Source organism: Callionymus lyra, chromosome 5 (assembly GCF_982586985.1).
Source record: "Callionymus lyra chromosome 5, fCalLyr1.hap1.1, whole genome shotgun sequence".
Lineage (NCBI taxonomy): Eukaryota > Metazoa > Chordata > Actinopteri > Syngnathiformes > Callionymidae > Callionymus > Callionymus lyra.
The window spans coordinates 7,988,083-8,100,582 of NC_141822.1; the positions used below are offsets into that span (position 1 = coordinate 7,988,083).

Sequence of the window (112,500 nt, forward strand, 5' to 3'; positions counted from 1 at the left end):
AAGAATATCAATTAAAAAAATTATAATTTTGAATATTTATATATATGTATATATAGTTTCTTCGGGCGTGAGGCAGGGGACACCCTGGAAAGGATGCCATCAGGACACACAAAGACAAACAACCATTCACACACACACTCATACTTACAGATAATTTCCCAGAGTTCTCAATCAACCTCTGCATGTTTTCAGACTGTGGGAGGAAACCGGAGTGCCCGGAGTAAACCCAGGCAACACGGGGAGAAACATACTAACTCCCTCCCGACCTGGAAGTGAACCGACAACCTTCTCACTGTGAGGCGACCTGCTAACCACCGTGCATCCCTTCAATTTAACTTCAATTATTTAGTAAGAACAGAATAAACTTCTGAAATATAGAATTAATTAAATTGAATTGTCAGTTAAAATGAAAGAAAAGTGAACTAAAAACTTGAATTAAGAAAATTCAAAAGTCAAAAATATTATTTTTAAATAAATAACCTTTAAATTGAGTATGAAAGAGTGGTCGGTGTAACAGAGCCACAGTGATTGGCTGAAAAATTGAATATTTAATATTGAATTCAAACGACTATGAATTAAAAAATATTGAATTTAGACATTTTATTTTTAAATGATTGGTATTAGAACAGCAAACTATATGTGTAAAAAAAATATTTTGAAAAAAAACAACACAATTTAATTCAATTAAAAAAAAAGAAAAGAATTCACACATAATGGAATATAATTGTTCAATATATAATGTTTTTGAACGTTGAATTATATCATAACTATATATAATTATATTATAATGGCAGTGATAAACTTACATAGTCTCTCCTGATACTTACTTTATTATTTTAACTTGCATTTTTATTTGTCCATGTGGAAGAAAAGTCATCATCGTAAACATCTCAGTCAAAAACTCTTTCCTAAAACTCTTCTCTACTGTAGTGTCCGAAGTGTGTCTACACACAGACGCACACTGGCGACACAGACGCACACTGGCGACACAAACGCACACTGGCGACTCACACTCGTGTCTTTGTGTTGAATATTCAGAAGGTGGTGAAGCGTCGCACACTTGTGTCGCCACCAAATAATGTCACTATTGTGTTGCTCCGGCGACGACGATCCTGCGGCTCCTGAGTCTCCAGAGGAACATTGAGATGAAAGATGGCCTCGTCCTCGTGTTTGAAGATCAGATTCAAACGTCTTGTTACGAGTCTGAAGACGAGCCTGAAGAGTCGCTTCTGGACGGAAACGTTTGGAACTAAAGGGTGTAAACAGTCCTGTATCATTAAGAGAAAATTAAAAGTTTAATTTTCATTTAAAATGACATTATATGAGTAACAATAGTCATTTTATGGTTAGAACATAAAGTTTAATCTAAATTTAACATGAAAATATTTACGTCAAGTTAACGTTTGTTTTAAATGATTCGGCCTCTAGATGGCAGCACTCCCTCCGCTGTTAAGGAACGTGGAAATATGAAATCCCAGCCATGACTCAGGACGAGAGGATACAGTCGACTGCTTCATCAGATAAACAAATATACTTTTACAACTTCAACTTCACTTCTATCTCTACTCAGATCCTCCTCGCAAAACTACACGTTCATCCATTTTGTTTTGTGATGTTTATACATATTTATACCAACAAAGTTTATTTTTCATTTGTTTAAACTCACAATTTGTATTGAATAAAGTGTATTTTGAACTTGCAAACTCAACATTGGATATAAAGTATCATCTCAATAACAGTCGCCTACACAGCTCCCATGATGCTTTGCCGCCCAGCCAACCAATCACCTTTGACATAGATGTAGAATTTAAATCAAGAATTGTCGCAGTTTGACTGACAGTCTAAAACCCACAAAACACAAAGTCGTGTCAAATAACTACACAAAAAAAGATTTCAAATGTTGTTTAAGTAACAAAAATAGAGGTTCGATTTACAGTCAATTTTATTGAGAAAACTGGATTAACCTTCAAATTGGTTGAAAAAATTAAATCTCATGAAAACATCTACAGAGGTTTGATTTTCTAACTGCAATCATTAAAAAACACTTAATTCAAAATTCGATATTTTTTGATTTGTTGACTTTTAAATTCAATGTAAAAATGTTGCTCAGGAATCAAGATAATTATGAAGATGAAGATGATGAAGATGAAGATGATGAAGATGATGATGAAGATGAAGATGAAGATGATGATGAAGATGAAGATGAAGATGATGAAGATGATGAAGATGAAGATGATGATGAAGATGATGATGATGATGATGAAGATGATGATTATGATGAAGATGATGAAGATGAGATGAAGATGATGAAGATGATGAAGATGATGATGAAGATGTTGATGAAGATGATGATGATGAAGATGAAGATGATGATGAAGATGATGAAGATGAGATGAAGATGATGAAGATGAAGGTGAAGATGAAGATGTTGATGAACATGATGATGATGATGAAGATGATGATGAAGATGATGAATATGATGATGAAGATGATGAAGATGATGAAGATGATGATGATGATGAAGATGATGAAGATGATGATGATGATTTCTACGTCGTTGTCATGTGATCTGCACATCAAAACATTCTATCAAGCTCTCTCTCTATATTGTGACACTTTTATAGCAATGTTTGTTTACATTGAATTAAAAGGCTGTGGATTCAAAAGTATTCGATTTATCATTTTTATTTAATAATTATTAGGATAAGAAAATCAAACTCTGTATAAAAACATCAGTTTTTTTTCTAATGATCTTGTTTTCATCAGAAACACAAAGGTTTGCACTTGAGTGTGTTTTTATTTGTCAAGTCGGCGCTTCAGTCGTGCAGCGGCTTCGTGTTGTTTTGTGTCGACTCGTCACGAACGCCACGAGAACGACTCGCACTCGTTCGCACGCCGCATGACCAACAACATGACCTTTGACCCCCCGCTGACTTCACTCCTCGAGGTGTGTCTGAATCAGAGCAGCCGCCGCGACCCTGAGAGGGAGTGACAGGTGAGCTCCGGGACCTCCAGCCGTCACATTTACAAACTCAGAGATCAGAGAGTTTATTAAGGTTCTGTTAGTTCCTGTCTTTCTTTGAGGAGGTCAGGATTTGTTTAAAAGTTTGTAAATGTGTTTGTTTTTTAGTTTGTACATTTATTTAAAGAGTTTTTTAATTTGTTTAAGAGTTTGTACATTTGTTTCGTTTGTTTGTGAATTAGTTTTGTCAGTTGATAAATGTGTTTCGTTAATGTGTTTGGTAAATGTGTTTCGATAATGTGTTTCGTAAATGTGTTTGGTAAATGTGTTTGGTAAATGTGTTTATTAAATGTGTTTTGTAAATGTGTTTAGTAAATGTGTTTCGTTAATGTGTTTCGTTAATGTATTTCGTAAATGTGTTTCGATAATGTGTTTCGTAAATGTGTTTGGTAAATGTGTTTGGTAAATGTGTTTATTAAATGTGTTTTGTAAATGTGTTTAGTAAATGTGTTTCGTTAATGTGTTTCGTTAATGTATTTCGTAAATGTGTTTCGATAATGTGTTTCGTAAATGTGTTTGGTAAATGTGTTTGGTAAATGTGTTTATTAAATGTGTTTTGTAAATGTGTTTAGTAAATGTGTTTCGTTAATGTGTTTCGTTAATGTGTTTCGTAAATGTGTTTCGTAAATGTGTTTCGTAAATGTGTTTCGTAAATGTGTTTCGTAAATGTGTTTAGTAAATGTGTTTTGTAAATGTGTTTCGTTAATGTGTTTAGTAAATGTGTTTCATAAATGTGAATCGTAAATGTGAATCGTAAATGTGTTTAGTAAATGTGTTTCGTAAATGTGTTTAGTAAATGTGTTTTGTAAATGTGTTTTGTAAATGTGTTTTGTAAATGTGTTTAGTAAATGTGAATCGTAAATGTGTTTAGTAAATGTGTTTAGTAAATGTGTTTAGTAAATGTGTTTTGTAAATGTGTTTTGTAAATGTGTTTAGTAAATGTGTTTCGTTAATGTGTTTAGTAAATGTGTTTTGTAAATGTGTTTGGTAAATGTGTTTTGTAAATGTGTTTAGTAAATGTGTTTAGTAAATGTGTTTTGTAAATGTGTTTAGTAAATGTGTTTGTAAATGTGTTTAGTAAATGTGTTTTGTAAATGTGTTTCGTAAATGTGAATCGTAAATGTGTTTTGTAAATGTGTTTAGTAAATGTGTTTAGTAAATGTGTTTCGTGAATGTGTTTGGTAAATGTGTTTGGTAAATGTGTTTGGTAAATGTGTTTGGTAAATGTGTTTGGTAAATGTGTTTGGTAAATGTGTTTTGTAAATGTGTTTTGTAAATGTGTTTAGTAAATGTGTTTCGTAAATGTGTTTGATAAATGTGTTTCGTAAATGTGAATCGTAAATGTGTTTGGTAAATGTTTTTTAAATGTGTTTAGTAAATGTGTTTCGTAAATGTGTTTCGTAAATGTGTTATGTAAATGTGTTTTGTAAATGTGTTTAGTAAATGTGTTTCGTAAATGTGTTTAGTAAATGTGTTTAGTAAATGTGTTTAGTAAATGTGTTTCGTAAATGTGTTTCGTAAATGTGTTTATTAAATGTGTTTTGTAAATGTGTTTAGTAAATGTGTTTCGTTAATGTGTTTCGTAAATGTGTTTCGTAAATGTGTTTCGTAAATGTGTTTGGTAAATGTGTTTGGTAAATGTGTTTGGTAAATGTGTTTATTAAATGTGTTTTGTAAATGTGTTTAGTAAATGTGTTTCGTTAATGTGTTTCGTAAATGTAAATCGTAAATGTGAATCGTAAATGTGTTTAGTAAATGTGTTTCGTAAATGTGTTTCGTAAATGTGTTTATTAAATGTGTTTTGTAAATGTGTTTAGTAAATGTGTTTCGTTAATGTGTTTCGTAAATGTGTTTCGTAAATGTGTTTCGTAAATGTGTTTAGTAAATGTGTTTAGTAAATGTGTTTAGTAAATGTGTTTAGTAAATGTGTTTAGTAAATGTGTTTTGTAAATGTGTTTCGTAAATGTGTTTCGTAAATGTGTTTAGTAAATGTGTTTAGTAAATGTGTTTCGTTAATGTGTTTCGTAAATGTGTTTCGTAAATGTGTTTCGTAAATGTGTTTAGTAAATGTGTTTGGTAAATGTGTTTGGTAAATGTGTTTTGTAAATGTGTTTAGTAAATGTGTTTTGTAAATGTGTTTAGTAAATGTGTTTCGTTAATGTGTTTCGTAAATGTGTTTCGTAAATGTGTTTAGTAAATGTGTTTAGTAAATGTGTTTTGTAAATGTGTTTAGTAAATGTGTTTAGTAAATGTGTTTAGTAAATGTGTTTAGTAAATATGTTTTGTAAATGTGTTTTGTAAATGTGTTTAGTAAATGTGTTTAGTTAATGTGTTTAGTAAATGTGTTTAGTAAATGTGTTTAGTAAATGTGTTAAGTAAATGTGTTTAGTAAATGTGTTTAGTAAATGTGTTTAGTAAATGTGTTTTGTAAATGTGTTTTGTAAATGTGTTTAGTAAATGTGTTTAGTAAATGTGTTTGTAAATGTGTTTTGTAAATGTGTTTCGTAAATGTGAATCGTAAATGTGTTTTGTAAATGTGTTTAGTAAATGTGTTTAGTAAATGTGTTTAGTAAATGTGTTTAGTAAATGTGTTTCGCAAATGTGTTTCGTAAATGTGTTTCGTAAATTTGTTTGGTAAATGTGTTTGGTAAATGTGTTTCGTAAATGTGTTTTGTAAATGTGTTTAGTAAATGTGTTTCGTAAATGTGTTTCGTAAATGTGTTTCGTAAATGTGTTTCGTAAATGTGTTTCGTAGATGTGAATCGTAGATGTGTTTTGTAAATGTGTTTAGTAAATGTGTTTCGTAAATGTGTTTCGTAAATGTGAATCGTAAATGTGTTTTGTAAATGTGTTTAGTAAATGTGTTTAGTAAATGTGTTTCGTAAATGTGAATCGTAGATGTGTTTTGTAAATGTGTTTAGTAAATGTGTTTCGTAAATGTGAATCGTTAATGTGTTTTGTAAATGTGTTTAGTAAATGTGTTTCGTAAATGTGAATCGTAGATGTGTTTTGTAAATGTGTTTAGTAAATGTGTTTTGTAAATGTGTTTCGTAAATGTGAATCGTTAATGTGTTTCGTAAATGTGTTTTTTAAATGTGTTTAGTAAATATGTTTTGTAAATGTGTTTAGTAAATGTGTTCCATACGTTCATACATGCTTCGGTCGACGTGAGTTTTTACATCTTCTTGCGTCGATCTTCACTTTAGAGAGAAGATTTTGAGTAAAATGACGACACAAGTGGAGTCACAGGTAGGATCGTCTTCACAGAAGTGAGTCTGTAGAAAACTTGGCTCTAAACTCGTTTCCTCTCACAAACCAAGACTCACTCTGACGACTCTCTGACTTCTGGTTCTGGTTCCGTTGGTTCCGTCCACTCTAGCTGGTCGCAGAAGTTAAGGTTGCCTAGCAACAGGGTTGTGCTTACCTCAGCAGGTTGTCAGGTTGACCGTCACTACAGGCGGGCGCTCGGCAACAGAGACATCAGGTGTCGCTTCCCGCCGAGCGTCTGCAAACACCTCCACGGCCCCGCGCTGTGTGTGTGTGTGTGTGTGTGTGTGTGTGTGTGTGTCTGTGCATGTGTGTGTGTGTGTGTGTGTGTGTTTGCTGAGCTGAACGTGCTTCTTTAATTATAGCAGCGCGGGTTTGTTTCTGCTTCACTGCTCGGTCAGCGAGTGCAGCCGTCGCTTTGCTCAAAGGCACTTCTGGCTGATCTGGTCAAGAAGTATCGTCGGAATATTGTACGTTTGATTTAACAGTTTTTAATATACGTGTAAATTATGTTGAAAAATGTGTTTAAAAATGGTTTATAGGTAACAAGGATGAATTAGTTTTCTTTAAATAGATGATTTTTTTTAATTGTATATCACCAAGTTGTTGTTTTTTTAATTTAATTATATAATAAGAGTTTGTGAACATCAATTAAATTAAAATTCAAACAACAAAAACAATATGAATAAATCAATGACGTCGATTTTTTCTAGAAAATTCTAATAAAACACGTGTATTTTCTCATTTTTTAAACATTTACATATATTTTATTATTTACAGCTCAGTACTAACAAAAAGAAAAGGTTTTGGTTTGTGTTAAAAAAACACCTAAAAAGCTTCTTACGAAGTTTTTTCTGCAAATTAAATTACACTTGAATCTTTACCAATAACAAATTAAATAAATGACATGTGATTTATTCTAGTAAATGTTATTTAAAGACATGAATGTTTTCATTTTAATCTTATTTTAAACTCTTTTTTTTATTAATTCAATTCAAAACTGTTGTTTTAAAAGTTTTTTTTTATATATTTTACATATTGCTCCGGATTTGTTTACGATTAAAGTCACTAAAACAAAAGTAGAAAGAAGCGAGTTTTTGTTTATAAAATATTAGGTTTTTATATTAAAATTACATCATTCAAAACAATGTAATAGCAAGATTATGTGAACTTTTCATTTTATTATTATTTTTAAACATTTGTTTTCATATATGATTATATAATAAATTAATAAAAAACATTATATTTAAATGTTAAATTTGTGTTTTGTTTTGTTTTATCAATCGAAAAATATTAATATGAGTTTTTGAACTTATTTACATCAGTATGTTCATCAGTTTTACAAAAAAAAATCAAAATTCCAATAATTTAAATCTACATTTTCTGAATTCAATATTTTTCAATTTGTTGCTTTTTAAATACGACATCAAAGGTCTATTTATTATATATTATATTATATAAAAGTACCATCAACATCTATATGTAAAAAATTGCTATTAATTTTGGAAATATTCAATGTTTTAAATGAAATTATTAAAAACAAATGTAACCTTTAAACATTAAAATGATTTAAAAGTGATTCAAATAACATTTCTTTAAGGATGTAAAGTATAAAAACCGTCCATGAGGACGAGACGCGTCTGCAGTTTTGACTCTGAAGCGACGGAGTTTGTCTTCATGTTTTTCTTCTCCTCGTGTGAACATCCATCTGTTGACTTTGGCACATGTTGTGTTGCCGTTGGCAGCAACAAAGTGAAGAGAAAAGGCGACCGCAGCACGACAAGGACACACACACACACACACACACACACACACACACACACACACACACACACACACACACACACACACACACACACACACACACACACACACACACACACACACACACACACACACACACACACACACACACACACACACACACACACACACACACGCCGGTGAATACAAAGATGTCGCACACCTGACAAACAATCTTCTTCTTATATTTCTTTAATAATGCAGCCTCCCAGCATGCATTGTGTCTCTAAAAATAGATGTGTGACTCTAGTGTATCATCAGTGTGTGTTTGTACAAAACTCTCTTTTCATTGAAATATATATATTTATATATATATTAGAAAATGATCTTAAGCTCCGCCCATTGAAAACACTTTCTGGAGATGAAATCTTGTTGACCATAACCACACCCACGCTGCTGTGATTGGTCAGGCATGGAGGTTTGTCATCGCGTGTCATCAATGCTTGGAAGTCTCCACCTCCAAGGGACTCGTTGTATAAACAAAGCAGGGCGTGATTACAGCTGGTTGGAGGAGGAGTGAAGCCGTTATTATACGTCATAATGGACTCTCGTAACCTCTCGTTCGCCCAGATTTCAGAGCAACTTTATAGAGTAATAAGTTGAAAACATGGTCATGAAGAGGAACTTACTGCGTCTTGAAGAGAAAGAACATTTACTACATGTCAGGAGTTGCAACATGTTTGTGTATTTTTGCTTCTATGTATGTTTGATTGTATGCTGACGATAGTGTTGTGTACGTGTGAGTCGCTTGTAGAGACTTTGTGCCGATGTGTGAGTTTGTGTTTAAACATTATTTATATGGAATAAAGGAACATGTTTGACTCATTTGTACTAGTCGAGAGTCACATGATCATATTTCTCCACATGAAACAACTTTTGCACAGAAATAATAAATAGAACATCATCTGGTTTTCTCTCTCTGCCCTGTTACTACTAAATAAAAGAAAAAAATTGCTTCATTTTTTAAAATAGTTTTTTCACACTGACATTTTTATAGGGTACGAAACTGTAATATTTATATATATATACACAAATATATATATATATATATATACTGTATATATATATGTTTATATATATATATATTTGTGTATATATATATATATAAATATATATATATATTTACAAAAAAAATAAATATATATATATATATATATATACACAAATATATATATATATATACATATATATATATATACAGTATATATATACATTATATATACATTTTATATACTCTTTGTGGACAAATAAGACCAAAAAAGGAAAAATCGTCTCAGTCCAGACACGGATCAGTTCATGGGGGTCATTTTGACCCGAAAAGAAAAATGCCTTTTTCTAGAACCAAACCCTGGCTCGTGGTCCGATCGTGGTTGATTTAGTGACTCTGCAGACGCTCGAACACTTCATTCAGGAAGTCAACGGGTCATGATATCATTTCCTCGCTGCTGGTCCAGGAAGCAGGAATTTGGCTTTTTTTTACTTTTCCGCTCGAAGTTACTTTCACCAGAAACACGTTCAATTGTTCGGCTTTAAATGTTTTCTTTTTTAAAGGCTGAAGAAACATGGAGTCTTTTTACGAAAATAAAGACAAAAGATCAAAAGTAAAAGTGTCTCATGTTTCTTTAATGTTTTTAACGTTTGTGTTTATATTCAAGTTCTTTTTTAAAGATTAAAGTCAGTGAAACAAAAGAACAAAGAATTAAAATGTAAAAAAAAAAAATCTGTGTTTTTATGTATAAAATATCAAGTTAAAATATAAATAAGGTTGAAAAAAGTTACATTTAAAAAAATAAAAATGTTAATTATATAATAATTATTTAAAAAATATATCTATTTAAAAGTTGAGTTTGCTTATTTTTTAAATTATTGAATAATTCTAATTTTAATTCTAAATTAGTTTAGAGTTTAAATACAATAAAAAAGGGAATATTTTTACATATATTAGATATATTTTTTACACAAAGGATAATTTTCTGAAATTATTTTTGTCAGTTTGTTAATGTATTGAAAGGTTTTTTCATTATTTTTAATTAATTTAAAAATTAATTAATTAATTATTTTTTAAATCGAATATTTTTAAACTGAATCCTTTTTTTTCAGAGTTTAATTTTCTAAATTCTACTAATTTCAAGATTATTACTTTTAACAGAACGAACCACTAACTAAAGAACAACCACGACTTTTTTAACTTTTTTCCCGAAATTCTGCAGTACCTTAGTTCGCCACCAGGCACACTATTATAAAGTTTTTGAAAAAAACAGATCATTTGGGTTTCCGCGCTCGAGGATTTCGTAAAGAATTCATTTAAATTCTAAAATGTAATTTATCTTTATATAACCATTAGCCTAAAACTTAGGCTAATGGTTAGCTTAGCTTTAACTGTTAGCATAGCTTAGCTTGAAGAAACCTTAGTTTGGACTTGTTTCCTCCAGGTACTCTGGTTTCCTCCGTCCGTCCAACATGAATACAAGTAGACCGACTGTCCAGGGTGTCCCCCGGCTCTGCCCCCGGACAGCTGGGACAAACAGAACTAACGAGCGTCTAAAAGCCGAACACGAGGATTAAATATTTATTTTTAACTGTTTGTTCTTCGAGAAAAACTGAGGGAATAAAATGGATGCGAACACGAGCAGAAACAAGATCATCAATAAAAGATCCATCTTTCTGTCGATCAAATGTTTGGAACGAGGCTCCAGCGGCAGAGACGAGGTCAAAGGTCGAGCCGAAGCTACTTGTGTTGTTATCGATTCTTCAGGCAGAAGATCCGCAGCTTCTGGAGAAGATTCTCAGAAGATTCTCTAAAGATTCTCTGAAGATTCTCTGAAGATTCTCTAAAGATTCTCTAAGCTTGGAAGAGATTTCATGAGGATCGTAGGTTAGTTATGGAGGTTAATCAGTGACAACATGACTAACTTACTGACTAACTTACTGACTCACACCAGTAACTACGTCGAAACACTGAATTATATTTATTGTTTTTTTTTTAAATAATTGAAGTCTTGTGTGTTTGTGTGGTGTGTGTTATCTTGTGTGTTGTCTTGTGTGTAATTGTGTGTGTTGTCTTGTGTGTAATTGTGTGTGTTGTCTTGTGTGTTGTCTTGTGTGTTGTCTTGTGTGTCGTCTTGTGTGTCGTCTTGTGTGTCGTCTTGTGTGTCGTCTTGTGTGTCGTCTTGTGTGTCGTCTTGTGTGCCGTCTTGTGTGCCGTCTTGTGTGTAATTGTGTGTGTTGTCTTGTGTGTCGTCTTGTGTGTCGTCTTGTGTGTTATCTTGTGTGTTGTCTTGTGTGTAATTGTGTGTGTTGTCTTGTGTGTTGTCTTGTGTGTCGTCTTGTGTGTCGTCTTGTGTGTCGTCTTGTGTGTCGTCTTGTGTGTCGTCTTGTGTGCCGTCTTGTGTGTAATTGTGTGTGTTGTCTTGTGTGTCGTCTTGTGTGTTGTCTTGTGTGTCGTCTTGTGTGTCGTCTTGTGTGTTGTCTTGTGTGTCGTCTTGTGTGTCGTCTTGTGTGTTGTCTTGTGTGTAATTGTGTGTGTTGTCTTGTGTGTCGTCTTGTGTGCCGTCTTGTGTGTTGTCTTGTGTGTTGTCTTGTGTGTTATCTTGTGTGTTGTCTTGTGTGTAATTTTGTGTGTTGTCTTGTGTGTTGTCTTGTGTGTCGTCTTGTGTGCCGTCTTGTGTGCCGTCTTGTGTGTTGTCTTGTGTGTCGTCTTGTGTGTTGTCTTGTGTGTTATCTTGTGTGTTCTCTTGTGTGTAATTTTGTGTGTTGTCTTGTGTGTTGTCTTGTGTGTAGTCTTGTGTGTCGTCTTGTGTGTCGTCTTGTGTGTTGTCTTGTGCATTGGGGTGGTGTGGGTTATCATGTGTGTTGTCTTGTGCGTGTTATCTTGTGAGTTGTCTTGTGTGTGTTATCTTGTGTGTTGTCTTGTGTGTAATTTTGTGTGTTGTCTTGTGTGTTGTCTTGTGTGTCGTCTTGTGTGCCGTCTTGTGTGTTGTCTTGTGTGTCGTCTTGTGTGTTATCTTGTGTGTTGTCTTGTGTGTTATCATGTGTGTTGTCTTGTGTGTGTTATCTTGTGAGTTGTCTTGTGTGTTATCTTGTGTGTCGTCTTGTGTGTAATTTTGTGTGTTGTATTGTGTTTTGTCTTGTGTGTCGTCTTGTGTGTTGTCTTGTGTGTCGTCTTGTGTGTTATCTTGTGTGTTGTCTTGTGTGCCGTCTTGTGTGCCGTCTTGTGTGTTATCTTGTGTGTTGTCTTGTGTGTTATCTTGTGTGTTGTCTTGTGTGTTGTATTGTGCATTGGGGTGGTGTGGGTTATCATGTGTGTTGTCTTGTGTGTGTTATCTTGTGAGTTGTCTTGTGTGTGTTATCTTGTGTGTTGTCTTGTGTGTGTTATCTTGTGTGTTGTCTTGTGCGTTGGTTTGGTGTGTGTTATCTTGTGTGTGTGGCATTGTGTGAGGGTGTGTTGTGTTGAGTGTTGAACTCTAACTTGTCAGCTTCTCTAACATTTCTCCATCGATACACAACTTGTTTTTTTTAAATTCCAGATATAAATGTTGGTATAATTGTGTTACTTCAATCGAACACAAGTCTCCATCATGTGTGTTCACGCTGCAGACGCACAACTGTGTTGTGTTGAAATGTCAGAAGCAGTTAACGAGACTTTGTTCAGTCGATGAATTAACGCTGATGCTAATTGTCAGAGGAGTCGACCATGTTGTCCTACTATAGGAGCCTATATACACTATAGTGTGTGTGTGTGTGTGTGTGCATGAGTGTGTGAACACATGCGAGGATTATGTCATCGCTCATGTTTACAGAGTCCTTACTCGACAACGTTGTGCGTTACAAAGTGTGTCTTGAACGTGTCGACAAGTTGTTGCTGATGTTCAGACGTAAGAAAGTGTAACGTCTCTTCCAGAGACACACGGGTCTGACCCGGGCCTCCTCCCACCACCATTTTAGCTTTAAAGACGAGGTTTAATTGTTGCTCATTGTTGGTGTGTTTTGTGTCTTTCTATGAGGGGTTGTGTGTTTCTGTGTAGGTGAGAAGTGTGTGTTTCTGTGATGTGTGTCATAAATGCCAGTTGTTGCAGTGATGAGTATGTGTTTGTTTCTGTCGGGGTGGAGTTCGTGTTTGTGTTGTTGTGTTGTGTTGAGGTAGTGTTTATGATTGTGTGTTGAGGTAGTGTGTGCATGTTATTTTGTGTTGGGGTAGTGTGTGTGTTGGGGTGGTGTGTTGAGGTAGTGTGTGCATGTTCTTGTGTGTTGGGGTAGTGTGTGTGTTGGGGTGGTGTGTGTATTTGTGTAGGGGTAGTGTGTGTGTCTGTGCTTGTGTGTTAAGGTAGTGAGTGTGTGTTGGGGTAGTGTGTGTGTGTGCTTGTGTGTTGGGGTGTGTGTGTGCTTGTGGGGTGTGTGTTGTCTTGTGTGTTGGAGTGGTGTGTGTTGTCTTGTATGTTGTGTGATGTGTGTTGTGTGTTCAGATGGTGTGTGTTGGTGTAGTGTGTGTTGTCTTGTACGTTGGTGTGATGTGTGTTGGTGTGATGTGCGTTGTCTTGTGTGTTGTCTTTTGTGTTGGGCTGGTGTGTGTTGTTTTGTATCACGGTGTGATGTGTGTTGTCTTGTGTAATGTGTGTTGTTTTGTATGTCGGTTTGGTGTGTGTTGTCTTGTGTGTTGGGGTGGTGTGTGTTGTTTTGTATGTCGGTTTGGTGTGTGTTGTCTTGTGTGTTGGGCTGGTTTGTGTTGTTTTGTATGTTGGTATGGTGTGTGTTGTCTTGTGTGTTGAGGTTGTGTGTGTGCGTGTGTGGTCTGTGTTGCCTTGTGTGTTGGTGTGTGTTGAACTCTAATAAGTCGTCAGCTTCTCTAACATTTCTCTGTCAATACACAACTAGTTCACAAAAAGAATAACACAACATCTCCATAAGAGACTCAGGAGTCAAAAGTGTGGAGCAGACGTTCTGCTGACGTGCTCATGAGCAGAACCTTCACCAGCAGGAATCGAACCCTTCATTGTGTCGACGCACAACTGCCTCGTTTATGTCCCGACACGATGGATTAACAGGTTCTCGGCGGCGTCTGGTTCCCGTGGAGACGCCTCGGTCGGGGGGAAGCCTCGGGCGCGTGCGAGGGACACCATTGTCAGACACTGTTGTTATTAAGATTCACAAGTGTGTCGCGTTTGTTGTGCGACGATGTCAAGACTCGCATGGAAATGAGCAACGCAGCGTGTCGGAAATCTGACCGACAACCGAGGAGACGCGATCCGTTCCGGTTTGTCTTTGTGTTCGACACACGACCACAAACTAGACAAGTTGTGTTGATTCGTATTAATGACACAACGTTCACAGTATTTTGTGTTGTTGTACTTTAGTCAATATGTGTATTTGATTTCTTTAAATGCATTTTTGTGCGTCCGTTTCTTTGGACTTCTCAAACGTAGACGTACTCGAGGTTCCGCTCGAACACTCACTGGACCACCACACAGATTTCCATTAATGGGTTGGAGACGGTGTTTGTGTTCATTTCCGTAACGTTTCCATGACGATAAGGCAGGAAACTGATCCGACAAGAGACAAAATAATTGCGATCTTTTGTGCTGGATGTTCCTTCTGATTCGCGTCATTTACACAGTTCTGACAATAGGGGGCGCCAGAAACAAGAAGCAGTAGAAGGGAGATCGAAGAACGGTCGGTACGTTTTCATTTTCGTGTAGTGACCAGAAAAAGAAAGTTGAAATCAAGTCTCCAAGAGTTGCTTTGATAAGATGATGAGTTTGGTAACAGTTGGGAATTGAACCAACAACATTCAGTTCAGATGATCCATCGAACATCTCGACGAGAGAAAAGTCTCATGAAACATTTGAACCATTTTTAGTGAAATGTTTTGTTTTTTAAGCATATAATTATTTTTTTTATATTGAATTCAATGTTTTCTATATTCAAAAATTTTCATATTTAAATTAATGGAATATTTGTAAAAATAATGCGTTTTTAACACATATAGTTTGATATTATAATTTCATTAATTAAAAAATAAATGATCTAAATTCAATATTTTTGAATTCGTAGCCTTTTAAATTCAATACAAATGTTGCTATAAAAGTGTTGAATTTAAAAGCCTTGGAAATAAATAAATATTTAATTTAAAACATTTTTTTTTAATTATTATTGGAAGTAGAATTTATTATTAGAATATAAAATGTGTAAAATAAAAATGGAACAATTTGAAATTAATTACATTTTTAAAATTGAAACTAATCATGTTTGATGAAGTAATAATTGAATTAAATTAATGAAATAATGTTTATATAAAATTCAACATTTGTAAAAATCATTTCAAGCCTTAAAAGTCTGGACCTCTTGACTTCAGCTGCTGCCGCCTCGACCCGACGTTAAATATTCACCATCTTTCAACTCACTCTGAAAACACAAGTAGATCATAAAAGTAAAAAAACAAATAAAGACAAAACACAAACATCTTCTTTTCTTCTTTACATCTTCTTCCTGTTTTTTATTTATTTATTATTTATTTTTCAGTTTAAAAAAAAAACAAGCTCACGAGTCGCTCGCTGCTGCCCCCTACTGTCAATATTCATTAGCAGATGCAAATGCGGCTGTGTGGACGTCACGCGCCCCCGAGAAGAGAGGTCAGAGGTCACCCACTCCAAAACAGGGGGAGGTCCGACGCCTCAGACATGGGAGGAGGCGGGGGGCGAGGAGGGGGGTCATCGTCTCCCAAGATCGGAACGTTATAAATAAAATCTTCCATAATATCCCCCCCCTCCTCTCCCCGAAGACCCCCCGTCCCCCTTAAAAAAAAGGTAATTGTCAAGGCCACTAAGTCCGTGAAAAGATCCTAAAACTCCACAAGCGTGAACTCAACGATGGCTTCGCTAAAACGCCGCGAACATGTGCAAGAGAAGCTACGTGACGACGAGACAAACAGACGTTCCTGCGACCAAAACAAAAGAATTAGTCTAGTTTTTTTATCCCCCCTTGACTCCCCCCTGACTCCCCCCTATAATAACCGCTGCACGACCCCCCCCACCTCACCGCCGGCGCCGCCATCAACCCCGACGCCGGGTGCCGCAGGGGTGAGTCGTCTCAGACTGGGGGGGGGCTCAGGCGGCGGCCATCTGCCACCCCGATACAGCCGGTCTGATCCCGGACCCCGCCGCGCCCCCCTGTCTCGCCCCCCACAAAAAAAAAGGCTGCGATAGAGGGGGAGACAACAGTGAGGGGTGGTGGGGGAGAGGGGGGTATTTGACCTGGTCTCTGGCCCCGGTGAGGCAGACGGTCCCAGACAGACATCACCGTGTCTGCGCCCCCCCACCCCGGACCCCAGGGGGGTTGGTCGAGGGAGACGGGGGGTAAATGAACACAATGAAGGGACTGACACGGACGCCCCTCTCCCCCCCGACCATTCATCTTTGGGGTCTCTCTATTCCCAACGGACAGTTGCTCCTCCGTGACCCCCTCATCTCTTATATGCACCCCCCCAACCCCAACCCACCCCAACGGAATCACTAGCGCCCCCTAGTCCAATGTGCTTGAGTGCTGCGTCAGCTGGAGTCTCCCGGAGCGCCCCCCGGAGGCGGCCTCAGGCGGTGAGCCTCTGGATGGTGCGGTCGTAGTATTGCGTGGTGAGGGCCTCCAGGGGCCCCCAGCGGTGGGCGTGCAGCTCGATGACCTCCATGAGCAGCGAGCGCGTGAGCCGCGACTCGGCCGGACTCAGCATCTTGTCGCGGACCGAGGCCAGCAGCTCCGTCATCATCGCCGGCAGCTGCTCCTCCAGGAGGCGCCCCGTGCTCTGCAGCTGGAGGTCAGAGGTCAGAGGTCAGCGGGAGAGTCTTCGGGAGACGGACGTGTTTCTATATTATCAGCGTCGAAACTCAAACATGTTTATTTAAGGGTCGCGCAAAGTTTGGCCCCGAGAAAATGGAATTATTACTTATTTATGTATTCTTTGTACATATTTTTATGTTTTTACACCTAGATTTAGATTTTCTAATTTAAAAAATACGAAAAATATTATAATGTTAAAAGTTTTTTAAATTCAATGTAAAATTTTCATATAATTCAACCTCAAAAATATACAAATTATTGAATTAATCCATTAAATAAATAAAAAATTCAACATTTTAATGTAGACGCGATAGAATCAATTAGTAGAAAAAATTAATTAATTAAATTTTAAATTAATTATTCAAAAAATGTAGTCATTAAAAAATTATAATAAATAATTTTATTAAAATAAAATGTTATAGAATATTTCTTGTCATTTGAAATAAATTAATCATAATTAAAAACAATAATATTGTAATAATTAAACAATAAATGAATGTAATTAATTAACAAAAGTGATGACGTCGTATAAAACTTTATTTTGAGCTTTTTCTTATTAATCACTAGTTATTTAAATAGAAATACTTTTTATTCATTGTTTTTTTAATATATAAGTAATAAGTTTAATATTTATTGTCTTTACAAATACATTGAAAGAAAACAAAAACAAAACTTCATAGTTTTAATGATTTAATGATTTATATTAAATAAATAAATCCACTTTTAAAGTTTTAGTAAAGTGTGGCCCGGGGGCCATATTTGGCCCTGTGACTGTAATAATGCGGTACAGAGTAATACTGTAAAGATAATAGTGGAAAACTTTATTTTGTTTAACTTTTTTAAACTCTACATTTTAATATACACTTTTTATTTTTCATTTAAATATATCTTTATATTTGTCTATTGGAATACATGGAAAGAAAATGAAAGAGTAGTTATGATAAACAACAATAAACAATTATAGTTATTTCAAAGTATTATTTAAAACTATACAATTTGTCCATCAGGATATATATATATATATAATATGATTTATTCTACTTCATCCATCCATCCTAAGTAACCATCAGTCCTCCCTTCATCCCTCCATCCATCCTAGTATCCATCCATCATCCAACCATCCATCCATCGTGAATATCATGTACTTTGAAGGTGTCGAGTGTGTAGTTGTGTGTACTAGTCGTTACCTCCATCGAGCAGCAGAGAACAGCGTCTTCCTTCACGTCCGTAGAGTCCAGAAGCTGAAACACACACAGTGTCAACAGACGCACAACCACGTGTTCAAGTGACGCACAACTTAAATGAGTTAAAAGAACTTTACTTTTATACATGTAGTGTATTTTATACACGAATGCTTTACATATATTTTAGAAAGAAATATGATTAACTTTGTAAATATTAATATTTTATTTATCAGAATGATTCACAAAAAACATTATCTTTTAAAACATGATTTAATTTTGATTATAGAAAAGTACCTCATTTCCCAGCATGCTTTGCTCCATCCAAGTATTCAAAAACAGCGGTTATGTCAATAAAGTAATACTACATAGCCTCACAGAGTTATACTCCCAAGCCTTGCGGAGTAATACTATGTAGTCTTGCGGAATAATACTACAAACCTCGCAGAGTAAAACTACATAGTCTTGCAAAGTAATACTACGTAGCCTTGCGGAGTAATACTATGTAGTCTAATGGAGCAATACTACGTAGTCTAATGGAGCAATACTACGTAGTCTAATGGAGTAATACTATGTAGTCTCACATAGTAATACTACGTAGTCTACCGAGGAAATACTACGTAGTCTCACAGAGAAATACTACGTAGTCTCACAGAGTAATACTACGTAGTCTAATGGAGCAATACTACGTAGTCTCATGGAGTAATACTATGTAGTCTCACAGAGTAATACTACGTAGTCGAACGGAGAAATACTACGTAGTCTCACAGAGAAATACTACGTAGTCCCGTTGAGTAATACTACATAGTTTCACAGAGCAATACTACGTAGCCACGCAGAGTAATACTACGGAGTCTGACAGAGTAATACTACGTGGGTTCGCTGAATAATACTACGGACCTCATGGAGAAATACTGCTTTAATTATTTCAGACAAATATTCATGTAGATATTGTTATTTTAAATACAATAATGAACAGAAAGTTCATGATCTATTAAAACAGATTTAAATGTATATATTTTAACCTTTAAATGTTGGAAAGTAGTTGAAAAGTATTTCATTTCCCAACACGCTTCACTCCAGCAGATAAAGTTTTAGGAAGACAATAAGGTTAAAGTTGATTTAAACATAAACCCGTCTCAGCCCAGCAGGTCAGAACCTTGTTTGTTGGCCACGATCTGGACGATCATGTTGACGCAGGAGGAGACGATGGACGAAGAAAAGACTAAATCTGAAGGTAAATATTCCGTCTCTCACTCGCCGAGACAACAGCCTGGACTTTTATCCCAGCATGCTCAGCAACTAATCCCAGAACCAACAGAGGAGATGGTAAACAAGCGAGTGGGATTAAGGCGTCGGTTATGAACAGATGGAATCTTAACGCTGCTGCTGCTGCGCTTCAACTTTCAACGCTTCCAGAAAATACACAAGAAAACATCATATGGAGCCTCAAGGACAGAAACTACAGTCTCGAGGAGTAATACTACTGAACCTCCATCAGTAATACTATGAGGTTCAAGAAGTAATACTATTGAGCCTTGATCAGTAATACTACTGAACCTCCATCAGTAATACTATGAGGTTCAAGAAGTAATACTATTGAGCCTTGATCAGTAATACTACTGAACCTCCATCAGTAATACTATGAGGTTCAAGAAGTAATACTATTGAGCCTTGATCAGTAATACTACTGAACCTCCATCAGTAATACTATGAGGTTCAAGAAGTAATACTACTGAACCTCCATCAGTAATACTATTGAACCTCCATCAGTAATACTAATGAACCTCCATCAGTAATACTACTGAACCTCCATCAGTAATACTACTGAACCTTGATCGGTAATACTATGAGGTTCGAAGAGTAATACTACTGAACATCCATCAGTAATACTATGAGGTTCGAGGAGTAATACTACTGAACATCCATCAGTAATACTATGAGGTTTGAGGAGTAATACTATGAGGTTCGAGGAAAAATACTATGAGAATCAAGGATTAATACTACTGAGCCTTGATCAGTAATACTATGAGGTTCGAGGAGTAATACTACTGAGCCTTGATTAGTAATACTATGAGGAGCTTCATGCTCCTGCGAGGAGCTTCATGCTCCTGCGAGGAGCTTCATGCTCATGAGAGGAGCTTCATGCTCATGAGAGGAGCTTCATGCTCATGAGAGGAGCTTCATGCTCATGAGAGGAGCTTCATGCTCATGAGAGGAGCTTCATGCTCCTGCGAGGAGCTTCATGCTCCTGTGAGGAGCTTCATGCTCATGAGAGGAGCTTCATGCTCCTGCGAGGAGCTTCATGCTCATGAGAGGAGCTTCATGCTCCTGCGAGGATCTTCATGCTCCTGCGAGGAGCTTCATGCTCCTGCGAGAAGCTTCATGCTCATGAGAGGAGCTTCATGCTCATGAGAGGAGCTTCATGCTCATGAGAGGAGCTTCATGCTCATGAGAGGACCTTCATGCTCCTGTGAGAAGCTTCATGCTCATGAGAGGAGCTTCATGCTCATGAGAGGAGCTTCATGCTCATGAGAGGAGCTTCATGCTCATGAGAGGAGCTTCATGCTCATGAGAGGAGCTTCATGCTCATGAGAGGAGCTTCATGCTCATGAGAGGACCTTCATGCTCCTGTGAGAAGCTTCATGCTCATGAGAGGAGCTTCATGCTCATGAGAGGAGCTTCATGCTCATGAGAGGAGCTTCATGCTCATGAGAGGACCTTCATGCTCCTGCGAGGAGCTTCATGCTCCTGAGAGGAGCTTCATGCTCATGAGAGGACCTTCATGCTCCTGTGAGGAGCTTCATGCTCCTGTGAGGAGCTTCATGCTAATGCAAGGAGCTTCACCTCCTCCAGCGCAGAGCCGGTGACAGTGTTTGATACGAGAGCTCCAGCCTCGTCACTCGCAGCTTCAAGACGAGCTGGATTAGCTGGTAATGAGTTCTCTGGGGAGCCAGCGCTGCAGTTCGTCTCCATACGTTTAAAAAGATCTGGTCTTGAGGTCGTCTTCACCACTTCTGCTCGACATCACTGGTTCCTCTTCTCCTCCCAGAGAAACAACTGCTCTCACGTGGAGGTTTTGTTTTCACCAATCATTCCAGTAATCGTTCACGTCATCAGGTAGTAAAACATTTTGTTAAGTCGACATATTTAACGACGAAGAACCACAGAAAATACAACCAAGTTTATACAAATTATACACGTGTCGTCATAATATTGAACAGCTGAATATAACGTTTAACATTTTTTACTTGAACTTTTCTAAATCATTTTTTTATTGAAATGTTGTTTTTATAACAAATTAACTATTACATGTTTTAATTAAACATTTTTTTTATTGAAAGTTGTTCTAATTATTCGAACATGCATTTGCTAAATATCGATTTACTGTATATTTTCCCCCCAAAAAAATTTGATATATATTTCTCCCGAAAAAAACGATGTATATTAAAAAAAAAATAATAACAAAAATCGATATATACTTGGAAAAAAATAAAATCGATGTTTTCTAAAAAAGAAAAAAAAAATTATATACATTTTCATTTTCTATATATATATATATATTTTTTAAAGAAAATCGATATATTAAAAATAATTTTAAAAAATCGATATATATATAAAAAAATTAAAAAAAATCGATAGGTATATCTTGTTACTTCTATAACAATATTTTGATATTGAATTTAAAATAATTAAAAATAATGATTTATTATTGGAATTATAATTTCAAACTGTGTGTCAAAAGGTAGATTTTTTTTTTAAAGATTCAAATATTTAAAAAATCAACCTTTCAATATAGAAATGATGAACTAAATGATTAAGACGTTTCTATTTGTTCAGGCTTTTCCTTGATTTTCTGGAACTCCTGTTGTGTTCTCAGTATTATCTTGACCTTTAAAGTATATACTTTATTGAATATTGTTTTGATTGTTTAAGCGCTTTGTGACCCTGGTCTGGAAAAGCGCTATATAAATAAAAATTACTTACTTACTTACTTACTATTTACTAAAATCTAATCCAACAAATCGAAATAGGAATTATTGAATTAAAATATTCATATATTTCTTTAGAAAACAAACACATTCCAATCAAAGTTTCAACAATTTCTAAAGTCAAATCCAACCGCGATCAAAACAAAACACTTTACGAACACGGACGACTCTTCAATTACACTTGAAGCTCTTTCTTTTTTTTTTACAGAGGGAAAAACTGCGGAGGATTGATCACCGGAGACGAGAGCGTGTTCTATCGTGTACAACATGTGGGGGGGGCACTCAAAGTTAGAATCAGGATCTACTTCAAGTTCCATTTGCTTTCCAACGGTTGCATAGCAACAGCATTTCTGGGGTCAACACTTCGCTGAGCTTCATTAAACATGATTCTCTCTCCATCACATTAGCGCCGGAGTGAAGGCGTGGAGCCGCGAACAAGTCGCTTTCTCTTAGACGGAATGTAGCGATACATGATCAATGAACGAGAAAGGAGGGATGAAAAGATGGACGGAATGTAGCGATACATGATCAATGAACGAGAAAGGAGGGATGAAAAGATGGACGGAATGTAGCGATACATGATCAATGAACGAGAAAGGAGGGATGAAAAGATGGACGGAATGTAGCGATACATGATCAATGAACGAGAAAGGAGGGATGAAAAGATGGACGGAATGTAGCGATACATGATCAATGAACGAGAAAGGAGGGATGAATAAATGGACGGAATGTAGCGATACATGATCAATGAACGAGAAAGGAGGGATGAAAAGATGGACGGAATGTAGCGATACATGATCAATGAACGAGAAAGGAGGGATGAAAAGATGGACGGAATGTAGCGATACATGATCAATGAACGAGAAAGGAGGGATGAATAAATGGACGGAATGTAGCGATACATGATCAATGAACGAGAAAGGAGGGATGAAAAGATGGACGGAATGTAGCGATACATGATCAATGAACGAGAAAGGAGGGATGAAAAGATGGACGGAATGTAGCGATACATGATCAATGAACGAGAAAGGAGGGATGAATAAATGGACGGAATGTAGCGATACATGATCAATGAACGAGAAAGGAGGGATGAAAAAATGGACGGAATGTAGCGATACATGATCAATGAACGAGAAAGGAGTGATGAAAAAATAGACGGAATGTAGCGATACATGATCAATGAACGAGAAAGGAGTGATGAAAAAATGGATGGAATGTAGCGATACATGATCAATGAACGAGAAAGGAGGGATGAAAAGATGGACGGAATGTAGCGATTCATGATCAATGAACGAGAAAGGAGGGATGAAAAGATGGAAGGAATGTAGCGATACATGATCAATGAACGAGAAAGGAGGGATGAAAAGATGGACGGAATGTAGCGATACATGATCAATGAACGAGAAAGGAGGGATGAAAAGATGGACGGAATGTAGCGATACATAATCAATGAACGAGAAAGGAGGGATGAAAAGATGGACGGAATGTAGCGATACATGATCAATGAACGAGAAAGGAGGGATGAAAAGATGGACGGGAGGAGGATAAAGACGAGAGACAGGTGTTTAAAATGGAAAGAATGAAGAAAAAGATGAAGGGAAGAAACTTGGGATGGATTTAAAGGAGTGATTATTAGACGAAGGTACGAAAAGATGAGTAAATATGGATGAAAATAAGAATTAGGAGGATAGAAAAGTGGAACAAAGTTTGAAACAAAGACATTTAAAAAAAAGATGAATGACGCAGGGAAGAAATGAATGGAAAGAGAAAAAGGGTGAAGAATTGTGGGAATGCGAGGAAATAGAAAAGGAAGAAAAAAGAAAAGCAGAAACGAAACAAATGAAGGGAGAATTAAAAAAAAAGTCAAACAAAATGAAAAGATGTCAAAATGAGAGAGTGAAGGGAGGAAGTGTGAAACGAAAGGGAGGAGACGGACTCGGCGGGAGAAAAACAGATCGTAAAGGAGAAAGCAATTAAGTAGCGAATGAAAAGAAAGACTGGATGAAGAAAGCGTGACGAGATTGATGAAGAAGAGATGAAAGAAAGCTGAACAGCGTCGACGGAAGAAAGGATGAGTCAAAGAAAGGCTGAAAGGACTGAAGGACGTCGAAGATATTAGGGGACAATGAAAGGAGTCGTCGAGAAAAGAAAGTGAACGAAACAAATTAAAGAAGAAAAATTTAAAGCAAGAGTGCGAATGAAGTGAAGGAAGGGAGAGAATGTGGAAGGTAGGAGTGAAACAGTCGCTCACGGAAGAATATAAGAGTCAATTTGGGATTAAAGTTCATTTTAAAAACTTATTTGTTTCTCGCAGGTGTGAGGAGGAGGAGGAGGAGGAGGAGGAGGAGGAGGACGAGGAGGAAGAAGAAGAGGAGGAAGAGGAGGAAGAGGAGGAAGAGAAACCTGACGACTCGTGTCAAATCGTGTCATAACTGCAGAACTCGCCGAAGCACCTCCAGACGCCGACTGTCAAAAACATGTCAAGAGAAGAAGAAGCAGCTGATTGTAATGGAAGTGCTGTCAATCAAACGGATAATGAGGTGACCCTTGACCTCCGCGGGCTCCTGCTCCGTATAAACAACATCACTTCCTCGGTTATTAGTCGTGTCTCGTCGACGGGAATCTGTCAGAAATTTGGTTGTTGCAATATTTTCTGCAGCTTCTAATTTAGTTTCTTCTTTCTTTTTTTAAAAAAAAACCACGGTAACCACGGCAACATGTCAGGAGCAGGCAAACAAAAAGTGCTGCTTCTTAAAATCCAAACAGATGAAAGTCCAGCCTGGAAAATATCAAACATTTCATTTGTTCCCAAAACAGACGCGTATCTTCGGATGTGACAAAAGTGTCGACACAACATTAACACAATCACATAGGATTGAAAAACCCTGTAATTTCAGCCAAAATTTAAACTTTTAAACACTTTAAATATATACATTTTCAAAAAAAATGTCATTTTTTTTGTTGTGTTGACAAATGAAAAGTGTGTTAATAATACGTTAAGTTAGTTGATTGAATATTTTGTATATTTAATATATGTATATTTAATATTTAATATTTTATATTTAATTTCTGTTTTTTGGATAATCTAATTTTAAACATGAAATATTTTCAAAATAAAACACAATTTCTAAACATAATACTTTTGTCTTAAAGTCATAGTGTTTCAAGTTCAATATAAAATGTTATAACAGTGTCAACAGACATGACTAATAGAGTCTCGAGCTGATGGATCGAACCTTTCAGCCGACCAACATTTTAATACTGAATTTAAAAGGCCATCAATTAAATAAATATTGAATTTATAACATTTACTCTTGAATATTTGCAATTACAATATTAAACTATGTGTAAAAACTATATTATAATCAAATGAATAAAAATATAAAAAGACATTCAACCTTTTAATATAAATATGATTGAATTCGATTTTTTTTAAATGATTAAATGCTTTAAAAAACAACAATTTTATAAAATAATTCTCAACAAGTTTCAAAATTTGAAATATTCAACATCATGATGACAGTTGATAAACCGTCCGTCGTCGTCACGCGTCAACGAGCGTCGGAGGAAGTCCACGCCTGGGCGTTACCGAGGCGGGCGGGTGCCACGGGCGAGCGCGCTCAGACGGGGCGTGGGAGAATCGTTTGTGCTAATCGTTTGTCAGCAGCACCTGAGTCAGGCCCAAAGGTGCTAAAAAAAAAACACCTGGCATGACTGAACACTTTCGTTCCGCGCCGCTGAACATCATTTCTGTTGTGGTTCCTCGCCTTCGTCGTGCGAGAAGTGAACTTCCTGTGCAGTAACTGTCGATCTCGCCACAGTCTCCACCACTTCCCCCCCCCCTTCGCGCGCTTCACCGTATTGGTTGACTACAAGGGACCCTACCTCCGTCGCCATGGAGACGGTACGAGCGCTGGTGATAAGAACTACGTCCGGGTCGTTTCCAGGAACTGAGCGTTCTCGCCGCAGACCGTCGCGGCTTCGGCGTCTAGACGATATGGAGGTAAATACAGGAACCTTCGGTTTGGTGCGAGACGGCGGCGATGGAATCGCTGACGCTGACGGTTTATTGTGTCAAAGCGATGCTTTCAGGGAAATATTGAACTAATTCAGCTAAACATGACGAACCAGGATCCTGCTCCGAGTCACGGATCGATTCGAAAGAAATGGAAACAGTGCTCGTGTCACAGTGGACTGTTGGCGCAAGAAAACATTTTGTTCCGTTAACTCGACCGCTGATCCAAACAATACTTATGAATGCTTCTGATGATTGTTGCTCTGCTCTCTGTGAGCGGCTGCTTCGGTCTGCGTCATGTATTGATCGGATTGACCTTCTTAGTCGAGTTAATAATCAAAAACAAAAATCATAAGTTTGGTAACACATTCTGAAGCCAGATTATTTTCCAGATTATTTGGAAAAGTTCCATTAGAATGTTGGTCTTGAAGGTCAACGACTTTAGTGTATATTTACTGAGGTGTTAGTTTTGGGCTTTTGTCACAGTGAATTGATGGAGTTTTTAGTCTTTGTGACATTACTGTGAATTATTATTCAGTGTGTAAACCGCGCAACAACTCTCAAAATGATAAGTTATGATGTTACTCTGCAAGGCTCTGTAGTATCACTGTGCGAGGCTGCTTATTAGTAATCGGCGAAGCTACGGAGTTTAACTTCACAGGCTCCTTACTATTACTTCACAAAGGTCCTTAGTAATACTTTGTGAAGCCCCTTAGTATTATTCTGCACAGCTCCTCAGTATTACTTCGAGAAGCTCCTTAGTAATACTTTGCAAAGCCCCCCAAGTATTATTCCACGAAGCTCCTTAGTATTACTTCACGAAGCTCCTTAGTATTACTCCGCAAAGCTCCTTGATATTACTTCACGAAGCTCCTTAGTATTACTCCGCAAAGCTCCTTGATATTACTTCACGAAGCTCCTTAGTATTACTCCGCAAAGCTCCTTAGTATTAATTCACGAAGCTTCTAAGTATTATTACACAAAGCTCCTTAGTATTACTTTGCGAAGCTCCTTAGTATTACTCCGCAAGGCTCGTTAATATTACTTTGCGAAGCTCCTTAGTATTACTCCGCGAAGCTCCTTAGTATTACTCCGCGAAGCTCCTTAGTATTACTCCGCGAAGCTCCTTAGTATTACTCCGCGAAGCTCCTTAGTATTACTCCGCGAAGCTCCTTAGTATTACTCCACAAAGCTTCTTAGTATTACTCCACGAAGCTCCCTAGTATTAATCCGCAAAGCTCCTTAGTATTACTTCACGAATTTTCTTAGTATTACTCCATGAAGCTCCTTGGTATTACTCCACAAAGCTTCTTAGTATTAGTCCGTGAAGCTCCTTAGTATTACTCCGCGAAGCTCCTTAGTATTACTCCACAAAGCTTCTTAGTATTACTCCACGAAGCTCCCTAGTATTAATCCGCGAAGCTCCTTAGTATTACTTCACGAATTTCCTTAGTATTAATCCGCGAAGCTCCTTAGTATTACTTCACGAAGACGACTCAGTGTAGACTGATGTCAAGAACACCAACACTCGCTCACTGACCTCTCGTAGGCAGGTGTAGATGGGACACACCAGGACTCGGTAGGGCTGCCCGGAGCTGCTCCTCATGGTCCCGAACACTTCGCACAGGAAGGTGATGAAACCGAGCCACTTCTCCACGTTGGTCCTCTGGAGCTCGTCTCTGTTGGAGAAGTCGTTCTGCACAGAGAGAGTTTGACAAACGTTCACAACATCTCTTATGAAGGGCCTTCAGTGTCACGCAGATTAAACTCTGAGCAGTTTAACACATTTGACTGGTTTCACAGTCTCTCGGCATCAGCCATAAGAGGCTGAAATGCTAATGTAGTGTTTAAACGAGAGGCAGCGGACCAGGCGCGAGTGTCGCCGCTAATACGGCTTAATGCTTAATGTGCACTTATGTGGATGTTTCGCCCGCAGGTTAAATCAAAAACTTGATTAACAGGCTTTGATTCCGTTTTTTTTTTTCGCGGCTCGTTCTCGGGACTGAAAGTTTTCCGGAGACTCGAGTGGCTCCAACGTCAGCGCACTCGGGGCCACCAACGACTCCAACGACCGATGCAACCCATGAAGGATCGCGGGGACAACAGTTAATTATTATTAAGTCTGTTCACGGTGCTCAAACTTCTCTCAAAATGTAAAAGTACTACTTTTATAAGTTATGATGCTCTGTCACTCTGCAAGGCTCTGTAGTATCACTGCACGAGGCTCCTTAGTATTAATCGGCGAGGCTACGGAGTATTACTTCACAAAGCTCCTTAGTGTTACTTCGCAAAGCCCCTTAGTATTATTCCGCGATGCTCCTTAGTATTACTTAACGAAGCATAATAGTATTACTCCGGTTAGCACCTTAGTATTACTCCGGTTAGCTCCTTAGTATTACTCCGCGAAGCTCCTTAGTATTACTCCGCGAAGCTCCTTAGTATTACTTCACGAAGCTCCATAGTATTACTCCGCAAAGCTACTTAGTATTACTCCGCGAAGCTCCTTAGTATTACTGCACGAAGCTCCTTAGTATTACTCCGGTTAGCTCCTTAGTATTACTCCACGAAGCTCCTTAGTATTACTCCACGAAGCTCCCAAGTATTACTCCGCGAAGCTCCTTAGTATTACTCAGCAAAGCTCCTTAGTATTACTCCGCAAAGCTCCTTACTATTACTCCGCGAAGCTCCTTAGTGATACTCCACGAAGCTCCTCAGTAATACTCCACGAAGCTCCCTAGTATTACTCCGCGAAGCTCCTTAGTGATACTCCACGAAGCTCCTCAGTATTACTCCACGAAGCTCCCTAGTAATACTCCGCGAAGCTCCTTAGTGATACTCCACGAAGCTCCTCAGTATTACTCCACGAAGCTCCCTAGTAATACGCCGCAAAGCTCCTTAGTATTACTTCACGAAGCTCCCTAGTATTACTCAGCGAAGCTCCTTAGTATTACCCCAAGAAGCTCCTTAGTATTACTCCACGAAGCTCCTTAGTATTGCTCCACGAAGCTCCCTAGTATTACTCCGCGAAGCTCCTTAGTATTACTCCATGAATGTCCTAAGTATTACTCCACAAAGCTCCTTAGTATTACTCCACGAAGCTCCTTAGTATTACTCCACGAAGCTCCCAAGTATTACTCCGCGAAGCTTCTTAGTATTACTCAGCGAAGCTTCTTAGTATTACTCAGCGAAGCTCCTTAGTATTACTCAGCGAAGCTCCTTAGTATTACTCCGCAAAGCTCCTTAGTAATACTCCGCAAAGCTCCTTAGTATTACTCCACGTAGCTCCTTAGTATTAATCCACGAAGCTCCTTAGTATTACTCCGCGAAGCTCCTTAGTATTACTTCGAGAAGCTCCATAGTATTACTCCGCGAAGCTCCTTAGTATTACTTCACGAAGCTCCTTAGTATTACTTCACGAAGCTCCTTAGTATTACTTCACGAAGCTCCTTATTATTACTTCACGAAGCTCCTTAGTATTAATCCGCGAAGCTCCTTAGTATTACTTCACAAAGCTCCTTAGTATTACTTCACAAAGCTCCCTAGTATTACTCAGCGAAGCTCCTTAGTATTACCCCAAGAAGCTCCTTAGTATTACTCCACGAAGCTCCCTAGTATTACTCCGCGAAGCTCCTTAGTATTACTCCATGAATGTCCTAAGTATTACTCCACGAAGCTCCTTAGTATTACTCCACGAAGCCCCTTAGTATTACTCCACGAAGCTCCCAAGTAGTACTCCGCGAAGCTTCTTAGTATTACTCAGCGAAGCTTCTTAGTATTACTCCGCGAAGCTCCTTAGTATTACTCAGCGAAGCTCCTTAGTATTACTCCACGAAGCTCCCTAGTAATACTCCGCAAAGCTCCTTAGTATTACTCCACGTAGCTCCTTAGTATTAATCCACGAAGCTCCTTAGTATAACTCCGCGAAGCTCCTTAGTATTACTTCACGAAGCTCCTTAGTATTACTTCACAAAGCTCCTTAGTATTACTTCACGAAGCTCCTTAGTATTACTTCACGAAGCTCCTTAGTATTACTTCACAAAGCTCCTTAGTATTACTTCACGAAGCTCCCTAGTATTACTCAGCGAAGCTCCTTAGTATTACCCCAAGAAGCTCCTTAGTATTACTCCACGAAGCTCCTTAGTATTACTCCACGAAGCTCCCTAGTATTACTCCGCGAAGCTCCTTAGTATTACTCCATGAATGTCCTAAGTATTACTCCACGAAGCTCCTTAGTATTACTCCACGAAGCTCCTTAGTATTACTCCACGAAGCTCCTTAGTATTACTCCACGAAGCTCCTTAGTGATACTCCACGAAGCTCCTCAGTATTACTCCACGAAGCTCCCTAGTATTACTCCGCGAAGCTCCTTAGTGATACTCCACGAAGCTCCTCAGTATTACTCCACGAAGCTCCCTAGTATTACTCCGCGAAGCTCCTTAGTGATACTCCACGAAGCTCCTCAGTATTACTCCACGAAGCTCCCTAGTATTACTCCGCAAAGCTCCTTAGTATTACTCCACGTAGCTCCTTAGTATTACTCCACGAAGCTCCTTAGTATTACTCCACGAAGCTCCTTAGTATTACCCTGCGAAGCTCCCTAGTATTACTCCGCAAAGCTCCTTAGTATTACTCCGCAAAGCTCCTTAGTATTACTCCACGAAGCTCCTTAGTATTACTCCGCAAAGCTCCTTAGTATTACTCCACGAAGCTCCTTAGTATTACTCCGCAAAGCTCCTTAGTATTACTCCACGAAGCTCCTTAGTATTACTCCACGAAGCTCCTTAGTATTACTCCGCAAAGCTCCTTAGTATTACTCCGCAAAGCTCCTTAGTATTACTCCACGAAGCTCCTTAGTATTACTCCACGAAGCTCCTTAGTATTACTCCGCAAAGCTCCTTAGTATTACTCCGCAAAGCTCCTTAGTATTACTCCACGAAGCTCCTTAGTATTACTCCGCAAAGCTCCTTAGTATTACTCCACGAAGCTCCTTAGTATTACTCCACGAAGCTCCTTAGTATTACTCCGCGAAGCTCCTTAGTATTACTCCGCAAAGCTCCTTAGTATTACTCCACGAAGCTCCTTAGTATTACTCCGCGAAGCGCAGGGACAACACCGACTGAGATCTCCCGAACTTCTGAAGAGTCGAGGAGAAGAAGAGAAAAAAACAACTGACGAGTGTTTACAACATCACTGAGGAGAGAACGAAGCCACAAGGTCTTCGGAGACGCTCTGGATAAACAACATTCTTCCTGTTGTTAAAAAAGCCGGCGCTGCCAAATCAAAGCGGCAACAAACTGATGACTCTTTTAATGGCCAGGACTCGCGCCGGATAATTGTCTCCACATTGAGATCCAGGGGTTTCCGGACACAAAACGCGGAGCGTCGTTAAAAAAAACGCGGCTATGACATTTAGAAAGAGTCAAAATGTCAAAAACAAGTGGGGCGTTCTTAAATGTGGGAGCGCCGGCGAGGAGACGACGCAGATGTGAAAATCGAGGGAGAAATTTAAAACCAGTAGAGAAGAAGAAAAAAAAGGAAGGATTAGAGGGGGATTTGCCACCGCGGCGTCTGGGATCAACATCTTAACATCTGAGGAGACGAGTTCCCGGGGAAAAAAAAAAAAGACAAAAAGCAGAAGTAGTGAAACATAAAGGCTGGTGTAGGAGTGTCGCCTGAAGGGGAAACAAACTGTCTCGCTCTTCAAGTATTAAAGCACATGAGTGCAGACGAGAAGTCTTTCTTTTCAACCGGTCCTCTTCAATTACGGGGGCCTGGAGAGACCACTCGCTTTTACGACTTCCTGGTAGCGTTGGAAAGAGCGTGCGGCGTAAAACAATCCGTCTGGGTCGGTGTCGGTGATCTGTGTGGGAGCACGAGGACACCTGGAGACACGGTTCATGACTCACGACTGAATCATTTTCATCCACAGATAGATGTGTCTCCGAACACTTTACCAGTCACAGCCATGACCTTGTTGCATGGAAAATCTACTACACATTTATTTTTTACGCTGAAAAAAAAACAGCCCAGAATGAAAACAATATAAATATGAAGTTCAAATGATACTCTTGTGTCTGTGTGTTCCAGAAGGATGTTCAGACTCTGGGCTGGTAAACCCTCTACGACCATTTCCTGTTGTTTGTGAGGCAAACGGATGAAAAATAAACAACACTATCAATCATTTAGGACTCGAGCATTTAAACAGCAACAGCCAAGGGTCTGGTCAAGTTCTATTTCTTGTTGACTATATTTTTTGTGGCCCTCATGAGGTCAAAGATCATGTAAAAAACAAATCATTTTTATTGTATAATTCATTACTATCGTGAGTATTTATTGCCCAACAAAAAGTTTGATTTTATATTAGATTTTTTCCTAATTAGATTATATTGAATTTATTGAATATTATTGAATTATAATTTGAGCAGATTTAGTATGAAGTAATACTAAGGAGCTACGCAGAGTAATACTAAGGAGCTTTGTGGAGTAATAATAATGAGCTTTGCGCAGTAATACTTAGGAGATCTGCGGAGTAATAGTAAGGAGTTTTTGGAGTAATACTAAGGAGCTTTGTGAAGTAATATTAAGTAGTTTCGCAAAGCAATACTAACAAGCTTTGTGTAGTAATAATAAGGAGCTTCGTGGAATAATACTAAGGGGCTCCGCGAAGTATTACGAAAGATTTTTATTCAAATTTACCTCAATATTTAGGAACCTTTATTTTTGCATGTAGGTTCCCCAAAACTTATATACTACTACTTATATCCAATGTATATAATGTGGCCCCCGAGGAAATATAATTTCCCACAACTGATGTAAACTGACCAGCTGACCAACTAGAAAGATACTTTTCCAGACTTAAGAGGTGGTGTGTCATGAACCAAAAATATATGTATATTTTTCATTTAATTTCAAATTTAACATTCTTTTTTTTTCTGCTTTAAGGAACAGACATGCTGTTAAGTGCAGCGTAAAAATGTATTAAACGTACCTCATTTCTATTTTTGACTTGAAAATCTGTGATAAAACAATTTCATTTTCCTTGGGGGCCACATTATATACTGTGGCTGTGACGCGGGGCCACAAAAGAATGAATGGACAAATTAATTATTGAAAAAGATGGACAGTAAAATTAACTTCAGGCTTAATTTGATTGAATATTATTTCAGTTTTAAAACGTATTTTATTTTAATATTCTAAAAAGAAAAATACCTGTAACATTTAATATATATTGTGAATTAAAATACAATACATCAAATGCCAAAAAAAGTGCAATTATGTCTTAAAATAAATAATAAATAATGAATTCATTAATATTTCATTTTTAAAAAAGGGAATAAAAGCATTAAGACCAATTCCTATGAAAGTGAAAAAAAAGGGCTTCAAACAAAGATCTGTAACAAGTTATAAATAGAGCCGAACAAAATCATATAAAGTAGAATTTCACTTTGACCACATATTCCCTGAGAGCCTGAACTTTAATATGAAAAATAAAGATCAAAACGTTCAACGTTTTCAACTCAAACAAGATTCATCAATTAAGAAACACTTGTACGAAATTAATTTTCAGATTTTTGTGTTACTTTTCTTCATCTTAGCAGATGTTCAATGTGATCGAAAACTTAAATAACCACGAAAATAGTAAAATACAATAAAATAAATCCAGTTAAGACGTTTTCATATCATCTGCTGACTTATAAATCTCTTAAAATGTCAATATATTAACTTGTGTTTAGACTGGAGGTCAGTGGGGGAGTGCTGCCAGAGAGGGGTGACGGGGCAGGACAGGTAGTGGCCCCTGGTGTTCCGGGTGAGGACGCCTCACGAGGGGGTGAGGACGCCCCACGAGGGGGTGAGGACGCCCCACGAGGGGGTGAGGACGCCCCACGAGGGGGTGAGACTCGCTTCAGTGAAGGGAGGCGACGAGAGCGTCTGTCACTCTCTGCGACCCCCGAGAGGTTTAATGATCGACGCTGACATTTACGTCTCACGCTCTGGAAAAGTGGAAGAAAAAATTGCTGAAAAAGACTTTATGAACGTCTGATGGAGCGGATCGTTTAGAAAAAAAAGGTTTGTAGAGAGAAGTGATGCATTTATTCCTTTGAAATGTCAACGACGATAACAAATAAATACTTGAAGAAACATCCTCAGAGATCGTTGGTCGACCGTTGAGAGTAGATACAGTAGAATCTGAAGGAAACCTTCAGTAGATTTAAATGTGACAATAATGTATTCACTACTTAAATAAAATAATAAATCACCTTATTGTGTAAAGACAGAAGTGGTTGAGAGAGAAAAGGGTAAATAATGATCAAAACGTAAACAAGAAACATGACGACAATATAAAGAAAAGCACTTAGAAAGTGCATACCTGCGCCAAGGAGACATTTTAGACATTAAAAACACAATCACACAAATAAATGATCTTCTAAGATACAAGAAGTGAGTTAGCTGACGGATAATAAATAAAATATGGTTCTGCATGGATTCGAACCCCAATAGATTTCTTTAAGGCGCTGGGTAATAACTACAGAAGGTCAACCACAATGTTGATTTTTAAATGACCAAATATGGTAGATTTTATCACCATAGTTGCTTCATTATTTTCTTCATATATTGTTGATATATAAACTGAGATAAATAATTCTAGTTGCAACCAAAACTGAACACAGTTAATCACCTTTTTTTTTGGTATATTGTTTGAAAATTCACACACAAGTAAAGAAAGAGTAAATCTAAATCTAAATATACAAGGATGATAAATAATAGTTATTCTTTCTTCTTTAAGACGTAGATTTTCAACCCAGATTTGTAAACACATACTTCTCTAGTTCTGATGAACCAGCTTCATTTACAGTCCCTCAGTTCGGGTTTTAAACAAGAAAAAAAGTGCTTCTCACTCGCTCTGGTGTGAGCTAAGAGATCAGGGGCCTCAGGGTCACAAAGGGTTGTACGCACAAAAAATGTGCGTACATACTTTTCCACGTAAAAGTTCATATGTATCAATTAAGAAATGAAAAGTTCGGACTTCCTGACACATTAGTAGGTGGTGTACGTCCTTATTTCCTGCTCAGATATACGTCAGCCTCACTAGTCATGTTGATATGTTCACATGAAAGTTACATTAACCATCAATATTGATACAAAACTAACGCACACAAGTGTTTGTAGTTACACAAGTGGATATTAAATTATTCACAAGCGTATAAATATGTTCTCACCACCAAACTGATGATGAGAAAGCATTAAAGTTTTGTATGGAAGTATACAAGTATCATTAAAACAATGAACGGTTGAATTAAACATTTAAAATATTTAAACTTTTATTTATATATTTTTTTAATTGAAATATTGGGTTTTTTAAGTATCAAATGGTTTTACTATTGAATAATCAATTTTATATTGTATATATTGTATTGAATATTGAAAGGTTGAATTAGATCTTTTTTTTAAAACAACATACTTAAAAGATTCAAATATATTTTTAAGACACACAGTTTGGTATAATAGTGTCACCAGACATTACATTTGTTTTTAGAATTTATAAAATGAATTATTGGAATTAGAATATCAAACTGTGTAAAAAAAAACATTAATTTCGAAAATATTTATAAACCAAACAAACATAAATTCAACCTTTTAATATATACATTTTCGCTTAAAAAAAACAATAACATTTCAATAATAACTTCAAAGTTTCAACATTCGAAAAGTTAAATCATTCTAAAGTCACTGATATTCTTCCATATTTCTGGAGGAAACTTCAAAGGTGAAGCTTGAATGTATGTAAGGATTTGTTGGTCAGTATTCAGAGTGTGTTCCTTCAAAGTACTCCTTGAGAGCTGGATTAATGTAAACAGTGCAGATGCCAAACGTGTGGTTGATGCGGTGAAAGACTGTCGGTGGTTTCGTTCCCTGAAGCTTCTCGCGGCTCATTATCGCGGCGCTTGAGTCGATCAATATTCATCTGCAACAATGAGCCGTTTAGTCGAGACCAGCGATAATACAATATCTGGACGGATACACGGCAGATATCCACAATCGATGCAGTATCGGCTCGTGGAAAAACATTAGCCGGGAATTGATGACGGGGGGTGACAGCTTGTCAGATCCTTATCAAGCGTCCTCACCTGCAGCATGTTGAGGAGCAGCGAGCGGAACTTGGTTCCCTCCACCATGAAGAGCGCCATCTTGTCGCAGAGTTTGGCCGCCGTGGCGGCGAAGCTGCGGTCCGTCACGGCCTTGAGGTAGATGGTGCTGACCACCTGGGCCAGGGCCTCCTCGGACCGGGCCGAGTTCTGGGCCTCCTGCATGAAGGAGGCCAGCTGCTGCTCCACGCCGCTGCTGTTGCTCCTCATGCTGTTGAGCAGGTCCACCAGCCGGTCCATGTTCCACGAGCCCGAGCCCGGCGACTCCTCGGGCCCCGAGTCCTGATGGGGGAACACAACAAATCTTTATGGACCCAAAAACTGCCAAAAAACATTTAGAATTATTAATGAAAGTAAACATTTCTTTCACAATTTGAGACAAATTTACATTTTTCACTGTACAGTCCAAAAGTACATAAAGACTAAAAACGGCCAAATATCAAACTTTTTGTTCGATAAGTTTTACTAATATTTCGGACAGCCATACTTATACGTTCATAGGTCAAGTGTACACATTGATTCACGCCATCATTGATGTGTTGTTGCAATTAAACTTCTGGCCTCTAGATGGCAGCAGTCATTACCGCATCATTACTTCCGCAGGTAAAGGAACAATGAAATCCTGGCGATGACTGAGGACGAGAGGATACATTGGAATGTTTGGAGATATTTTGGTTTGAAAACGAAAAAAAAAAATCAGTTACGACTTTGTCGAGAGTCATGTGGTCTGTAAATTCTGCAACACCAGAGTCAAGTACTCGACAATACTACACATATATACTTGTTACTACACTATCAAAATGTATCGTATCGTTGACTCTGTATCCTGATGCATATCGTATCAACAGATTTTTGCTATTACGCCCTTTGAATCTCAAGGGACAATGAAATTCTGCGCGATCCTGGCGATGACTGAGGACGAGAGGATACAGTGACTCCAGCAGCTTTTAAAGATGATGTTTGGACATATTTTGGTTTGAAAACAAATGAAAGCAGTTACGACTTCGTCAAGAGTCATGTGGTCTGTAAATACTACAACACCAGAGTCAAGTACTGGACAATACTACACATATATCCTTGTTACTACTGTATCACAATACATCGTAATTCTCCCCCTATAAGTAAGTAAGTAAGTAAGTAACATTTGTAGAGCGCTTTTCCAGACCAGGGTCACAAAGCACTTAGACAATGTGTTCTTTATCTTGAAAGAAACTGGCAGCCAGTGAAGAGTTTTAAGGATCGGAGAAATGTGAGTTCTTCTACTAGAGCGGCTCAGAATTCTCACCGCAGAGTTTTGTATGAACTGCAGGCATCGTGATACGTATCGTATGATCAGATTCTTGACGATATAAACTCCTAGTTGTCAGTCTTCGTGTGTCGAGACAAGGTGTTGCCAAATTTCCGGGAGACAGAAGCTCAGTTACGTCAGAATAAATTCACTTTTCTTTCTTTAGTAAAGTGAGTGTGTGTGTGTGTGCGTGTGCGTGTGCGTGTGCGTGTGCGTGTGTGTGTGTGTGTGTGTGTGCGTACGGTGAGAGTCGTCAGTGTTGGACATAAGTCTGAGTGACAGGCCGTAAGCAGCTTTGGTTACCTTGTCCTTTAGCCTCTTCCTCAGCCTCTCCTTGGACGACTGCAAGAGGCTGATCTTGGGCTCCCTGCTCGGACCCTCGTCCGCCTGAGGACTCCCTGCCGGTCTGGGAGGTTCTCTCCGAGCCGACGGACGAGGGAAGGTGTTCTCGTGGGGCGTCGACGACTCGGACGCGGGTGATTCGGCGGCTCTTCTGAACTGTTCGTCGCCGGCGTTTACATTCTCCGTGTCTTTGGTTGTTTTGGGGGGAGACCCCTTCTCCCCCGGCTGTCCTTTGAGGTGCCAGCGCCGGTTCTGGCCGTACCCCTGCTGGGGGGCTCCTCGCTGCTGGTACTGCCGCGGCGGTCGTCCGGCGCTAAAGTTTCTGTTGTCCGCCGGTTCCGAAAGGTTCTGCTGTTGTTGGGTCGGATCCTTCTGGCGCTGCGGCGACTGCTGGTGCTGGTTCTTCCCCCCGCCGCCGCCGCCGCCACCACCGCCGCCTCCGCCTCCCCCCTGAGGCCGCTGTTGTCTCCTGGAACATGAACAGGTGCCGGTTAGAACGTTACCCTCCATAACACTGATGCGTATCGCCATGACAACCCCTCCTCGGTCTTCTTCACAGCCACTCTTACCCGGATCTGACAGAACGATCGCGGCCCTCCATCACAGAGGAACCATATTTGCCTACATGTGCGCCTCGGCTATCTTTCTGCTCCCGCATCAGGCGTTCTCAGCAGAGCGTGTTCGCGACATATGGTGCAGGAGATTAACCACCTGGGCAGGTGAGGAGGCGACTAATGATCATCTGAAGACTACATTAGTAAAAGAAAAACATGAGAAGTAAATTGTATTTCTTTAAGATAAGAGTAAAACTTTTTTTATACATTATTTACATTTTATTTTTGGCTAGAAAACGGTTATCGATGCACATTTTAAACTATTTGCCTAGAGGTCAAATTCGGCGTGTCCATTACGGACGAAATAAAATCTATAAAAAAAAAATTAAATCACTTAATAATGTGTATAATGTATAGATGTTAACTTGTTTTATTTTCATAAACTAATTGAAAAAGAGTGAAATATTTTCAAAATGATAGTATTTGATATTGTAATAATAAAAAATAAAAAACTTTTTTCACGTGACATTGCAATGGCTGGTACTCCTCTGTTACTGTATTGTCACACTACTATACCAAAATTGTTATATTGAATTTAGAAAATGTATATTTGAAATATTGGAATTAGAATTTTAAACTCTATGTAAAATAAAATAAAATTAATATTTTTGTCTTCTTTATTAAAAAAACAATTTAAACTTTCAATGTAGAAATTATTACATTTAACTATTCAATAAAAAATAAATGTAACCTTTTATTATAGAAAATATTTAATTATTTATTCCAAATATAATTAAACAAAGAAAAATATCAACAATTCAATATCCTGATGGAATTTCCTATGACTCTCTGTTTTACCAAATCGATCTACATTCTGGGGTCTTTGACAATATTTAGTTAAACACTAGAGTCACCATTTATTCATTTCATATAAGACGACCTGTCATTTCCTGGAGTCGGCTGATATATGTATCGTATACGATATTGAACTGTCAGTCAAGTGGAAGTGGGCGTCGCCGCGGACGAGTGCTCGCCGTCGCCGCCTCACAACAATAAATCCCGGCGTCCATTTCTACATCTTTAAATGGCTTCCTTCGGTTTAGTCATAAACATAATGCGAGTGAGTGTGCGGTCACTGGCGACACAAGTCCATAAAAAAACGTGCGCGTTCATGACAAGGTAATGAATGTGCGACCGCTCAACGGTTGTACGATCGCGGTCCAGAGAACTTAGTCGAAAGGATTCAAGCGTATTCTCCGGCGAGGAAATGGAAGTTGTGTTCTCAGGTCATTAATAAGAGTGGATGTCACCAGGTAACAAACACGACGCCCACACACGAGTACAACAAACCACAACAGACCCACTGGATACTCTGCTTCTCAAAGGGCAAGAGTGTAAATATGTGTTGAAATTGTCGCCCACCAGGGGGTTCTTGGCAGCCAGAGATCTGAATTACACTTTCTACTGCGACTGGAAGAGGACATCAAGCTAAAGAAAGAAGGTTGTAACACAAGAGAGCTTTAAATAAGAAAAAAAAGACATTATAAAACAAGTTTATGACGTTCATATTTTCAAATCTTCTTTTAATGTTATTTAAAGATCCTTTAAAACAAACAATACATTTTAAAATGATTTGTAACAACAGCATAAATAAGTGAAATGTCATGAAACTTTTTAATGCTGTGCAATATTTCCTTTTATAAACATTTTTACTTAGAATTATGATACTTTAATTTCAAAGACAATGACCCAAAAACCGACAATAAAAGACACAAATATATTAAGAGTTACATTTTAAAATTGTAAGCCTTCAGAAAATGTATAAATCGATCCCAAAAATCCTCAAAAATGCAGTCACGGCTGCATTTTTTTCTAGTTTTTGTCTTTATGTACTTTTGGACTATACAGTGAAAAGCAATTGGGACTCAAAATGAATAGTTGAGCGTGAGCATAAAACTTTGGATGTTAGTAATTATCGATATGGTGATATATCTTCCATTTGTGACTATAGTTCTTTAATATTTATAGTTCAGTAAAATGTGTATTTGATAAAGTAGTAGTTCTATTTTCTTAAATGAACAATTAACATATTCACGGCTTGTTCTTTTTTGTGTCCCAAATAAACTTCTGTCTGCTAGATGGCAGCAGTCATTAGGTCGTCAGCAGCCATGTTAAAAACGTTAAAATCCCAGCGATGACTGGGGACGAGAGGATACAGTGAGTCCAGCAGCTTTTAAAGCTGAAGTTTGGACATATTAGGCATAGGTTTGAAAACAAATGAAAGCAGTTACGACTTCGTCAAGAGTCATGTGGTCTGTAAATACTTCAACACCAGAGTCAAGTACTCGACATTACTACAAATATACTACAGTATTGTTGCCCCTGTATCGTAATACGTATCGTATCGCCAGATTCTTGACAATACACCCCCAAACATGGAACTGTTGTATCTATTCAACAGGAGGGTATTATTGTGGATTTATTATAATATATATATATATATATATATATATATATATATATAAAACTGTAGTTTTATGCTCACAATAGTATTATTATTAATGAACTATACTACAGCTTTTTATGTTACAAGTGTTTTTCTAGTGATAAAAAAAAAGGAAAGTGACTCATAGATCAGTAAGTTTGTTGAGTCCAATCAAACATCTTTCTCATAAAACATCTGAAACAAACTTGGATGCCAATAAAAACAAACTTATCGGATCAGTGAACCTTTAACAAGACTTTAGCAGCAATTACCACTTGAACTCGGAAATAAAACTTGGGCTCATCAAGGCTACGTTTGACGATCTGATTCTTCGGGCGGGAAGAGTCATGAGAAGATTTTTTTTTCTTTCCCCTCATTTGATTAAAAAGTTAATCACTGCCGAGACAACCGGTTTCCAAGTAACAAGATTTAGCGAGATGAAATTTCATCAGCGGCTCCATCACTTATCCTTAATGCAAACATGGGCCTGGCACTAATGTGACTGATGGATGGTCAATCCCAGTAACACCCGGACCGCCGCAGAGCTCACAGTCATTAAATATGATTAACATTTTATTACTGTCTCACTTTCACCTCCTCGCCGCGTCGGCCCGGAGGTTTATTAGAGCCGAGCCTCCGCTAACAGCTGCCGAGGAGATTCTATTCATCATCTTTTTTTAAAAGGTGAGAGATACCGTCTCTCCGCCGTGACACTTCCCTGACATCGCATCCTTTTCTTTACGCCCTGAAGGAAAAAACAGCTGCCGAGCCCGTTATGGATAAAAAACAAGACCATCAATGTCTCTTTTTTTCTTCAAAAGATGTCCACATCTTTTCTTTTTCTTTTTTTTTAGTTGATAGGAAAGCCGTGATTTCCCCGAGAGATGCAAAAAGAAAAACAAGCGTGTGATGAGCCCGTGAACATGTGAGGAAGGCGAGGGATTTGCATATCGTCTGAGTTTGGCTGTCGGGTAAATTAGAGGATGATCCGTCTTGCAGCCTCCCCGAGAGAGTGCAGCCGCCCGGCCAGACAAGACAGAAACCAAATCATCGCAGGGAGAAAAAAAAAAAAAAAAAGGCTATAAATACATTTTCCCACGTTCACTCTTTGGTGCGTCTGCCACGGAGCGCACGTACATGAAGCCGAAACAACATCGTGTCTGTGAGAAGGGAAACAGAACTTTTTGTAATTCCAAAAATATGTTTTGTTTCTATGGCGACTATTATCCGACGAAGGGTCTACAGCAGGTCTTCTGAACAAACTGCAGCGTTTACAGGAATTCATGTTATGTTCATGTTGTTTTTTTTTGGAAGTGGAAACACAAGTATTTCATAATGGACTTGTTATGTTCGTGCCTGTCGTGGGCTGGAACACATTCTGGAGTGTTCTGTCAGTCGAGGTTCCCCGAAGGACTTTGACTGTCAATCGGAAAAACTACGCATGTCGGATCGAATATGAGTGCGTCGATTCTGTGCGTTCGACGCAGCGAGGCGCAGAGAAAATACTGCCAATTATATGAGTCGCGGCTTCAAAGTTTGCTACATAAAGCATAGAAACGTACATCGCTTCATTTACATGACTGGAACATACACATATAAGATTGTGATCACAAGTCTTTACATCTGGAATAGGAAGATGGCAGTGTTTTTAGTAAATTAAATGATGAATCTAGGATGAGATGCAACAGAATTGCTAAAAAATAAATAGATAATGCAACACAAAATGTGGTTTTACAAAAGAAAACTGAGGAAGAGAGTTTTTATTCACGTTACTGAGTATTTGTTGGTACTTTTGGCGTATCTTTTTGTGGCAGCAAAAAAAGGAAACTTCTTATTATGAAGATCAACCAGTGTCCGAAACATACAAACTTTCCTGCACTGTGTTACCTCACCTGTTAATGTGGTGCATTCAATACTGTAGGAAAAAACGAATTTCACAGAAAAAGGTTGATGAAATTAAATTAAAATCAAAACAACTAAGAATAAAAAGACAATCTTACGAATGGCTTTTGGCCCCTTGTGTGGTTGGATTGGATTCCCTCGTCATCGGTGATGATACTGAGGTAAGTAAAGACTTTAACGTTACTTTTCAGAGTAATTTCCAAAAGATTATAATTACTCAGGAGGTTGTGGTGAATGTGTCGAGTGTGGGATTGACTTCTAGAGTAATACAAAGCCAAAAAGACACTTTAAAACATCCAAATACTTCCATTCTGCTCGCCTGTATCGCCTTGTTTTAAAGCTCTGTCTAGAGAAATGTTTACTTTTAAAAGTCCATAGCTAAAGCTTGTTGGTAGCAGAAGCTAAAAGGTAAACATGCTACACACCGTCTACATTGGGAGGCTGTGTGTAGCATGTTAGCATCTTAGCTTCTGCTACAATCAAGCTTAAAAAGAAAGACTTAACCATTCTTATGCCACAACTTCAATCCAAGATGGACGACGAGCAGTATGGAGGTATTTGGATGTTTTTAAGTGTCTTTTTTTGGACGAAGATGATGAAGAAAAGTGGGCGCCGTTCATGACCTTCACATGGACGAAATCTATGTCTATAACTATCACTTTAAGGCCCATTCACCCGTAAATAATAACGTCTCTGAGCGACGTAAAGTTGTCACAGAAGCTAAAGATTTAACAACAAATGGACAGAAAAAATATCTAAACAAAGCATTACTCAAGCCATGTTTTTAAATCAAAATGTGTGAACGTGAGAACCCTGAGCTGTTGCTAACTGATCATTTTGTATTGTTTAAAATCTGTTTACATTAGCATTTAACAGGAAATAGTAGTCGAGTGTCGACGAGCCAACGGGCTGGACATCCTTTCGAAAATGTGTCCCTCGGGAATATTGTTGGACATCATATCTATGATGAAGAAAACATGAGACGCAACAGCTAAAAATAAATATATATAATGCAATATTGCTGTTGAAACAAGAGAAGACAATATTCAAACATTCACTCATTATTAAGATCTACCAACGCATGAAAGAAAAAAACTTTCCCCTCACTGTATTACTACATTTGTGAGTGTGGTGCATTCAATACTGTAGGAAAAATGGAATTCACAGAAAAGGTTTACTAAATCAAACTACAAGTATTTAACAACAGACAACATTGGCGACATAAAGAGAAATCCCATGAGCTAAAATAAGGAAATTATTATACAGAGACATTCAATTGAAATTAAAAATAATAAAGTAAAAAGATAATTTTGGGGGGAATTTTTAAACGGTTAGACTAAAATGTGTGTTCGAAACATGAACTGGCAAAATATTATCATTAAAAAATAAAGCCAAAAAGAAATCAGATTTTTTTGGACTATAATAAGAGTTGCTAAAAGATAACAAAATAATTACAAAAGTACAAAACTCTGCAGCGAGAATTCTGACATGCTCTAGTAGAAGAACTCACATTTCCCCGATTCATAAAACTCTGCATTGGCTGCCAGTTTCTTCAGGATCAACTTTAAAATTCAGACCTTCCATCAGTAATCTGATCCAGACTTACACCCCAGCTCGGGCTCTGAGGTCTGTGGATCAGAATCTACTGATGGTTCCTGTAATGTTTTTTGAATGTTTAAGCATTTTGTGACCCTAGTCTGAGAATAATCTTCACAAATAATGACCTTCTAATTACTTACTTAATTGAATATGACAGACAGATCGATGTAAAAATGACTCCTAAAAACTACTAGTTATAGTAAAATTCCAAACACTTAATGAGTAGTTAAATAACCGTCTAATGTATGGATTTATTTAATTTCAGTGTTTTATGAATCGTATACCGATTAGACTTTCTTTTATTGTCATTGCACAGAAAACACAGCAGTGAAACTTTCGTTGCTTGGCAACCGTTAAAAAACACATCAGAGAGACATAAATATTAATAAGTTAAAAATAGTGCAATATAGTATAAACAGAATAAATAAATAAAATTATAAATATTGCATATAATAATTAATTTATATAAAGTATAAATAAGTTAACAATAGTGCTAATATGTTATAAATAGAATAAATACATATTATTTTATATTATATCTATATTATATATATTGATGCTGGTGATCTCAACTTTGGGGAAAATCCACTTAAACTGTCTGTAAACCTGAAGTAGAAACATCGTGGCCCACAAACGTCCACTCAGGCACTTCATTCTGACTCAGAGTCCCGAGAGAATCAAAGACGTAGTTTCACGTCATCACTAACCGGGCCTGGGACTCGTCGTCGCCCCCTCAAGGGCAAGTGAAGTACGGTTAACTGGTCTCGGCGGAACCGATCGAGCCGGAGGGTGAAAAGTTTATGATTGCAGGAGAGAGAGAGAGAGAAAGAAAGAGAGAAAGAAAGAAAGAAAGAGAGAGAGAGAGAGAGAGAGAGAGAGAGAAAGAGAAAGAGAGAGAGAGAGAGAGAGGAACACAAAACGGTGTCAATCACTCATGCGTGGAGAGAAGAGCGAAGGCTCGTGGGAACCAAAACAGAACCAAAACAGAACCAAAACAGAACCAAAACAGAACCAAAACCGAACCAAAACAGAACCAAAACAGAACTGGAACAGAACTGGAACAGAACTGGAACAGAACTTGGAACAGGGGAAGATGAAGGTCTGGACGAGCTCCAGGGAACAGGTAGAACGATGAGGATCAATCACCAGAGAGTGTGTGCGTGAAGAACCCATGGATCATTGGTTGACCCAGACGAACAAATCGATCGGCCCGGAGGGGCGGGGGGGCATGATGGGGGGCTGTCGGTCAATAACGTGGTCTGAGCTCCACACTGACCACAACACACGGCTTTAATGGACTGTGGGGAGACTTTTCGCTGCCTGACTGAACGTTTGCATTCTGGCTCGACTCGACTCATACTTCAGCAAATATCGATAGTTTTCTTCTTCTAAGAAGTGGATCCCTCAGAAGCGCTGCTGCCTTGAGCTTGTTTATCCTGTTTATTCATGGTTTTCTAACGCACCTGAAGAAGTACCTTCCTTACGTGAACACGTCCCGATGAAGCACATTCGCTAAGAGGGCTTCAGTGAATGAAGGACTAAATTAAATTGATCGTGACTTCGACTTCAGAGACGCATTCACTTCAAGAACCTTTTGTGAGCTTGTATTTAAAAGTCAGAAACCAATTTGAAACCTTTTATAACATCTGAGTCATACACGTATATATATATATATATATATATATATATATATATAAACACACTTAAAATCTGTCTTGTTAAGATTTACTCTTCCTTAATGACTCACCGAAGGTAAATGATTCACCATGAATAAGAATTTGTAGTTTTTAGGATCGTCTCTGATAAGAGACACACTTTACTTTGTGCTTTTTTTAGTGACACAATTTACATTTTACCCAACGATGAGGGTGTTTTTACCTCTTATTGACCGTCCTGAATGAATCCATAAATCACGAGCACACCTGGATGTCTCCATAATTCATGTGCAGGCGTCAGAAAATGAGTGACTATTTAAATAGTTGAGTTTAAAATGTTAAAACTTTGAGCGTTGACATTTTTTACAATTAAATGTAATACTTTCTATATTAAAAGTTTAAAACTGTTTTTATTGAATGATTGAAATCAATTTATATATATATATATATATATATATATAGTTTGAATTAAATAGTTTAATTAAAAAAATATATGCATTCGTTTTTTTGGGGGGTTTTTTTACACAGATTTTGACATTCTTATTCAAAAAATCAAAATATACATTTCCTTAATGGATTTTTTTTTTAAATTGAAGCTTTTCAAATACAATATGAAAGAGGTTGGTATAATACTGTACTGAGCTACTTGATCAAACTTTCATCATGGTGTCACTATTATACCAACATTTTAATATTATATATATTTATGTATATATAAGAACAGAGGGATTTTTATAAGATAAAAAAAAATTGCAAAAAAAAAAACATTTTAAATGAAAGATTCAAAGGCCATGTAATTTAGTTTTAAATATGGTATCATCCCTTTAACATGCTTGCTTGGACTTAAAAGGGCACCAGCGTCATTTTTCAATGATCGCATTCGGGTTCGCAAAATGAGGGTGAGCTAAAAGGACAGAAACTTTGGAGGACGTTTGACCTTTTAAGAGTAACTTGCTTTAAATTGGAGCCACAGATCACTAATTTAGTTTAAAACCTTGAGACCAAAAAAACAGGGTCGATTCATAATAATAATACGGGGTTACTTTTCAGGCGAACAAGTAAAAATCAATTATGAAATTTATTAAAGTTAAAACAGTAATTCAAAGTAAAAAAAATCAACCATTCAATATTCTATCCACTCGTGGCAACATTCAAGTTTGTCAATAAACCGATTCACTAAAACCAAATGCATTTCGGACACGTTTCCATTTTTCTGCCAGTATTATTTTAGGGCTCAGTCGTGCCTGCTGGAGACAGCATGCATGGGTAGGTTTGCCAAGAAAGTGGGGGTGAATCAGTCGGACCAGACATCAACATTGATTCTGATATGAGTAAACGTCCAGTGTCTAGACACGGATAAAAAAACTTGTGTAACGTTTCATTCCTGTGGACGTCAGTTCCATCTCTAGCTGTAAACCCATGCAGTGGGAGGAGCCAGGAAGCAGGCATTAGCATCTTTAGACTATTAGCATCTTTATACTTTGCTGTTCGCAGCAGCACATTCCAGTAAATCACAACTAATTTCAGCTCGGCTTGACGTGCCGACTAAAGTAGAAACACATGCACTGCCTTCCTTCGCTTCCTGCCACAGCTTCAGCCTACACTTCCTTCTTCTTCTGGTCAGGATGGAGCCCTCAGGTTGTGCTATGGATCCTGTAGCTTCATTATCCAGATGATGAGCTGAGACACATCTATACGTGTCTCTCTTCACCTCCATAATGAATATTTATGGCCTTCAGCTTCGTTCCTGCCGCTGTTCACTTGTTTGGAAACATGTTTGTTGATGAGCTTCATAAGTGGAAATGTGAAGTAATTGAAGAGACGGAGAAGATATGTTTTCTCTTTACTGGTCGTCTCTTACTCGGGTTGAATAAGTATTTTACCGAGCAGTACAAAAAAAGAGAAAAATCAGACAGTCGTAGGACTAGATGTGTGAAGTTGAAACTTCAACTCGACTATTAGTGATGTGTTGATGAAGCTTCATGAAACAGTGTCATTATCTTCAGAGTCCACTAGATGGCGTCTCTGCACTATTTCCTTTGTTTTGAACAACTGTTCTAATGAAACATCACATCATTTTTAAACTGGTGGCGCAACCTACTGACCTCTAGACAACATGACACTGTTTCATGAAGCAGTGTCATTATCTTCAGAGTCCACTAGATGGTAGTGATGTGTTGATGAAGTTTCATGAAGCAGTGTCATTATCTTCAGAGTGCACTAGATGGTAGTGATGTGTTGATGAAGCTTCATGAAGCAGTGTCGTTATCTTCAGAGTCCACTAGATGGTAGTAATGTGTTGATTAAGCTTCATGAAACAGTGTCATTATCGTCAGAGACCACTAGATGGCGTCTCTGTACTATTTCATTTGTTTTGAACAACTGTTCTAATGAAACATAACATAATTTTTAAACTGATGGTGCCACCTACTGACCTCTAGACAACATGACACTGTTTCATGAAGCTTCATCAGATCATCACTACCGACTATAACCAACTAGTTCAGACATCTTTCTGAGTCACGTGACATCACATCCTGAATATTTTGTTTTCTATTTTTCTTATTCATTCAAGTTTCTGAGATCTTTTTTGGAAACTGAACTGAACTAAATAAAAATGTAATATTTCTTTTAATTTATTCATCTTTTAGACAAATTATTTAAAATATTATGAACATATTTCAAGTGAATATCGATTTTGGCATGAAAATTACCATCTGGATACATTAAGATTTTGTTAGCTTTAAGATTAAATGTTTATTAAAACTACATTATTTTATATATATATATATATATATATATATATATATATATATATATATATACACATACACACACGTGCACACACACACACACACATAAATATATGATGTTGATGTTATTGAAAACTACACCAAAGGGGTAAAAAAAGCTCCAGTAAACATCTGCAGGTCGTATTAAAAGCCCCGGAAAATAAGGATGAATAAAACTAATTTGAACTCAGATTGAATCTGCTCCACATGTTGCAGTATTTTCAGCAAAATTCCTACACGTTTATTTTTTAATCCGGGAGACCAGAAGACACACATTCGCCTCTGAACAACAATCGCATCTCGCATTTGTGATTTCAAACGCTCGGTCAGTTCGGACAGCTGTGAACATCTGTGTTCCATCAGTTGTCGCACTTTAATCCGTCTCACGGCTCTGTCTTCGCTCAGACGCCGTCCTCGCCTCCGAGGCTCAACACTCTGGCGAGCGAGCAAAAGTTCACTCGGTTTCAAGTCGCACAATTTGCGATGAAAACGCTTCAAAGAAAAACCTCATCTCTGCCGGTGTTTTCAAACTAAGAAACACAGTTTGTCTCGAGCGTTGTTGTTGTTTTTCTCTTTCAGATCCTGATGAAAGTATTTGATTCGTCATAATTATTATGATTTAGTTTCTTTTCTCTCTGAGCGCTCAGTCGTTTTTTTATATTTAATATTGAATTAAATTAGCCTTTATTTGAATCAATGGGAACTTTTCTTATTAAACTACTTGTAAAACATTGTTTAAAAAACAATAATATTCAACTACTTAACAAGTCCTTAACTTTTTTCTATAAATCTGATGCAAAACTTTCACATTTATACATCATTGTCATCATGAAACGTCTTCAGTTTCAGCATTTCATTGTCTAAAAGCAAATGTTTAACTTCTGAAATGTCTTCTTCCCATTGTTCTGTTCGTTTAAAAAACAATAATATTCAACTACTTAACAAGTCCTTAACGTTTTTCTATAAATCTGACGCAAAACTTACACATTTATACATAATTTTCATCACAAACCGTCTTCAGTTTCAGCATTTCATCGTCTAAAAGCAAATGTTTAACTTCTGAAATGTCTTCTTCCCATTGTTCTGTTCGTTTAAAAAAAGAAAAGAAAAAAAAAAGTCTAAATGGGTTTGGCTGGCGTGACTTTGGGAGATAAAATCATGCGAGACAGTTTTCTTTGGAACTCAAATTAGCTCGGTATGCTTTGATGCAAACCACAGAGTGATTCATCTGTGGAGTCAGAAAGCAGTGGATCCAGCACAAATCATGGATCCTGACGTAAGTCCTCATGACTCCTCACTGTTGCTCAACATCAACCTTTTACACTGGAAACATGAGACTCGAAAATATCTGAATAAATGCCCGTCGACGCTGATCCTGTGTAGCATTCCTGCAGTACTGATGGAAGAGCTCCAGAGTACGTCTCGGGTGAAAGTATCTTGCTGGAGTATTGCTCACGTATACAAAGTGAGTACAAAGTATTTGGACTGTGACCGTTTTTTAATGTTTTTCTAGGGTAAAAAACCTGCTTCGATGGAAACAAGTGGAATATAAAAATGTTTTACTTAAGCCAGGTGATTAAAAATTGACTGAACAAGAGAAGTAGAAATAAAGTTTGTATATATATATATATTTAGATATATTATTTAAACACTACTTGCCGTTAAATAAAATAAATTATTATATTAGATTAGATTAGATGTACTTTAATAATACTTCTATAGATCTATTTCAGGAAATTTGGTTTCCAGCTCACAGCAGACGATAGTTTCATAAAAACAGGAACAAAGCGCAAATAAAAGAACAAAGTGCAAGGGATGAGTGCAAATATAAAGAACAGATCAAAGGAAACAAGGCAAAGAAAAGGATACAAAGATATTATATATTAGAGACGATCAGCTCATGAGTTGTGTTTAACAAAATTATAACAAAACACATAAAAGTTTTGGATTCTGATGATACCTTAATAATGCTAATAATGCTAATTAATGTCAAAATGCAACATCGTGCTGCTTTATTTTCTCGTCTTCCCTTCTTTACTTTCTTTTATGATCGTTTCCTCTCAACTGTTATGACTTAAGCGACCAAAAAAAAGTTTTGTTTCCTAAAAAAAATGAGTCATTGGTGCAGTGTTTCTTCCAGTCTCACATGAATATATGTTGATTTATTTCAGAGGGAAAATATAAAAGGGTTATTTTAACATCATTTAACGGATTAATTGGACTCACAAAGATGAGTTCATGTTTAATGGTTTAGTCATAGTAGTAATATAAACTAATTTATGCAGATTTGTGTGGAAAATTAAAACTTGAAATTCCATAAAAAACCTTTTTTTTTTCCTTCATTGAGAATCTGTTTATTATTTGTGAAAGTGGAGGATGTCAATTATTTCACTAAGAAGGCTGTTCAGAGTGGGTCACGCATCCTTCTTTCACGGCCATTTTCGGAGTGCTCCTGAGAAGATCGTACCACTTAAGAGCCTCTTAAACAATCAGGGAATAACATCACGGTGGCAGCGACGTTTAGTAAACTGACGTCGAGTTGAAGTAAAAGTGAGTCAAAATGGTTTGTATAAAATGCACTTCAGTATGTTAAGAATATATTTCCACTTTGTTCCACCACAACATTCTAGCGACTGTGAAAAGCAGACACGAAGCTTAAATGCAAGTGACGTGTGAATGAAAACATGTAAAAAGTGCTTCGATCCGAGCACAGAAACAAAGAGACTCTGCTGTGGCGCTCGCTCGCCGATCATTAACACAACAGCTCCGGACGGAGCCAATTATTCCCTGCACTTAAAAACAAGGATGAAAGTGCTTTTTGTCCATTTGGTTTAGCTAAAAATTTCCTCTTCTTAACCACAAACACAACCCAAATATTTTCTCCGTGCCTCGTCTCTTAGCAACCGAAGAACACTTTCCAGTGACATCAGGGCGAGTGAACCGGAGAGTTTCTCTTCTCCAGGATGAAGTCGAGGTGAATGTGCCGCGAGTTAAACGTGCCAGAGGTCAGGGGTCAAGACGGTTCCTTAAATGTACGAAGAATCTGTGGGATCGAGCCGACATTCCTTTTCTGCCGCAGGATGTTGAGGCTAAAGCGTCGACAGGGACTGTCGTAATAATAGCATAATAACAAGTGTCATTACCGTCCGTTCCTCCTCCGTCTGAAGAGCTTTTTGGTGTGTGCGATCTCAGCCTCGTTCTGCGGCGGCGGGAAAACCTGAGGAGGGAAAACAAAAAAAGCACTTCAGTCACAATGTCGTTCGTGGATTACATCCCAGAACGTTCGACTCTAATGAAACACTTGAGCAAAAAAAACAAGGACAAACAACGACCTGACGACGCACAACAATGGGCTCAGAATCAGCTCTGATGCACAGGGAAAATGTTATGTTTAATTTCATTTACGATGGTAGGTTTTTTCAGATAATTGTATAAGTTCAATTTAGTGTTAAATTAAATTACATTTTTATTTGTACATTTAACTAACCACAGTTCTTTGCAAAAAAAACATGCCGTAATACATTCAATGAAATCCAACTTTTTATTTTTTTATTCTTGCTTTTGTATCATCGACGGCCAGTTGTTCCAAGGTTATCCGATTAAAACTGGCTGTTCAAAAAAGAAAAAAAAGGATTGAATCATGTAATCCGATCGTTGTTTTTTTTATCCTGATAAAACCTTTAGTTTGGCAAAAGAAGGACCGCCATGAAAATTCAAACGTTTTAAATTTCAATAAAATCTAAGGCACTTATGTAACATACAACGTAAGAATGATTTATAGAATTAATTTTTCTTTATTGTATCTTCCCTCCTGAAAAATAGAGTATCTGATCCAAAAATTGGCAAATTGAGTTGAATTGCAGAAGGAAATCTTTAAAATTGGCCAAAAAATTCAAGTTGTACATTTCCTTCTATATTCTGTTATTTGTACTAGATAAAGTAGACAAATGGTACCAATGAAGTATTTCAGTATAAAAGTAAAAAAGAAAATAAAAATGATCTTGAAATAAACTCCCCAGAATTGAGAAAAAATTATACATTGTATTATATAGTTCTGTTCGTCATCATTGTATACTAATGAAAAAATTATAAGAGAAAATCATCAGAGATAAACCTGTAAATATACTTTATCTCCTACTTGAATGAAGAACCCCCTTTTTCGTAAGACCTTTTCAACAATATGTGTATGTGTTTTTATGTTTATATATATGTTTGTTAAAGCTAAATTTGTGGTGATGAAAGAAATGATAAATACAAGTGGATGCTTTGATATTTTGTGTTTTAAAAAGAAACATTTTGAAAGAAAACCCACTGCCTGTCGTTTCAGTTAGAGAACTGGTAATCCAGATCAGGTTATACCAAAAAAAAAAAGTATTTCTGTATCAGGTTGAATCAAATCCAATGTAGCAAAAAAATGTGATTTCCAAATCCAAATTGATCCAGATTACATTTTTCATACATCTGCACCCAAGAGTCCACAGTGATGGTTAAAGTGGATCAGATTCTTAATTCTCACGCTGATCTACGGATCCTCAGATCAAGCTTGTCAATCACAGGATCATCTGTGGGGAACGCCAGTGAGACACGTGCGAACCGAGTCAAGGAGAGTCGATGCAACCCTTGCGTCACTTGAAAGCCCTTCTTGTTGAAGACCCTAAAGTACGCCTAAGAGCGATGGGATTGGACCCCCACGGGTTCTTCCTCAAGGTAGATGGTGCAACCGTTCTTTCAACCGTGAACATTACGCACAAATTAAATCGAGTTAATCAATCATAGGCTTTGATTCATCACCAGTAAAATATTAAGCTTGTAAAAATAATGCATAAAGCAAAATGCCCTGTTTTAGAAAGAAGGACTATTTTATTAAACATTATCGACAGGTTTGTAGCTTTATTGTCGACCGGATGTCAAAGTGATCAGCATTTTAAAATGCTCTTTAACTTCTGACATAAAATCAATCAAATGTTTGATTGGGGTTCTGATAGTCTGCACTGAAAGAAGCTGTCCAGGTTTATTGTCTATTTTATTCTTTAACTGGCATTTATGTTCTCATGTAGCTTGTTTGGTTTATAAAGTGTAATAATGTACGTCATGTTTTAAAGTGCTTGAAGGTACTTCCGTTGATAACAAATATTCCAAACATATTAATTTAAGTAACTGCTTACTCTCTACGGTCCAACTTGGATAAATACTTAACCAATAGCGTTAAAGTCGACAGCTCTTGTACAGTTTATAAACCTATTTTCTGTTATTTTTCTCATGGGTTGCAACAGTAGTTCATCCTCCTACCACTGAACCAACCTTGAATATTCTTCACACTCATCTATATTATGACCACATTCATGAACCTGAAAGGTCGTCTTCCTCTTCACCCGTGTCTTCTTCTCCCTTTCCATCCATTTCCAACATTCTTAATCCAACATGTCCACTGCTTCTCCTCCTCCTCAGTCCAAACTATCTCTTCTACGATGTCTTCAAACCTCTCAACTTTCTGCAACAAGGTGTTCAGCGAGTGTTTTTGCTTTATTCACTATAGTCTAATTCAATTTTAACTATTGTGAAAAACTTCCTCTCCAAGATGCAGTAAGTCCCTCATCATGACCATGTTTTCAACTTACTTACTAAATTACTTTAGAAAGTGGCTCTGAAATCTGGGCGAACGAGAGGTTACGAGAGTCCATTATGACGTAATAATGGCTTCGCTCCTCCTCCAGCCAGCTGTGATCACTCCCCCGCTTTGTTTATACAATGAGTCCCTTGGAGGTGGAGACTTCCGGGATTAATGACGAGCGATGACAAACCTCCAATTTGACCAATCACAGCAGAGTGGGTGTGGTCATAGTAAACAAGATTTAATCTCCAGAACAACAAAGTGTTTTGTACAAACACACACTGCTGATACAATGGAGTCACACATCTATTTAAGACACACTTAAATCAACACATTAGTTGAACTTTAACCATGTCTTCAGACTTCTCTACTTTCTAGTCAAAACCTCAGTTTCTAACAACCGACTAGTGAACTTGTTGACAAGAAAATCACGATGAGGAAAGTTTTTCTCATTTCAGTTTCAGTGGATCTATTTCTTCTTTAGACTTTTTAAGCTTCTTTTTTTTTCTAAACAAAGCCACAAATCGTTCTGTTCTGAGGGATCATGAGTCACACGGGGCGGACACGGCGTACTTGAAAAATATTCGGGTGATTAAGGGAGTAAATCGGCCGCGTCTTAAAGGAATAACACCGTTAATCTCAGAGAAGTTCTGTCGACCGCGTCCCGTGGGTTCACCGGGCCAGAACCACGAGACGAGCAGATGCTTGGAAACATCCGAGCCCCGACCCGGCTCTGACGGGTCTGATTTGAAAGCCCGGGTTTTGTTCGGGTCCTTGAGGTGTCAGCGAAATCTCCTTCTCCCTGTGATTCAATGCATTCTTGGCATAACACACTCGGCACAGGCCTGTTTAGATAACGTTGCCAAGCAACGAGGATTCGGAGGTACTGAAGAAATATTTCAAGATATTAAAAAAAACTGAAATCATTGTTACGCAACAGAAAGAAAGTCCTCGGAGGGTCGGAGTCACGACGCATCGCGAGCGCATTCTATCAATTACCATGTTTTTTTTCCCGACAAAACTTAGTCTCCCGTCCGTTAAACATCAGCGCCGTCAATCAAACTGCCCGCTCGCACATCTGCCGTGTTGTTGCCATGGCGACGGGTGGTCTAACAGTGGAGTTTTACCAGAGCGGCGTGCGATGATGTGGGGGGTTGTGGGAAAACAAATATGGAAGCATCAAAGCATGAAGGGGTTTGAAGAACAAGCAGCGAGATATGAATATATTCATTCATATCTCAGACACCTTCCAGGTTTCCACGGGTCACTGTTGCGCGACGGCTTTTCCATCTTTCCGTCCCGGAGCCACTTCACATCCGAGGGGTTCCGAGAAGTTCTCCAGGCAGAGTGGAGTCTGAAAGCCTCCTTCATAAAGCCTCCATGTCATTTATCTCCTACTTGAATGAAGAACTCAACCTTTTTAATAAAATTGAGATTTTATAACCGAAATATTTCGGGTAAATTCGACAAAAACTTACAATAGGATTGAAACTTCTGGCAATTTACTGAGAGTTTAGAAGAACGAGATGAAATTTGGGTGGTATTCTTGTGTCAATATAGACATACATATACACATATATACACACATATATATATATATATATATACACATATATATATATATATATATATATATATGTAGACACTTTAATGATACCAAAGACACTCTCAAAAGAAAAGCAGCCTTTTATTAAACGTGAGCAGTAGTTTTGCATTCGTGTTATTCTTCTTTTCAGTAACAATATGTAACATTTTGATCGTTATTTCTACAAGGATCGTTTTGAACAGTCAAGACTGTGAAGTAGAACGTTCTAGCCGTTATTAACTATGAGTTTTATGTTCGTGTCCATGGTAACAGCGGTTCTGAGAGGACACGAGATTGTAGTAACACTGTTACAACACAAGAGGGAGCCGCAAACAATTGTTTCAATCTTAAGTTTTGGTGCTTTAAATTGACTATAAAGATGATACATTTAATTTAACAACTATGTTACATTTCATCGACCTTTTAATTTTGTGTGATTTTAAATTGATGTACAGTGAAACTTTATACCATTCCTGGGAAAATGTGGCCCTTTTTGGACATTTCCCAAGGTATCAATAAAGTTCTATATCTCGATCTACTGGTAAAACTATAAAACTGATATTTGTAGGCAGTCAAACAAATGTTTTATTCCATTTTTCACTAATATTTATCATTATTTAATTTATATCGATTTCATTTGTATGTCAGAATAAATCAAATACATTATTTATTATCAATACAATTCCTTCAGGTTAGATAATAATATCAGGTTATATTGATCGTTATTGAATAGATATACATATACATTCAAATCATATACAATAGAATCACAACTTTAGCCTTGTATCATCCTTTGTATGATAACGTGGTCCCTTGTTTCAATTAAAGTTTATTTGAACTTGCAAACTCATGAGTTTCCATCCCTCTTAACAACCCTCTCGGTAACTAGGATCTGAAAAGGGATGAGTATCAACTGGTAATCTACGATACTGATACTGATACCGGTACCTGCACTTCGATATCTGTTCCGAAAAGACATTTGTTTATACCAATCAAAACCAAAATGACATAAAAATTGGTACAAATCTTGAGTTATTTCTTTCAGCTTTGGTGAATTTCCAGCCCAAGCTGATTTCTTGTTGAACAAAATAACAAATCATTTGCAGTGCAAAAGGAAAAAACCTGCTTAAAAGTAACTAATGCATCTGATGTTCACTGCCTTTGTCAGTTTTCTTCTCAGAATAAGTTCAAACATTATCAAGTTCTTATCACGTGCAGGTAGGAAAACTTGGCACCAGAAGACAAAGCACGTTTCGATACCCAGCCATAGACCTAAAGAGCTCCCATAATGCTTTGCCGCCCAGCCAACTAATCACACTTGCTTTTGATCCATTTTGACATGGCAACATAGAATCCAAATACAACATTGTAGCAACCAATCAGCCACCACTTGATAGAGCAGTGTGTAGAAAGGCATCATGGGAGTCGACTGTTTTGTTGGCACTATAAGTAAGTTCTTACTAGGGCTGAAGAAAAAATATTGATATTGTGATATTGGCACGTGCGATATGCATATCGTAAACATGTGCGATAATTTATCATTTTTTATTGTATAAATCAAGCATTTCTTAAATACGCACTTTGACTAATCAGTGTCACGTTCTGTAAAATTGATTTGGTGCTATCGCGAAGCGCCGGCAGCTCCTATCTGAATTCGCTCAGTTTTGTAGGAAACCGATGCAAGTCCCGCGAAATTGAGCGTTAAGTGATATTTTTCCGAAGCGCAGAAAGAAATGTTTCCTTTGTTTTCCTTATTTAAACCCATGGACCTCCCATACAGTACAAGAGGCTACATTTTTAGGTGAAAGAAAAATGAATCGCAATTCAAGACGACGATATCGAATATCGCACTTTTTTCCAATATCGTGCAGCCCTAGTTCTGAGGTTGCGTTGTTTAGCTGCTGTTCAAAAAATGAACCCATTTGTCAAAGAGAGAATAAATACAAGAACGTTAAAATTTGAGATATGCAGTATTGTGATACTGACGAACACCGGTGTGTTGAGGGACCACTGCGTTTATTTCTGAAAGTTTAATCATCACATTAGACTTCTCTTATATAACGTGGCCACTTATGAAAGTTAATGCACACCTCTGCTATACGCTATAAATACCCGATCCACACTCACGGCTAATATAGATCGGGTTTAGAAACACAAAGACTGTCAGGTGGTGCGGCGGCGAAGGAAGCCTCGTCGACTCTGTAATCATCAGGCAGGAACGGCGAGGGCCGCGAGGTCGTCTCGGAATATGCCTGCGATCTGTAGGTAGCGGCGAGTGGCGGGCGGATCAAAGCCACTGTCCTGGCTCCCCTGCCAGACGACCTCTCACCTCTGGGTAGAAGTCAAGGACCTGTGGACGTGACGGGGATAGGGATGTGGGGGGGGGGGGGTGTCATGGTGTAGGTGGGAGACTAAAGATCCGCGCCGTGTAACACGAGCCGACATCAGAACCAGGAAAAAGAATAAAAAGGCAGAGTCCCAGAAAGAACCGCAAGTATGTCAGCATCCGACACCGGGTGAGACTTTTCGGAATTCACAATTGTCAGACGGGGAGTTGTTGCGGGCGGGAACGCTAACGCACACATGTTGTCGCGGCGTCTGCCAACACAAACAGCCTGCAGCTCATCCAGCGACACACACACAAAAAAAAATGGTCAAACTGTCAAGTTTGCATTTGGCTGCGCCGGTGGAGGTGTGTGTGTGCGGTGTGAAGTGTGTGTGTGTGCGTTGTGTGTGTGCGACTCCACACTCAGACAGGAAGTGTTCGTTACCGCAGGCGTTGCAGGGAAATCACAGGTTTGTGAGTGGAAGGACGACAGCGATGACAACACGGGTTAACAGAGGAAACGCTTCGTCTTGAACTCCTCACCTTATGAAGAACTGCTTTGTTTCGATTTGCTAACTTTTTTTTGTTAAAGCAAAATATTTCAGATCTTTATTTCAATTATTCTAGACTTACTTCTCCACATTTATGTGGCCGTGACAAGGTCTTAGTAGAACAATAAAACTAGGAAGTTTTTTTCCCTGATTTAACAGAAAGCTATTTTGCAATTGTGGATGTTGTGATATCTACAGCAGATGGCAAAAGTTGAAATACGCTTTTTACTTTTTTTTTTGCATAAAAAAGTGCTATAAAATATGTTATATATTCCACTGGTGAAGCCAGTTTTATTTAGATCATATTTAAGTTTTTTATTCAAATACTCTTCTGCATGAATTGATCGTCTTATGGTTGTTCCATCAAATGTTGGTCGTATTATATTATAAATGGTTTGTTAAATAAAAATTTAAAACATTAATTACATTTATTTTCCCTAAATCCTAATGTAAAAATGTTTAAAAGAGCAAAAAATATGTTATATACTTATTTTCATTTAGACTATTGTAACTATTGTTTATTTACAGGTCTAAACAAGAAGGAGCTGTCTCGCCTGCAGTTCATACAAAACTCAAAACGTGCTGCTCTAGTAGAAGAACTCACATTTCCCCGATCATTTAAACTCTTCACTGGCTGCCAGTTTCTTTCAGGATCATTTTAAAATTCTGGTTCTTACTTTCAGATCTATTCATGGTCAGACCTTCCATCAGTGATCTGATCCAGACTTTCACCCCAGCTCGGGCTCTGAGGTCTGTGGATCAGAATCTACTGATGGTTCCTGAACACGGTTCTGGACCAGAGGAGAGAAATCCTTCCAGACTGTTGCTCCTAAGCTTTGGAACCATCTCTGTGTTTGATGATCTACTGACTCCTTCAAGAAACATCTGTGTTTGATGATCTACTGACTCCTTCAAGAAACATCTGTGTTTGATGATCTACTGACTCCTTCAAGAAACATCTGTGTTTGATGATCTACTGACTCCTTCAAGAAACATCTGTGTTTGATGATCTACTGACTCCTTCAAGAAACATCTGTGTTTGATGATCTACTGACTCCTTCAAGAAACATCTTAAGACACTTTTATTTGTGCTTTTCCCTGATTTCCTCGAACTCCTGTGTTTGTCTTGACCTTTCCGAGTTTATAAATTTGTATGTATTTTAAACTGTGTATTGCTTTTAATTAAGTGCTTTGTGACCCAGGTGTAGATAGGATGTAAAAAATAATGTAGATGGTGTAGATAGAATATACAAATAATTATTTCTTAGTAACTTACTTACTAACGAACACTTTCCTTTTGTGCTTTTTAATTTAATAGTTGTATTATTAAGAATAGAACAAGTAAAGAATATTAAATATTTGGAGTTATCTTTTTTAGGTTGTGTTGAAATTATATTATTTTGTGTTGTCTCTCAAAATAAAAGAATGTAATCATATTATTTAGTAATACTTTTTAGTTTCATATATTCATGTTTTTAGATCAAATGTAAATACAATGAAATAATACCAACAGTTTGAACAAACACAACTAAACGTGCAGAAGAGTAAAGACTGGATATAAAAATGTGTTTGTTTGCCAGTTTTGTCCATGTATTTTCTGCCCACTCTCAACACTGGATGTCAATCCTCGACACACCGCTTCCATAAATCCACTCCTGCAGTTCCACGGTTCTGACTCGGGGGTCACAGGGGTCTCGGGCTTCGCTCGCATTGTTGATTCATTCAGCTTCTGAACATGGATGCCGAGCCACGTAATGAGGAAGGAAAAAGCGAGGAAGTGATGAAGTGAAAAGGGAATGGAAAAAAAAAAAAAGAAACGAGAAGGACCATTACAGAACTTTCTCCGGCGGAGCACAGAAAGTGAAGTGCTCGCCTTCCTGTCCCTTGTGGTGCACAACAATCCTGGTATGATGCACATTCAAGCCCGTCCATTGTTTCTCGCTGCTTATTTATGTTGCCGGGGCACACGGCCAACAGCAATAAATCTCAAACTGCCCCGGGGGTGGCATAATAGGACAGGTCGTAGAGCGAGGGAGAGAGAGAGGGAGAGAGGGATGAGACTGTAAATCCAACACTGCGCCACTGACGAAAAGAGAGAGAGAGAGAGAGACGCATGTATGGACTGAAATCATTTCCACTTCCTGGCGGAGACGAATGAAGCTTCTATGCTTTTCAAATGGAAATGTGGCGACACACGAGTAACAAGCGCGACGCATGAATTACATTTAAATAATTTCCTGAAACAGACGCTTTGTTGTTTACTCTCCTCCACGCGTTCATTCGTCTTCTCTGGGATTATTTCTGTTTTTTTCTGTTAATAATTCAGTGACTTTGACTGAGAATGTTTGAGTCGGATCTAATGCACCGGAATGTAAACGGACCGGAACCTTTTCCACAGAAGAAGAATGAATGTGTGACTCTATTGTATGATCAGTGTGTGTTTGTACAAAACTTTATTTTCATTGTAATATTGACATTAGAAAATGATCTTAAGCTCCACCCACTGAAAACACTTTCTGGATATTAAATCTTGTTGACCATAACCACACCCATTCTGCTGTGATTGGTCAAACATAGAGGTATGTCACCACGCGTCATCAATCCCGGAAGTCTCCACCTCCAAGGGTCTGGGGAGTGAAGCCGTTATTACGTCATAATGGACTCTCGTAACCTCTCGTTCGCCCAGATTTCAGAGCAACTTCATAAAGTAATGAGTTGAAAACATGGTCGTGACGAGGAACTTTGGAATTTTGAGAACCTTTTCATGAACATATCGGTTCATTTTGATTACTGTTGAATTTACATTCAGCTGCTTTTTAAGCAAAATTATAAAACAAATGTTGATATTTTATGGTATCTTGTTAGTTTTTTTAATGTTTGCATCAAGTTACTAGAGTTGTAAGATAATGTTGACGCAATAAAACATGTTTATTGTTAGTTATTTAATGCTTTATATTTCAATAAAGTGTGAAATATTATTAAATAATAAAGATTATCTATCCATCCACCTATATTTACGCATGTTTCTCTCAAAATTCAACTTCCGGCCACTAGATGTCAGCAGTCATTACGTCCTCCACAGCCAAATGAAGAATGAAATACCATGAGATCCCAGCGATGACTGAGGACGAGAGGATACAATAAACTCCAGCAGCTTTTAAAGCTGATGTTTGGACATATTTTAGTTTTAAAAACAAATGAAATCAGTTACGACTTCGTCATGTGGTCTGTAAATTCTGCAACACCAGAGTCAAGTACTCGACAAGTATATCGCAAAATATATCGTATCGTGGTCAATGTATCGTGATACGCATCGTATCCCAAGATACCTGACAATACGCACACACTTACAAGTTACCCATTCTTTCTATCCATCTATCTATCATTTCCAATGATTTAGAGAAGTGAAAATATAAGTAGTAGATAAGTACCAGGGTTCCGATTTTAGCTTGAGGCTTTGGAACCTTGATCTTTACTATGTGGAGTTTGTGTTAGAAGAACAAATAAATCCAAACTTTTGAGTGTGAATCACTTAAATGTGAGGAGTGGAACCAAGCACCTTGTTCAAGGACACCTTGACAAATCTTCCAATCCATCCACTCAACATCTGAGCTGAACTGATCAAAATAAAACAACTGTCCATTATTAACCTTTTTATATTTACCCTCTAAAAAGTGTAAGTCAGTTAAGAGCCGGGAGCAAATCTAGCCCACTATGTTATTTTACGTTTCCCAAGAGAGCCTTGAAAGTTTACGGCTGGTTGTTTTCTATCAAGAGTTGATTTGTGTCGTGTGAATTTATGTGTACATTTGTGGCTCAAGAAGTTTCCCATGTGAGGCTACGATGTATCAGGAACCACAACCACCACAAAGAGAGACAGTGTAGTTTCAGATTCTCTTTCGTTACAGTGACATATTGTTCAATTTGAATATATTCAGTTTTTTTTTATTGAAACCAACAATTATCCTCGAATATTCAAAGCTTTTTCATTTTTGTGCTGCGATAAATCTTTTAGCCGATAGATGGCAGCAGTCATCACATCCTCCGCAGTTGAAAGATTAATGAAATCCTGGCGATGGCTGAGGACGAGAGGATACAATAAACTCCGGCAGCTTTTAAAGCTGATGTTTGGACATATTTTGATTTAAAAAAAAATGAAAGCAGTTACGACTTCATCAAGAGTCATGTGGTCTGTAAATTCTACAACACCCGAGTAAAGTACTCAACAATACTATACATATATCCTTACTACAGTAGCACAGTATAGGGTATCGTTACCCCTGTAGTCTCAACCTGAAGCTTTACTATTTTTAATTATCATCACACTTGATCTCAGCAATATATAAATATATATATATATACAATGTTAAAGATTCATATATTCTTTATAGATTAAATTTACTCTCTAAAGACTGAAACACATATTTGCAAAAAGGTATGGAATAATCACCTGAACACAACTGCGTTACAAAGGTTTGTTTCCACGCATGAGCCTACAGACTGCTGCCGTCTCCGAATATGTCGAGTCGCTCTCGCTCACGTCAGGTATCAAGTTTAACACCCGGGACTTCTTAAATTGTTTTCCTGTAAAATCCCTCTAGTATTGGATTTCCCCTCCTGTGTTCTGTGATCCCTATTTTAGTTTTTTTTTTTTTTGATGTAACGCTCTCTCTACAAGCAAAGGCTGCCAGAGAGAGAAGGAGATTCGGAGGCGCCACAGTCAGGTACGGCAGCCGATCGGTGATAAGAGGCGAAGATGTGAAGCTCTGACATCCGTGTCTCATTTAATAAGTGATGCGAGGGCCACGGCGGATCGACGGCGACATCAAAGAACCCGGGGATCTGACTACAGGGGAGATGGAGCCATTGTGGGATCAAAGTGTCACGAAGAGAGACTGCAGGTGGGGCGGGGGGGTGGTAGGACCCTATAGAATGAGTACATGCGACATCCAGCAGCAGAGGTAGACCTGGTGTGTATTTGTGTGTGTGTGCGGCTGATGAAAGTACAGTATATGTTGCACGGTGTACCGACTATCAGACGGTGTGTTGCCTGTGAGGTCCACGCTGCTGTGAACTGACCAATTATCTCAGTGCGTTAGCGGCTTGAACGAGACGATCCAAGTTGAGACTAGGGGTGTGAATACAGGGGTAACGATACCTTATACTGTGCTACTGTAGTATCAAGGATATATGTGTAGTATTGTCGAGTACTTGACTCTGGTGTTGCACCACATGACTCGTAACTGCTATCATTTGTTTTCAAACCAAAATATGTACATACATCAGCTTTAAAAGCTTCTGTAGTCCACTGTATCCTCTCGTCCTCAGTCATCGCCGGGATCTCATTGTTTATGTAGCTGCTGAGGACATAATGACTGCTGCCATCTATCGGCTGAAATATTTATTGCAGCACAAAAATGAAAGAGCTCTGTGAATATTCGAGGATAATTGTTGGTTTCAATAAACAAACTAGACAACTCTAGAAACCTGCTTTCATCGCACAATGAAAACTTATATCAACAAAAAGAAATGTACATTTACCACTTTATCCAAGTGATCCAGTAACCCGTTCAACACTAGTTACACACTGATGGCAGTAGGCTGAAAAAAATGAACTCAGGGAGAAGATGGACGTGTTTCTAACGTGTATGTATATTGAATAAGATAATGTGTAGATTCAAGTGATGTGTGACTCTGTTGAATCATCAGTGTGTGTTTGTACAAAACTTTATTTTCATTGAAATATTGACATTAGAAAATTATCTTAAGCTCCGCCCACTGAAAACACTTATATTTGTCTAGAGATTAAATCGTGTTGACCGTAACCACGCCCACTCTGCTGTGATTGGTCAAACATGGAGGTTTGTCACCTTGCGTCATCAGTACCAGGAGTCTCCAACTCCAAGGGTCTCGTTGTATAAATAAAGCGGGGCATGATTACAGGTGGCTGGAGGAGGAGTGAAGCTGTTATTACGTCATAATGGACTCTCGTAACCTCTCGTTCGCCCAGATTTCAGAGAAACTTTATAAAGTAATAAGTTGAAAACATGGTCGTGATAAGGAGAAGAAGACGTTTGAAACATACGAGTTGGGATTTCAAAAAACTGTAGCCCTTTAATGAATTGTCTAGAATAGAAAACAAAAAATCACCTTGTCAACATCTATATTTAAAAAAAAAGAACATAATTTAACAGAAAAGACTCTGATCCTCCAAAAATAAAACAAAAAAAAGATCCTACGAGCCGACGGGATGAACTCGACGTCACGATTCTATTTCAAAGCGCCGATGGATTTATGAATAGACGGGAACATCCTCACACCTACAAGTGTGGGCAGCGACATCACGAGTGCTACTATTCATAAACCTTGAAGTGATCCGCTGTAGATGCGTTCCTCGGATCCGACTCGCGGGTCAGAACATGACAAATATCGGCGTCGGCATTTTCCCGTGGAGTCACAGATGAATCCTGCCAACCTCTCCCGTCACACCACCACAGCGAGTGTGTGTGTGTGTGTGTGAGATGATTAATCCCGTTTTTGTGCTGTAAATATGGAGTGAATCAAGCAGCAGTGGGAGACAATGGGAGGAAGAGGGAGATGGGGGTGTGTGTGTGGGGGGGTGGGTGGGTTGCCAGTCTCCATGACCTCTCTCTGGATATTACTCCGATGATGCCCACCGACGTTTGAGGGATGCTGGACCAAAGTGACGGACAGCGGGAGGAGGAGGTTTCAGCTCCAGGGCTCAAGGCTGGACGAAGCCCTGCTCAAGAGCACGTACATGTCTGTAACATCTCCAGACTTCTCCTTTGTTCTGGAGCTTTGTTCGCCGACCGCCGACCGGATTTCTCCTCGGAAAGACCGACCTCTCCTCTTCCCTGCCTCTCGCTCTCTCACGGATGACTCCGGGTGTTTGTCGAACCCCCCGGAAATCAATCCGCGATTAATTACAGTTTTTTTTCTGAGAGCGGCCCAGTATCGAGCGAGAACACTAAAACAGGCAACCACGACACAGAAATGTGATCCAAGTGGGCAACAGTACACCCACTGAAAGTTTTTTGTTTTTTTTGTTCCGACAGACGCAGACTGATCTCTGTGTGAAGAGAGAGGATTTGGAGACGGAAAAATGAAACAAAAGGCTGAAGACAAACACTTTACAAAACCCGTAGCCAAGGACTTAAAACGCAACAAAACATATTTCTGTATCTGTGAAGGAGTTTTTATTGCTTATTTTAAAACAAAGTACAACATTTTTTCACCCATTTCTCTGTGTAGAAGAAAGAAACAGGGTTCTAATCTAGCTTCCAGTTTCTGTTCATGTGGGCTTTGTGTTAATGAATCATATCATGTCGTTGCCTGCTTAAGACCTTGGCTCTGGCAAGTGTGATCTGCTATCTGTGATGCCTCCGCAGCTACAGGACCAATGAAATCCCGCAAGATCCCGGCGATGACTGAGGACAAGAGGATACACTGGTCTCCAGCAGCTTTTAAAGCTGATGTTTGGACATATTTTAGTTTGAAAACAAATGAAAGCAGTTACGACTTCGTCAAGAGTCATGTGGTCTGTAAATACTACAACACCAGAGTCAAGTACTCGGCAATACTACACATATATCCTACAGTTCCACAATATCCTGCCATCCTAGAGAATGTTATACAGCCCCTGATGGGAAAATATCTTTTCTTTTTAGGTTTCAGGTTTGCATTATCGGTTATTATCAGAGTCAAGTACTCGACAATACTACACATATATCCTCGTTACTACAGTAGCACAGTATAAGGTAACGTTGACCCTGTATTCACACCCGTAGTCTCAACCTGAAGCTTTACTATTTTTAATTATTGAGCCAAGGACTTAAAACGCAACAAAACATATTTCTGTATCCGTGAAGGTGTTTTTATTGCTTATTTTAAAACAAAGTACAAATCTTTTTCACCCATTTCTCTGTGTAGAAGAAAAAAACAGGGTTCTAATCTAGCTTCCAGTTTCTGTTCATGTGGGCTTTGTGTTAATGAATCATATCATGTCGTTGCCTGCTTAAGACCTTGGCTCTGGCAAGTGTTTGTGATCTGCTATCTGTGATGCCTGTCTTTACGTCCTCCGCAGCTACAGGAACAATGAAATCCCGCGAGATCCTGGCGATGACTGAGGACAAGAGGATACAGTGACTCCAGCAGCTTTTAAAGCTGATGTTTGGACATATTTTGGTTTGAAAACAAATGAAAGCAGTTACGACTTTGTCAAGAGTCATGTGGTCTGTAAATACTACAACAGCAGAGTCAAGTACTCGGCAATACTACACATATATCCTCGTTACTACAGTAGCACAGTATAAGGTACCGTTGACCCTGTATTCACACCCCTAGTCTCAACCTGAAGCTTTACTATATTTAATTATCGAAAAATGAAACAAAAGGCTGAAGACAAACACTTTACAAAACCCGGAGCCAAGGACTTAAAACGCAAACAAAACATATTTCTGTATCTGTGAAGGTGTTTTTATTGCTAATTTTAAAACAAAGTACAAATGTTCTTCACCCATTTCTCTGTGTAGAAGAAAGAAACAGGGTTCTAATCTAGCTTCCAGTTTCTGTTCATGTGGGCTTTGTGTTAATGAATCATATCATGTCGTTGCCTGCTTATGACCTTGGCTCCGGCAAGTGTTTGTGATCTGCTATCTGTGATGCCTGTCTTTACGTCCTCCGCAGCTACAGGAACAATGAAATCCCGCGAGATCCCGGCGATGACTGAGGACAAGAAGATACAGTGACTCCAGCAGCTTTTAAAGCTGATGTTTGGACATATTTTGGTTTGAAAACAAATGAAAGCAGTTACGACTTTGTCAAGAGTCATGTGGTCTGTAAATACTACAACACCAGAGTCAAGTACTCAACAATACTACACATATATCCTACAGTTCCACAATATCCTGCCATCCTAGAGAATGTTATACAGCCCCTGATGGGAAAATATATTTTCTTTTTGGGTTTCAGGTTTGCATTATCGGTTATTATCAGAGTCAAGTACTCGACAATACTACACATATATCCTTGTTACTACAGTAGCAGAGTATAAGGTAACGTTGACCCTGTATTCACACCAAGCTTTACTATTTTTAATTATTGAGCCAAGGACTTAAAACGCAACAAAACATATTTCTGTATCTGTGAAGGTGTTTTTATTGCTTATTTTAAAACAAAGTACAAATGTTTTTCACCCATTTCTCTGTGTAGAAGAAAAAAACAGGGTTCTAATCTAGCTTCCAGTTTCTGTTCATGTGGGGTTTGTGTTAATGAATGATATCATGTCGTTGCCTGCTTAAGACCTTGGCTCTGGCAAGTGTGATCTGCTATCTGTGATGCCTGTCTTTACGTCCTCCGCAGCTACAGGAACAATGAAATCCCGCGAGATCCCGGCGATGACTGAGGACGAGAGGATACAGTGGTCTCCAGCAGCTTTTAAAGCTGATGTTTGGACATATTTTGGTTTGAAAACAAATGAAAGCAGTTACGACTTCGTCAAGAGTCATGTGGTCTGTAAATACTGCAACACCAGAGTCAAGTACTCGACAATACTACACATATATCCTTGTTACTACAGTAGCACAGTATAAAGTACTGTTGACCCTGTATTCACACCCGTAGTCTCAACCTGAAGCTTTACTATTTTTAATTATCGAAAAATGAAACAAAAGGCTGAAGACAAACACTTTACAAAACCCGGAGCCAAGGACTTAAAACGCAAACAAAACATATTTCTGTATCTGTGAAGGTGTTTTTATTGCTTATTTTAAAACAAAGTACAAATGTTCTTCACCCATTTCTCTGTGTAGAAGAAAGAAACAGGGTTCTAATCTAGCTTCCAGTTTCTGTTCATGTGGGCTTTGTGTTAATGCATCATATCATGCCGTTGCCTGCTTAAGACCTTGGCTCCGGCAAGTGTGATCTGCTATCTGTGATGCCTGTCTTTACGTCCTCCGCAACTACAGGAACAATGAAATCCTGCGAGATCCCGGCGATGACTGAGGACAAGAGGATACAGTGACTCCAGCAGCTTTTAAAGCTGATGTTTGGACATATTTTGGTTTGAAAACAATTGAAAGCAGTTACGACTTCGTCAAGAGTCATGTGGTCTGTAAATACTACAACACCAGAGTCAAGTACTCGACGATACTACACAAGTCTAGAAAGGCGCTATATAAATAGAGATTATTATTATTATTATTATATATCCTCGTTACTACAGTAGCACAGTATAAGGTACCGTTGACCCTGTATTCACACCTGTAGTCTCAACCTGAAGCTTTACTATTTTTAATTATCGAAAAATGAAACAAAAGGCTGAAGACAAACACTTTACAAAACCCGGAGCCAAGGACTTAAAACGCAACAAAACATATTTCTGTATCTGTGAAGGTGTTTTTATTGCTTATTTTAAAACAAAGTACAACATTCTTTCACCCATTTCTTGGTGTAGAAAAAAAAAACAGGGTTCTAATCTAGCTTCCAGTTTCTGTTCATGTGAGGTTTTTGTTAATGAATCCATCGTATCATGTCGTTGCCTGCTTAAGACCTTGGCTCCGGCAAGTGTTTGTGATCCGCTATACGTGATGCCACTTATTTGTTTTCATTTGTTCAGGCTTTTCCTTGATTTTCTGGAACTTCTGTTGTGTTATCAGTTTTATCTTGACCTTTAAAGTATATACTTTATTGAATATTGTTTTGATTGTTTAAGCGCTTTGTGGCCCTGGTCTAGAAAAGCGCTATACAAATAAAAATTACTTACTTACTTACTAAAGAAACAGTGTCTTTATAATGGCCAGAACAAGCAAGTGTTACAGGGGTATTTTAAAAGAACTGCATGATAATATATTTATTTATTTAATTAATACTAGGTCTGTGTATTGGCAATAATCTGACGATACGATACGTATCAATTCAATCCAATTTGATTTAAAGTGTCTAATCATAACAAAGTTATCTCAAGGTACTTTACAGTTGAAGAAAGACTATCATCTGTGACGATACGATTTTTACGATGTTGTAGGAACAAGGATTTATCGTTTCTTTTAACACTTTTTCTGGCTTTTTACAGCAAAGAAATGAGCAAATACTTCTCAATATGTCACCTTGACAGCCAGATTTAACTCACGTTGCTTTCCTAAACAAATTGTACAAAAACCAGATGAGATTTCAGAATCAAACCCAATTAACCTCGCGCTACAAAACACGTAGCTTCAGCTCTTCCGACACAAACCCCACGAGGAGAAAAAGTTTGTGTCGCTTTCAGAACAATCGAACAAAAGCGTCGACGACATCCCACGCACACCGAAGCGTCGGCTGTCACAACACTGACGTCCGGACGAGACGATGAAGGCGACGGACGAGCCCGTCACGCCGCGAGGGAGACGGACGTCTGAAGCGTCGCCTCATTATGCGCTCGCCGAGAAATTACAGTCGCGAGCTAAAGAGTCGAGACGAGGATTCATCGGCGAGAGCGTCGTCATGACATTTACGCGTCGGACGATAATTGCGTGAACACACTTCAGACGGAGATGATTAGTTATAGTCTGGAGAACAAATGCTCGGACATTTGCAGAGGAAGAAAATCTATATTTTGAACAGATATTAGCCATTTTATTCACACAGATTTCACTTTTTCAGTGGTTGACTGTTGAGTATAGACAGTTCCTCCACTTTTTTTTAATATCTTTATTGAGATTTAAGAGATAAACATTTCAAAGAAGCAACATTTTTTAATGATTCCAACAAATTATGCTATATATATTTCCAGGCTTTTGCTCCTAAGCTTTGGAACCATCTCTGTGTTTGATGATCTACTGACTCCTTCAAGAAACATCTGTGTTTGATGATCTACTGACTCCTTCAAGAAACATCTGTGTTTGATGATCTACTGACTCCTTCAAGAAACATCTGTGTTTGATGATCTACTGACTCCTTCAAGAAACATCTCTGTGTTTGATGATCTACTGACTCCTTCAAGAAACATCTCTGTTTGATGATCTACTGACTCCTTCAAGAAACATCTGTGTTTGATGATCTACTGACTCCTTCAAGAAACATCTGTGTTTGATGATCTACTGACTCCTTCAAGAAACATCTGTGTTTGATGATCTACTGACTCCTTCAAGAAACATCTTAAGACAGTTTTATTTGTGATTTTCCTTGATTTTCTGGAACTCCTGTGTTGTTCTCGGTGCTATCTTGACCTTTAAGTATATATTTTATTAAATATTGTTTTGATTGTTTAAGCGCTTTGTAAGTAAGTAAGTAATATTTATTTATATAGCGCTTTTCTAGACCAGGGTCACAAAGCGCTTTAACAATCAAAACAATACTCAAAAAAGTACATACTTTAAAGATCAAGATAATACTGAGAACAACACAGGAGTTCCAGAAAATCAAGGAAAAGCCTGAACAAATAGAAACGTCTTAAGATGTTTCTTAAAGGAGTCAGTAGACTCCATCAAACGCAAAGATTGTGACCCTGGTCTGGAAAAGCGCTATATAAATATAAATTACCTACTTGCTTAATTACTTCATGAAGCTTCATCAAACAGTGTCATGTTGTTCAGAGGTCAGTAGGTGGCGCCATCAGTTTAAAAATGATGTTTTATTAGAACATTATAGCTTATTATAGCTTCATAATTTTTTTTTTCTCTTCAACCTTGTTTTTTTTTTTTTTAAATAATGCATTTTATTGAAATATTCAGTTTATCTTTCAACTGCAGCTCCGAGTGAGTCTTAAGTTCGCCATCTTCAATGTCTCTTCGCACAATAGAGATTGCCGACCCTTGACCTTGACCCCGTAAGAAAGGGCACGAAGGTTCAAGAGCGACCGAGGGGGCGACGGACAGGAAGTCCTCCTCGCTCTTCCGTCCTCCTCGCTCTCGCACAGAGATGTTTTCCACATCACGCATACTTGGAGCTCTGGCTCCTGAAGAGGGGAAGTGAACGTTGGCAGGAAGTGCTCGACGTGGGCCGGGACTTCGGATGATGTGGTTTTTCCGTACAGTGCACCGCGGCCCGGGGAGGACTCGAGTCGGGGTGAGGAAGTTTATTAGGTGGAAAACGTTTGCGTGAATTACGGTTAACGAGGAGTTGAATGGATGCTTGAATAAATAGATACGGTTTGACAAGAAGGAGTGAAAGGAGGTATTTTGACGACAGCATATGTGGACGTAGAAGATCCGGTAATCCATCCAATAATTATTCCAGCAGGGATGGATGGTGGGAAGTAGGGATGTCAACGTTTACAATTCTTTATACACATGCGATCGAAGCTTCGAAACTATTGTGTAATCGGTGATTCATGTTCTTTCTACTTTCAATTTTAATAGATAACCATCAGATGGTTCTGTCTCCATTCAAACCCCTCCTTATCCTATTAAAGAGAATTGTCACTTTGACTGTATCGACGTGGCCCTGAAATACTAAATATTGTATTTTGTATTTCTAGCTAGTATTTAGTACTGGTCTCTAAATATAACTATAGGGTTTTTTGTTTTTGTCCTTTTTTTTTGCATGTATCATGACGATTTATTACCCTTCAAAAATGAATATAAAAAGAATATTTGACAAAAAGTACATTTGTGTGAGATTTAAAATGAAAAGTAAAAAAGTTATGTAAAATACAATATAATAATACTTTAGTATATTTAGCTCCACTTTATTACTTAATGTTTATTCCTTTTTCTCAAAGTGGCCACTGAGGAAATGTAATTGCTTTACAGCAAAGCCCTTCCAGTAGTTATCAGACAAACCCTATTCTTGTAGACTCACTCAAATATATATTTGTATTATTTTCGGTTGTACTTACACACACCCATTTAATGTGACGCACAGTGCTCAAAAATCTGTCAAAGATGTTGGTAAAAAGCCACACAGCCTCACCACAAGGCATTTGTACTAATTGTAGTAGAGCCTTGCGGTGAAATATTACAAAGCCGCAATATTTACAAGTATAGTAGTAAGAAATTACGGCTGTACTCTATCGTATCTTTTAACGATTGTTCGTAAAAGCTTGAGTTGTCGCTGTCACAGACTCGTAACTTTATTGGCAACTCTCTCTCAGCTGCCACGTCACATGACCAAAACACACACACGTCATTGGCTGACAGCAGCTTGGCTTCGCTCTGCGAGGAGGTTCAGAAGTATGAAGGGAAAAAAAGACGTGTAAACGGTTATTGATTTTTCTCAACGGTTATGATTTATTATTCGTGTCACCGTTGACACGTGTAAACGCCGACACACCGGTTTCAAACATGACGAAGAATGAAGGGAATATAGTGAAGTGAGACTTGATGTTTTAATTCTTTACCCACTGTTGTTGCATTTCAATTACTCTAACAATTGCATTTGTATATTTTAAAGCGAAACAAGATCAAAAATAAACATTGGCGTAATTAGATCAAGCTGACAGCAGATGGCAGCAAAAGCACTAATACATCTATAAAGCTGCAGTTCCATTTTTCTAATACCCAGAAAAACTGCTAAACACAAGATCACCTCTGTGGCTTTTTCATCTTACATTATAATTAGAAGGATTTCGGGATATTGTATTGTAATGGTTGAATAATAGATGTTGTTGCCTATAAACATATAAACACAAACACCATCACTAACACGTCACTATCAACTATTTGTTATTAATAAATCTTACTATTAAAACAATATAATCTACTTACATTTTTACTAAGAGAATTTCGTTTGTTTGCTGCTATGAATCTATTCTTTTTATTTGTATTTAATCTTATAAAAAAACGTATTATCCGTTTTTTTCATGGCAGTGCGTATAGATGCAGTGGTTGAAGGCATTTTATGTTTTAGGTTTAAACTTTATGCTTTTCCTCTTTTTGCTTTTAAAAATATATTTATAATACAGGAGTTTCGTACTCGTGTATAACGACTATTTTTTAACAGTTCAGTAATTTATCGTTGCTGTAGTTTTCAGTTTTGGCCACATGGCGTCGCCAGAATCGCTAGAAATCTACTGACAGTTGTGAAAAATGAGGCATAATCGATCATAATAAGCTCATAAAACAACAACTGTGGGACGTGTTGTAACAAAAGTGCTGCTCTGTGAGAGTCGTGTTGCTTAAACTGACTCAACCCTACATGGTCACATGGCTCTTAGGTCTGTTTGTTTGACAGACAAGCTCTGCATGTATTTTCTTAAATTTGAGGAAATGTTACTTCTACTTTATATATTTCAATGGAAGGATGGCAGTACCGCGTCTCATATCAAGGAATATCTGGGTTTTTGTGGGTCGATTTGAGGCAAAAGCTTGCTTGACGGAGCCAACAAGGACTCCTGCTTAAGGGCACTTCATCACAAACACTAGGAAAGCTGCCAACATTAGTGATAAGTAGATAACCTGCTCTACTTTCTCCTGCTCAGAGACACTTCCTCTCATAAAGCTCGGACAGACAATCGACGGAGTAGAATTTTACACGAGTAAAACTAAATTCTGTCCTGTGTCAGTGCTTCTGAAGACCTCAGAAGGTTCTGCAGTTTAATTAAACATAGAGAATTTAAGTTGTTACAGGTGCAGCGGGTGAAATGAATATATTTCTCTGCTACATTCAAAGTCATCAAGACATTCCCCAGGATTCCGGACAAACTAGTTTGACCCCAATTTGAGTTTCTAACCGTCACTGAATGAGCGGAAATGGTCATCTCTGCTGGTCGACTACACAATGGCCGCCGCTGGTGTGAACCGGACGGTCTTGCAGGGCAGCTTGAAAACCCAGAGAAGGGAAGGAAGGAGGAAGAGAAGGATGGAAGACACTTTGGCTTCTGACACGAGGAGGAGGAGGAGGAGAGGAAAAGGTGGCTGACACCGGAGAAATGAACTCGTACTCATTGAATCACAAATGAGGAGAAGCTGAAACTCAATAACCCGTGTGGCACAAACACAGCTGCTAATCCAATTCCCTGACATCCGGTCGTGCAAATTTATTTATATTAACAGGGTTCATAGTTTATCAAAGACACAGGATATGACTTGCACTTTCATAAAATAATTATTATATCAAGACAAACAAAAAAGTGTCTTACAACAAAGATGACAAACTCTACTGATTATCTTATGAACAGACAAAAATAATTCAACATTTTGTAACTATAAAAAATTTAGATCGGTTTTTGTTTTCCTAAATAACTGAAGCTTCAATGTTCGTGGAGTAAAGCTTTTTTTGCAGACAGCAGTTGACCAGCCAAACCACCAGAGGGCGGTAGATACCTTAGTTTGCGACGGATATTTCACTTTCGCTTCTGACCTGCAGGTGTCAGTAATTTGCACTTGTTTAACAGAGTCATCAACTCTTTCTCTAATGAACAAGATCTTACTTTTAATGCAGTTTAAATGAACAATAAAATGATCAAAAGCCCTTAGAGCATCATAAGAAGAAATCGGAAAGAACACTTTATTTGATTCGATAAAATCTTAAAAACTATGGTAGTTTAAATCTCTAAATAAATGAGTTTGTGGCAATTAAATATTACTAATTTAATAAAGAGTGGGCGACATGACGATATACATATGGTAGAGACGATAGAAAAATATTAAATCCGCCTTTTTTCTTCTATTGATTTAATTTACTGGACAACTGTTTTGTTTATATTAGTTGTGGGTTTGGCTAACATACATTTATTTAAAAGACATCACCATTCTTGTTGAAAATAAAATGATAGATTATAGGTTTTGTACTTAGTAGAGGGTACTTTTGAATCAGGTTTTTTTAAGCTATTACATTTTTTTTAAAAGTACTTATCGTATCGACAACTGAATTTTTGGTATCATTACAACATACAGGTAGTTCCTAATAAAGAGAAAGATAAAGTAAGCAGTTTTAGTTTTATTTTGGATAGTACGTTTTCAAGTTATTCTATCAAGAAATACAATAAAGTGTATCCATCCATCCATCCATCCATCTGTATGGTGATATAACATGATCCATATTGTGATAGAGGACAAGCAAACAAAACACTAAAACCATAGCCTAGAGTAGAACCGCTTGGTTTTATTTCTTTAGACATTTTCTCAGTTCATATGCTATGATTGTTCACTCAAATATGAAATCCCCACTAGATGGCGGTCTTTCTCAATAACGCTCTCTTGCTTGAACAAAAAACATATTTTCATTAAAAAACACAAGTGTAGGATAATAAAAAAGACTTACAGAGCAGAGGTGAGGTAGAAACCTCTCTATGTCGTTCATGTCGATGCCGACGTCCTCCTCAAACTTATTTCTGTTCATCCTGAAACAGAGTAAACGCAGACGGATGAGCGAGTGAGAAGGAAAAAGACTTGAAAATGGTAAGAACTCTCACCCCTCTCTGTCGATGTGCGGCAGGTGCTTTGGCGTTCCTCTTAAGTGTTTCCTGTGGAAGTGGCTGAAGTCCAACTTCTCCGGCTGCACGTCCCAACCAGCACCTCTGGAACCAGGACGGTGGTTAGTTTGGACCCTCTGGTCGACGCAGATGTCAATATGACAACATGTTCGGAGAGTGAAGTGGCTGAAGTCATTACCATGGTAACTCTGATGCCTGTTCTAGTAAGTTTTTTTCTTGCATGGTTCTAGAGCTGCGATCGTTGGACATCACTTAGTCGTGATAGATATTACTTTAATTAAAGAACTTGTGAAAAAAAAACACCAGAAGATTCATTTCTAGAGGTTTCTATTGACAAGAATCTGATCATATGATCCGATATATCGCAATACTGTTGGAACAACGATATACGTGTACTATTCTTAAACTTAATCATACAAGGGGCCAAAATATTTTAGTGATGGAGGCCCTGAAAATGTATATTTAAATATAAGGAAGTAGCAATTTGATTTTAAATATTGCTACATTTTGTCTTAATCACTCTGTATTTAATTTCCTTCACAAAACAACGTAAGTTTAACTAGAACAAGAAATAAGAATCAGGCAATACGATATGTCTGATGATAGAGGGGAAATGATACGATATGGTGATACTAAAGTAACAAGTATATATGTGTAGTATTGTCGAGTACTTGACTCTGGTGTTGTAGAATTCACAGACCACATGACTCTTGACGAAGTCGTAACTGATTTCATTTGTTTTCTAACCAAAATATGTCCAAATATCAGCTTTAAAAGCTGCTGGACTCACTGTATCCTCTCGTCCTTAGTCATCACAGGATGTAATTGTTTATCTACCTGGGAAGGACGTAATGACTGCCGGTATTTAAATAGCAATGAAAAAAAAAAGCACTAGCGTGAATATTTCCATTTTAATTTTAAATCAAAAAATGGAAAAAAAATATTAAAGCCTTTTTCATTATAACCAAGTTGAAATTATTTTTTTTAAAAAGCGCAATAGTTTAACCCCTATTGTTTTCTGCTTATGTTCAAATAAATTCAAAATGTCTGAGACTGTGAGAGGAAACCAACGTAAACATCTATGGTTTCCTAAGCTGGGAAACAAACATGTGAAGTCACTGTGATTATATAAAGATTTACAGTGACATACCCGAGCGAGTCCATGGTGTTGGCGGCCCATATGTCTGTTCCTAAAATGTCAAAGGCGACGTCTCTGTTCCCGTTCTGGAATAGAACAGCAGGAAGGTAAGAAACATTTTTTTAAATCATATTTTAAAAAGCTTTTATTCCCCATTTGGTCCATTATTAACCCCGACAATAACTTCAAACACAATATTAACTTTCTAAGAACAGTAAATGAATGAAAAAAATGTAATAAAAATATTAAGATCCAGTGAGATAGAGATATATGTAAAAAAAAGTTTAACCAAACTAACCAAACGGTAAAAGTGTGTAACAATATTAATGATCTTTGATATCATTCATCAGAAACCATCGATAATCTCAAACACAAACGTGTGTTTTCACCTTTGCTGGACCTTTAAAGTGGTTGTTTCGGCCTCGGCTGCCAGAGCGAGAGCCAGAACCGGGTCTGGATCCTGAACTTGGCCTAGAACCTGTGCTCCCATTGCTGCTGTGTTCCCATTCGTCCTGCAGGGGGAGACAAAATTCTCTTAATCTTTTTTCTAAAAGACCTTAGTGGATTTACATTTGAAGGTCTACTGGTTCAGCTGTTTTCCCAGAGCACAGAAGTACATTTTAATAAATGTACAAATGAATGAACATATGAGGGGATGAATGATTGTGATGTTCGATTGTTTCATGTTTCACAGGCAATAAATCCCGTAAATAAACTTCACTACTTTATAGATCAAACCAAACTTAAACCTGTGAGTACAGTCCAAACAATATATACATGTACTGATGAGTTTTTTTTTAAAGGGTACAATTCTATGATTATAGGATGATAATATTTGACAGTATTTATGAATCATTATAATCAATTATCTCTCACAGTTAATATGATAATAAAGAGGAGTTTTAGTTGTAATTTCTTTAAAAGATGAATAAATAAAATAAAAGCACAAGGATGAAGAATGAAGACTCTTTTCTCATCTTCAAGTCTTGGATTTTCAATGTATTCTTGAAAGGTATAAATTATAATGAACTACATACTTCCTTAATTCCCATAAACCAGCCTCGTTTACAGTACTTCCGTTCAGGGATTTTAACAGGAGAAATTCTGCTTTTAATTTATTCTGTTGTTAGCTAATAGCAAATGGACTGAACAGATTAAATTCAAGAGAAGAGTCAAATGTCAGCAGATGAAGATGAAAAGGATTTCTAGCTTCAATTGTGGTAATGAATCTGGTTATATGGAGGTTAAAACTGAACAAGTTCGGCTACATTTTGTGTTTGTTAAGTACATTTGTACGTTTGTGTTTTGTAAAGCAATGCACTGCATTTAAAAACATTATTTATTTGTTGTATTTATATATATATATATATATATATATATATATATATACACCGTAAATTCCGGACTACAGAGCGCACCCGATTAAAAGCCGCATGCTCAAATTTTAGAAAGAAAATCAATTTTGTAATTATACAAGCCGCACCGGATTTTAAGCCGCAGGTTTAAACATCCAAAAAAATGAACTACCGGTAATTCACGTCCATTTCTTACACTTAAATAAATAAAGCACAGTGTTATTCTTCTTAAGCATTGTTCAGATATTTACAGTCCGAGGAACCAGCGACAAATGCACGAGGCAGGTGGACAAACTGTCCGTGTCCTTCAACCGGGGAATTATTTCTTCATCACGCCGGCAACACGGATGAGTAGTTTGCTTTTTTCCACCTGATCGTAACGCAGTGATTGCGCGGATAAACGCGAATTCACGGCGGGCCGTCCTGCGTCTCTGCGCCTCACCTAGGATTCACTTAACGCAGCCTTTTTTCTGGACAATAATGGACTCGAACATTGGACACTGATCGCGGGGATTTGACTGTGGGGTGTCGTGGCTGTTCGTTGTTTTGTTCATGTTTGATTGATCCTCCTTTAAGGAGGGCTTTTTGTTAAATGTTATCAAGTAAATATATTTTGATTAACTTCTATAACGGCTTCATGTGTGGTCAGTGTTGTTAGAATTAATGCTGTCACTCTGGAGGGTCACCAAGTCCGCACCAGAGCTCCACCCCATGAAGAATGTGTGTGTGACGATCTCTCGAGGAGTTATGTGAGAAGGTCCGTTACAAAACGTCAGAGGTACTTCATCCATATTTATGATTTCATCTGGCCCGATGGAATTCTCCGCTATCTTTGTTTGAGTGAATGTGCGGAATGAAGTAAGTTTCTCCTCGTAGTCGGGAGGGAGCTGCTGCCACAAAGTTACTCATTCATTCTATTGGTCTACTGTTGCTGAGCAAAATGGTTTTCCCGCCACGAAAAAAAAATGAATAAGCCGCACCGTAGTATAAACCGCAGTGTTTAAAGTGTAGGAAAAAAGTAGTAGCTTGTAGTCCGGAATTTACGGTATATATATATATATATATATATATACACACATGTTTTACTTATATCTATAATTTTTTATTCATTCACTATATGCAATATTAAAAACATTTATTTATTATGTTTATATTATATTGCACTATTTACAACTTATTAATATTTATATTTATACAATCACCAAATGCTGTGTTTTAAGCGGTTGCCAAGCAACGACATTTCGTTGCCAGTTTTTCACTGCTGTGTTCTTCTGTGCAATGACAATAAAGAAAGTCTAAAGTTATTAGCTCACGCTGGTTCGCTGCACCTGTGCTGTGTCTCAAATCACTTACTTCTCTTAGTATACTAGAAGTAAGTTTGCATCAGGATAGTGTACGTACTAACTAGTAACTAATTCTCCACAGATAGTATGTCTCGAATCAAACTCTGCTGCTTCGCACTAACAGGAAATGACGCAACAGTTTCTTCTTCTACGACTATTTAACACTGATTTCAACTAGCTGTTGGAACACTATCGCCACCTGCTGGCAGCACGTTTGGTAAGTTTGGAAGAAGAAATAAAGAAAAAATATGAGAATCGAAATATTCGGGAGATATTTACGCCTGTATCAGCACCGAAGACGTGTCATCCTCCTACTGCTGCTGAAAATACACCTGTATGTATATACATATGTATATATATTTGACGTAACTTCCGTTTACAACGTCACTAAGATGGAGCCGTTTAGGGTAGATAGTGTCCATCGATCCATACTCAGTTTTGTGGGCGTTTTAGTGACAATGTAGTGTGCAGGGCGCACTAAATTTCGCATACTAAGACTTGAGACGCACTAACACACTAAAAATACTAACTTTGAGTACGCAAGTATGTGATTTGAGACACAGCTCTGGACTTTATTTTCCCTTAATAACATATTTTCTAGATTCAGAGCAAAGATCTTTAGGTCCATTAAAAAACGTCAACTCTCCGGGCTCACATGTAATAAATGTTGAATTAATTTCCAAGATACAGTAAGTCTCTCATCACGACCATCTTTTGAACTTATTACTTTAAGAAGTTGCTCTGAAATCTGGGCGAACGACAGGTTACGAGAGTCCATTAACATTAATGTAATAATGGCAAGTCCCTTGGAGGTTGAGACTTCCGGGATTGATGACGCGCGGTGACAAACCTCCACGCTTGACCAATCACAGTAGAGTGGGTGTGGTTACGGTAAACACGATTTAATCTCCAGAAAGTGTTTTCAGTGGGCGGGGCTTTCAGATAATTTTCTAATGTCAACAATTCAACGAAAAGAGAGTTTTGAACAAAAACAGACTGAGTCACACACTTCTAGACACACTTAAATCAACACTTTAGCTGACATTTCATCAAAGTTATCAGAGCAGGTAATGGTAGTTGTAAACCAGCGCTAGCTAGAATAAGCTAATTAAAAAAAGAACATAAAGCTAGCTTACCATGTGGATTCGTTGGTCAGCAATAAGGGTTTAGACTCAACTAATAAAACCTTCAAATTGTACAACTGCAAACTCATCAGTCGTGAACTCACTGGTTTGGATGAACCTCGTCCCCAACTGCCCTCTTTCTTGTCGCTGTAGTCGTCCGTCCACTGGAGGAAAGTAGCAAAGAGGAATGTTAGGAAGTAGATCAGGATCACAAACAAGCATCAGAAACCATTTCTAAATCCTGTTGTTTAAAAAAAGATCCATTTAAACGTGGATCTACCCCGCATGTTGTTGCAGCTTCCCTCCCGCCTGCAGTGTCAACAACACCATCTCTCGCTCGTCTCAAACCCACCTCTGACATCTTGTGGCTGTTGTCCAAGTTCAGCTCCAGGTCTCCGTCCGGCTTGTCTCCCAGAATGCCTTGCACCTGGTACTCCAGCACATAGCTGTCGATGAAGCGCTCCAGCTCCTCGATCTCCTGGGAGCGAGTGCTGCCAGCCTCCGAGGATGCAGATGCCACCGAAGAGTTCTCCATGACAACCAGCGCTGCGGTGGCTGGAGGGGGAGGCGGGGGGGAGGAGGGGGAGGCAAAGTGACCTACGCAAGGGAGGAGGAGAGACCGGAAGAGGGGTGAGCGGAGATCTGGAGGCGAAAACTACATTTTTCCCCACGTCTTAAATCATTTCCAGAGATCGGTGCCGCAGTCGACGCGACGCCTCGTCTAAAAATACACTCGCGGTTATTAAACGTTTCTGCCGTCACGCTGCTCTCCGGTTTAAAGGTGAGTCATCTTCGTCGTACCTCCGTTACGAAACCCGACGCCGCATCGCCACGGCGTACAAAAGTCACGGCGTGGAAGAGTCGAGGAAAACCAGAAGATTGAGTTACTCTGCATCGCACCAGAGAAGACGTGTGGAATTTAAGCGGTTTTTAATTAAATAAAAACTATCAAGAGGTTGAAATAAACGTTGAAATAGAATTTTGAAAAGGGACCAAAGAATATTGAACGGTTCATATTTAAACATTCTTTTAAATAATTTGGGTTTTTTTTTGGAATAATCATTAAATAATTTCTATATTGAATAGTTAAGTATTTTAAATTATTGAATTCGAAAGTGAATATTTTCAAAAATTGTATTTAATTTACACATAAAATATTATAAGTTAATAAATACATATTTCAAATTCAATATTTTTTCTTTTATATCCTTTGACATTAAACACAAAAAGGATTGTTGGTATAATGGTGCCACAGTCCCAACATTTTTTAATACTGAATTTTAAAAGGCTACAGTTAAAAAGAATGTTGAATTTAGAAAATGTATTTAAAATAATAGATTTTTTTAAATTAAGATATTAAGATTAAATATACCTTCAATTTAGGAATTATTTAATTTAATTATTCAATAAAATAAAATAAAAATACATTTAAAAAAAAGCAACAACAATTAAATTAAATAATTCAAAGTTTCACATTTTTAAATACAACCGATATATATTTAAGTAATTCCATGAATCCTAGATAACAACTCCATCAACTTTAAAAATGTTTCAAGTACACTTCTTCTGAACAAACAAAATCCTTGTGGCCGCAGGGAACGAGAACAACAGTTCACACTGTTGCAATAACATTGTTCTAACAGTGGGTGGAGCCAGAAACAAATAAGTTCAATCTTGTGCTAAATATCTCAAAGAGTCATCAACACATTATTACTCAATAAACTGAAGATTTTTCCACGGACGATCGCTTATTTCATTTGAAATAGTTTAATAAATGACAAGACTAAGGATTACTATGAAGGATGATGAATGACTTATGTAAACTAAATACATTACACACTGGACTGTGATCTTATCATAAATGATTAGCAATAGCATGGACACGGTCCATCTTCCCAGGATTAACAAAATTTAGCCGTGAAGATAAGAGCGAAGAACGTGTGATGCTCTCAAGGCAGCGGTAGTTGATCCAAGTCTGTAACCAATCACTGCCTTGGACTGATGTTCGACCCGCCCACTTCATTTGCATAAGGACAACGAAAAAGTCAAAATGACAAAATGTTTAAATAAATGTCAAAATGTATAAATAACAAAATGTGTATTTATACGTAAAATATCTCCCTTCGACAAAAAATAATACATTTACATTTAATACATTATACATTTTGACATTTATTTATACACAAGTCATTTATCGTCCTTCATAGAGTACTAGTGTCACAAGCCACAACCAAATTCTGACCCATCTTCTGCTCTCACTCCCGAGCGATCACATGACCCCTGACCAGCTGGGATCGGCTTCCTGCCTGCTCGTCTACCTCCGTTAAGCTTCTTTACATCACGGCTTGATCAGCCGCCATGCAAAGAGGATTTATGTCCAGGAGCACCAAGAATTCTACCAGCTGAGCTCTGGGGACACACCGGGGGAGCCGGACCATCTCCGGGCCCTCGTCTGCACTGGTCGGGGCCCACGCTGTGGACTCATGTGACCTGGTGTCATATCACAATCCTGTCATGTCAATCCACTCAATCCACCGTGTGAATGTAAGAAGTGGGATCAGAGTCCAGGAACAAACAAACATGTCCCCTTAAGGTATGCGAGGAAATGTATAATAAAGTTCATGAAGGATTATGTTACAAAGACCTGTGTTTTCAATATTTTTACAGCAATTATGTTGTTTTTTTAAACATCCAGATGGTTTTTAGGAGCTCAGCAGGCAATGACATCGGACAATAGGGTTTTTAATTGTTTTTTGGGGGGGAAAGACCCCAAAAAAACACATTTAAACTAAAAAAAAAAGAGATAAATTCCTCAACATAGACTTTAGCGAGTTGTATTTGAAGTTGAAGTAGTCATGAGTAATAAGTTGTTGAGAAGATTTCCAAAACACTTCAATACAATTCCATGTTTTCCAATATTTTTACTTTGACCCGAGATCTGCACTCGTGGATGAATCAACAAACTTATTTACAACATATAGTTTAGTCATAACAAGTGATTCTAACTCATTGACATGTTAAATATTTGAAATTGCAATGTTTTTTGGAAGAGAAAAGAAAAAGTGAAAATGTGCGTACTCAGGGAAATGACGAAATAAATAAAATTAGAAAAGTAGAAAAGATGACAGTACTTACACATTAGTTAATCATATTGGTAACATCCATCATCTTTGTCTCTTATCTTAACTTAAACTCTTTGAAAATTGAGATACAAACATTAATAGGAGATTAATATGTGAACCAAGGACTTCAACATGCAATAAGAAAATCTATCTTTTATCATAGATTCTTTAGAAAATATCAACAATTTTGACTCAGATAAGGATTTAAATTAGGAAGGCATTAAAGAGTTTCAAGAACTTATTCTACCTGCTGTTTGTCTGGATCATGAATAGTATTAAATGTCCTTTATTTTATTTAATTTTTGTTACGTAATGTTTGTTTTTTCTTTATTTTATTCATTATACATTTTAATAATCTAAATTAATCTCATTTATATTTATGTCATCCTCAAACTTAATTATGGTCTGTAATAAATCTTCATATTTCTTACAAAAACACAATCAAATATCTCAATGCTAGTCTAACAAGTCTTAGAAATACTGCACTAGTACATTCTTCAGAATAAACTTTCTATCAAGAATATAAATCATGTGTACATAAGTAATTCTTTAAAATAACATCTCTTATAATGGCTAATCAAAAAAATATATATAAAAAATGCCTCAACGTTGAATAAAAAGAAAGAAAGCGCAAGTCTACAACTGCAGCCGCAACACAATACTATTCCTAAACGTAAGAAAATTTCAAAGTCAAGTCAGGGTCCTTGTGCGCTAGCATTTGAGCTACCAGGGCTAGCGACGCATTGGAAGTAAATCATAAGATACTAAAAAATGTAATTAATTTGTGGCAACAAACGTATACAATACATATGTTTAATATTAAATATAACGTTTTTCAGTCCACAGGACTTTTGGGTTCTTCACCTCAATGGGTCCGTTTCACAGATACGGTATCATATGTTTGCGACTGTTGTGTCCTTGACATCATATACAATTACACACTGCTCTGGGAGGAACTACAGCCGATACTTATTGATCTTCCCTCAGGGCAGCGTCTGATTCTATTTGTCTTCTCTGACCATCAGTCGGACGCTCGGACACCAAGGGATTCAGCTTCACAGAGAGATGTGTCAGCACAAAAACAGCCCATTATCATTCATTCATTTACTCATTATTATATGCGTTAAATATAAAGTTATATACTTAAAACAAGATGAATGATGATGATGAAATCTACGCCTGTGAGTTAAATATTATAGGGAAGGATATTTTGAGGTGAAATAATACCATTATGTAATAAAAACAAGTTTAAATGAAACAATCTAAAATTATTTTATACATTTAATGTCAATATAAATCACAAAATAACTAAAGACAAATATGTAGAGAATATAGAAACGTTATTTGATCTAGTTTGACTATTTTATTCCCAGCCTTTTAAAAAATAAGTACAATAGTGCAAAAACCATTTTGATTTATTTATATATTTAACATGTTAAATCAGCTTTGATTTGAACAAAACATTGAATTTAGAAAGTGTATTTTATAATTATTGAAATAGGAATATCAAACGCAGTGTAAAAAGATATATTAATTTTGAAAAAATGTTCAATATACAACCGTTCAGTATACGAAATATTGATTTATTCTTTTTTAAATCCCTTTCAATATAAAAACAATATTAGAATTTTATAAATAATAATTCAATTTGATAAAAAAAATAATAATAATTGAAATGTAATATTCTGATGGCACAGATATACACGGATATACTTTATAAAAAAACTTTTGGCGGATTTCGAGACATGAAGGAATAAAATAATAATAATAATAATATAATATCAACGGTCCAATACACAGTTTACTATTAATTAATTTGATTATTACTTTCTAGTTCAACACTGACCATCACTGAAAACTGACCAGAAACTGTTTCAACTGAGAAAAATCTCTAAACTTAGGAAAATGTTGTCACAACACGATCTGGAGATTATAATGCAGAAGTTTGTGTTTTCTCGTCTGGACTATTGTATTTTCATGTCTAAACAAGAAGGATCTGTCTCGCCTGCAGTTCATGCAAAACTATGCGGCAAGAATTCTGAGCTCTAGTAGAAGAACTTACATTTGCCTGATCCTTAAAACTCTTCACTGGCTGCCAGTTTCTTTCAGAATAATTTTTAAATTCTTACTTTCAGATCTATTCATGGTCAGACCTTCCATCAGTGATCTGATCCAGACTTACACCCAGACGTATGACCCTGAACTACACACGATGAATCCATACTGATATCAATGATGACCTCACACCCAAACCTAACGTCCTGAGATCAAAATAAACCACAGGAGTCGAACAAATGGACTCAACACTGTTTGAGTTGCAGGTAAATCTCCCCAACAACACCGAAGGCTGGTCTTCAGATCTGGTTACACAACAACACGCCGTGATCCTCACAACACAAACAAGAGTCCGACCTCAGACGGCGTCTCCTCGGTGGGATTCCCAGTCTTTTCCCACCACCTACGGCGAGCGCCGCTAATACACAGTAATCCTGTGGACGATTGACTGCAGACTTTAGAGCCTCACGGTGAGTTCGGATCAGGTGATTAAGTCGAGGGACTCAAGAGGGAAAATACAACTCTTATCAAAACACACACTGAAATTCATACCTTATAGTTGGAATAATGTTGAGGCCCTTTAACTGCATTTATCAGGCCCTCGTGAGGTCAGAGTGTCACACTTTGAAACTGTTTTTTGTTGCAGTAATTTTTTATTTTTTGTTTTTTTAATTGTGATTTTAAACTTTATATATATATATATATATATATAAACACATACTTCAAATCCTCCTGTATAGGGCTACTTGGTGAACTAAATAATTTCATATTAATTTACATGTTTTAATTTAACTATTCTGTATGTATGCACAAATATAAACTTGTTATACATTTTTGACAGTGAATAAAGTCTCTCACAATAATTATTTTTTTCACATGGAAAGGTGTGTTTAAATATATTATATAAAACTGCGGTCATTACAAAGAACTCCCATGATGCATTTCTACACACTGCTCAGTTTAGTGACAGCTGATTGGTCGCCACCATACAGTAGTTCAATTCCACGTCCATTTTGCTGAAAGTGATCGACAGCTGTGATTGGTTGGCTGGGCGGCAAAGCATTCTGGATAGATTTTCAGGTCAGCTTTACTGAGAGAGTTGTTGAAGGAAAGTGACACCTCATATGCAACGTTGTATTATTTCACTCATCAAGATATATATATATATTTTTTATTACCTCTTTTATTTATGTGTCCTTTGGGGGGGGGGGGGTATTAAGTGTTTCATATTTATACTTATTTCGTATTGATTAATTTAGCATAGAATATTTCTAAATAAATGTATTTAGAAATATACATATTTTACAATCGAATCACTTAAGCTTCATTTAAATATGATATCATGGCATAACTGCACATATTTTGCATTCTTTGTTTTTGTAGCAAAATATATAAATTGTAAGAAGTTGTTCAAAAGGATCTTTTAATGAAAATAGATGAAAGATTCCAGTCATTTTAAAGCTTATTTCATTATTTTTCTTCTTTCTTTTGGACTTAAGGGCCCCTTTCAAGAGTCACAGTTCATCCCGTGGCCCTTGAGGAGATTCAATCGTCCACTCCTGTGATGTCCTAACGTCCATCTTGTTAAATGGTTTACGTTCAGAAATAAAAAAAAAAGGTCAAACACTCGGACGCTGATCCTCATGTCCAGGCCGTGAATGTGTGTCAATCAAACAATAGCACTATTGTCCTCCGCTGAACGCCACTTGTGAACTGAGCATGTGCAGAGCCGTCGAACAATTTCCAGACAATTGTAGAAAACCCTTTTTTTTTTTTTGTTCAATCCTGACGCTCACATGCGTTTGTTCACAAGAGCTTTTAAACAACGCAGCAGGTAGAGCTTGTAAAGGTCTCAATAGAAGCACTGAATGGTTTGTTAACAAAGACTCTAGCCGGCTTCTATTGGTCAGCGCCGGTCACGTGACCCGGAGGCAGAACCTCGTAAACTCATGGCTTCGGTCGACAACGCTCGACTGCAGTCTGGATTGTGTTCCTGAAACGAGACACAAATGTCATCACGACTGTGTCTTTATATCCAGGACCTGGTCATGTGATCAGTCGCTCTGCCAACTCACTTAAGCGTGCACGAGAACACGTGCACCAGCACTGAGACTCCAGATGTCTCACTTCTACACAACACTACGACAAACACCACACACTTCTACTACACATTGATAACATTCGTCTCAAGGTTTGTGTTCACTTGACCCTCTTATGTTTTTACCATTTCATGTCCGTGTACTTTGCCCTCAAGTACTACGCTTACCTTTGTGTTCACTACTGCACATTAACCCTGATAATATATTATTGGACTCTAAGGTGCAATATCAATGAATGAGTCTATATTCATACATAAGATGTACTTTACTTTATCAAGAGCCTCGTGGACTGATACTACAGAGCCTCGCACAATAATACTATGTAGCCTCACATTAATACTACAGAGCCTCGCAGAATAATACTATGTAGCCTCCCATTAATACTACAGAGCCTTGCAGAATAATACTATGTAGCCTCACATCAACACTACAGAGCGTCGCACAATAATACTATGTAGCCTCACATCAACACTACAGAGCGTCGCACAATAATACTATGTAGCCTCACATTAATACTACAGAGCCTTGCAGAATAATACTATGTAGCCTCACATTAATGCTACAGAGCTGCGCAGAATAATACTATGTAGCCTCACATCAACACTACAGAGCGTCGCACAATAATACTATGTAGCCTCACATTAACACTACAGAGCCTCGCACAATAATACTATGTAGCCTCACATTAATACTACAGAGCCTCGCAGAATAATACTATGTAGCCTCCCATTAATACTACAGAGCCTTGCAGAATAATACTATGTAGCCTCACATCAACACTACAGAGCGTCGCACAATAATACTATGTAGCCTCACATCAACACTACAGAGCGTCGCACAATAATACTATGTAGCCTCACATTAATACTACAGAGCCTTGCAGAATAATACTATGTAGCCTCACATTAATGCTACAGAGCTGCGCAGAATAATACCATGTAGCCTCACATTAATACTACAGAGCCTTGCAGAATAATACTATGTAGCCTCACATTAATGCTACAGAGCTGCGCAGAATAATACTATGTAGCCTCACATTAATACTACAGAGCCTCGCAGAAAAATACTATGTAGCCTCACATTATCACTACAGAGCGTCGCACAATAATACTATGTAGCCTCACATTAATACTACAGAGCCTCGCACAATAATACTATGTAGCCTCACATTATTACTACAGAGCCTCGCAGCATATTACCATGTAGCCTCACATTAATACTACAGAGCCTCGCAGAATAATACTATGTAGCCTCACATTAACACTACAGAGCGTCGCACAATAGTACTATGTAGCCTCACGTTAATATTACAGAGCCTCGCAGAATAATACTATGTAGCCTCACATTAATACTACAGAGCCTTGCAGAATAATACAATGTAGCCTCACATTAATACTACAGAGCCTCGCAGAATAATACTATGTAGCCTCACATTAATGCTGCAGAGCGTCGCATAATAATACTATGTAGCCTCACATTAATACTACAGAGCCTCGCAGAATAATACTATGTAGCCTCACATTAATACTACAGAGCCTCGCAGCATATTACCATGTATCCTCACATTAATAATACAGAGCCTCGCAGAATAATACTATGTAGCCTCACATTAACACTACAGAGCGTCGCATAATAGTACTATGTAGCCTCACATTAATACTACAGACCCTCACACAATAATACTATGTAGCCTCACATTAATACTACAGAGCCTCCCAGAATAATACTATGTAGCCTCACATTAACACTACAGAGCGTCGCACAATAGTACTATGTAGCCTCACATTAATACTACAGACCCTCGCACAATAATACTATGTAGCCTCACATTAATATTACAGAGCCTCGCAGAATAATACTATGTAGCCTCACATTAATACTACAGAGCCTCGCAGAATAATACTATGTAGCCTCACATTATCACTACAGAGCGTCGCACAATAATACAATGTAGCCTCACATTAATACTACAGAGCCTCGCACAATAATACTATGTAGCCTCACATTAATACTACAGAGCGTCACACAATAATACTATGTAGCCTCACATTAATACTACAGAGCCTCCCAGAATAATACTATGTAGCCTCACATTTACACTACAGAGCGTCGCACAATAGTACTATGTAGCCTCACATTAATACTACAGACCCTCGCACAATAATACTATGTAGCCTCACGTTAATATTACAGAGCCTCGCAGAATAATACTATGTAGCCTCACATTAATACTACAGAGCCTCGCAGAATAATACTATGTAGCCTCACATTATCACTACAGAGCGTCGCACAATAATACTATGTAGCCTCACATTAATACTACAGAGCCTTGCACAATAATACTATGTAGCCTCACATTAATACTACAGAGCCTCGCAGCATATTACCATGTAGCCTCACATTAATACTACAGAGCTTCGCAGAATAATACTATGTAGCCTCACATTAACACTACAGAGCGTCGCACAATAATACTATGTAGCCTCACATTAATACTACAGAGCCTCCCAGAATAATACTATGTAGCCTCACATTAATACTACAGAGCCTTGCAAAGTTATACTACAGAGCCTCACAGAGTAATACGATGGGATGATCGCACATGAAAATACATCAGACCCTCAATGAGTGATACTACAGAGCCTTATGGAGGAATACTACAGAGCCTAGCAGAGTAATACTACAAAGCCTCCCAGAGTAATAATACAGAGCCTTGCGGAGTGATACTACAGAGCCTTGGAGAGTAATACTACAAAGCCTCCCAGAGTAATAATACAGAGCCTGGCGGAGTAATACCACAAAGCCTCGCGTAGTAATATTCAAGAGCCTTGCAAAGTGATACTACAGAGCCTCACAGAGTGTTAATACGAATACAAGAACAAACGGAATATGATATAATACATATGCGTATACTAATGAAAAACAACAAATAAAGGATTAAAGTTCGCCCTATATCCCAAACATATATTTTAATCTTGTACTTTGCAGTTACTATCTATGAAAACCTGAGCATTTTAAACTCTTCTAACACTGTTTCATGTCTTTGTGTATCTCCTACAGTACGACAGCTCTCAGTAAAGTGCAATAAAGCTTTCCTTTGACTATTGTTGCCACTGTTGCTGCCACTGTTGCCACTGCTGCCTCCCTCCTCGCCAACACTCATCTGTTTTCACTCCAGACTGAGAGAAATTCTGGAGACGACACTAGTATTTTCCACAACCATGCTCACCCATTCAACAACGCAGCTGCTAAGATGCTCATGCAAGAATACGTCGTAAGTTTGTAAATGAGTGAAAGGTCAGTTTTCAAAAAAAATATATTGTTTTTGTGATTTAGAGTTAAATGTGTAGCCAAGAGCTCTCATTAAAAACAGTGTATTTCACCACAGTGTTGCTTTAAATGTGTCTCATCCATCATCTTTTAAGATAAAGTCTGAAGTTTGCACTACTTTATTCACTTCTCTTCAGCGCCTTCACGACCGAACCTGTCGTAAACATGTCATGTGTGTATATATATCCATGAATACTGTGGGAACTCCTGAACTGTTCCATTAACCATTGTGTGACACGTTAGCATCTCTGCTGTGTGGTTCGCTTCGGTACGCAAACATTCCTGTGGCTCAATAAAGTGTTTCAATCAGACTCCAGAGGAATGTGAGAAATGTTAAACTAGCTAACAGATAAAAATAAACAAACAGCTGCTGCAGTCCAACAACAAAAATAACATAATAGTTTTAGAGTCAAAACATAAACATGAGTTAGAGCCACGAGCGTCTGTCTCTCGTGGTTAATGGACAGAAATACTAACTCATTAGACAGGTGGTCACACACCACACACATCTGGTCTCAATTGTTTACATCCGTTGCGGTGAATGGACAAAAATGTGACAATAAGAAGACTTAACTAAAAAGTTATCTGTATCATTTAACATTTATAACATTTAATATGTTATAAGTATCATTTATCAGTGTGTGACAAAGATAAATATCTATTTTACTCATATTTATATATTGTACTCCACATTTTATCCATTTTGACATAATGACTGAAAACTCAATAATTGTTACAGTTATTATTATGTCACCAAAAGAACATCTGAAGATAAATCAAAAGTAGAGCACATTTTACAAACATAATAAGCTCATATTAAATCCTAACAACTTGCAAATACTGTAGAGCAAGTAGAAAGTCTCTTTGCTTCAAAAAACACTAAAACCCCCATTACAAGCATGAGAAAAAACATTTTAGACAACTAATTTTATTACTACTAAGTACTTTAATCAGTTTTTGAAATATCCGTCGATTTTCAAGATGGCAGGAGTTAAATTAAATAACTAGGAATTGTGCTTAATAAAAAAAAATAAGGCTCGAGATTCAATGGGCCACTAGTTCTAGTTATTTAATTGTATATGTATGATTGTATACATTTTTTTTTCTTTTTGTTCAAGCTGTTCCATGAAAATACATGTTTTGTTTCTTTAAGGATAAGGTTTTTATTGTGGTAATACCTTTATTATTACGTTGGAATAAAGAGTTGCAGTAAGGTTATGGGTTAAAATGTTATATACGATGTAAATGTAAACATAATTAGGTTGAAAAGGTTGTACTAGGGAGGCTTGTGTAGTTGCAGAAAGAACTTACAGGAGTATATAGGAATACATAAAACTTGGTCATGGCATAAGTTTGAAATAATAAATAAACTGTAATAGTTACAGCAAGCGAGGCAACTTGTGATGTGACACATCATGAATAGAACAAGAGGCAAACATTTTAAAACAAACGTCAAGGCCTCTTAAAACAAACACTGAATCAGAGTGAGTACTACCTGTATACCTGCAGGAGTACAAAGGTCAGTGTGTTCTTGAAAGTAAAAGTAAAAGCTTATCTTTCAGTCATATTTGTAAATGTATCGAGATCCGTTGTAAATGTGTCAGTCGCTTGAATATGAATCAACACATGTCGAGTCTGAGCTCATGTAAACAAGGATAATAGTCAAGAATATCTGAACCTGATCAAATACTGACCAACATATATTTGTACTCATAACAACTGCTCAACCCTTTAACCTGAATTCCCTAGAAAGTGGATCTTTAACTGAAACTCTACGAAGATTTAAACATCGAATTCTTTGCACATGCCAGCACTGAGAAACAACAACTAAAACACTGAATAAACATGGTGTTTTCTATCAATAATGTACTTTAGTACTTAATAATAGTGGTCTATCGATATGCAACAGGACTGGAACAACATTTAAACAGAATTTTTTGGGGCTTTCAAATTCATATTAAAATGTTTATAGTTTGTATTTCAGTTGTTTGTATGTTTTAAAACAGTTCAATAAATGTTTGTGAATAATCACAGTGTTTATATTTGTGTTCCAATTAAACTTTCAGCCAGATGGCAGCATCATTCGTCTTCAAGGATCATGCAAAATCCTGCATAATCCCTGTGAAGACTGAGGACGAGATGATACAATCGATATCATCATATCATGAAGCTGATATTTGACTAATATTTTGGCTTAAAAACAAACAGGAATATTGACTTCATCAAGCTGTCTGGGAATTCTTTTACACAGTAGCTACTGCTTATAACGTATCGTAATATATCGTATCGTTGCTCTGTGTTACTACTGTACTATTGAATATTTTGTTTTAAAGTTAAACTTTGATTCAAGAAGTAGAGCTCAAAAAGCATTGATTGATAAAAGCACAAACTATAACGGTAAATAATTAACATTGGTGTTGGAAGTTTTCAGAAACATCAGTTTTACTTTACTTTACTTTGCTCAGGTCTGCTCTTAAGTCTTAACCATAGAAACGAGTGTCGACACTTTTTTTGGAAACTTTTCTCTGCCCTGATTTTATTGTACTGAATAGAGACACCGGTCATGTGCCCTGGAATCAAACCACTGCATCACAATATGCTGTAGACTGGAGGGAAAACTTGTGAGGTGTTTATAGTCGACACAAAAGCAGTGTTGTGTGTCCGCACAAAATAACAACGTTAGCTTTTGCTAATCACTCTTGAAAAGATGATAAAATGGCAGCTTGTCTTATGAATAATTTAATTTACATGGAAGTAATTTACTTCCCACACATACACAACGACTGAAGGATCTTCTACTCCTTTTCAAACAGCAGCTAAAGGTACAATGAAATCCTATGGGATCAATGGAGGTGAACTGAGGATGAGAGGATACACTTGACTCCAGCAGCTTTTAAAGCTGATGTTTGGATATATTTTGGTTTGAAAACAAATGAAATCAGTTACAACTTCAACAAGAGTCAAGTGGTCTGTACATTCTGCAACACCAGAGTCAAATCTCGACAATACTACACATATATCCTTGTTACTACACTATCACAACATGTAACCCTGTATCATGATAAATAACTAAATGCCAGTTTCTAGCCAATGCACATGTATATATATATGTCCATTCTTATATTTATGCAGCCACATATTTCTGTTTATTTTTGTTATTTATGTTTCCTATATGTCTCGACAAACTGTCTTTTTTCAGTTTTGTGTTGCAATAAAACTTCTGGCCAAATGGCAGAAGTTATTACGTCCTTGGGAGCTAAAGGAAAAATGAAATACTCCAAGATTCCTGCGATGACTGAGGACGAGAGGATACAATAGACTCCAGCAGCTTTAAAAGATTAGTTTTAGACATATTTTAGTTTTAAAGCAGTTTGTCGAGAGTCATGTGGTCTGTAAATTTTGCAACAGCAGAGTCAAGTACTTGACAATACTTCAACGTGTATATATGTAAATATTTATATAGCCATATATTTATGTTTCTTTTTGTTTATAATGCAACTAATGTGTGGATTTCAGTGTGTCTTAAATAGATGTTGGACTCTATTGTATCATCAGTGAGTCTGTTTGTACAAAACTCTCTTTTCATTTAAATATTGACATTAGAAAATGATCATAAGCCCCGCCCACTGAAAACACCCACTCTGCTGTGATTGGTCAAACCTCGAGGTTTGTCACTGTGCGTCATCAACCACGGAAGCCTCCACCTCCAAGGGACTCGTTGTATAAACAAAGCGGGGCGTGATCACAGTTGGCTGGAGGAGGCGTGAAGCCATTATTACATCATAATGGACTCTCGTAACCTCTTGTTCGCCCAGATTTCAGAGCAACTTTATAAAGAAATAAGTCATGATGAGGGACTTACTGCATCTTCATTATTTATAACATGAGAGTCAGTAGAGTTGTGTTTTACTCGCCTTTTAAACACAATATGTGTCTCTTTTGTTAGTCTTTACTTTAGTAAATTCCGTCTCTACTTTGTTCATTTAGCTAATAAAAACATGTTTAAGTACTAAAATAAAAAAGGCAGCTTTGATCTAAAGAAGAGGCTGATAAGATCAGTGGGTCAGAACAGGTTCTGGTGATACCATCCCTGCAGGAGAACCATCAGCTGAGCTGACTCTGCTACAAACCACGCCCATGCTGCCGCCTGGAGTAACTAAGTTGCTGGTTCCGTTAGCCGCAGTGCTGCCGGGGGTTCTGGCGGGTTCCGTGGCGGGCCCACCAGAACCACCAGCACCACCCCACGAAAAACACGTGTACACATCCGGCAGACCCACCTCGACCCGGTTCTGCCGGGCCACCGCTGCTCAGCACCATGATGACGCAAGCTTCCGCGGCTAACATGCTAATGCTAACAAAGTAGAGTCAACAACAGTGACAAACATTTGGATTTAAACACATTATTGTCAGCATTGACGCACAAAAACCTGCTGCTCGAGGCTCGTCGTGTCATGAACTCGTCATTAATGGATGAATAATGACAGCGTTTGTCTCAAACGTTGACGCTCGCTAATGTTTCACCGGCTTACGAGGTAAATCCTCACCCGACAGAGAGGTTCTGCTCCGGGGCTTCAGATCCGGTCTGACATCGGCGTGAGTCCCAGAGAGACGCGGAGACGAGGAGGTGTTGTGACTCCTCTGCTCCAGACGGAGGAACAAGGGAATGTTGCAGGAATGTGACGTTCAGTCCGCTTCCCTGGCGGAGCTGACACGTGCGCGCACTCCCGGGGCATCATGGGAAACTGAGTTCCACATCACACGGTATTATTCCCTTAATTACGCGGATATTATTGTAATTGTGTTATAGTAATAGATAATGATCAGGAAAGGGATCATTAAAATACTTAATTTAATGTTTACTTCATTTGTTTTCGTTTTTAATTTCTGTATATGTATTGTGTATATGTTGTATTGTGTTCGTTTTTATTATTTACATTTTATTATTATTGATATTATTATTGTATTTATTTCAATAGCGTTTTCATGAGATCTCTTTCTCTCCCCCTCTCTCTCTCTCTCTCTCCCCCTCTCTCTCTCTCTCTCTCCATCTATCTATCAATCTCCCGCTCTCAATCTATCTATCTATCTATCTATCTTTCTATCTATCTATCTATCTATCTATCTATCTATCTATCTATCTATCTATCTATCTATCTATCTATCTATCTATCTATCTATCTATCTATCTATCTATCTATCTCTTTCTCTCCCTCCCTCTCTCTCTCTACTCTATCCATCTATCTATCCATCTCTCTCTTTCTCTCGCTCTACTCTATCCATCCATCTATCCATCTCTCTCTTTCTATCCCTCTCTCTCTCTCCATCTATCTATCTATCTATCTATCTATCTATCTATCTATCTATCTATCTATCTATCTATCTATCTATCTATCTATCTATCTATCTATCTATCTATCTATCTATCTATCTATCTATCTATCTATCTATCTATCTATCAATCAATCTCCCTCTCTATCCATCCATCCATCCATCCATCTATCTATCTAACCATCCACCTCTCTCCATCTCTCTCTCTCTCTCTCTCTACTCTGTCCATCCATCCATCTATCCATCGCTCTTCTCTCCCTCTCTCTCTCCATCTATCTATCAATCTCCCTCTCCCTCTCTCAATCTATCTATCTATCTATCTATCTATCTATCTATCTATCTATCTATCTATCTATCTATCTATCTATCTATCTATCTATCTATCTATCTATCTATCTATCTATCTATCTATCTATCTATCTATCTACCAATCAATCAATCTCCCTCTCTCCCTCTCTATCCATCCATCCATCCATCCATCCATCCATCCATCCATCTATCTATCTAACCATCCATCTAGCTATCTAACTATCCATCTCTCTCCGTCTCTCTCCATCTCTCTCCCTCTCTCTCCGTCTCTCTCCATCTCTCTCCCTCTCGCGCTCTCTCTTTTGTTTGGATTCAGGAAATAAACTTTGAAAAAAATGATTTTAATTAAAAGTAAACAATTCAAATACATTTGAAGATGATACCAGGACATGGTAATGTCATTTAATTCAAAAATAAGAATAAGTAAAAAAAAAAATGAAAACCTTTTTTTTTAAAAAAGTAAAGAAGATACTTAAATATTCAGTTCTTTAAAACTGTTTAAAGCGTTCTGAATAATATAAATAAATAAGAGATTAAAAGTGACTGTTCAACCAGAAGTTGCAACGAGAAAAAAAACCTTTATAATGTTATAGCGGCCTCTCGTGGATAACAAGGGAAATGCTGACATATTTTTTTTTATTTTTGCTCTTGTCGTTATCAAGTATATTAAAAAGGCAAATGTAGTTTAAGCTATCCAATAATTTAAGGGTCATTTGATTGTATTATTTGTATACATGTATTATAAATGAAGTTACTGTATAAGTAAAAGTTGAAAGATGGCAGCAGAATAAGATTTGTTTGTATCTCCATGTTTTCTTCTCGCTTCTTTTTCTAACTAAATCATGTCTGAAAACATCAGTTCAATCTTTTCTGAATCATAACCTGGAGCTGGTTCTTATTGAGAGTCAAAGGTAAGAAGTACCTCACACGTCTTTAAGCAGTTGCTAAGGTAACCAGGTTCAACTGCAGTGTTGCTAAACAACTGGATTCTTTTTAGTTTTGTTTTTAAGAACTTTTGAGTTTATTTTCTGCAGTGGTTTAATTCAAGGCAAATGGGAATCACTGAAGTGAACAAATTCTCTGACTGTGTGAGGAAGCCTTTCCAGGGTGTCCCCAATATTGTCAATTATTAACATTAGTATCGTTACTACTAATAACTTTCACTGTTGCAATGAATAAGTGAGACATGCAGAGCAAAGAAAAAAAATGTCGTCATCATCGTCATCGTCATCATTTTCATCATCATCGTCGTCGTCGCCGTCGTAGTATATTATTACTCCGCAACATATCACTCAGCGTGTCAACATGGTATCAATCCGTGAGTCATCATATTATTACTTCGCAAGTCAATGTATTATTACTCCACTGTTACTGTAATATTATCATGCAACTCAACTTCGTGTCACTCCCTGAGTCAACGTCGTATTACTCTGTGAGTCACCGTAGTATTACTCCACGAATCAACGTTATATTACTCCAAAAGTCAACGTAGTATTACTCCACAAGTTACCCATAGTATTACTCCACGACTCACCCAAAGTATTACTCCACGACTTACCCATATTATTACTCCACCGGTTACCAAAGTATCATACCACTTGTCACCATAGTATTACTCAACTAGTCACCCATAGTATTACTCCACTAGTCACCCATAGTATTACTCCGCTAGTCACCATAGTATTACTCCACTAGTCACCCATAGTATTGCTCCACTAGTCACCATAGTATTACTCCACTAGTCACCCATAGTATTACTCCACTAGTCACCCATAGTATTACTCCACTAGTCTCCATAGTATTACTCCACTAGTCACCCGTAGTATTACGCCACTAGTCACCATAGTATTACTCCACTATTCTCCCATAGTATTACTCCACTAGTCACCATAGTATTACTCCACTAGTCACCCATAGTATTACTCCACTAGTCTCCGTAGTATTACTACACTAGTCACCCATAGTATTACTCCGCTATTCACCATAGTATTACTCCACTAGTCACCATAGTATTACTCCACTAGTCCCCAAAGTATTACTCCACTAGTCACCATAGTATTACTCAACTAGTCACCCATAGTATTACTCCACTAGTCCCCAAAGTATTACTCCACTAGTCACCATAGTATTACTCAACTAGTCACCCATAGTAATACTCCACTTGTCCCCATAGTATTACTCCACTAGTCACCATAGTATTACTCAACTAGTCACCCGTAGTATTACTCAACTAGTCACCCATAGTATTACTCCACTAGTCCCCAAAGTATTACTACACTAGTCACCATAGTATTATTCCACTAGTCACCATAGTATTACTCAACTAGTCACCCATAGTATTACTCCACTAGTCACCATAGTATTACTCAACTAGTCACCCATAGTATTACTCCACTAGTCACCCATAGTATTACTCCACTAGTCACCATAGTATTACTCAACTAGTCACCCATAGTATTACTCCACTTTTCCCCATAGTATTACTCCACTAGTCACCATAGTATTACTCAACTAGTCACCCATAGTATTACTCCACTAGTCACCATAGTATTACTCAACTAGTCACCCATAGTATTACTCCACTAGTCACCCATAGTATTACTCCACTATTCACCCATAGTATTACTCCACTAGTCACCATAATATTACTCCACTAGTCACCATAGTATTACTCCACTAGTCACCCATAGTATTACTCCACTAGTCTCCATAGTATTACTCCACTAGTCACCCATAGTATTACTCCACTAGTCACCCATAGTATTACTCCACTAGTCACCATAGTATTACTCCACTAGTCCCCAAGGTATTACTCTGTACTATAGTGCTTCGCAGTACTGCGCCTCTCGGAGGCGCATTTTACTAATTTTGTAATTTACGAACATATAAAACTCTGCGCAAGTTCAATAAACAAGTACAATGTCGTTGAACTTGTCGTTTCCTTTCACGATTGTTTCTCAGACGTCTCTGTCAAAGTGTAAAAACTTTATTGACACCAGTGCTGTGTCTCAAATCACATACTTCTCTTAGTGCACTGGAGTGTGTCTCAAATCAAACTCTGCTGCTACACACTAACAGGAAATGACGCGACAGCTTATTCTTCTGCTACTATTTAACAATGATTTCAACCAGCTGGAGGAACACTAGCGACACCTGCTGGCAGCACTTTTGGCAAGTTTGGAAGAAGAAATAAAGAAAAAATATGAGAAACAAAATATTCGCGAGATATTTACGCCGGTATCAGTACCGAAGACGTGTCATCCTTCTACTGCTGATGAAAATGTATCCGTAAGTATATGAATATATATATATATATATATATATATATATGACGTAACTTCAGTTTACAACGTCAACAAGATGGAGCAGTTTAGTGTAGAAAGTGTCCATCGATCCATACTCAGTTTTGTGGGCGTTTTAGTGACAATTTAGTGTGTATGGAGCACTACATTTCGCATACTAAGAATTGAGACACACTTATACACTAAAAATACTAACTTTGATTACGCAAGTATATGATTTGAGATACAGCTCTAGTCTGAGATCTCTCATCACATGACCGAAACACAGACGCCTCATTGGTCAACACTCCTCTTTCGCGTTATACCGGCATTTATATATGGGATTAAAAAGTTTATGATTTCTGTGTAACCACTTACACGTGTAGATGTTGACACCCGTAGTAAACATACTTCCTGTAATTACAGTGACTTCAAGAATACACTTCATATTAACACCAACAGAAATAGAGTCTCGGGCCGGCGCTCACGGGTCGACTCCAGGGTGGCAACGAAGGCTGTGCGGCGCGAGAGAACGCGGAGGCAGGAACTGGCGTCGCTCCTCAGGTCGCCCGGCACAAAAGCCGACTCCTCAGCAGAGGGCTTTGAGCAAGGCACCAATTAGCAGTGGAGAGGGCGCATGATGATATTTCCGTGTGCTTGTGGCCCTGGTTATAAAAGGACAGACCATAAACATGGAATTAGACAGTGCAGGCCGCTCTTAAGGTCACAGACTCTCGCCGGGTTTTTTTTTTTCAAACGCCAGCAAATGGCTCTGAGTTTTGTGCGTCCGACGATGATTAAGCGCCGGAGCGCGTGGGAAGTCGGTCCAGGGGGGGGGGGGGGGGGGCGCTGACCCAGAAGGCTCGGCTTCGGCCCTTTCATGGGGAGGTGGAGCGAGAGTGATAAGGTGTGGGAGAGAGAGTTCAGTGGGAACCGGATCCGGTGGAACCAGGTGGGCGGAGGTGACTGAACATTCTCTTAATGTCCGCAGAAGTAAAAAAAAGGCGCCGACGCAGGTTCCAATTTACGGAGTCGCTCACACGAGAACCCGGGATGACTTTGGAGTCAGCAGGTGCAGACGGATCACAGGAGCGCCACCGTCGGGAAGAATCAAAACAACACAAATCAATGAATATAAACATGTTTTTTAGATTTCATTAGTAAACTCCGGGCAGCAAACTGTGAGGGAAACACCAAAGAAGATGTGAGATGTTTCTCATGTCTGTGTGCACTCGCTTCATCATCTATTAGAAAACTTTTTTCACTGATATTTCATATATAACTTATTCTGTCTGGTCCGTCTTTGTGAGGTTCATTCATTTGTTCTCGGTGTTCCTTTATTTCAGAGTTTTTACCTCAAAATAAACGGAAGGAAACAGAAGTATTTCAACAAAATATTGTGTAAAATGAAATAATAATAGTAGTTACACTTAATCATTTTGTATTTTTAATTTATTGTCTAAATGTTTGACACTAATGGTATCTTTGAGAAGTTTTCTTATCATATAAAGGCTATTTTCTGTGGAATTATATCAGTGACATAAGATTAGTGACATTTTAAATGTTGCAACTATGATGTTTTTTTTATGTTGTCGTTTTTTTGCATTGAATTTAATTGTTTGAATAGTTGAATTAAATAATTTATATATTATATTATAAGGTTTATTTTATTTGTGTTTTCATTTAATCAAAATATAAATATTTACATTAAAACTTGTTTTTTATTATTTTGATATTCTAATGTCAATGCTTCAAAAATATATTTAACTAAATTCAATATTTTTCATATTGTTTGATAGTGTCTCTAGGATTCCAAGTAAATTCCAAATACAAGTTTGATCAAGTAACTCGTACTCGTTTGGTCTCGTCTGGTCACTTGTCAATTTAAAAGGCTAAACATATAAATAATAACTTAAAAAAGTTAAATTTCTGTATTTTTGAATTAGAATATCAAAACTCTTCTTTTTTTTTATTATTAAAAATAAAACAACTTTTCAATATATAACACCAAATAATAATAATTAAACCCATGTATTTACATTTTAAATGATCAATGGCTCTGATTTACATCCGAATGTTCCATCTTTTGAAACTTAAACAAGAAAAAAATTAAAATAAAATAAATGGGAGGCAATTGTTGGTTGGATGTCCTTTTTCTACTGTCATAAATTATTTATTTTAATTATGATTGACTGGCAAATCTATTTATTTTTGATTTAAAAACTTTATTTACGTCATCAACTGTCAAACTCTACCTCGAGGGTTGAGCGACAGAGACGCCCCCTGCTGTTCAGCTGCGGGAGCATCCACCGTTGACAGCTCAGTGTGTGTGCGCGTGTGTGTGTGTGTGAGTGTGTGTGTGTGTGTGTGCCTGCATGTATGCTGAGCACCCGTTGAGTAGGTGGTCTGAGGGCCGGGAGTGGGAGACGTGGCAAAGGGGCAGATGGAACACAGAGGGAAGTTCAACACGTACAGTCAGAAGAGTCTCAGGTAGAAAACGACGGGAGTGAAACTCCGCAGGATTTTTAATCAAACTTTATTGACTTTGTCAATGTTTGTTAATCCAAACCAGCACGAAAAACACTTTGTTTAGCAGCTTCACTTTTTGTGTATTTGTGATGACAATAATGTAACACTTAACGCCATCCTTGAATAGTGTATTTTATTTAAATTATTTCATCATATTATCATATTATTATTGTGCTTTTACCTTTTTTTTACCCTGTATGTTTAATCAAAATTGTATTTATGTTCAATTCTTTTTTATTTTTGTTTCTACTGTGAACTGCTGTGACGACAAACGAAGGAAAATAAAGGAAAAATCTTGTCTTGTTCAGGTTTATTAGGTTATTTATTAACCCTTGTTTTATCTCAGGGTCAAGGTGACCCGGAGGCCCCGAAAACCAAATGTGTTTGAGGTATCCCTTGTGTTGTCTTCGGGTCACCTTGACCCTGAGACAACACAAGGGTTGAATGTCTTTGCAAGAGGATTATTAAAAAAAATAAAGTTTTTTGTCATCTTGTTTAATGTATTTAAGATAAGAACTTGTCTTATTCAATTTTTTTATTCCTCAAAATCAAAGACAACACAGAGTTGCTTCAACATCAAGTTAAAAAAAATGTAGTTGAGGTGTTATTACACAACAAACTAAAAAGGCGTCAAGTGTGCGCAGACCTCCACCAAGCAGCTTAAAGTAACTTCTAAAATATATTTTTTTAATAAGTAAGTTTGTGGAATCAACCGTCATTTATCAACCATAAAACAGTGTTGATGATAATCCGTCATTACAGTCCTAAGAGGGTATTTATAAAAACACTGCAGCGGTGAGAAGCCATACAAGTCAAGGACACGTAATCCCTCTCAAACTCATATCAAAGATTTTTATAAAGATCTATTCACAACTTTTGGATTCAGCTGTTTACAAACTGACTAGCATAACATCCTTGGCAGAGGTATGATTTGATTCGCATCCAAAAGGTCTGAGGTTCAAATCTGGCTCTACGTTAAATTGGCTCTTTTGCCTGGTTTGCCACAAAACATAGAAAAATACCTTCAGGTTTTTAAGCTATTTTTACGTTTGACTTTCAGTCGATAAAATGTTGACTGGAGAATTATGGAAGTAAATCAGTGTCATGAGAAAATTGATGCTTGAATTTATTTTAAATCATTTTATATTGAATATACTATAATATTTATATTGGGTTTTTATTGGAATTAAAATATCAAAATCTATCAAAATCAATAAATGTTTTTAATAATTTCTATATTGAAGGTTGTTTATTACTGTTATTCAAATAATTAAATAAATAAATGATATTTTAATATTTTCAAAATTCATAGCCTTTTAAATTCAATCTAAAAATGCTGCTATGATTGTGTCACCAGACAAAACCAAACGAGTACCGAACTACTTGATCAAACTAATCATGGTGACACGTTTATAGCAACATTTTTGTATTCAATTTAAAAGACAAAATGAATGGAAAAAAAAGAAAAAATATTGAATTCAGAAAAATTATCTTGGAATTATTGGAATTAAAACATCAAACTCTATGTGTGAAAACAAAATGATTAATTTTGAAAATATTTAATTATTTTCTATTAAATGATTTAAAAAAAGGAGTCAACCTTTTCTAGATACAAATTATAAAATAATATATAATTAATTCAATTTATAAATATAAATATCATATAAATAAATCATCCTCCCAATAAAGCCATGATTAATAAAAAAAAATCAGTAAAAAAAACAATTTTAATCCAAGTTTCTTTGTTGGTAAAACATATATCCAGGAGTTACACAAGTGACCTCAGCGTCACGAGTGTCTGGACTTGAAGAAGAACAGACACTGAAGAGTCTTCACATCATAATCCAGACACTGTTGTGTATTTTTACGTCTCAGTCTAATCCAGTGTCGCGTCTGCGTCGCTAACGAGAGAATCTTCCTCTGGTCACATGACTTCGGTTTTGTTCCGAGGGAAACTAAACGTGTCTGTTCGAGTGTTTGTGTTCATCGACCCACTCAGGGCGGAGAGTCTGGGTATTAGTTTGTGTGTTTTTACATCTGCTCTGAGTACACAATGAGTTGTGTGTTTGAGTGTGTGAAGGACATTTGTGTGAAGCTAAGAAGAGTCGTTTACTAGTCAGTAGAGGTGTTGGAAATATGGATACACAACACTACACTAAACCTGTGTGTTACCTGTCAGTGTAGCATGATAGCATTTTAGCTTTTAGCTACAAACAAGTTAACCTGTACCACCACCAAAAACAAAAGTTTCCTAAACAAGTTTTAATCGAGGCTTGAATACAGTAAGGAGTATACAGATGTTTATAAGTGAGTTTTTTTGAAGGACGATCACTAAGTACCTTATTAAATTCATGCACATTTTTACTCTGAAAATAATCCCAAGTAGAAGTACTAACTGAGTAGAACATGAGTGAAATTTGAATTTTCTTTTTAGCCAAACACATGTTCAACCATTATTTCTATTTAAATAATTGCTTTAGGTGTAAATGAAAAGTATGGGGAAGTTTACAAATAACATGTACTAGATTTACTCAGATACTCAGTACTGTAATACTGTAATTCATTCCAGTCTGTCTTATGACCTCAGTTCTCGTCTCTTGCACGAAGAATAACTTACGTCCGGGACTAAATATTCAACCCAAACAGTTGGACATACAGCGAGAATGTTCTGTATTTTCTCTCCTTGTACAAGTAAAGTCATTTTCTGAGCTCAGTTTCAAACGAAGCGATTGATTCTCGTGTCTAAGCAGCACAGTGTCTCAGTTAGCAGTTAGCAACAGTTAGCAGTTAGCAACAGTTAGCAGTTAGCAACAGTTAGCAACACTTGGCAACTTCTATAAAAGTATGAGTAACTTTTTGTAGTTTTTGTGTTTGTTGTTTGATGAGGGAGGGAAGCGTCAAGAACACCTGTGAGGCGTTTCCACTCACAGACCCCTTGATAACAGTGTGTGGTTCTCTTGTGGTCCATGTGCAGAGGGTCTGGTCGATTGGGGGGACGGGGAGAGGGGGTCTCCAGCTGTACAGAGGTGATGAAAGGTTCACATATGGAGAGTTGATAGAGAGTGTTAGCAGAGAGTCGCCCCTACTAAAGTTAGCCAGTCAAGTTCATGTTGCTACGTTAGCATTTGAAACAGTGGACGATGTTGAAGCTACAGAAACACTGTAGACCAACATTCAAAGGCAGATCCATCAGAACCTGGAATTACATTGTATACGTGATTCATAAAACTATGAAGTAAAAAAAAAACAGGTCAGAAAATAATAAAATGTTAATTTAAGTTAAGAGTGAAGTGTCTGAAAGCAGGTCATCTTTGCTGAGAAGGATGTTGAGAAGGGTGTCTCCTAATATGTTATGTTACTTTGGTAAATTAAAAAATGTAAAATCTTGTAGTTATTATTTAAGTTCAACTAAAATGTGTGTATGTATGTGTGTGTTGTTGTGTGACTCTATTGTATCATCAGTGTGTGTTTGTACAAAACTTTATTTTCATTTAAATATTGACATAAGAATATGATCTTAAGCTCTGCCCACTGAAAACACTGTTTTTCTGGTGATTAAATCTTGTTGACCATAACCACACCCGTGTCGCTCGTCATTAATCCAGGAAGTCTCCGCCTCCAAGGGACTCGTTGTATAAACAAAGCGGGGCTTGATCACAGATGGCTGGAGGAGGAGTGAAGCCATTATTACATCATAATGGACTCTCGTAACCTCTCGTTCGCCCAGATTTCAGACGAACTTTATAAAGTAATACGTTTAGAACATGGTCATGATGATTATTATGTAATTTCTCATCTATCGATTATTACTGTCTGAAATATGTTTACTTTAAAAAAAATAAATGATGTCGACTTTTGACGATCAGTCACACAAACTCACACGAAGACACATATTTTTCATGCTCTTAACGTTCATGAACCGATCAAACTATTATTATCGTACTATTTTCTCGCTGTTGAATAAATATAATAAATGAAATATATACATTTTGTTAACCTAAGACACAAATGATGATTAATTCTAAATATTCTGACAAACATGTCAAATGAAACTATAAGAATAAAAAAACGCACAACAACGTGACACGAACCGATTGACGCTCATTGCCAATAATTCAGTGACGCCTGTTGCTATGTTTGAGAGGTTTGCTGGTGTTTTAAACGGTTTCATCATCACGAACACACACTTGTACACAAACAAACCCACAAATCAGGTTTCATCACGTGTGTGTGTCCATCACGTCTCTACTAGGAGTGTGAATATCATCCATACACACATACATCAAGACTTCTTCAACTATACTATATCCAAATTCAATAGTAGTACATTTTATTTTGGGCTTTTAAATCTTTAATATGTATTTGTTTTTTTCACATTTAATGAAATGTGTATAACTCAAGATGTTTGTTCATTTTAGTGTTGCAACTTCGTGCAGTCATTTCACAGCTAAAGGAACATTGAAATACTCGGACATGTTTATAGAAGTAAATGTACGACATCAGGCTTTGATTATGAATTGCTAACACTGAATTTTAACAATGGATGTCAGATAAAGTCGATATCGCGATGTTCTTTTCCACGATACTGTAACGATATTTGACATTAACTACATCGTATTTCATGTGTTACCATAGTTTTTAAAATAGATTTTTCCATAAAGTGTGCGTAAAATAAAACGTTAATTTTTTTGAATTAACAATTAACATGCAAATATTCACATTGTGTTCTTTTTTGACTTGCAATAAAACTTGGAAACACCAGATGGCAGCGTTCGTTACATCTTTTGCAGCTTAAAAAACATTGATTTCCCGGGATGACTGAGGACGAGAGGATACAATCAACTCCAGCAGCTTTTAAAGCTGATGTTTGGAGATGTTTTTTTTTCATTTTAAGTTATATTTATTAAACCAAAAGAGAGTGTAATAATCTAAAATGTCCCTTACAATCCTTACGAAATATACCTTAATGTATCGCGATCTGAATATATATCGTGAGATTATGTGTATCACTACAGCTCTAATCTCTACCCGTTTAAAAAACAAAGATTGGTTCGACTTGAAAAATAAATCTGTGCTGACGTGAGCGGGAAATACTTCACATTCATCTCATTTCAGCGAACGCACAGAAAAGCGTCCGTCACAACGTCGTCACGGAGCCAAGGTCGTAAAGTCTAAGAAAAAAAAAACGTGCGTCTACGTTGTGTGCGACGCTGAAAAGCTTCCTCCGACTCCGTGTTTTTAATAGCAGCTCCAGTGGCCGCCGCGGTCGCGAGGCAGCAGTCGGAGAGTTCCTCGTTTCATGACCTCTTTGGGTGAGGAGAGACACCACCAGCATTTGTGCGCACACAAATACACTCTTGCTCACGACACACCCTTGCCGGGCGCACAGACGTAAACACACACACACACACACACACACACACACACACACACACACACACACACACACACACACACACACACACACACACACACACGACTTGTGTGATGCAGAAATGAGTATGGGCTCCTGGTACTGATTTAAACATGTGTGAATGTGGATGGAAATGTACAATAAATGTGTGCATCTACACACACACACACACACGATCACGTAGTCATGCCCACACCCAATACACACACACACACACACACACTCGTGCACAGATGTATTCTAAGAGTGTATCCTCCTTGATGACTGGTTAGGGTGAGGAGTGCTGCTGGTGAAGACGACCTGTCCAAGTCATTCTACACTTGATTTACTGTCGCACAACTGCTGTGTAATTACACACACATGGACACACACACACACAACGCAGTCACTCAAATTATTTGCATTTAAAATGATGACAAATAGTGATAATTATATGTATTTAATTTGGGAAAATTTGTATTTTTTTATGAAAACTATGAGAAAAACCTTTTTAAGCAAATATTTCTTTCCTGTTTCATCACAATAACAGTTTGTTTCTCTCATAAGAATCTGATTTAATGTTTTTAGTCGAACTTTATCTGTGTTTTTCTATAATCTATAGTTTTTTCAGAAAATAAAAGTCATTATTAAGGAAAAAGTTTAATATTTTAGGTAGTGATCATGTTATTGATTACATTTGTGAACCATTTTAATAAACTTGAAAATAAAAGGAAAAATAAACTTTTATTTTATGTTGTTCAACACACTTTCCTTTGTAGAAAAATAAATAACACACACTATTTATTATATATAAAAATATTTGAAAAAGTTTAAGGTAAAATAAAATAATACATATATTTAAAAAAATGAACATGCAAATATTCACATCATGTTCATTTTTGTGTTGCAATTAAACACCAGATGGCAGCGGTCGTAACATATTTTGCAGCATAAGTAACATTGAAATCCGGGGATTACTGAGGACGAGAGGATACAGTCGACTCAATATTTAAAAAAAGTTTAAGGTAATACTTTTATCACGATAACAGTAAAATACCATCATAAAATTCTAATTAAACATATTTATTTGATTGTATATATTTTTATATATAATAAGATATTTTTAATTATATATAGACATAACAAGATATTTTAACTATATATATATGTCTATATATTTTAAAATACATATAACAAGATATTATAAATGATATATAGATATAAAAATATATTTTAAATTATATATAGATATAATAAGATCATTTAAATTATATATAAATATAACAAGATCTTTTAAATTATATATATATATATATATATATAACAAGATATTTTAAATTATATATAGATATTACAAGATATTTTAAATTACATATACATCACTTATATAAAAATAATTAGAATTTAGAGTGATTTAATCTTCTATAATTTTGTGTTATTTTACAATAATCCAAAACTATTAAAACTTTATTAAAACTTTTAAACGTCAGATCATAACCTCATCATCGGATCACGTGCGACACCGAGTCTCACTCTTGTCACTCTTGTCACTCCTTCACTCCTTCACTCTTGTCACTCTTGTCACTCCTTCACTCTTGTCACTCTTGTCACTCCTTCACTCCTTCACTCTTGTCACTCCTTCACTCTTGTCACTCCTTCACTCCTTCACTCTTGTCACTCCTTCACTCCTTCACTCTTGTCACTCCTTCACTCTTGTCACTCCTTCACTCTTGTCACTCCTTCACTCTTGTCACTCCTTCACTCCTTCACTCTTGTCACTCTTGTCACTCCTTCACACTTGTCACTCCTTCACTCTTGTCACTCCTTCACTCCTTCACTCTTGTCACTCCTTCACTCTTGTCACTCCTTCACTCTTGTCACTCCTTCACTCTTGTCACTCCTTCACACTTGTCACTCCTTCACTCTTGTCACTCCTTCACTCCTTCACTCTTGTCACTCCTTCACACTTGTCACTCCTTCACTCTTGTCACTCCTTCACTCCTTCACTCTTGTCACTCCTTCACACTTGTCACTCCTTCACTCTTGTCACTCCTTCACTCCTTCACTCCTTCACTCTTGTCACTCTTGTCACTCCTTCACACTTGTCACTCCTTCACTCTTGTCACTCCTTCACTCCTTCACTCTTGTCACTCCTTCACACTTGTCACTCCTTCACTCTTGTCACTCCTTCACTCCTTCACTCTTGTCACTCTTGTCACTCCTTCACACTTGTCACTCCTTCACTCCTTCACTCCTTCACTCTTGTCACTCCTTCACTCTTGTCACTCCTTCACTCTTGTCACTCCTTCACACTTGTCACTCCTTCACTCTCTCGGTGTCGTTCCGGTCTCGTCCACAGCACCAGGTCCGATTCCGTCGCTTCTGGAAAAACCTGCAATTGTATTCAAGGCCAAATTTCGGGGTGGGAACGCTAGGGTGGGCTGTCTGTGCCACACAACAAAGCCTTGCTCAAGGGTGTAGCCCTCTGCCTCACATCCTCCCACCTAACCACCCGGCATGACCAGCTTGTTTGCCTGGAAACACGCTCAAGTGTGTGTGTGTGTGTGTGTGTGTGTGTGGAGGTCCACCCTTCTATGGGAGTCAGATTGTGCCCCCCCCCCACCACCCTGACTCCCCCCTTTACTCCCCCCCTGTCTTACAGTGTATTTCCCAGCGTTCACTCTCTCCTCCTGTCTGACCTTCAGCGTCTCTATCTGTCTCACCCTCCTCTTCATCCTCTTCATCCTCCTCATCCTCCTCATCCTCGTCAACATCTCCCACATCTCCACGCACGACTCTGACGTTTCCTGACAAATACAGGGCAGTGAACGCACCACATGAACTTGTTGTCGCTTTTATGTTGAGGAAGAAAAGATTGTTTTTCATGTCGTCAATTACACGACGAAGATTGTTTTCATGTCATCAATTACACGACGAGAACCAACCACCACCAGAACATGAGGAACAAACACGTGACGTCAACTCGGACCTGTTTTTTGAAAACCTATGGCAGTCGATCAGTGCCACGAGAGTATTGCATTTTTGAATTTGACATTTTAAATTGAGAAACTTTGATTTTTTTTAATGATATATGGTCGTTTTTTTTTAAAGTAAGTAAGTCATTTTTATTTGTAAGTAAGTAAGTAATATTTATTTATATAGTGCTTTTCCAGACCAGGGTCACAAAGCGCTTAAACAATCAAAACAATACTCAATAAAGTACATACTTTAAAGATCAAGATAACACTGATAACACAACAGGAGTTCCAGAAAATCAAGGAAAAGCCTGAACAAATAAAAACGTCTTAAGATGTTTCTTAAAGGAGTCAATATTTGAATAAATCATTTGTGTATTAAAAGGTTGAATTAATTGTTTTATTAATTGAACAAAATGAATATTTAAACTTGTATTATTCACACAGTTTGATGTTCTTTACTCCACTAAATACATAGAAACTCAAAGATTGAATATATGTTCAAATAGTTCTATCAATGTTACCTGATAGTAGCTCGGTGCTCTGTTGGTTATGTCTGCTGACGCTAGTGTGACATTTTTATGTTGAATTTAAAAGTCAATGTATTCAAACTATATTGATTATTGTTGAGTTATTGTAAAATGAAGAGTCAACTCTATGTGTACATTTTGTTGTTCTGGAAAATTATCGATTTTTTATTCAATTATTTACAAAACAGAGGCGACAAATTAAAAAATATTGAATGTAGTAAATTAATTTTTGTAATGATTGTATCAAACTACGCTATGAGCTATTATCATAAATCATA

At 37.6% G+C, this 112,500-nt stretch overlaps 1 protein-coding gene across 1 annotated transcript; it reads right to left on the reverse strand.

Annotated features, from left to right (window-relative positions):
• Positions 1 to 16,594: 16,594 nt before the first annotated feature.
• Positions 16,595 to 96,556, reverse strand: ctif (CBP80/20-dependent translation initiation factor). Its single transcript, XM_087790684.1, has 13 exons — positions 96,423 to 96,556; positions 81,625 to 81,869; positions 81,377 to 81,436; positions 77,840 to 77,962; positions 77,463 to 77,536; positions 76,292 to 76,396; positions 76,141 to 76,219; positions 52,009 to 52,082; positions 37,840 to 38,347; positions 36,231 to 36,530; positions 27,644 to 27,799; positions 18,103 to 18,156; positions 16,595 to 16,886 (listed from the first exon to the last, which is right to left on the reverse strand). The coding sequence occupies exons 2-13, from the start codon at positions 81,805 to 81,807 to the stop codon at positions 16,671 to 16,673; spliced, it is 1,932 nt and encodes a 643-aa protein (XP_087646810.1). The 5' UTR covers positions 81,808 to 81,869; positions 96,423 to 96,556; the 3' UTR covers positions 16,595 to 16,670.
• Between the last annotated feature and the right edge of the window lie 15,944 nt (positions 96,557 to 112,500).

Bases quoted from the DNA above. Each gene is read 5' to 3' on its own strand.
- ctif (XM_087790684.1), bottom strand. From the start codon at position 81,807: ATGGAGAACTCTTCGGTGGCATCTGCATCCTCGGAGGCTGGCAGCACT. The intron at 81,437-81,624 runs GTGGGTTTGAGA...ACTTTCCTCCAG, and splicing joins ACAGCCACAAGATGTCAGAG to TGGACGGACGACTACAGCGA. The intron at 77,537-77,839 runs GTGAAAACACAC...GTTCTATTCCAG, and splicing joins ACTTTAAAGGTCCAGCAAAG to AACGGGAACAGAGACGTCGC.